General features: G+C 41.5%; 3 protein-coding genes, 3 long non-coding RNA genes and 2 other non-coding genes across 11 annotated transcripts; 5 read left to right on the forward strand and 3 right to left on the reverse strand.

The window, feature by feature from the left end:
* Positions 1–7,963: 7,963 nt before the first annotated feature.
* CYGB (cytoglobin) lies at positions 7,964–20,246 on the reverse strand. Of its 2 annotated transcripts, none has more exons than XM_021002571.2 (4): positions 19,951–20,246; positions 13,849–14,080; positions 12,915–13,078; positions 7,964–9,579 (listed from the first exon to the last, which is right to left on the reverse strand). In XM_021002571.2, exons 1-4 carry the CDS (start codon positions 20,091–20,093, stop codon positions 9,546–9,548), a joined length of 573 nt encoding a protein of 190 aa, XP_020858230.1. In that variant the 5' UTR covers positions 20,094–20,246; the 3' UTR covers positions 7,964–9,545. The 2 variants fall into 2 exon arrangements, with proteins under 2 accessions (XP_020858230.1, XP_020858232.1); XM_021002573.2 differs by having other exon boundaries at positions 12,907–13,078.
* Positions 20,088–26,741, forward strand: LOC110219332 (uncharacterized). The gene is made up of 3 exons (XR_002327586.1): positions 20,088–20,175; positions 23,806–23,871; positions 26,716–26,741. It is a non-coding gene; the product is annotated as an uncharacterized LOC110219332 (long non-coding RNA).
* A 26,131-nt stretch (positions 26,742–52,872) lies between these two features.
* Positions 52,873–59,372, forward strand: LOC110219274 (uncharacterized). 2 transcript variants are annotated; one of them, XR_002327567.2, is made up of 5 exons: positions 52,873–52,980; positions 53,604–53,692; positions 54,948–55,042; positions 56,595–57,187; positions 59,277–59,372. It is a non-coding gene; the product is annotated as an uncharacterized LOC110219274 (long non-coding RNA). The 2 variants fall into 2 exon arrangements; XR_002327566.2 differs by having other exon boundaries at positions 56,595–59,372.
* On the forward strand, positions 54,790–54,866 carry LOC144458077 (small nucleolar RNA R38). The gene has a single exon (XR_013487629.1). It is a non-coding gene; the product is annotated as a small nucleolar RNA R38 (small nucleolar RNA).
* LOC144458078 (small nucleolar RNA R38) lies at positions 56,259–56,332 on the forward strand. The gene has a single exon (XR_013487630.1). It is a non-coding gene; the product is annotated as a small nucleolar RNA R38 (small nucleolar RNA).
* A 420-nt stretch (positions 59,373–59,792) lies between the features above and the next one.
* ST6GALNAC2 (ST6 N-acetylgalactosaminide alpha-2,6-sialyltransferase 2) lies at positions 59,793–110,938 on the reverse strand. 2 transcript variants are annotated; one of them, XM_021002487.2, is made up of 9 exons: positions 110,701–110,938; positions 69,770–69,809; positions 67,937–68,111; positions 66,638–66,806; positions 66,008–66,146; positions 64,999–65,102; positions 63,083–63,166; positions 62,121–62,220; positions 59,793–60,475 (listed from the first exon to the last, which is right to left on the reverse strand). In XM_021002487.2, exons 1-9 carry the CDS (start codon positions 110,733–110,735, stop codon positions 60,308–60,310), a joined length of 1,014 nt encoding a protein of 337 aa, XP_020858146.1. In that variant the 5' UTR covers positions 110,736–110,938; the 3' UTR covers positions 59,793–60,307. The 2 variants fall into 2 exon arrangements, with proteins under 2 accessions (XP_020858146.1, XP_020858145.1); XM_021002486.2 differs by lacking the exon at positions 110,701–110,938 and adding an exon at positions 106,942–107,428.
* Positions 63,163–64,076, reverse strand: LOC144457739 (testis-specific serine/proline-rich protein). The gene has a single exon (XM_078155933.1). The coding sequence runs from the start codon at positions 64,037–64,039 to the stop codon at positions 63,167–63,169; it is 873 nt and encodes a 290-aa protein (XP_078012059.1). The 5' UTR covers positions 64,040–64,076; the 3' UTR covers positions 63,163–63,166.
* LOC110219275 (uncharacterized) lies at positions 64,183–84,602 on the forward strand. The gene is made up of 3 exons (XR_002327568.2): positions 64,183–64,252; positions 82,494–82,643; positions 83,337–84,602. It is a non-coding gene; the product is annotated as an uncharacterized LOC110219275 (long non-coding RNA).
* Positions 110,939–144,179: the final 33,241 nt, after the last annotated feature.

Genomic DNA, 144,179 nt, shown 5'->3' on the forward strand with positions numbered 1-144,179 from the left:
CTATCATGTACATCTGTAATAATTTCTATTATAAGCTCCATGAGTAAAAAGAGCCTGACTCAATTGTCCTTTTATTTCTCCTAATACCTAGTAGTGTGCTTTGTGTAATATCTGTTATATTTTTTGTTGAATCATCTTCGTTTGCATCCAACTGAAGTGGTTTGCCATGTCCTTCTCCAGATCATTTTACCGACAAGGAAACTGAGGCAAACAGGGTTAAGTGATTTGCCCAGGGTCACCCAGCTAGTAAGTGTCTGAGGTTTGATTTGAACTCAGGTCTTTCTGACTCCAGGCCCAGCACTCTATCTACTGCACTATGTAGCTGCCCATCTGTTACAGTAGGGATCATTCCATATAGATTCAGAGCTAAAAGGGACCTCAAAGGCTGTTAGGCCAACCATCTCATTTTACAGATAAGGAAACTAATTCCCAGGGAGGTCACATAACTTGCCTAAGTTCACACAGGTCGGAAGCCTCGGTAGACATTTAATAAAGATGACGAAGGAAGGGAAAGAGGGAGAAAGAGGCAGTGATTGATGGTTCCCCAAGCTCTCCATCCTCTAAGCTGTAAGTCTTCCCTTTTTCTTCCTCTTCTATGAGCTGTACCTTTTTATAGGCTTTCCCAGCTTCTGGAATTATAACCATCTTCTCCACACCTGCAAAAAACAATGACAAAAAGTGTGTAGCAGCAAGAAGGGAATGGATGAATCTTGCTCTGGAAAGCTTCCTTGTGTCGGTCAGCAGGGGTCACTGTGAGGCTGTTCTGCAAAGAGGATTCTCAGCTGGAACTGCTATCCTCCCTTTCTCATTTTTCTCCCCAATCCCAATGACATTTTAGTTCTTAGGGAGAAGCCTGGTCAGAACCAAGGGAGATGTTGGCCCAAGTTCTCTCGGCTCCTTCTCCATCAGAGATACAATTGTACTTAGGCAAATGCCCAGTTCTGTTCCATCCATTATGAGAATGTAGGGGAGCAATGGCATCCCCACCCCCCCCTTTTCTGTGCAGAGGCAGAGCAGCTTCTGTTTGGCCCCTTTTAGAAATGGCATCCCCAAGTATCTTGACTTTCTATTGGACAGACTAGCCTAAAAGCAACTCTTTCTTGACTTTTCTGGCAGATTGTGTCAATGTCAGCCCACCCCTCCTCCCCTACCATCCCTATTTGTAAAGATTTCTAGATCGTTGATTCCACTAAAGGTCACTCCTGATACCATCAGTTGAAGAATGGCTGAACAAATTATGGCATATGAAAATAAAGGAAAACTGGTACACCATAAGAAATTATGAAAGGGAGAGTTTCAGAAAAACCTGGAAGGATGTATATGAACTGATGCAGAATAAAATGAGCAGAAACAGGGGTACAATTTCTACCATAACTATAACATTGTATGGAAAAAACAGCTTTAAAGAAAACTTAATAATATAAAGATAACCACAACTTGAGGACCAATAATGAAACGTCTTTCTTCTTCCTGACAAAGATACAAAATAAGACATATGTTTTCAGACATGACCAGTACACAGATATGTTTTGCTTGACTATGCTTATTTGTTAAAAGGAAGGGGTTTTCTTTTTTTGTGTGGGGAGGGGGAAGAGAGGGAATGAAGTATTAGTTGATGCAAAAACAATAAATAAAAGGATGAGCATGAATAAAGAATTTTTTTAAAGTGCATGGAAGAGAACAGAAGGAGGTTCAGTAGAAAATAGACAAATGGGGGGCAGCTAGGGGCTCAGTAGATCAAGAAGTTCAAATCAGGGCTCAGACACTTAGTAACTGTGTGACCCTAGGCACATCACTTTCCCCTGATTGCCTAAAAAAAAAAAAGAAAAAGAAAAAAGGAAAATAGACAAGTGGGATGGTTTATGAACTAACATGCTGAATTTATTATATATATTAAAGAAATGCATGTATTGTATACATAATAAAGTTATTATGTGTTTATTATAATTATATTTATCATTTATTATTATATATTATATTACATATATTTATTATAATAAATATATTATGTAAATTAAGTAAAAAAGGTCAATTTATATGTACATGATGGAGATTCATTGTGTAGTAGAATATTAATTTTTTTGTTCTTTATATTATGAAAAAACTCCCATTTACTGGTGTTTGTCAAGTTCAGAAAAACAGAAAAATTAACTCAAAAAAGGTTTTTGAGCTAATTTGCATTTTCTTGGGCAAATATCTGCTATCTGTTCCATTCAACTTGTGCAATATGTTAGGTGTTAGGTGTGTATGAGGGTTTGATGACAGTCAATCCCCTTCAGGGTTTTGGCCCCTGAAGCTTGTGTCTTCATTCTTTCTTTAAGTTGGGGGGGAGTGGGGAGGGATGACAAGATGTGGGAAAGATAGACCATGGTGGACTTAAAGGGTTAAAGAGTACCAGCCTCTGCTGAAGACTGAAGTTTGTCTTAGATAACAGCACTCCCACTCCCAGACTAAGAAGGAAAATTCATGAGTTCTAGCCTACAGGGATCACTGTACGTGGCACATAGAAGGAGCTTAATAAATAGTTGTTGATGATTGACCCCTCTGCCAACTCATCCCCACATGGCCTGCCCCCAACTCTTTCCAAATCCTAATCCAGGGCTTGAGTGAATTGCTTATTTCTTTATATTTTACATTAATTTTTTTTACCTATTGTATATATTATTTTATAGCCCTCCCACTAAGAAGAAGGGAAAGAGGTATTCTTTCACATCAGGAGTCGGACACACTGTACCTCAACTGTAGTACAGTGTGTTCTCATTTTGGTCCTCTTCCAGAAAGAAGGACAACCACCAACCAATTTCTAAAATTACTCTGGTTTGGGCTAGATTCAGAGGTACTGGTATTCTTTGGAATAAAATAGGTATAGGTGCTATTTCCCACCATTCAGGAACTTCCTCCTCAATCCCCTTTATGTGGAGGCCTCCCATAAAAGTCCTCAGAGCCTTCCAATGTCCTATCAAGTCTACCTCTGGCTGCTCTGTTCCCTAACTATCCCAAGGAGAGGGAAACAGCCACACCTAGCTCTTCTTCTGGCCAACATAATTCCCAGACCTCTACATTCAAGGCTCTTACAGTTTATTCAGGCTTGTGGTTTTCAGTCGTTCAATTGTATCTGATTGTATGTAACCCCACGGACAATGTCCATGAGGTTTTCTTGGCAAAAAAATACTGCAGTGGTTTGCCATTTCCTTCTCCAGTGAATTAAGGCAGAGGTTAAGTGACTTGCCCAGGGTCATGCCTAGCCACCTAGCTGCCTCTTGCAGCTTTTTTTTTTTTGACCTCTGATCTTTCCTTGTGGTCTCTTCCATTAGATTGTGACCCAGGAGAGATCTTTCACCTTTCTTTGAATCCCCAATGTTTGTCCCAGTGCCCAATTCAAAATAGGTGCTCAATAAATGTTTATTGACTGATACCTGTTGATTGATGGATCAGTTAAAACACCTTTTGATGGTATTGTTTCAAGAAGGCTTCCCTGACAAACCTCGCCTTATTCTAATTGAAACACCCACTCCCCTTTCACCACTCCCTCCACTATATTTGTATATTAATTTGTTGATTTGGTTTTTTATTTGCATGTCATTTTCAGGTGTTCTTTTTAATTTTTATCAATAACTCTTATTTTTACACCACCCTCATTTCCAAATGTATTCACCTTATAATCTGTGAGTCAACCTTTAACAAAGAATCAGAAAGAAAGAGGAAATAAAAGTAGTTCAGCAAAACTAATTCACACATAACCAAGTCTGACAGTATAAGCAATGAAGTGTACATATGCAAAGGAGTTTCCAAGTGTTCTTACATCTTTCTTTTTTTTTTCTTATTTTGTCCCCACATGCATTTTATCAGCTAGATGATGAACTTTCTAAACTGGAGAGATTATATCTTCCACTTTGTCCCAGCCTGGAGGGTTGGGGTGGTGTGATATGTGTTAACCTAAATGGTAACCAGAGCAGGGCAGCTGAGGCTTTGTCTCCAGGTGCAGACAACTGGGAGGGGCAGGGTAAATATTCTTGCCTGCAGTAGTTTTCTAGCTAATCATCCCCTTGGTCCATGTTCCTCTCTACCAGCCTACCCCAACTGGGAACCACTTTACCACTCATGATCTCTCAGCTGATCCCTACTCCCTGTGTCCTTCTGACATGCTCCTGTACCTCCTCCTGGAGGGTTGGAGGGGAGGGACTATCACCTGTGCTCTATGGGGGAGTGACACAGATTCTCTGAGGGAGAGGCAACTCTGTCTCAGGGAGACTGCATCTGGTGTAAACTGTTTTCTGTACTACAATACCCCCCCCCAGTCCAATTTTGCTGGGTGTAAGAACTCATACTTAGAGCTCTGTACTAACCTCAAAATGTCTCTTCCTCTTTTTGGATAGGCAGAAATTAACCTAAAGGAATTTTCCTCTGAAATATTTCCTGCTAAGAATGAAAGGGTAGGTTGGAGAATCATATCTGTATTATGTTGTTCAGTTGTTTGTGTCCGACTCTTTGTGACCCTGTTTAGGGTTTTCTTGGCAAAGATCCTGAAATGGTTTGCCAGTTTCTTCTCTAGCTCTTTATACAGATGAGGAAACTGAGGCAAACAGGATCAAGTGACGTGCCCAAGGTCACATAGCTAGTAAGTATCTGAAGGAAGATGAGTCTTTCTGACTCCTGGCCTGGCTCTATCCACTGTGAAACCTAGCTGCCCATTGGTAGTATGAGGGAACTTTATTTTGGGTAGCTACATAGAAATACTGGGCTCAAAGAGGCTAATAGTTCCAACATCTCCAGAAAAAAGAAATGACCTTGGCATGGCAATCAGTGTCAAGTCCAATGGGAGAATGTGGGAGTAGGCCAGAAACGGAAATGGTTTACAAATTCATGGAGCCACTGGGGGAGGAGCAGAAACATAGATGTGGTTTCTCCAGAGGTCATGGCCAAAGAAAAGAAAGAAGCTTCATTAATGGGGCCATAGACAAGAAGATATCTGTAAAGCTTAGGGGCTTCTGAATCTAGAGCTAAGGGTTAGAAAAATGGTTCAGAAGATCTGAGATACCTGCAACTTTGCAAAAACCAAATCTATTAACTAAAGATTGAGAACTGGCATTTTTTTCAGCCCAAACAATCCCACAGCAGACTCTGGGGACTAGATTGAAAGAAAGACTGAGTCAGACACGAAAGCGAGAATAAAGAAAGAGGTAGGTAGTTCATTCAAGACTAGTGCAATCAGCAGATGTCACTGTGGAGCAAACATTAGCTGGACACACTTTTTTTTTTTTCTTCAATCTTTCCTTCCGTAGGAATTTGGCAGAGACTGGAAGGTTTGTCTAATGCTCCCACTCTCTAAGTAGTAAGTCATACCTGTTTATAACAAGGACTCACTCTTTAGCCAAGGGGCAAAAGGAAAGCCACTCCTAATTAAATGGAAATTTAATTTCCAATTTAAATTCTGCCTTTTGAGAAGTTTATCAAAGATTATCAATAAAATCACAATCATAAGGTCTTCTCATGCATTTAGCTCTGAAGCCACCAGGTCAGAATTGAATCTTGATCACCAGGACAGGGTTATGGTATCTTGACTTATTTTTAGTTCTGTGGATCCCAGCTAGTCACTGGAGTTTTCCATTTTCCCCTTGCCTGGCACAGAATATAGACATGCAGTATAAAGCATTCATGATTGACCATGGATTCTTTTAAAATACAAAAAAAACCCCAAAATCAAGATAAAGAAAGAGCTTAAATAAATAGCAGTGAAAAATTACATAAAAATGATCATTAACGAAAGGTGTCAGGGAGCAGGGAGGTCATTTAGAGAATAAAACCTTTCTGAGCTTTCTTTAATTCTTAAAGTGGTGGCAGCAATAGGCAGCTTCAATCAAAGTTCTTTTCTCCATTGATTGGAGGCTGTGTTTTAAAGCCAGCCTTTTTCACTTTGTCCCTGGCTCTGAAGCATACACTTCAAAACACCTGCAGGGACCTGATCACCATGGTGCTGTCTCTGCACTCCATCTCTCTCCCACAAGCAGATTGTTCTCCCCTTTGCTCTATTTCAGAGTGATTCAAGGTTCAAAAGCTCCCACTCCGGCAGAACTCCACTGCTCAGACTTCAAGGTAGTCTAGTTTTTCCAGAATTGGGAGTGAATACTATCCCTCTAAAACAAGAATTCTTAAAGAGCGTGTGTGTGTGTGTGGTGTGTGTGTGTGTGTGGTGTGTGTGTGTGGACCCCTTTGGCAGTCTTATGAAGACTGTGGACCACTTCGTAGAATAATGTTTGTAAATAATTGAAGGAAATGCTACGTTTTAATTAGAGGTTAGTGAAAATAAAGGTGTAGTTCTTTTCCCCCCATCCAAGTGCACAGATTCTGTGAAATTTATCCATGGACCCCTTTGGGGCCTGTAGACTTCAGATTAAGAACTCCTGCTCTAGAACAATTCCTATTATACCCCAAGAAAGGTTCAGAATTCTTTGTTCATGGGGAAATCAGTCCAAAATTCATGTAAATACCTTAATATGCTTGCATTAGTTGAAAAGATTCCCATAAAACTTTGGAAATTGACCCTTTGGTTATTTTTTTCATTTTGGAGTTGCAATTGTGATTTATAAGGGGTTTTTGTTAGGGGATTTGGAGAAGCAAAGGCAGAGGGTATGGGGTCAAGTGGTTCAAGACAAATGTAGAAGGATTTGAGACTGAGGAGAATTTATTTCATTTGTCTCTACTCTTTCTCGCCAACATACCGAGTACTCTGGTTTAGGGTACCAAACACCAATTCTCCACTGCAGTCAGGGAACTGAATATAAACAGGAATCTCTTCCCTCTTTTCCCTTATAGATATGCAAGCTTCTTTAGGGAAGGAACTGGACATTTCTCCTAGCAGGGGAAGTAAGTATATAATAAGTGTTTGTTGTTGTATGGTATTTTGCCTTTCCTCCACCTTTGCAATGAGGCTGAATTATTCCCAGCACATCAGGTGATTGATGCAAACTCCTATGATCAGAAGTTGCCTCTCCAGGACGCCATGAATTAGCATTCTCTTTCAGACTCCAAACACTCCAGCCTAACTGAACTACTAGCAGCAGCCGCTGTCCATTTCTAGCCTCCTACATTTGTACAAGCCATGCTCCATGTTCTTATTTTCCTTGAAGGCTCAATTCTGGCACCACCTCCTATGAAGTCTTCCTTGACCCTACCCCACACCCCACCCTGCTCCTACCCTTTATCTGCTTATCTGAGGACATCATATCTTCTCCTAGTATCCTCCCCAGTACAAAAGAAGCTCCTTGAATTCCGGGATTGTATTTTTTGTCTTTGCAACCCCAGTACCTAGTATAGTGCCTTGCACACAGTAGGCACTTAACAAATACTTGTTGAATTCTATGGGATGCATGACAGATTCCAAAAGCCCACATTCTTTTTCAGTCCAAGTAGCTCTGATTTTGAACCAGGTTCTTAACCTAGGGTCTATGGACCCCTTGGGCTTCCTTGGTCAGATTTCATGGAATTTGTATTTTTGGGTGGAAAAAAATTGCACATTTATTTTTCACTAACTTCTAGTTGAAACTAATTATTATTCAATTATTTTAAAAAATAATAATCTGAGAGGGGTTCCATAGGCTTTGCCAAACTGCCAAAGAAGTCCAATGTACACACATAAAAAAGTTAAGAACCCTTGCTCTAGGAGGTATGCCTGCTTGGGGATGTGGGTGTGCAGCAATGCGTGTATACATATACATATACATATTATATATATATATATATATATATATATATATATATATATATATATATTATGTATATGTATATGGGTATGATGTGAAATTTATGACTTCTGCCTGGGGATTAAGGAAAGAAGTCCAAGGCTGTCTGGAGCTGGGGAGATTAATGAAACATTCTGTAGTAGGAAGAAGGGGATGAAACTGATAGGGGGGAGGCCAGAGACCAGTAGAAGCCAGAGAGAAATGACCATGACACATACACAAGGTCGGCAAGAACATCTCTGTTTAATGATACAGTTGGGTCTGGTTACAAACATCAGAAACCTACAAAAGGACAGGCAGTTACAGGAGTGATCACAGGAGGCTGGGACATAGGTATAGCAGCCAAAGTAGCAAGGTTTCCTTCAGGGATGATATGGGAGATACAAATTACCAGGGGGGAAACAGCGATTCCAAGGCAAGGCTAGCCTAGGAAGACAAGACAGTCATAGAACCTTAAACTGGGAAGGGACATTGGATCACCTCATCACAAGGGATATGTGGGGAGAAGGGGTCACTCAGGCTTCCTCTCTCCTCCTTGGCTGAACTTTAGATCTAAAGGAAAATTCTAAGAATATAAAGGGAAGGAAACCCATCCATTTCACATGTTCCCATGTTCTCCTTTCATATGGGAGCCAGGTATTGAGGCTGCTGGGTCTAAATTTTCATGGTGATGTCTAGACCCTTTGAGGTAACCTTCAAATGTACCTTCATTGTGGTTTCATTTTGTAGGCTGGGATATATATTTGAGGTCTTGCCCAAATGCCATCGTCTGACCTTTCAGTACTTGGGTAATTAAATTCCTGGGGCTCACTATACCCGTGGAGCAGTCTAGCATAACCAGGTAGTCCCATATTTCTAGTATTTCTGAGCCTCTCAGTGCTGACCACAAGCAAAACCATTGATTCAACTTGACTAGAAAGGAAGGTCAATGAGTCCCAAGCCTTATAGAAGAGTTTTGTTTATGTGTGAAGGTGCAAAGGAAGAAGGCAGGGATCAAAGTCAGGACAAGCTGTTAGCTCTCCTTGCCCTCATCCTGAAGATGGGGCTGCTTCTTACCTCATTTCTTCCATCTTTGAAATGGGCTTGAGCTCATCTCACCTTCCCAAGGATAATGAGTCTCATATGCTTTTCTGTGCTAACTTAGGTCCCCTACTTCCACAGAACCTTTCTCTATAGCTATCTTCCTCCCCTGAGCCTGGTCACGAACCTCTCCCCTCAGGACACATATATGGACAGAAAAAAGAAGAAACAGAGGCTTTAATATGTGCCCCTAGGCCCAAGGGCCTGCAGCTGCAGGTACAGGTTATATATAAATATATATATAATGTATATATATATACTGTATATATAATATATTTTTATATGCGGTAGATGTGCGTGTGTGATACTATAGATATGTCACGTTGAGACCTGCATGCTGGCCAGGCAGATAGAAACAGTGGCTGGTTTATCTTGGAGAGAGTTACAAACCCTGCCTTGCCTGTCTGCCAGCCCCTCAGCTTGGTCTCTCTCTAATAGAGGATAGAAAAGCTACAAATAGTGGGCCCAGCTTTGGAGGGAGGTCCCTTAGTACCCTCCCCAACAGCCCCCACCAGGTGGGCCCCAGAGCTGTATCCAGCATCCAGATGGCCAGGGCCACCTCCCAGCAGCTCTCCAGGGTAGCCAGAGTGGTAGCCTTACTCTCTGGAGATGATTGCCATTCTTCCAGCTTCCTCAGCACCCAGGTACGAAGGGATAAGTTGGTCTTTGGAGCTTGGCCTTCTGCTCAAGGTGCTGCCAGGGAGTGGGAAAGGAGGGAGTGGGGCACTAGGACCTAGAAGAGGGCAGCGTGGCTGGTGGACTGTGGATAAGATAAGAGAGACCACAAGGTTAGAGAGGTACAGGGATCTGGGCCTCGAAGCTTAGGAGAAGAGACCTGTGCATGCAAAAAAATGCAGACACATATTACCTTTATAAAAATCTATTTCTACTTTTACGTATGTACATTCTCTATGTATATATGTATGTTTATAGAGGCACATACACATCAATAGACCTACAGGCCCCATACCTACATAATATCAGTACGTACATATATGTCTCACCCACATATTTATTTATTTGTTTGTTTGCTTGTTTGTTTATTTATTTATTTATTCACCTATCCCTCAATTAATTAATTTCCTATTATTTCTTCTTTTTTTTTAGGCAATCAGAGTTAAGTGACTTGCCCAGTGTCACACAGCTAGTAAGTGTCTGAGGCCAGACTCAGGTCCTCCTGACTCTAAAGCCAGTGCTCTAATCACTGTACCACCTTGCTGTCCCTCATCCACATATTTAAACACCTAATATACGGATTGCCTGTTGTACAAACAAGAAACTTCATTGCTAGGCTCCAGGCATTGCCTCAGGCTGCCCCTCATGCCTAAAATGTTCTCCTCAGCTATTACTACTGACCCCACCCCCACCCCCCCACTCCCGCCTTCTTTTTAAATCTCAGGTACAATCCCACCTTCTACAGGAAGTCTTCCCCAAATTCTTTTAATTCTACTGCCTTCCCTCTGTTAATTATTTCCAATTTGTTCTGTATATAGCTTGCTTTGTATAGATTTGTTGGCATGTTGTATGTAGATTGTAAGTTCCTTGAGGTCAGCCGTTGAGGCAGGCACTCTGGCCTCATTTTGTATCCCCAGAGCTTAGCACAGTGCCAGGCATATAGCAGACACTCAAAAATATTTAGTGATTGATTGATTACTGAGTGCAGACCGGTCAAGAAAGACTGGTGTCTAACCTAGCACTGCTTCTTTTCTGACAGAAGATGGGAAAAGTGCTCTGCTACTGTCTGATGTCTATCCTTTAGTTCCCTGGCTCCCAAGCCTCATCCCAACATTTTAAGAACTTTAGACCAGACTTAGGTCTCTGCAGGAGTCTGGGGACCTGGCCTGTCAACATACACACCCAACCTTCTAGGAGTTAGGGGATGTATGACAGGTTAGATGTAGGAGGTCATGACCTAGGAGTTAACCCTCCACTCTCCCAGCAGATCTCCTAGATAATGAGACTAGGAGTAAGAAAAAGTATGCAGAGAAATGAAGAGACTGTCTAGCTTCCCAAAATTCTTTTGTCCACATAACTGTTGCATTCAGGTTTGAGTTGGGAGAGGGAACCTTGGGGTGGTTAGGATGGGGAGCAGTTGTGGGAAAGAGGCCCTCTAGACAATTCTCACCTACTTCCTTTCTCTCTCTTGTTTAGAAGTGGAGATGGGGATGGGGAGTGGGGGAAGGAGGATTTTAGCTTTCCTAAATATTTCTCAGTTTGGGGTTTGGCAAAATAGGAGCCCCTTGGGATGGCTGGGGTGAAGGGAGAGGAGGACACAGGGTGTCAGGAAAACGTCCTCCATATGTTTCTGATTCACTGGTACTGCACAACAGACTGTTTAGCCAGCTCTGGCTGTGGTGTCCAAAAGCCCTCTCCAGGCTCCTGTAAAAGCCTTTTCTCTGGAAGCAGGAAGTCTCATATCCTGGCTGTAAACAAATGCTCTGCTGCCTGGAGATCCTGCATGATGTTGGAGTCAACTGGAGGGCAAGCCCCCATCTGCTCCAAATGACCTTTTTGAGGGGTCTCCAATCTTTTCCTCTTCCACAGGCCACTGCAACTATCCTTGCCTCAGGGCAGTCCCTTTTCCCCCCCAGCAGGTAAAAATATCCTTCTTGTTTTCCCATTTATCCCGAGAGGCTGACGGACAGGGACAAGGGCCAGATGTGCACATCTACAATCTGCAGTCTGCTTTGCTATGACTGAGTCCAGGTTCCAGCAGATTCCACTCCAGGAATGGTGTCAGGAAGAAGTGGGGAGGGGAGGGGGGAGGGAGTAGAAAGAAAAATTCACTGCAGCCTCTCATTTAGTCAGAGACAGGAAGGCTGGGAGATGGGGGTCAGAAGGCTTGGACTTTGTATTTGGACTCCAGGGACCTCCCTGGGAGCAATGTCAGGGAGGAAACTTATGGAGTAGGAGTCTAGCAGGCTCCCCACAATGGTGGAAAGCAGGGGGAGGAGAAGCTGTGTTTTCCATGGGAAACTCCTGGGAATGTTTCCCCAAAATGTGTATCTTGAGTTGTTGGCTGACCCCAAGCTAGCTCTTTCTTTTCCTCTCCTTTCTCCTGCTTATTCTTTCTTTATTCCCCATCAACTCCCAGGATCAGCTTTCTCACTGGGGCCTGTGCTGGCCAGGTTACTCTTACCCTGTATCTCTAAGCTCTCTCTGAAGGTCATCTCCTTGCCTTTATCTTCCCTTCCCTTCCTTGCCTTTCCCTTCTCTTTTCTTCCCTTCCCTTCCCCTTCTTGCTTCTCTATCCTCTTCCTATGTCACTATGGCTAGCTCTAGAAAGGTACCTGGCTATCGTTCTCAGGCTAGCCACAGAGACACCCTCATAGTATGCCAACTACCTACTCTAACCATAAGTACTTTAACCTCAGGAGGGAGCAACTTTCCTGTCACCTGCTTGTTACTTTATGGTGGCAAACTGTGTGTATATGCGTGCATGTGTGCACATATAAGTTGGGGAAACATGCATATACACATATGTGTGCGTGTATGTGTGCCTGTGTGGTCTCCACATGATTTTACTGGCTTCAGCCCATGTCAGAGGAGAAGTTGGGAGTAATGGATTAAAAAACATCCCCATGTGATTTGTGTCTGGGGAGGAAGCAGCCTTTGCTGGCTTGGGCTGAACTGGCTCCAGTTCTGATGAGCTCCTTTCCTGCTGGGATTCAAAGAGGCGTCTCTGTCCTTTGGCTGTCCAGAGCATCAGTAAGATTCTACTCCTTCGGGAAAGGAGTCACTAGCCTGGAGAGCTCTCTGAGGGACATGATACTGGGGCCTCACTGGAGGCCTGGGAAACAGGGCTAGTTGAATTAGGTTTACAAAATAGGGAAAAACAAGATCCCAGGTCTCCCTTTCCTCCTACTAACCCAACCAAATTCCCAGCCCCACCGTCCTGAAAATAGTTCCTTAACTTTCCCCATGCCTTTCTTCCATAGCTGGGAGAAACCTAGAACCTGAAGAGACCTAGAGTCAGTAGAAGATAAAGAAAGTACGTGTACATTGTGTGTGTGTGTGTGTGTGTGTGTGTGTGTGTGTGTATCTGTGTGTTTGTGGTGGTGGTTACTCTGCACACACTCTTGTCCACCTGCTCACATGTTGGTGGTGGGGAGCTGCTGCACCCAACCCACTTCCTTGTAGGCAGCAGTCACGTGGCTGTAAATGAGGCTCCGCAGCTTGGACCAGGCTCTCTGTGTCTCAGATGGGAAGTCATCAGCAAACTCCTCAGCGATCACCTCCAGAATGACTCCAGAGAGGATCTGGGGATTGAGGAAGGAAGGGCAGGAGGAAACAATTATCTCTGTACCCCATGCCTCCCTTCATCCCCTTTAGTATATAGTAGCCTCTTCTATCTCACAATGAACACATCTCTAAACGTCTCAGCTAACAGAATTCCTTTACAACTCCAAAGTAAAGACACAATCAGACATCATGCTCAGGGAAACACAAAGTAGTATGGGAAGCAGAGTGGTATACAGGAAAGTATGGTCTCTGAGCCAGAAGACCTATACTTGACTCCTAACATTTATTATTTGTATGACAACCTCTTTGAGTCTCAGTTCTCCCATCTAAAAAATGAGGGACTTGGATTAGGTGGGTCTCCAAGGTCTTTCCCAGCTCTAGTAGTCTATGACTACATGATTCTGGGAAGACAGTGAGTCTTCTACCACATGGGAATGGGATGAAGTCCTGGTCTTCAATCCCAGTACACTTTGTTTCTCTCAGTGACCTTTACTGGTCCAGAGCTGGCTTGCACCATCTCTCTTAATGTCTCCACCCAAGGTTAGTAGTCACAGAATCTCAGCAGCTCAGTGAATAGCACAGCTATGAATGGGGGAGGAGTGGAACATCCAGGGCGATGATAACTGCTCACCTCAGCACCCCAGAGACTCTTCCCATAGGTGTAGAGAGGTGGCTAGGCAGCTCTGGTTTGTAGGAACCTGGATGCAACCACAGCTGGCTCTAGGTGATTCTAGGAGCCTTTGGGTAGCAATAGCTTCCCTGTACCTATCTGAAGGTTGGGGCATACCTTGAAGTAGACGGGCTCCACCTTGTGCTTTAAAGCATGGGCTTTGCCCACCAGTGCCAACACAGAGGACACCTTGTCCGGGTCATGCAGATTTTCCACCACAGTGTTGAGGGCACCCATGACCCGACAGGCATGCTTGCGCAACTGGGGGCTTCGCTCCATCTCCAGCGGATCTTCCAGGTGCTGGAACTGACTGAAATACTGTTTGGCAGAGGGAAAGTTCACAAAGAACCTGGAGATACGAGAACAGAGAGAGGGAGCTGTAGTCAGTAGGAGTGAGAGAGAATGGGTTTAGTTCAGGTATCATGCCACTTGCCCCAAGGCATCACATTCAGGGGCTCCTTTAACTGACCCTTAAGGGAAATAGAGAGAGGGTAAAGGACATTCCTTTTGGGGAGAGAATAGTTCCTGTCTGTTGATTGTAAGAAGGGATCCTTTCATTCTTAGGACTCCCATTCCCAACACTTAGAACAGTACCTGGTACAGAGTAGGTAAATACTTATTGATTGATTGCCGTCTTCTCACTATTTTGTGTTTTTTGTTTTGTTTTGGGTTTGTTTGGGTTTTTTTTGGTTGTTGTTTTTTTAATCTAACCTAATACATATCTGAGTGTCCTATTGAATTACTCCCAAAACATGTATGCTTAACCTTAGCCAGTTCAGTTTCATGCTCATCCCTGCCTTCCTGCTGTGCTTCAATTTGATTTTCTAACTCCCTATCCCAATGTCTTTCCTCCTTGATCCATTCTTCACAGCCCATATCAAGTCCGTAATAGTTATTAGTTGATTGGTTGATTTATTTTCATTATCTTCAAGATGTTATTATATATTATCACAAAACTAGAAATTCCCTAACAGGCAGGCGTCTTCCTGCTTCCAGTCTCAGCCCTTTCAAATACATCCCATATCTTTTAATTTTCCTAGAATGACCCCTTTCTGTGCACCATACCCAGTTAAAAAAAAAAAAACCTTGAATGGCCTTCCATTGCTGCCTGTGGAATATTGTAGAAATGTATTAGCTTGACACTAAGGGCCTTCTACAATCTTGCCTCTACTTACCTTGCAAACTTCTCTCCCATTACTCCCTTCATCAAGCCTTTCTACTCAGATTAAATGGTGTGCTTATTATTCCCCAAACTGGATACATCACATGCGTACCTTTTTGAATTTCCCTTTGGCTGAAATGCCTTTGCCCTTCAATGCCCTCTTACATGAAGCCTTCTCCAAATGCACCTGCCTACAAGAATCTTCTTCCCCTGGATGCCTGCAGTAGTTGCCTCTTAGTCCCGAGCTTATATGGTGGTTACCATTTGCTACTTTGTATTATTTCTTACCATTAATGTGTTCTTTCTCCCTAATTAGATTCTTTGAGTTCTTTAAGAGCAGGTATCTTGGTTACTTCAGGATCTAGCACAGACAGCCCTATCCATAGGATGATTGTAAATGTCTGTTACAATGATACAAATTCTAGCTAGTTACTAGAAATTACTTTGTATCAACTCTTTATATCATTTGTATTTTTTTATTCACTTGTTACTTCCTTCCCATTTCCTCCCTTCAATAGAAAGTAAGTTTTTTTTGAGAGCCTGGGATATTTTGTTTTGTTCTTTTTGTCTCCTGGTTATAGTTCATTGCCGGGCACATAGTTAGTGTTTAATAAATACTTAATGAATTCCTAGTATAAGCTTTCAATGCATATTTGCTGCAAAATATGTGATGGCATGAATAGAACGAGAAGGCATAAATGAGTTGCAATCCATACCAGGGCAAAAGATTGAAGTGTTTGTTAAATTAAGCATCTAGAAATTCTAGTTAGTATACAAAGACTAATTTTGTTAATTTAGGCTTTAGTCAATTAAGTGATAATATAGCTTAACCTTTCTCATTGTTAGTAAGGAATAAAACTGGGAACTCATAAAGCTTTTTCCTCCTGCCTTGTGGACCTGCTTTGCGGAAATGATTCTACACCTGGGACCTCCCTGTGTGTTGGGGGAGGAGAGGCATAGTAATAGGAAGCAACATGTAAACAGAAAATTAAATGCAAAATATATAAAATTTCTGGTAAATACCTTGAATTAACATCAACACTAAACTTGTTCTCAAAGAATTCAGTCTAATTGGGAAAAGAGGATACATTTATAATAATAGATAATAGTCAAAGATAATAAAGAATGGACCGATGAAAGCAGAAAATACGACAAAATAGCTTTGGCCTCAAGGGTAGAATCAGGTTTCTTGTTTTTTGGGTGGGGAAGGGGGTGGGGAGGGAGCATGGTTTGGGCGGCGACTTAGGATTTAGAGGAGCCTATCCTTTTGGCTGACCCTGGACAAATCAATTCAAAAATTTCTTTTCAAATTGCTTTTTGTATATTAAAAAAAATGGAGAATATTCCCTATGTCAAAGGTATGTAGTGAGGACAAGTAAGAGGGTAGATACGAAAATGCCTTGAATGCATCAACAGAATCTTCATTTGGGCTGAGGATAGGGTCTCAGTTGTTTTTTTTTTATGTCATTATTTTTAAATTATTCTTAGACCATAACTGCCAAGGCCTGGCTAAAAGTGTCTCAGGGACCTGCCTACTTCTATGTCCTTAATGGAGACTAGATTGGCCAAACATATTTCTGTCCCAGCTTCCAGTGCCGTTCCAAGTGTTTCTCTCCCCAACTAGTCTTGTTCCCCTTACCCTTGTGAGGAGAAAAAGCTAGTACAAATAGGTCCACTCGAGCTGTCATCTCCCTGAGACAGCTGGGCCTCCCAAAAGAGCCCAAAATAGGTTTCTCTGAGTGTGAGGGGGAAGGTGTCAGAGTTACAACCCAGAGAGGAGCCTCTGAATAGCACCGGGTGTTCCCTCACTGCTTTGCCTGTAAAGTGTGTAGAACCCAGACTGGGGCCGGGGGCAAAGAATAGCCCCAATGTACGATTCTTCACCCATAACCCCCTTAGTTGTGAGGATGAAGAATTCTTATACTCTTCCTCTCTACCTTACCCCATGACAGATTATAGTGAAAGCTGAGGGTTCAGAGAAGAGATAATGCCCCTCTTTGACTCGGGAGTCACTGGTTGGGAAAGCATCAGAGGGTGGTGAGTATGGAGAGCAGAAGGGACTTCTGTCTTTGCACTTTCTCCAGCCGAGGAGCAGTAGCTCCCAAGAGCTCCAAGGAGTTATATTTGTGACCCCAACTTTTTGGGGGTGTGTCTGAGAGAGGTAGAAAGATAGACGCACCGGTGAATTCAAGATAGATCTTGTCCCTAGTCAGTAGTAATGTCCCAGATGACTCAACTTCTGACATATCCAACTTAGACAAAGGGATCAGAGATTGTGAAGCCAAGGAATAGGATAGCTGGTTGGGAAATAGGGAAAATGAGGCAATAAAACAGAAGACTAGGTCAAAGAAATTGTAGCTTATCCAAATTCCTCTGGGATTGCTTGGTTTCCCCTTGGCACAGCTCTCTAGGATTCTGAGCTTCCCTCAGTCTTACCCTGAATAGTTAATATTTGTAGCCAATTAAATGGTATGGCGGCTAGAATTCTGGACTTAGAGTCAGGAAGCCCTGAGTTCAAATCCTGCCATGGATGCTTAGTAGTTGTGTAACCCTAGGTAAATCACTTCTCTGTTGGCCCAAGTTTCCCCGTATTTAAGATGGGGATAATAATAGTATCTACTGAACAGGGTGATTATGCATTTCAAACAAGATAATATGCCACTATGTAGGTGTTAACTATTAGCTGTGTGTTACCTTTTATGCTCTGTTCTCCCCCATTCCTTGGAGCAAAAGGGCCCTTTTCTTCTGTGGAGCCCCGTATCAAGCATATGACTGACACCAAAATGAATTAAGAATTCTCATTGTAGAGACATGAGCATCAATCCAGGCTATTGCCCCATGTGCCCAGACCAGTATTGGAGACCTATGCAATTGAACTGAATTCAATAGAACAACTAGATGTCTCACAACATCTAGTTATCTAAGAAATACTTTCATTGGAAGAAGGAAAGATGTGTTTATTAAGCGCTTACTATATGTCAGGCACTGTACAAAGAATTTAAATAATAGTATTGCATTTGTTTCTTAAAATAACCTTGGGAGATGGGTGCTATCAATTTTCCTATTTTACAGTTGGGGAAACTGAGGCCAACAGAGGTTAAGCTAACAGGTGTCTGAGGCCAAATTTGGACTCAGGTTTTCCTGACTCCAGGCCGTGGCTCTAGTCATTATAGTACCCAGCTGCCCAATTATTGCCTTCATATTGCAACTGTCACTGTTGACCCTCCAGTGGGGATTAAGTACCATAGTAGGAATGGGAGCTAAAGATAAGATAGGAAAGAACTGGGGGGGGGTTGTTTGTTTTTATCTTTTGAGCCTAAAGATGCCTAGACATGTCACTACCCTCAGGATTTGGCTTCATCCTTTTCCCCCTTCACTTCACCCATTCCTGGGGTGATTCAGTCTCCTCCAATATGGGATGACTGATTCTCCAAACTCTTGTTCTCCCATTAGCTTCAGTCATCTATTGCCAGATTATGGGCTAGGTGCACATATGTGCACGTGTGAGTAAGAACAAGGTTATGGATGTACAATCTAGGGCATTATGAACATATCCTGTAGACTAAGCCTATTTATGTGGATCTAGGCACATGCATATCTGTTTCTCTGGAAGTCTATAGGTCCACTGTGCCCGAGTTTGTTCCTTTGTGGTTTCTGGTCTGGGTTTAGAGCTCGCTCCATAGATTTTCTTTCATCAGGAGACCTCCTCTAATTTTATCAGGAGAGTTCTTTTTCCCTTTTACCCAGAAATCTAAGTTAGATTCAGGGCATCTTGCTTAATAGCTGAGTCTGTACCAGGGAACTGCTTGCATGTGTTGGAGAAAGGGTTGCAATCTTAGCATGTGATGGTGTCTGTCACTTATGTGTGGGTCTAGGAGACTCTAGGTAGTTAAGAGCAATATCATTTCTATGTCTGAGAGTAACTTGGGTAGATGTGTGGGTATGTAACTAGATAAGAGATAAGGGTGCAGGGTGGGGCCCTTCTGGACCGTAGCTTCCTTCCTTCCTTCTTTCTTTCCCTCCTTTCTCTTTCTCTCCTCTTCCTTCTTTTCTTTCTTTCTTTCTTTCTTTCTTTCTTTCTTTCTTTCTTTCTTTCTTTCTTTCTTTCTTTCTTTCTTTCTTTCTTTCTTTCCTTTCTGTCAGAGGAGGACAGAAAGGAGAAAGAAGATAGGGAATTTCCTCCTGAAGCTCTTTTCCTACTCTGGAAGGAGGGAAGGTGACTTCATATGTTCAAGGGTTCCTGTCTTGGGTATGAAAGCAGATCCATCAGAAGGGTCATCTTTTTTAGCTCTTGGTCCTGTTCATTTGGTATAAGGATGTTAGAACCCAGATTAACAGGCCTGAGGAAGGGAAGAGATGGAGAAGACTTTGAAATAGGGTGAATGTGAGGATACAGGAAGGAAATCAGGGTCGATAGGCAGGGGTGTTAGGCCTGAATCAGAACTGGTCATGCCCTCTGACCTATTCTCCTAATTTTTGTTTACTTCAGTCAAGTGGTTTTTAACCAGGTAGGAGATGTAAACTCCTTCTTGGTTCCTTTCCCTCCATGATTCTCACTTTTCCCATTTCCAAAATAGAGAAAGCACAGCCTTTGTCCCCATTTGAGGTGGGGCAAAATTAGGGCTTGTTAAATCTTTGCTGGAATATTGACTGTGGTGTTGGGTAAAGGAAGAGAGTAAGGTGGGGGAGGTGGGGGGGGGCACTGTTCTGCGATAGAGGTTCACTTGCTAAGGTCTGGATGGAGAGAGTCCTGAAACGGCAGAGATGGTATGCCTAGCTGGCCCCTTCCCCACAGCCTTCTTGTGCCTTTCCTTGCTGTCCCCGAATGCCAGAGAAATCCCATAGTCTGTGGTTCACCTCCGGTGCTTAGTCCTCTCCGCGTAGAAGCCCACCGGAGGCCACGACCCCCTCCCTCAAACTGCGTTGGGGCGCTTGGAGCCAGAAGCTGACCCCTGCTATCTCCTCACCAAATGCCTTTTCTTAGGGCTCCAGGTTGGAGTCAGGGTAGCTGCGGGGGCGTTATCAGGGCTAGGTCAAGGGCCCGGAATGACACTCACCTCACCAGGATGGCCACCCCCACGTCCTCGCAGTTGGTATATAGCCGGGCCCACGTATCCTGAACCGCCTTCCTCTCGGTCTCGGACAGCTCCTCGCTCCGCTCCCTCCGCTCAATCTCCATGTCACCCGGCACTTTCTCCATGAGCAGTGGGACTGAGGAAAGCCGCGGCACCGCTGCAGAGAGCCAGATGGACGCCGAGACCCCGGGGCACCGGGGAATCGCGGTGCGTGCGCTCTGGCTGTAGCAGGGACAGTGTCAGTCTCTCTCTCCCTCCCTCCCTCCCTCTCCCTCTCTCCCTCTCTCCTCTCTCTCTCTCTCTCTCTCTCTCTCTCTCTCTCTCTCTCTCTCTCTCTCTCTCTCTCTCTCTCTCTCTCTCTCTCTCTCTCTCTCTCTCTCTCTCTCTCTCTCTTTCTCTCTCTCTCTCTCTCTCTCCTCCCTCCCTTTCTCTGCGTGCGTGTATATGTATATGGAGCAGGGGGCGGGAGACGGGTGGGTGGGGGGATCTTGGGGGCGGGGATGTGGTCGGCCGGAGGGGGAAAAATTCCCAGCACCGCCAACCAGAGAAGTGAATGGGCTGGGATTGGAGCTGGGGAGTGGGAGATCTGACTCGCGCCCTCTAAGCACTCCCCTCAGCCCAGAACGTGCGTGTGTTGTGTAGGTGTGCGTTGGTGTGTCTGGGCGACTCAGGATGGGTGTCACTCCGCGTGGCTTGTCAGTGGCAATGTATGTGTGTGCAAGCGCGCGCGTGCTTCGTCGTGTCCATATGTGTCTGTGCGCGTGTGTCTCGCTGCGTGGCGGAATCGGTGTGTGTGTGTGTGTGTGTGTGGTGTGTATACTCGTGTGCGCGCACGCCCTCGCGCATTCTTGCGCGCGTCCCTCGCACCACGGGTGAACTGACTCGAAGTCCAACATTCACCACCGGCATTTTCCGGCTCTTGCCTCCGCCCAGGGTTTGAAGGATTGAAAGCCCTCCTGCGTCACCCCCGCGCCGGAGCCCGCTCCTGTAACGGGTCTGAGCTGCTGGATGGGATCCCTCTCCTTCCTCCCCAATTTCTTCCCAGCAGGAAGATAGATACCTCGGGCCGCTAGAACTCTTCCCCGCCCCGCCCCAGTCTCACCACCCTCTGCCAGCTGAGCAGCTTTTATGACTCAGGGCTTTTCTCAGTTGCTTCACTGCCCTTAGGGTGTGGGGGGTAGCTAGGTTGTGACTGTCGGAGTTGGGGCCAAACTCGGGCGAACAGAAGGTTCAGCTCCCAGCAGCAGAGGACAACTTCCCTTCTCCTGTCTTAACCTCCCACCTCCCCGCAGTCCTTAGCCAACGCCTACACAGAGTGATGCTGATAAACTCCTGCTGGGTTTCTTTAGGAGGCTGTGTTAGAGAAGACAAGCAAAAAGCAGAAACGTGGAAAAGCACCAAGAATGAGGCCTTGTCCGTAGGCCCAGCTGTGGGACTAGGGCTGCGGGCAGAGGAAAGTCCTGTGGAAGTTGAGAGAGGCAGCAACCGAAGAAGAGAGTCTTCTTGGTAGGGGAGGGCCAGAGGTTCTGAAGTGGATCAAAGGGTCAAGATCCGGACCCCTTCTCCCAATCCAATCCAATTCAATTCAACAAACATTTATTAATTGTCATCTGTGATGAGTGTGGGAAGATACAGAGTTTCTGCCGTCAATTCAGTTCAGTAAACTTACGAAGCACCTGCTACATGACAGTCACTAGGGATACAAAAAGAGGCACAAGATAATCCCTGGCCTCAAGGAGTCTGCAGTCTACTGAGGGAATAGAATACAAATAACTTTAAACTTGGACACCATAAATATGCAAGAGAAGTAGAGAGGTCAGAGAAATGAGACTTGGGAAGGAAAGATTGTGTCTAGTTTAGGAAGAACAAGGAAACCTGAATGGAGCTGGGGGAAGAATTAGGAGGGAACTCAGGTCTCCCCACCATCTCTAAAGGGTCCTTGAGGGAAGAAGTCTAGCTTGATGACATTAATCTATTCCAACTACCCGGTCCTCTTCCACTCCCCTGCCTAATTGCAAAGCCCCTCTCTGGATGAGCTTGGGCCTGAGTTGGGCCTGCAACTCTAAATCACCCTGAGGTGGTGACTCCAGAGGCTCCAGAAGAGATACTGCAGGAGATAGATTTCAGGCCTATACTGCCTAACTGTATCTAAATGGTTTTCCCCGAATCTACAGAGTCTTCTGATGTCTCTGACTGTCTACTTGTCAGAGACTCAGCTCAAACTGCAGGTCAAAGACCTTCCTTCAAATCACCCTCAAGTTCCTAAGTGATGTTTCCCTAGAAGTAGAAGCAGTATTTAATGTCTGGGAAGGGGCTCCATATTCAGTTCTCACTTCTTCCTGGCTACCTCCAGTCCTCTTCAAAACCTCTTTTCAGCCTATCCCTTTGGTTCAAACAGTTACAAAAGTTTTGTCTGTCTGTCTCTGCATCTCTCTCTGTGTCTCTCTCTCCACCATATTAAGCACCTTCAGTAAATAATGCTGTGCTAGGCACAGAAAGGTCAATGAGACATGACCACTGTTTTCCCTCTTGCTGTTTACTTCACTGACCTTCCTCTTTCTCCACCGGGTCAGATGAGATTTCTGAGTATTTAAGTATTAGCAAATTGCAGTCTCAGACAGGTCCCCAGTTCCAGTTAACTCCATCCTTTTCCCCAAAGGAACTGAAAACAGTGGAGTTTAGGCCTCTACAGAGGTAGTTTGATATAGTGGAAATAAACCCCAGATCTAGACCTAAGGGGATCTGGGTATAGTGCTGTTTTAGGTAAGTCACGTAATCTTTCTGAGCCTTAGCAGCCTCATCTGTAAAAAGGAAAAGGTAGACCAAGATGAGCTCCAAGGTCCCTTCCAGTTTCAACATTCTCTAAGGTTGGGGTTCTTTTTGCAGCACTCCAGTTATCATTCCCTCAGAGTCCTGGGCTATCAGTTTCTCTACCTTGCCTCCTGCTTCTGCTTTAGTATTGGGAAATACTAAAGGAAGAAAAAGGATGGGATTAGTTGTGCTGATTCCTCGACCCTGCCTCTTCCCATTTCTTCCTCTCTCTCTCTCTCTCTCTCTCTCTCTCTCTCTCTCTCTCTCTCTCTCTCTCTCTCAGTCTTAGGTTTGGGCCACTTGAGTGAGGCCTGCTAATGAACCTGACGTTTATTGTCCCACCCGAAGGACTGCCATTCTTTCCTCCACTCTCCTCAAAATACCTCAACCAGATTAACTAACCCCACCGAGGGTGATTTTGCTGACACAACTAATCAGCCTTATCCTCCTAATCCAGCCTTGGGAACAACCAAGGGAGCCTCAAGACAGAGCATTACTGGACTAGCAGGAGAAAACAGGGCCTGTCCGGGCTCCGTCACTGTGGGGCCCCTTCCCACCCTTACTCTGGACCGGGAATGGGGGCAGGAGAGGCATGTGTACCACGTTCCTTGTGCTCAGTACTTTGATCATGCTCTGGCGGAGGTACTTCAGCAATCAGGTCCATCCGTAAGCAATGGGCACCTTCTAACGACTGGGGTGGGGTGAAGTTGAAGCCAGGTGGGTGCTAGCTAGAAACCTGGGAGGGAGACTGAGGGTGTTTGGGGAACACTTTTCTCCTTCTTTCCATGTGGAAGGAACTGTGGTCCTCCCTCAAATCCCTATAAATACATAAGTCAGGGTGATGAGAATCCCTTCTGGGAGAATTTAATGACCTTGGACCGCGGTTCGCACAGTCCTATTCTGTATATTTGGCATGAGTTTGTGGGAGGGAGGAGGTGGGAGAGGGGACCTGATACACCACCCTCCAATTTGCCTCCATTACCTCTTGTGACCTTGCCATCCCCCCACTCCCTCTGCTGACCCCAGAAAGGTGGATGGATCAGAGGAGACAACTGCCAGCAGCTTAGACAAAGGACAAGGGATCTCTAGCAGGTGAGATTCAGATGGGGACATGGGAAGGTTTTTTAAGGTGTTCAATAAGAAGTCTACTTCTACTCTTATTGAAGTAGACTGTGAAAGGAATTTTCTTTAACTATCTGTGGAAAAGGAGACAGACTGCATATTTCCTCTAGTTTCACATACAGCCAAATGCACATTGTCCTGGCTGTTTGGTTGCTCAAATTTGGATTCTAGCAGCTTTTCATTTTTCTCCTCCTTTCCCTTTGCTCCACCTCCCCTCCTCCCTGTGCTCCCTTCCTGTTTTGGAAAAAGCCTGCCCAAAGATCTTCCATCATGCCTGTCTTGTCTCTTCTGGAGTAACCCTTGTGCCCTAGCCCACTGTGATAGTGTAGAATAGCTGAGACCAAAGCTTTGCCTCCCTTCATTCTCCATCCCCACTCCCCACCCCCGCCCCAATCCTAGCAGCTTGTAGCTCTCTCTTGCCTGAACTCTCCAGTAGGATTTGATGTCATGTCCCCAATAGAAGGAGCTGAAGGAGTATGACATCATCAGTACTTAGTCCCATTGGCTAGGCAGCCCCTGTGGGGTAGGACACCACCTCGTGTGGCCATCAGATGTTAACTCTTCCTTGGGCTGGGGCCACTTGTCCTATTGAGAACTGAATATTTCTGAAAACTTGGTGGCCTCTCTATCCCTGATCTGACTCTTGTCCTCCAAAGCATGAAATAGTTCCTCTGGTCATAAGGACCCTATGCCCATGGATGAATATCAATTAATCAATCTCCACATATTGCTTGATCATAAAGCAAGGTGCTTTTGTACATAATGAGCACTTAATAGATGCTTTTTCATTAATTCACTCATCACTATGTGCAAGGCCAATATTGGGAAGATATTCCCAAAGTAGGCCATATAATCACAAGATCATAGGTTTAAAATTAGAATGAAACTTTATAGGTCATCTAGTTCAATCTTGTCATTTTACAGATTAGGAAACTGTGACCCAGAGAGGTTAAGGTCACATAGGTAGTAATTAGCAAAGCCAAGACTCAAATCCAGGTCCTAGAACAGCATGATTATAATACCATGTTGGTCAAGAGAGCTTGTAAAGTCTTGGCCCACCACAGGTCCCTTCCCTAATGATAAAGTCAGTTAACCAGCAGTTATTAAGCACATACTATGTGTCAGACACAAAGAATGGGTTATCCTACAGTCCCTAGGGGCACACACCTTATTGCTCTCTGAGAATTCTCCTTTGAGTGATCAGTAAGGGATTAGGTAGTAGCTACTGATTTTATTGGTCAGCTAGGTGGCACAGTGGATAGAATGGGCCTGGAGTCAGGAAGATTCATCTTTCTGAGTTCAAATCCGGCCTCCGACACTTAGTAACTGTGTCACCTTGGGCAAGTCACTTAACCCTGTTTGCCTCAGCTCCTCATCTGTAAGATGAGTTGGAGAAGAGAATGTCAAAGCCCTCCAGTATCTCTGCCAGGAAAACCCCATATGGGGTCATGAAGAGTCAGACACAACTGAGCAACCAGAACTGTCTTCTGTTTCCAGAGCCAGTTTGATGAATAGCTTGCTATAAGCATGTGCCTGCAATATTTCCATCAGGCTTAAAAGAGGGAAAATGCCAGAAGAGAGTTCTTGCTTTGGAGTTAGAGAATCTAGGCTTCAGTGCTGGCTCTGTCACTTATTATCTGTGTTACTACTGGCAAATCGGTTTCCTCATCTACCAAATGAGGGAGTTGGACAGCATGACCTCTGAGGTGCCTTACAGGTCTTAATATATACTATATGAACACAGCAAAAATCTGTGCTTTTTTGCCTACTGTTTCCCTACTTCTCAGCTCATCATTTTCCCTCCAATAGTTCAATCTTTTAGTCAGAAAAGCACCAAAGTGATTCAAAGTGTCAAGTAGTTCAAAGTTAGAAGACTTCAAAGGAGGACAAAACCATTCATTGATTCAACAAACTACGTGCACAAGGCTGTACTAGGCAGGCTGGGTAGAGGATAAAAAATGAAAAAAAAATTAATGAGTAAATGAAAATAACACTAACATGCTGTCAAACTCAGATTTGGGTCAATTGCAATAGCTCATCTTAGTCCTAGAGAAAAGAGGAGGAAATATTCCTCTCCTCTCAGTGAGAGGTGGGGGACTACAGGCATGGAATATCTCATATACTGTCAGAGGTGGTGTCAGAACCTTTTCTGTTTGGTCTTGCTCAAATTTTTCTTTGTTACTAAAGGGGATTCATTGGTGGAGGGTATCTATTGGAAAATTATCCTGCTGTCAAAAAAGACAAAATAGTTGTTAACATGGGAGCATATGGAAATAAGAGCAAGGATTTGGTTTCATATGACAGTTGTTTACTTGAAAATATTTTTAAATTCCAGAATCTCAGAACTGGAAGGATCTCAGAAACCATGTAGTCCAATGCAGAACTGAACAAGAATTCATTCCATGATATTCCTGACTAATGATCATTCACTGACTAATTATCACTCATTAGGAAGGACATACTACTTCCCCATACTTTTTGGAGACCCTAATGATTCAGAAGTTTGTCCTTATATGGAGCCTAAATATTCTTTTCTGCAACTACTTACCCATTAATTTTAGTTCTGCCCTCTAGGGCTAAGCAGAGAAGTATAATGCCTCTTCAACAAGACAGTTGGAGATCTCTGCTTTAGAGACATAAATAAGGCATCCAGCCATGACTCTAGATTTTGAGACAAGGGGCCTCAGCTTTGAGGGGGTATGGAGTGGTATTTGTTAGAATGAGGAAGTGGGGAGGTCAGGGTTGAGGAATGTATCCAGAAATACAGCATTGTCATAAGTTTGGAAACATTTATATTTTGGTCTTCCATTTCAGCTCAAGCCCTGGTCCTCCCTCTTCTTGAGAAGCCTGCTGCATGGTGGAGCAGTAGTCAGCCATGAAAATGAGCACCAATGGATGCATACTTTCTATTGCTATATTCCCCCCCTTAAATGGACTGTTTTTCATGAGGGTAGGTGTTGGAATTGAGGGAACTGCTGAAAATCTCTAGTCACTAGAACCTCTCCCCTTTTCTCAGAAACTGTCAACAATTTGACAAGACCTGGTGGGGAGGAGCCATTAGGGATAGAGCTACCCAGAGCTCTTTGGACTATTGTCAGACTCAGAGGTGGGGGGGGATGCGATCCCAGAGCATCCAAGCATCCTTGGGATCTATAACAACATGAGAACTGTCCACTGAATGAGGGAGGGCTGGAATTTGTTTGGCTGACAGCATTTACGTATCTGTTTGAGAGCAATATTAAATCTCATTTTTCTGTCAAGAGTAGTGTTGATTACAATTTAACATGGTTGTCGCTCACTTCAGACAGCATCTTCCTCTCTCCAGTCCTCATAGCTCACTCAGACTCTGGCTATTTTGCTAAGATGATCTGTGAGAAAGAAATGCCAGTAGCATCTGTGACATGTCTGCCTGAAATTGAATGAGGACAGCTCACAAATACCTCTTTTGAATGTATTCTAAGAGCATGAATGCTGAAAGACGTATGTGTGTGTGTGTGTGTGTGTGTGTGTATACTAGGGGAAGTGGATGATGAAAGGTGTATGTATATTGGGAGTATAATATATGCTGTGAAGTATGTCTGTATTTATGCTGGAAGGTGTGTATATATGTATGTATGTATGTACATATATATGTAAGTACATATATATGTATATATGTATGTATCTGGGGAGATAAGGCAAAAAGTGGTTGTGGTTTTTTTTGTTTGTTTTTGATGCATATGTCTTTTGATTGGCAAAATAGCAAGTATGGAAAGGGAGAGACAATACTTTGGGGGACAGTTTGCTTACTGCCGAATAACTTCAGCTGCTTCTCTCCCCCACCCCCAATCGCTTTGCCATTTTTCTCTCAGTACAATCCTTCATGACCCTGTGCAAAGGTAAAAGCACATTTCTGTTTCTGCTTAGAGATTCAGACATGAGCCATCCTGGCGGCTGCTCCTGATTGTCTCATGGCCATTAATCTTCAAAAGAATGCCAGCATGTGTGGCAGTCCCCCAATCTTCCCCCCTCCCCCACCCCTGCCACTGCCGGGGTTAGGAGTGTATGTATCTTTGCACTTGGCTTCTGTGGACCATTTCTACCCATTGCAGCTGTCCTTTTGGTTTATAAAAATGAAAGCAGTGACAGAAGAGTTTCTCCAGGCAGAACCCTCCAGCTCAGGAGGGAAGAGGAGAGCAGATGGAGGACAGAGCAGAGAGGAGAGGAAGTCCGCTTCAGAGGGATGGAGAAAGTAGCAAATCTCTAGGGAAAGGCCCTCATATTAAAAGGGAATTGAAGCAATAGCATTTAGAAAATCAGTTCTGAAGGTGCTGAAAAGAAAAACATATTTTTTTTGTTTCAGTTCAGGACTTGTTTATGGCTGCCTGCCTCTGTCTGTCAGCCTGTCATCCTCCTGGGTGGCAGCTCCCTCATTAATGACAGCTTTCTCGCAGGAGGGCAGCATTCCTTGGCCGGGTCTCAGGGTCCTGTGATCTCATCTCTCTTGCTTGATTTCCTCACCATGTTCCTGTCATTTCATTATAGTTTCCCCTGGTCATTCCCTCCTGGGATGGAGCTGGGTCAGGACCCAAGGCCTGGTACTGGATCTACAAGGCTGGTTCTCCTGTGGGACATCATCACGAGGCCCAAGTTCTAGGGGAGTGGTCTTTCCTGCTCCACCACTGAGAGGACTCCTCAGAGGGGAGGGTGGTGGGATTGGTTGCCTGGGTTTAGGAGACTGCCTAGGCCTTGGCAGCTGGGAGGACATGTGTGTTGGGCAGGATGAAAGCTTTCCCCCAGCAAGCAGGCTGGCTGTGGGGGGAGCAGATTGTGTTTACACCTTCCCCCTACACCCGTCCCACGGTTTCGTGTTATTCCTGGGGCCTCTCCCACCTCAGGTTCTCAGCATAATCTGCACATTTGCCTCTCCTGCTGCAGAAAGCTGTGTCTCCTTCAGCCAGGAGGGCTTCTCCAGAAAAGTTGTGCTTGGGGCTCCCTAGGTTTCCTGTACCCCAATTCCTACCCTTGACCACTTGGGAAAGCATTCTCTCTCTCTCTCTCTCTCTCTCTCTCTCTCTCTCTCTTTCTCTCTCTGTCTCTCTCTCTTTCTCTCTGTCTCTGTCTCTCTCTCTCTATATATATATATATGTGTATATATATATACATATATATACACATATATATGTGTATGTGCATGCATGTGTATGTGTGTATAAAGATACACACACATACATATACATGTATGTATGTATGTGACCTTCCCATTATCTGTCACTTCATCCCTCTTCTATACACATGAATTGTAAGAAGATGTTTGGGAATGGGAGGGGGGAAACCCAAGTCTTGACTTATTATGAGTGTCCCCACAGACACTTTCCTTCCCACCAGGAGAAAAAGGCATAATGTAATGAGAAGAGGGTTTTGGAAAGATCCTCCCTCAATGGTAGCTAAGGCCAGAAAGATAGACAGAACTGGAAGGACCATCTGGGTCCCTAACTCCTCCCCTAGGTGCTATTGGGTGATCCTGCCCCTGCCTACTGTGTGGTATGGTTCTTTTCTGCTTCCTAACCCAGGGGTGAAGAACTTGGGGCCTAAAGGCCACATGTGACCTCTAGGTCCTCAAGTGTGGCTTCTCGGCTGAATCCAAACATCACAGAACAAATCCCCTTAATAAAAGGATTTGTTCTATAAAACTTTGACTCAGTCAAAAGACCATACCCAGGGACCTAGAAGGCCAAATGTGGCCTTGAGGCTGCAAGTTCCCCACCCCTGTACCCCTTCATGTAAAAAGTGATCAAATTATTTACACCTTAAGACTCCAAATCAGAATGACAAGGAGTAGCTGAGGCTGAGCGTAAAGTCAGAGATGTAGGGATAAGGGCAGTGAAATGATAAGGATGGGAAAAGTAAGCCGCTGCTTCCTGGGATGAATACCTCCTTCTCCTCCCCCCACCTTCCCTGATGATAAAACTCTATTCTTTGTCACTGTCCTTATGGCCAGTAAATTGATCCACATCTTCCCTGGGACAGTGAGCAAGGAGGGCATCACTACTCCCCCCCAAGCCAAGAAGTCAAATTCTCTCCCCACGTGTGCCTGCCCTGTCCTCACATCACTGAATATTTATTTTTCTGCATCCTGGCTCAGAAAGCAGACAGGAGGTAGCTGACCTGATATTTTTTTTATCCTCCATCTGAATACTAATCTCTCCACTGGTAGGAACCTGAGTGACAGCAAAAAGGCTGCTCTGAGCTGCAGGGAGGCAGAGGGCATCATCTGGGAGCAAGGAAGGTGCTGTTCTCAGTTGCTTCTGCGGCTGAGATCCAGTGCTTTGCTATTTCTCCCAGTGCTCAGACATGAGCTGAGAGCTAATGGTGTGTGTGTGTGTTTGTGTGTATGTTTGAGGTGGGATGAGGGGAGCTCCTGTACCACAGCAGCGACAGCCTCACTCTGGGTACTGTGGCTGGATGGAGAGACCACTTTCCATTCTCAGGCACATGCACCCATATATCTGTGGAATGCCTACACATACTTATGTGCATGCTTACAGATAGGTTCTTGGTAGAAATCGACGTATGCATGTGTATATTTCCTGTAGCCATCCTAGAAACCTTGCTGGGAATGTTATCTATTCATTGGGCAGATCAGCCCTGCCTACAGGTCTAAGCAAGAGGATTTATTCAATATACAAGAGAAAGGCATTGCAGTGCCTTTGGAGGTACCCAGATCCATGGACTGCGCAGTCTGTGTATAAAAAGATCTGTGTATAAAAAGATGCTGCAAAGAGTACCATTGGGTCACTTTGAAATAATCCCCAAGGAGAGATCCAGGGAAGGAGGAAAAGATATTTCTTGATGAGACTTGAAATGAGAAGGAGATGCAGTGGGAAGGCCAGGAAAATTGCTTCCTTGGTAAAGGTCTGGAGGAAGCAGCTGCCTATCCCTAATGGCCTGTGATTCAAGGAGCAGAACTGAGTCTCTAATCTGTGGGTTTGGGGATGTGAGCAACTTCAGATCTAGACTAATCCCCTTCAAGGTGACAATAACACAAGAATTATTCCATAAGCAACATCTTTCCAATCAATGATTCAGTCTCCTGCCAGTTGCCAGGGGTGCTCAGCCAAGGTTATCCTCCCTGCTTTTCAGGAATTCTGAACGGAGCCAACTCCAAATATAAAGTGCCACTCTCTTCTTGCCAGATGAAAGATCATGAGTCCTGTCTGCCTAGGAGATGTCTGCTCTGATCCCTGGCCATTCTCCCTCATTTGGAAGGCAGCAAGAACTAGCAGTAGACATCTCATTAAAAAAACAAACAAAAACAAAAAACTATTGATGGCTTTCTCTGCAACCCCCATTCCCAAAAGATACATGTGGGACCTTGAGAGGACATGGGAGGGGGCAGGTAACCTGAGATAAAGAAATGGGGAAGGAGAGAGAGGAGGTTCTTACTAGATGGTAGTTGGCAGGGAGAGGGTGGGCTCATAGGAGGGAGTGCTGAGAAGGGAGGAGTGATGCCTACAGAAACTGAAACTCATTGTGAGTATTGTAGATTTTATCTGTGGGAAACATCTGCCCTCTAGTGGGAATGTAAGCACAGAGTGAGAAAGAAAGAAAGAAAGAAAGAAAGAAAGAAAGAAAGAAAGAAAGAAAGAAAGAAAGAAAGAAAGAAAGAAAGAAAGAAAGAAAGAAAGAAAGAAAGAAAGAAAGAAAGAAAGAAAGAAAGAAAGAAAGAAAGAAAGAAAGAAAGAGAGAAAGAGAGAAAGAGGGAGAGAAAGAAAGAAAAAGGAAGGGGAAGGAGAAAGTGAGGGAGGAAGGAATAAAAGAAGAAGGAAGAAGGGAAGGAAGGGAAAAGGAAGGAAGGAAAGAAGAAAAAACAGGTTTGAGGGCATAATCATAGAATTTGGTAGATTCAGATACACACATATACAGACCACAACATGTCCTCATATGGGGCTCATATTTTCCTAGCCCTAAATTGGGATGTAAGGTTTGACAAAAGTTTATTTGCTCTTTAATTCATGGATTTATTTATACAGCAAATCTTAGCAAGTATAAAATTAAATCATTTAAGGAAACATTTTTAAAATTTTACAATAATACTATGACAAGAAATGCAACTTTGAACCACAGGCAAAATAACTGCCTATACCAATGCCTGAAAGTATTTATTGTCTTAACATACCCATGGCAGCCAGATCAACTTTGTCCTGCTGCCAAAATTGGGGAAGAGAAAGCAAAAGAGTATTTTAACATGATAAATATGGTGTTGAAAGATTTTCTCTGTTGTCCATACCATGTCAAACACCATATGCATCCATACTATATGCCTGACCATAGACAAAGTTCACTCATGTTTTAGTGAGCAATTCTGTTTTTTTTTTTGACCTGGCATGTATATTTCTATTGCAATACTTGATGACATGAAACAGTTACTGTTTGCTGAACAAACTGGTGTTTCTGGGACATTTCAATGGTTTATAAGGACAACAGGACAGAATACCTGAAATTGGAACAGTTGTAGGAAATCTGGCTGTCTTTGTGTTGAAGCCAGTCTGTCTTGTTGGCTAAAAGGCTGGCCCTGAATTCAGGAAGACCTGATTCAGTCAAACCCTGTCTCTGATACAAACTATGATTGCAAATCACTTAAATTTGTAGTGCTTTAGGCAGCTTTCCAAAACTGTAAGTTACAGAGAAGTTGCCTGTATAAATCTCCCCAATGTTGTTTCCAATTAGCATGATGGATACCTAATAGTCAAATCCCACCATGAATTCACAAACCCTCTCCTGTTAACATCTTGACTAACTGCTCATTCGTAACCTATGAAACTGATTGCTCCCTATAATTTTGTTTCACCTACAGGCATGTTTTCCAGGAACCAATTAATGATATTAGGCAGGATGTGCCTGTTTATCCTTGCTATTGAGATGCTTACAGCTGATTAGGGGAGACAGGACAAAGATATGAGAGAATATTGGATGCAAGAACACAATTACAGCTTCACAGAGCTATGCACTATGTGTACTATATGGTGGGATTTCTGAAACAAGAACCATAATTTCCTTAATATGTAAGATGAGAAGTTTGGATATGATGATTTCTAAAGTAGCCCCCTTCGATGCTAATATTCTACAGTTGTTTGATTGGAGTAATAGGGAAATTGGTGGGTCTATTCGGGGAAAACTTCAATTAAATAATACTAAATTAAATGTGTGTATGTGTATATATATGTGTGTGTGTATATGTGTGTGTGTGTATATATATATATGTATATATATATATAGTGTGTGTGTGTGTATGTGTGTGTGTGTGTATCTTTCTGTGCCCAATAAGATACAGAAACAGCTTTATTGGTATTTTAGGGGCTATAAGAAGGTTTCATTACCCAAATATCTCTCATACCAGATGAACTCATTCCTGAAATTCCACAGTTAAATACCCCTAGAAAAAGCAACGTGGTACAGTGGAAAGAATGCTGGATGGATTTGGAGTTACAGGACATTGTTTCAGATCCTGGCTCTGCTATGGGGATATTGGGCAAGTCCTTCTCTGGGCTTTAGGTTTTTCAGCTATGAAATGAGAGAGATGAAGCAAGTAACCTTGAAGGTCTCTACCAAATCTATGCTCTTGTAGTAAGGTTCTTATTTTACTAACCCATTCACATATTAGCAGCTGAGGTTGCCAAGGCATGGCTGGCTATATCCCTTCCTCAGGGTCTTGAGGTACCCCTGAGGGGCACCAGCCCTGAAGACAGGAGGACCTGAATTAAAATCCGGCTTCACACACTTGACTGTGACCCTGTGTGACACTGGGGAAGTCACTTAACCCCAATTGCCCCACAAAAAAACACACAAACACACACACTCTCCCCCCTAAAAAAAATCCCTAAGGCACATTCTCTATCACCTTACTCCCTGTGAACAGTGGCTACTCAATAAAGTGGTTCCTACAAATATTCATCCCACCATGTTCACTTCCAAATGCGCTATCAATCAATCAATGTTTTTTTAATTGCCTACTTTGTGCTAAGCTTTGGGTTTACAAAAAGAGGCAGGGGGCAGCTAAGTGGTGCAATGGATACAGAGCCAGCCCTGGAGTCAGGAGGACTGAGCTCAAATCTAGCCTCAGACACATAACACTTACTAGCTGTGCAAGTCACTTAACCCCAATTGCCTCACCAGAAAACAAACAAACAAACAAAAAAACAAAAAGAGGCAAAAGACAATCCCTACTCTCAAGGAGCTTACAATCAAATGGACAGAATCATTCTATTGCTTGCAAGACATGACTTATGGGCTGCCAGGTTAATTTACTGCTGGGGTTGGTCAAGCAGTCTGTTCCTCAAGGCTTTGCTGGCTCACCAGGCTCTGCTGCTGGCAGACTCTAGCATGGATTCTGGTTTCTGAACCTCTGATGGCATTTCTGACCTTTTAGTCTCCCAAGGTCAAAGCCTAGTCTGTTCCATCTTCTACATTCATTCATCTAAGAATAGAAAGAATAAACACAGAAAGGCAAAAAACCCAAGGTACCACCTGTTCAAAGCCACACGTTAGCCCGGGGGGTGGGGGGGGAGAAGAAAAGGCCACTGGAGCTACATCTCTCTTCCCCAAGCTAAGAGTTCTTACCCCCATTTAGACATTGCTGCTTTATTCAGTCATCCAGCCAAATCTGATCCTTTGTGACCCCATAGACCATAGCATACCAGGCCCTTCTATCCTCTACCATCTCTCCAAGTCTGTCCAACTTCATGTTCATTGTTTCCATGACACTCTGTAATTGAAAGGATTATGGACTGTGCAGTAATTTCAATTTAGGTTAGGATCTCAAGATGCAATGACACGTACTCAGTATAAACTTAACAAATTATCACATTTATTTTACAATGATTAATAATGATTAAAGCAAAATGCACACATAAAGATGAGAATAACATTCAATATAATAAGTAATAATCAAAATAAAGAAAAGAAGGAATAAGAAAAGAAAGGATACACACTCACTGACCAGGCAAGCGCATATTTACTAGACCAGGGAGACTGAAGAACGGCCAAGAGGTCTGGTCAGGGAAGCAATGGGGAGGCGAGACTCAACAGAAGCCATACATGAGGTCTGCTTCTGACCAACAGAGATTCGGTGTCCCTATCTCTGACATCAAAGTACTCCAAAAATCCCCTTCCAAATGACCCCTTTTATATCTATGTAAACCAGGGGAAAACAATCTTAATATTTTGTTTTGTGTACATATCCTTGGTGAGCTCATGTCCAGGACATGCATACGTCTTTAAGAAAGGTTGGGGCTTGATTAGAGCCCAAAATACCTGTTTGTTGTGTAAGTCTCCAAGGAGTGATCAATTCCTTGGACAGTTACACACCTTTCTCAAGAAAAATGTTCCTTGAGATGAATTGCTTTCCTGGGTGACAGTTTGTTGGGTAGTTAATGTTTTGTCTCCATGGTCACCTCTGGCCATGCATGGTAACTCTAATTTATCTTTATGTCAGGTCATGAGGCGGTTACACCAGGGGGCTGGTGAGGATCTATTCTCCTCAGTATCCCTTACACACTCCCTATCCTTCTCATCCTCTGCTGTTCTCTTCTCCTTCTGCCTTCAGTCTTTCCCAATATCAAGGTCTTTTCCAGTGAGTCCCATCTTCTCATTACATGGCCAAGTATTTCAGCTTTAGCTTTAGTATTTGACCTTCTAGTGAATAGCCAACAAAGGAAACGGTCATGTACCTAGCACATGCTGGAAAGTGGAGGGTCAGATCCTTTATTATGCATGTCCAGAAACAGACTCCCCAAGTAGATACTACCCACAGGCCACTTGCAGCCTACCAAAGGATTTCAGGCATCCTGCGAAAAATATAGACGATATAAAAGAAAGTAAAGATGTAAGGAGTACTTTGTCCGTGGCCTACCTAGCTCTCCTCCTACTAGTGACTATTGTGCCCATCACGTAACTTGGCAGGTGGTCTGCAACTGCATACACTCTCCTCTTTACCATGTGACCTATGGCAACCAATCATCGTCAGTCTGTCTTTAGTCTGAGAGGAACGATTTCATGATAAATAAAAATCTTAAGTAATAAGTATAGTGAATTGATATTAATTGAAATTTCCCTTTTAAAAAAAATACTGTTTATTTGCAAAATCATCTAATCGTTAATTATACTTTCACTTGGAAAGTGAGCCACTAAAAACCTCTCTGTGGCCCGAAGAAATTTAGCATATCTTAACTTTGGCCCCTACCTACTGCAAAGCTGTGCAGGTCTGATCTACTAGGTGGGCACCAGGCAGAACAGACTTTACATGTTCAAAGGATTGGGTCCCTACTGGTCAGTCACTGTTATACTCCTAGGATCCCAAGCCCCATTAGTTATACAATACAATAGAGCCCAAAGGCAATGACAGTATTTATTTATTGCTGCTCAGAGATAGAAAGATTAGATAGGACACTAACTTCCTCAAGGAATTCCCAGTCTAAAGGGCTAAAAAAAATTAAGATAGCCACAATTCAAAATATCACATGATAAATGCATCAGAGCGTTATAAAACAAAGTATTATGTTAGGTATGAGCTCAAAAGTTATTTTCAGCTTTCATGAAAAGCTTCTTGGAGAAAGTGACATTTGAGTTTAGTTTTAAATAATGGTTAGTGAGAAGATCAAAATATTACCTTGAGTTTCTAGTATTGATTCTACAATGTAATTGATTTCATGCTCAAATGATTTTCATAGTTGAGTCTGCAACTGCCTAAAGCCACCTTTCTATATCCTTGAGTTGAGCTCAGGAATTTGTCTTTCCCTCTGAATTAGTTTGAAGTTATATTTAAAAGAAAAGTTGTTACCTCTCATACTAGTAGCCCCTGGGATACTTCCAGGACATCTGTTTAAGCCCCACAAGTTAACTTGGCACCATCCACAAAAGATAAGTCATCTGTTCTTGCTTGTTCTTGTGCAATTAAGGGAGTTTTTTTAAAAATTTCTTTCAAGAAGATAGCAAGTCTGTATTATGGATATATTTTGCATGACTACACATGTATAACCTATATTGAATTGCTTGCCTTCTCAATAAGGAGGGATGAGGAAGGAGGAAGGGAAAGAAAAACAAATGTTAAAAATTGTTTTTACATGTAACTGGGGAAAATAAAATGCTAAATTAAAAAAAAAGAAGAGGAGGAGGAAGAGGAGGAAGAATAGGAGGAGAAAGAAAAGGAGGAAGAGGAATCTATAGTAGGAAGTATAGAATTGGAGCAATTACTTGTGTAATTCAAATCAAAAGAAGACTTTGTCCTAAAAAATTAAAAATAAAATAAAGTCAGGTGGTTAAAAAAAAAAGAAGATAACAAGTCTGGTAGTTTTGATCCCCTAGTACAGATTACAAGATGTGGATGGGTCCCATAAAACCATTAACACTCCTCAATGACAGAGAGGGGTGGTTACTAGCCTCACATAGGTGCTAGCCCCTTTTACTTGATGTAACCAATCATGTTGTCCCCCCCAACCCGTGATGCTGTCTGCCCTGTAACCAATCTCATTGTCTTTCCCCACTGCCCAACTCTGTTCTTTGTTCTCTAGTATTCCCAAAACTATGTGAAGGTTAGTAAGCCCTACCTTGGGGGTTTTTGTCATTGAGAGAGATCATTGACCCAATTTATTGGTTGCTGCCAGCTTAACCAATAAATTGATCATGCTTGGGCCTTTGTTTCTCAGTTTTCCTTAATTTTCAGATGTAACATTAGGAATTCAATAGGGGAAAAAGGGATACTGAAAGCATTTCAGGTACATTCCAGGCAATACCCAGAACCAAGGCACACATATACTATATTCAGGGGAGCAGAGAATGGTTCAGTTTGGCTGTAGCATAGAATGCATTGAGGGAAGGAATGTGAGGTAAGAAAAGTTGGTGGCACCAAATGATGGAGGGCCTTGAATGACAGACAGCAGAGTTTGAACTTTACTTTAAATCATTAAATGACCTGAGGCTAATAGGTGATGTAGTAGATGTTATATAGGACTTAGAGTCAGGAAGAACCAAGTTCAAATCCTACCTTAGACATTTGCTAGCTGAGTGACCCTGTGAAAATCACAACCTCTCTCAGTCTCAGTTTCCTCATCTGTAAAATGGGGATAACAGCATCTACCTCACAGGATTATTGTAAGGATCAAATGAGATAATATATGTAAAGTGCTTTATAAACCTTAAAATGCCATATAAATACTAGCTATTATTATTATTATTATTATTATTATTATTATTATTATTATCATCACCTCAATAGTGTAGGTACTCCTTCCACCAAAGCAGATTTCAAGCGTGCTATGCATTGGAAGGTTTCCAGAATTGTTAGGGTCAAGAAATTCATCTTTCTAGAGCAAACCTGGTGTTAAGTAGAATGGTAAAGGAAGTCTTATGTAAGACTTGGGGAGACCTCAGTGGAAAGACCACCAGCTCTGGAGTCAGGAGGACCTGAGTTGAAATCCGACCTCAGACCAAACACTTGACACTTACTAGCTGTGTGACCCTGGGCAAGTCACTTAACCTCAATTACCTAAAAATTAAAAAAAAAATTTAAAAAAAGACTTGGGGAGACCTAAGAATGCTTGTTAATTAGTGACAAAGAGCCACTGGCAAGGGAGAGATTGAAGATGATAGAGAGAGAGAAGATGACTACTGGAGTAAGTTCTTGGAAGACACCAAATAGTATGGGATTGAGGAGGCAGCTAAAATGGTTAAGTATATTTCTACTTTTCTAACCAAATGGAAGAAGAGAGAGGGTATTGATGAGATTTGAGGAACAGAAGAGAGCAATTGTGGGAATTCCTACTGGATTAATTTAATTCTCAGGGAAGTACGAAGTCAGGTCTTCTGATGTGAATATGAAGGGATATGATGGGGGTGGGGCATAAGTGGTACAGTTGGTAGTAACAGGAGAGAAGGAAAGACAGTCAGGTAGGTGGTAAAGTAGAAAGAGCACTAGACCTGGAGTTAGGAAGATCTGAATTCAAATCCAGCCTCAGACATACTTACTCAGTGTTGTGACCCTGGGCAAGTTACTAAACCTCTCCCTGCCTTAGTTTCCTTGAGTGTAAAATGGAAACAATAATAGTAGCTATTCTTTATGGTAGTTGTGAAGATCATATGGGAGAATATTTGTAAAGGACTTTTCAAACCTTAAAACATAATATAAGTGCTAACTATTATTATTAGTTGTTATTAAAAGTTTGTGGAGCAGTCACTGTGGAGACTGAGAAAAGGAATCAATAATTGAAGTAACATTAAGCAGCAGTTAATGTCCAGCTGAGACTGTAGGAAATGAAATTTCTAGAGGATGAATGAATGGATCTTGAGAATTTCCATGGCGATGGCCAGCCTCCCTGGAGTAGAAACAAAGAAACTGAATGGTAAGGGTGAAGAAAGATTTTTAGGTCAGTAATGGCAAAAGGTCTAGGGTAGTAGCTAGTGCAATTGTTTTTTTTATTTTCAATTATATTTTTTAAAAAATTAACCAACATTTATTTTCTCCCCTTCCCAGTTCCCCTTCCCCATTGAGAAGGAAAAAACAGAAAAACAAAATCCTTGTAACAAATATGCATAATCAAGAAATCCAAAATGTGGGTCTCATTCTGCATCTTGTGTCTATCACCTCTCCAACAGGAGGTGGTAGCATTCATTACTAGTCCTCTGGAATCATGGTTGGTCATTGCTTTAATCAGAGCTCTTAAGTCGTTCAATGTCACTCATTTTTACAATGTTGTTATTGTACAATTTGTCTTACTGGTTCTGCTTGCTTTGTTGTTTTTAGTCATTACAGTCTTGTTCAACTCTTCATGACCCTATTTGGGGTTTGCTTGGCAAAGATTCTGGAGTGGTTTTCCATTTCCTTCTGCAGTTCATTTTATGATAAGGAAACTGAGGCAAACAGGGTTAAGTAACTTGACCAGGATCACACAGCTAGTAAGTGTCTGAGGTCACATTTGAACTCAGGTCTTCTGACTGCAGGCCCAGTGCTCTATCTACTGTGCCACCTAGCTGCCCTAGCTACTCACTTTGTTCTACATTGTGATGTTTAAAAAGTTTCTAGGTAATCAGTCATTTTATTAATAATATTAGCACGTTTACTAATAAAAAGAGGTCAGTGGCACTTTCTAATGCCAAAGATCCCTCATGACATGAGCTCACAGTTTACATGCCTTTGTAAGAGTAGGTGTTCCTAAGGGTGGCAATCAACTCTGATTGGTTAACAATTAATGAGAGAATGAATATTATAATGAGAGGTGAGCTCTATTAAATTTGGATCACCCAAATCTTGGTCAAGGAGACTTATCAATTTCTATATCACCTATCTGACAAAAGGGAGAATCCACTTTTTCCCAAACCTGTCTGAGTAAACACAATGATCAGGAATCCATAGTCTTTGCCCAAGATTTCCCACACTGGTTGATTTCTGGATGTGGAAGTAAAAAAGGGGGAAAAAACTTGTTCCTGATTCAATACTTAGTTATTAATATAATAGAGAAATAATCATTTCTCTCATTGACAATTTATACAAGTCTTCCCAGATTCCTCTGAAATTATCCTTTCATCATTTCTTATGGCCTAGTACAAAATTAAAGTGACAAACCATGGGGTCAAGACTGGATAGACAAGTGTGCTAGGACAGCAACTCCTCTTACTTTGACACAGCTTTCCTCCCACAAATAACTCCCACACAACTTCCCTCAGCCCCAGCTTCCCTCATGGCTTCTCTGGTCAAGCTTCCTCTCCCCACAAAAGGTGATTGACCCCAGCTTCTCTGACACAGCTTCCTGGCCTAGGGCCAATAAAAAGCCCAATCCATGTGGACTAGGTGCCTTTTAGACTTAGTGGGTGCTGGAGACCAAGAGAGTCTCTATATCCTGATAACTGACTGACCTGCTTTTCTAGATGGAGGAAAGGGGGGCCATTCAGAGATGCTGTATCCTGGCTGTATATCCCTGTTAATAACCTTGCTACGTTAGGGGTAAACAAACTTCCTTTTTAGTTAAATGTACTCACAAGTGCCTCATTTAGTCCCAACATTGAACTTGAACTAAGAGCAAAGCAGTGGAGGAAAAATAGTTTAAAGAAAGTATGGCAAAATATATTAACATCACAGACCTAGATGTAGTTAAAGAAGAGTTAGAAATATCATGAAAGAACTTGAAATTTGAAGGAGAAGAAGAATATGGAAAAAAATATTGGATCTTCTTAATATCAAATAAGACTATGAAGACATTATCAGCTATATGTGTCTACTGTCCCATTTATACAAATTCTATGTGAGTCATCTATACATAAATTGATGGTATTAATAAATGGCATTAGTAGTAATTACTAAAATAACTATTGATCATATAAAATAATGATGTAATTATGCATATAATGAATTATATAAAAATTATGAAAATAATGGTATCAATAGTAGCTACAGGTGATATTCAACAATGATCCACATCTTTACCATTTTACAATGAACTAAAACATACAGAAAATAAAAGATCCCATTATGCCAATTAGCTGTTGACTATAAAAAAGCATTTTATTTGGTAGAACAAAGCACTGTCTTACAGGCTCTTTTACAACAAAGTATCTCCCATGCAGCCATCAACATCATTCAAGATTCCTTGGAAGATACAGTAACACTGAACATCCTGGTTTAATGACCTTCTGATAGTACCCATCAGGTAAGGCATAAAAGAGGAAGATGTATATACTCATCAAAGGTGTTTATGGGAGAAATTCAGCACAGAATTCAACTTGTAGAGTGATTTCCTGTAGATGGTGAGGTCCTCCAGTTACTCCTGTGTGTGGATGACATTGTGCTGGTCAAGCCCTGGAGTACTGCAGATCCTTCTGGAAGAGAAATGTAATCACTCAAAGGAGTTTGGCACAGGTATCCACACAGAAAAGACCAAGCAGATGAAAAATGTCTATTTCCTAGATTTCAACATGCATTTGTATGGATACCCTATAGAGTTCATCCAACAGTATATACAAATCTAGGACAAACAGTTCAGAAAGACAATGAATTAAACTCAGAATTGAAAGGGAAGAAAAGAGTGGGCTCGATTGCTTTCAGGAAATTATAATAATCCTAAATTTCCCATGAAGAAAGGCTCATCTTGCTAGCTGGTAGGATGAAAAGATAGTCTGGTTTAGGTGGCAAGGATAAGGGATGATAGTCAGCCAGACCACTCAGTTGAGGCCCTTGTGATGTCAGGAGAAATCTAGGCCTCCAGAATGTTGGGAAGATTCCCTGCGGCAAACATATGGAAGAATATAGACAAGATATGCCTGGGATGGGCAGGCATGGATGAATTGTAATCTTGATCACTGGATGCAAAATTTCTGAATCAATGAGATCATGGCTCCATGTAAGTACTGAGTTGTTCAAAAGCCACTGGTCTGCTGGTAAATTGGTCAGCAGGAGACAGAGTGAAAGAGAAGACCATATGTCAGGTACTAAAATAATTGAAAAATTTCAGAAAATGACCTAGGAGTTGATAGATAATAGGAAAAAAAGTGGAGGGAAGGCGGTACAAACATGGGGAGAAAGGGGGAGAAGTTTTTTTTAAATTCTTGAAAGAGCTTTGTTGTTTGCTATACAAATGTAAATTTCAACATTTGTTCTAATCTGCTTTACTTTTCTATATAGAAAAGATAATAGATCAACAGTACAGTTCTCTGGCTCCAAGGACACTTATTTTGGTAAAAATGCCCGCTGAAATCACTGAGACAGAAAAACATGCTTATTGGGGAAAATTACAAGTAGAAAAAAAGTTCTGATGAGCTAGCATATAATTTTCCACATTTCAGTGAATGGGTGGCCTCCTTTTGAATACAAGTTTAATACTGCTATTCTTATTAGCAGAACAGCCAATGCTGCATGTCTTATAATAAAATTCTTTTTAGTAAATGTTGCCTGTGGTTCAGATTCAAAGGTTTGAAAGAATAATGATTAGGAGGTGATCAAGGCACTCCCTATTAATTGACTTCCATCTCCTTCCACCCTTCACCCCCAACCCTCCCCAGATGATTCAACCACAGACAGTGAGGGGGCAGACAACAGAAAAAAAAGTTGTGTTAAGGTTTTAAATGAATCATAAAGAAAGGTTCACATATCCTGTATAGAAGTGTGCAGAGGTCTTCAATGAAGCTTGATGGAATTAGAACTTGCTAGGCTGCCTTTGAAAAAACAGCTTGCCGAGTTCTGCAGACAAATTCTAGGAGGGAGAGTTTTATAGGGTGTGACCCCCCCTCATAGAGCAGGAGTTCTTTACTTGGGATCCTGTGAACTTCAAAAAAAATAGATTTTGATAAAGCTTTATTTCACTACGACTTTTACTTTATGCATTCAAAGATGTGATTCTGATAAGGGGTCCACAGGCTTTACCAGCCAGCCAGAGGGGACTGACCATAGTGCGCGTGCACACACACACACACACACACACACACACACACACACACACACACACACACAGAACCCCTCTAGAGGAAAGCTAGCTGTGGAGAAGAGTAATTTCCTCTCAGAGCTTCCTACCTGTCTCAAGAGCTGGCTGGTTAGTTTAAAAAAATTTTAAAGCATTTTTATTTAAAGTTTTGAGTTACAAATTCTATCTTTCACTCTCCTCCCTCCTCTCTTAGACAGTAAGCAATCAGATACAAGTTATACATTTGCAATTATGTAAATTATTTCCATATTAGTCATTTTGTAGCAGAAGGCTCAAGAGAAAAAAAATGAAAGTGAAAAATAATTGCTGTCCATGGTCTTTTTTCTCCTCCTGTCCAAGCAATAATTCCTATCTAAACAATACTCTGTCTTTCCTATTACAATGCCTTTCTTGTTGTCCTTCCCTATCTAACTTTGAGGAAGTGTTGCTGGATCACCAGCTGAGGCTGAGCCCACTCCTTGTTCTGCACCAATGCACGTAGCTGGATTGGGTTCAGCCCTGGGGGAAGCCTACCTCCAATGAGATGGGTTAGGTTCCCATTTCTCAGAGTCTTCAGCTCACTAAGCATCCCACCCTGGTATCTCCCCACAAAAGAGGAGTAGAAAAAGATATTGAATGTAGAATTTGAATTGGTTATGGAATAGGTAACTAACTTCTACATACCATAAAAAATACCAAACATAGGATACTCACAAGTGGTGTATTTGATGCTCCCCCCAAAAAAAAAACCACACCTTAAAGAAGTTAATATAACTCAGTTTATGACTTATAATCTGTTTCAATGTTACAATCTGCTTGGAGACTAACCTCATCAGAACATAAAGCAGTTTGTAGGACTGTTAACTGGGCATTTTACATTTAACCTTGGTTTATCACTGTCTAACCAACTCCATTTAAAGGTCTGCTGGCAAAATGGTCAGGCTTGAGTCCATTTTCCTATCAGTGACCATCTTATCTGACATAGAAACTTCCCCTGCTGTCAGCCACTGCTGTTTTGGTGGTTGATGCTGCTGCCACACATGTAGACCTCTGAACTCATCGGGTTACCTCCAACTGTAGGCATGTCCATCTCCAGATTGCCGCTTGGTCACCTACTTGTGAAACAAAACACAAAATAGGAAAAGGAAATCACGGATCGAAGTACAAACTCTCCTAGTTGAGTCCCCTTAGCATTAGCTGCCAAATGAGCACAGTTGCCATTAAGCTGTGATCAAGAAAGGCCAACCTTTTCCCACCCCCTTTAAAGTGCCAAATTTGCATCATGTCCTTTGAGAGTCAAAAGCAAGGTGGATGAGATGGAAGCTGTCTCTTCTTTGAACTGCTGCAGTACCACTTCCCCTATCCCTGTCATAGAATAGGGAGAGGGCCAATGGACAACTTGTAAGTCATATCAGATGGGCCACGTGATACCAAAATGCCATATCCTCCCATCACTTGACCACCACATAATTGTAAGTAGGTCCCAAAGCATGCAATTGGTCTGCTGGACACAGGAAGGGCAACTCAGAGCATGGTATATGGCAGGGCCTCTGATATGCCCAGAAAATGTTAATTCTCTCTTGTATTTCCTTCTTGTTCAATGGCATTTAATGTGCTCATTTGTGCATAAGATACAAGACAGAATGTAGCATTTCACAGAGATGTTGCAGTTGCTCAGAGGCTACTATTGTGAAAATGAGAAGACTGGATTAAAAGCAGACCTGAGGATGGGATCCTTTCTGGGAAACAAAAGGCACATTCTGGATCTGATTCTGAGCGAAATGAAGGAACTAGATGGTGAAGTGGAAATGACAGGAACCTAGGGAACAAGGGACTGTGCAGTCTAACAATGTAGTGATAGGGAGAAAATACTCTTAATTGATAGATAGTATGCTGGACAGGATAGAGCATTAAAACTGGAGTCAAGTGATTTAGATTCAAATTCTGACTGCCTCTTCCCATTGTTAGAAATAGGGCCTTAGAGAAATAAAGCCTTCTAGTTAAAAAAGAAACTAAGCTCGGAGTGAGTGAAGAATCCTTTATTACAATTCTTGCAAGAGAACCTAGAACCAGGCATATCTGTCAGAAGAGAGAGCACTGATTACAGAAGCGAGAAACCGTTTTTATACTGTTAGAATGCCGCAACTCCTCCCTTCCAGGCCCGGATTGGTCCGTTCCTTTCCAGGTTACAATCTCACCCATCTCATGTCCCCTTGACGTGCCCCCCCCATCACTCATCCAAAAGCTCTTGTCCTTTGGCCTACTTAGGGCTAATTAAAACCGTCTCTGCCCTCTAGAACTTTGGGGCCTTTCTCATTGGCTTGCCCTTTCAAGGTTTTGTAAGCTCATTAAGACAGTGTGACTTGTTATTACCAAATTCTTTGCTGATGTTTTAAGATGTCAAAGGTTATCTTAAATTGTGGGAGCATGATACCTTGTCCCTTACACTATATATATAATCTTGGGCAAATCTTTTAATTGGGCCTCCTCATCTGTGAAATGATGGGATTGGATTATATGACCTCTTAGATTCTTTTCAGCTCTGGATCTATAATCCTAAATGCATTAGAAACAGCTTGGTTTATGCTCTAGACTTTAAGATGAGAGAAATGATTATTAATAACCAATGACTCGAGGAGATTCAGATTTCTCCCTTTTCTTAATCCTCATTTCAAGACCTCAGTCTCTGAAGGTTAAACTAATCTCCTCTATCTAGATACCACCCAGGTGGGGCAACAATTGTGTTCTGCTCTACCTTGGGTGGGGCATAAATTCTTTGAACAGATTGCCCAAGGCTTGAAGTGGTGGTGGTGGTGGGGAGTGTGAAATTTAGGATGACATAATCAAAGTTCAAGTCCAGCTCCTAATTGTAATATTAATTCTCTCATTAATTGTTAACCAATCAGAGTTGACTGCCATCCTTTTGAACACTCCTCGTCGAAAAGAACATATAAACTGTGAGCCTACCGCCATGATTGTCTTTGGTCTAAGAGAGAGATGGCCAAATGACCACCATTTTATTAAAATGTTGGCATTATTAATAAAATGATTTAATTACTCAGAAATTATGTCTCTTGAACCTTTTTAAATGCCACAAGGAGAATAGATTTCAAAGAATTCGGAAAAAAGATAAAGGCTCATGATCTAAGACTCTAAAAAAGAGAGTAAAAAAGAAGAAGAAGAAGAAAGTGATGTAGGAAAAAAGGACAATGTGAAATAATTTAAGAATCATTTGGACTTCCTGAAAACCATGACCAAACAAAAACTGTAGATACCATATTTCAAGAAATCATAAAAGAAAGTTGCCTCAGACTACTAGAACTAGAGGGCAATATAAAAATAGAAAGAATTCACAAGTTACCCCCCTCAAAAGAAATTCAAATTAACCACATCTAGTTATGTCATAACCAAGATCCAGAGCTTTCAGGCCAAATAAAAAATGTTTCAAGTGGCAAAGAAAAAAAAGATCAAGTACCAAGTTACCACAGTCAGGATCATACAAGACTATGTAGCAATTAGTGTCACTGAAAGAAAATGCTGGATTATGATATAACAAAAAGAAAAAGATTTGCCATTAAGAATAATGTTTCCTACAAAACTGAATATAAATCTATAGGAGGTTGGGGAGAATGGATCTTTAATAGGATAGAAGACTTTCAAATAGTCTTGCTGAGAAAACCAAAACTGGATAAAGTTTATGAAAAGCAAATAAAAGTGACAAGAAAAATTTATAAAGGCAAATTCACTTGAGTAATTTGAAAAAGCTAACTGTTGGTCAAGTGCTGACATACTAATAGGGTAAGAACCAGGTGTAGTTTAGAACCAGATCATACAGACTTTTAGTGTCGATATTTACACCTTGGAAAAGAGCAAACATTACAAATCAGGGCTCAATTTATCATTTTGTTGATTTCTAGACTTAAGAAGGCAATGGAGAAAATGTTAACAATTTAGATTAAACTTAAAATTGTGTCCTGAATATACACACACATATCTACGTATATATACACATATATGAATGTTTATTGATATGTAATGTATATACATGCATACCAGAAAGCCAGTTCTTTTTTTTTTCTTTTCTTTTTTTTTTTTGTGGGGCGATGGGGTAAAGTGACTTGCCCTGGGTCACATAGCTAGTAAGTGTCAAGTGTCTGAGGCCTAGATTTGGACTCTGGGGCTGGTACTCTATCCACCGCTCCTTCTTAAACATTTGACAGCACACTCCTGGAAGAGACCATTGTCCTTTCAGAATCCCATCGTCTTTAAGGGGCAAAGAGGGAATAACTAAAAATAAACTCAGAGAATGAGTATGGTTGTGTGCTGTTTTGTTTGCTTTAAGAAAACAAAGAAAAGGAAGGGAAAACAAAATATTTTAGGGAAATAAATGAAGGAGAAAGCTGCTATTTCTCATATTTGGTGCATGTCAGAAGAACATAACAACATGGAAGTTAAAATAAAAGGTAGATACTTAGTTTTATCTGAACTTGATAAAAGAAGGTAGAACATATATACACATACACACCTTGATATTGACCTGCTTTATAACCAACAGGGGAATATTCAGGGATAAGGAGGGGGAAGATGGAGATTTAATAGAGTTGGGGAGGAAATAATCACAAACAAAACAAAGGTCAACTACGAAGGGCTGATTATAAAGGAAAAATTAAAAGAAGAGAAAGAAGAAAGGTAAGACCCAGTGATGTGGGTCTGGGTTGAGTAAAAACTAAAAAGGTAGAGTAGGATCAGAACATTCCAATTATAAGTTACTAGTGTTGATCCTATACCTTTATTCTCCCTACTTTCTTTTTCATTGTATACTAGGGGGTGGAGGGTTGAAAGAAGAAACTTCACAATGGGATATGATGGAGGAGAAAATGCTGAACAGTCATAATGATGAATATGAACGTAATCAACTGATAAAATGAAAGAGGCTGACAGAATGTGTTGGAAGCATAACCTAATGACTTATTGTTTATAAGCAACACATGAAATATAAGGATTTGTGCAGAGTTTAAAAAGAGGGGCTAAAATATAAATTTTTAGTAAATTTTTGATTATTAATGTCAAATAAGGCATAAAATAGAGAGACATATGCACTCACCATGTTGTTTGCCATTATTAATGAAGGATGTCCTGCATGGTGCCTAAAATAAACAGAGATTCCATATATGGAATGGTAATGGATAGTAAGGTCCTCCATATGTTCCTCTTTGTGGATGACATAATGTTTCAGAATTTTGTAAATGAGATCTATAGTCACTCAAAAGAATTTGTAACACTCTACACAGGGAAACTAAATGGACAATGAATATCTATTTTCTAAACCAGAGATTCTCTAACTTTTGGGTCTCAAGATTCTTTTACACTCTTAAAAATTATTGAGGACTAGATGCAGCCAGGTGGTGCAGTGGATAGTGCTTTGGCCTTGGAGTCAGGAGGATGTGAGTTGAAATCCAGTCTCAGACACATGACACTTACTAGCTGTGTGGCCCTGGGCAAGTCACTTAACCCTGATTGCCTCACCAAAAAAAAAAAACCTTATCAAAAAGAAATTATTGAGGACCTGACCCAAGAGCTTTTATTTATTGGGTTATGTTTATTGATACTTGCTATATTAGACATCTGAATGTCTTTGTATTATTATGACAATAATTTTGACCACACAGACTCCCTAAAAGGATCTTGGGGATATGTCCCTGGATCACTCTTTGAGAACCACTGGTCTGGATTATAATATGCATGGATAGAAAGCCCATCAGGACAGATACTGCAGATGGCAGGCCCAAAATTGAATAGGAGGAAGACAGCGGTATACATTTAGGAAACTGAGCAGTGATTTCAATAACTCTAAGCTTTTCTCTACAACAAAAACCCATCTTTTAAAAAACCAATATTATTCCAGTGATGCTGTATGGACACAAATATTAGAAATACTATAATTTCCAGTGAATCAAGTATGTGTCTTACAAAAAGGCAGTAGAGAAATATATGGCAGACATAAATAGGTTGCATCATTTTATGAGTGATGATTCATGCAGAAGAAGCAATACAAAGGATATTCAAAGAGATATATGACCAGAAAAGATGAACCAGTTAAGATACTGCAAGAGTAGGACACAGTGGATAGATATCCTGTATGCAGAATTGGTACTAATTTATTGTTAAGTTACCTAGAAGAAAGTCCTTAACATCCTTTTGGATGGACTACCATTGAGGAAAAATATTAATACTCCACCCTGCATTTTAGGCACAAGTCTGCCAGAAACAATTTTTATTTAGTTAAACTAGATTATAAGATCCTTGAGGGCAAAGACTGTCTTTCGTCTCTTTTTGTATACCCAGCACTTACCACAGTTCCTGGCACATAGTAAGCTATTAAAAATATTTATTGAATGAATGAATTTAACATTATATTAAACCCAAGCACATCTAGAGAGAGAAATGTCCAAAAGGGTATTACCATGTCCTTCTATCTCTCTCTACTTCAAGACAGTATGAGATAACTTTTATAGAAATCTTGAAAAAAAGGTCATATAGTTTAGGGTGAAATACAGTTTAGGGTTAGTATTTCAGAATAGTTACTTAACAAAAAAATCACTTAACCTGCAATGATGGTTATTTATTCCTTTCTGAGCTACTCACTTCAAGAATTGAAAAGAGTCTCTTAAGGGGTACAGCCAAGATGGTAGAGTAAAGACAGAGACTCAACTGAGTTCTTCTAAATTCTCCTCTAAACAACTTTAAAATAACACCACAAAATGAATTCTGGGAGCAGCAGAACCAATAAAAAGATGGGGTGGAAGAATTTTCCAGGCCAAGACAACTTAGAAGGTTGGCAGGAAAGGTCTTTATTACTGGGATGAAAGAAGGGAACTCTGAGTGCAAACTGAAGTATGATTTCTTCACTTTCATTATTATTGTTATTTTCGATTTGGCTAATATGGAAATATTTTGCATGATTTCACATATATAATTGATATCGTACTCTTTGTCTTCTCAGTGGGTGGGGAGAGGGGTGAGAGAGGGGGAGAGAATCTGGAACTCAAAATAAAAAAAAAGAATGTTAAAAATAAATGACAGAGGATTCTGGGAAGATGGTAGAGAAGGTTCAGAAAACTTTTGGCTCTCCAAATTTCCTCCACAAAAAAAAAAAAGACACAACATCACCTCAGAGCAGCAGAAATAAACATGGAGTAAAGCAACTGTCCTCCTAAGACAATTTGAGAAGACCCCAGGAAAGACCCAACCTCCAGGGGTAAAGGTTTGGCCTGAGTGAAGTGCAAACACCTCCAGACTGACTCTGCAGAATTAACAAACAACAAGTCCTGGGGGCAACTGGGTTGGGAGGCAGCCTCAGCCTTAGACACTTTCATTTTGCAGACAGTGTGAGGATCTGAGGACTAAGTAGGAGAATATTGAAGGACTTTCCTCTGTCGAGGGACGCCAACCACAACTGTGCTGACCAGACACGTCCCAGGTTATGGCCACAGGGAAGAAGGAGCTAGCACACACCTGGTGAGTGCAGTAGTGAAGGGTAGGGACCCTGTTGACTATGGGTACTTGTAGGAGAGCAGAGTGCCTGGTTTCAGTTCCAGGGAAGAGAGGGCAGCCATAGTTTGCAGCCACTGGAGGGGCCACAGGAAACAAGAGTGTTTGTGTGATAATGGGGCTGGGGGGCCCTACCTGTGGCTTAGGAGTGGAGGGGAGAGCCCTAAGGTTAGGGCCCAAGACAGACTCAGAAGATAACAATAAGAAGGACCTGAGACTTGGAGCATCATTCCCACACTTTGGGACTACAACTTGATTTACACTAATAGCTGCTAAACAAAATTTTAAAAAAATGAATAAATAAAAATGAGTAAGCAAAGGAGAAAGAACCCAACCATAGATAATTACTATGAGAATGGAGAAGATCTGGGTTCATATTCAGAGGAAGATTATGGAGCTAAAAAAGCTTTTCATTGAGAAATGTCCAATGGTCTCAAGCACCAAAAGAGTTCTTGAGGGGCAGCTAGGTGGTGGAGTGGATAGAGCACTGGGCCTGGGGTCAGGAGGACCTGAGTTCAAGTCTGGCCTCAGACACATAACACTTACTAGCTGTGTGACCTTGGGCAAGTCACTTAACCCCATTGCCTACCAAAAAAAAAAAAGAGTTCTTGAAAGAACTTAAAAAGGACTTTAAAAATCAAATAAGAGAGATTGAGGAAAAATTAGAAAAAAAAAAGAGCAATCCAAGAAAATCAAGAAAAGTATGAAAAGAAAGTCAACCAACTTGAAATAGAGAAGCAAAAACTTAAGGAAGAAAATAATTCCTAATATTATTATAACTATAAGTGAATGACATTCTAAGACACTAAGAAATCAAAACAAAATGAAAAGACCAACAAAATAGAATGGAAAGTGAAACATCTCAGAAAAATAACTGATCTGGAGAACAGATCAAGGAGAAATCATATAAGAATAGTCAGTCTACCTGAAAATTATGATAAATAAAAGAATTTTGATGCAATATTACAGGTAATTATCATGGAAAATTGCCCTGAAGTTCTAGAACAAAAAGGTAAAGCAAAAATAGAAAAACTCTACTGATCACTACCTGAAAGAGATCCCAGGAGGAAAACTTACAGGAACATCGTAGCCAAATTTCAAGCTCCCACATTAAAGAGAAAATATTGGAAGCAACAAGAAAAAAAACAATTTAAGTATCATGGAGCTACACAAGCCTAGTACAATCTACTACACAAGACCTAGTAGCTACTATGTGACAGGACTGTAGATCTCGGAATACGATACTCTGTAGATCAGGGCTTCTTAAACTTTTTTCACTCTCAACCCCTTCCGCACTTCTTACACTGTGGGTCACAACCCCAAAATAATAAATTAATTTTTAAAAATTTAAAACGGGGACAACAATATCTCCTATCTCCCAGAATGGTTGTGAAGATAAAATGAGATGTTTATAAAGCACCCTGCAAACCTTAAACCACTACACAAATACTGGCTATTATTAACAATAAAAGCCATTATTATGACAAAACAATAAGTGTTGGCATTCTATAGCCCTTTAAAGTTTGCAAAGGGCTTTGCGTATGTTATCTAATTTTATTTTCCCAACAACCGTGGGAGGTTAAGTGCTATTCGCTCCATTTTTTACTGACAGGGAGACTGAGGCAGACAGGGGTGCCCAGACTTGGCCAGGGTCACACAGCTAGTAAAGTGTCTCAGGCTACATCTGAATTCATATTTTCCTGACTCCAGTCCAGTACTCTATCCACGGCTTATGCGAAAACATGGGTAAGGACTGCGCAGGATGAGTAGGCTTGGAAAGGTATCTCTCTAGAGCAGCCTCAAAGAGATAGGGAGCTAATCTTTCCGGAGGGGCTTGTCACCCTACAGCACCTCCTCTCAAGAGGAGTACATATACGTCCTAGAAACGAACTTCCTCGCTCGCCACGCGACGGGTCTTTCCTGACTACATTTCCCATAGTACTTTGCCAGCCTCGCGACACTTCCCTCGAGACTGGTGGCAAAGACTTGCGAGATCACGGAAGGCGCGTGTCCTTTTGGTTTCCGGCCTTTTGCTGGCTCCGACGGCGTGGACATGGTTGGCGTGTCGTAGGCCACCCCAGGGAGGTAGCCTATGCGGCGGGCCTTGGTGGGTATGCTGGGCTCCACGAGGGAATGGTGGGTGCAGGCACCTAGAAGAAAACCGAGGCAAGGCTCGGAGAGGCTTCTTGTTTAAGAGCGTGGCAGCCCGGGCCTTCCGGGATCCCTTGACCCTCCCAGGCGATATCCCAGGCTGTCCTCCGTATAGCACTGCGATTACACTGTGCTTAGCTTGTGGGGAGCGTTTACTAAATGCTTGATGCTCGAATGACTAACGCCTTCTTAGGGCCCCCCGGGAAGCCCTACGCTCCTTCCGGACCCCGTGACCTCCGACTTCATCCGTACCTTGGGCAGGAGCACCCGCTGAGTTTGCATTAGGAGGCTAATATGGGAATATTAGAATAGGGGTTTTCTTTTGGTTTGTTTTTTTTTTGGTGAGGCAGTCGGTGTTAAGTGACTTGCCCAAGATCACACAGCGCGTGTAATGTACCTGGGTTGGGATTTGAACTGGGGTCCTCCCGACTCCAAGGCCTGTGCTCTCTCCACTGAGCCACCGAGCTGCCCCAAGAATAGTTCTTAACGGTCATTTCCGTCGTCGTCCCCACCCCCAAACCTACATTCTACCCTGGGTCCTTCCCAACCTCCTATCAATAATGTATTTGTCATCCACAGGCTTTTCATTTGCTTGGGGAAAAATGGAGGCCACGTTGATGCCAGAAGGGATTGGCCTTTGAAACTGAGAAATGGAAGAGCAGGAAACGGTAGTGTTGTTTTCTTTAAAAGGTGGTGATTGGGACTATGTAGAAATGGATGAGGATCATAGGATTATATGTGTAGAACTGGAAGGGGTTTTAGAAATAAATGAGCACATATTCACATCCAGAAAAAGAACTTTGGAGTCTGAATGCAGATAGAAGCATACTATTTGCTGTCCTTTCTTTTGTTGTTTTGTTTTGTTTCTTTCTCGAGGTTTCTCCCATTAGTTCTGATTCTTCTTTACGTCATGACTAATGTGAAAATGTTTAATATGAATGTATAAGTAGAGCCTGTATCAGATTGCACGCCATGGCGGGGAGGGGGGATGGGGAGGGAGGCTGAAGATTTAAAACTCAAAATCTTATGGAATGTTGGAAACAAAAAATAAATTAATTGATTATAAAAGAAAAATGAGCACAAAAGTCCTCCAGTTTTAGTGATGAAGTTCAGAGTTTAAGAGATTTGCCCATGGGTCACACAGCTTGTAAAGATTTAAGTTTTCTTGATTAGGGATCCAGCCCTCTGACGACTTTGCCATACTTGCCTCCCAGCCAAGGGTTCAACTAATGTTGACACCTAATGTATCCAGAACATTGTTTAGGAGGTGGGGAAACAAAGTTTAGAGAGGGCACTTGGCTCATAGATTTTGCCTGGCAATAAATCCTCCAATCTGTTTGCTGGCAGTCAGAAATCTGACTTCATCATTTTTCTTATCCTCATACAAAAGGAAAAACTATATATATCAAAGTATTAGAAGGTCCTACATGGCAAGTGCAGTGAAGAGAGGGAGGGATACGTTTAGAGTCAAAGCACCTGTGCTCCCCACTTTCTGCTTGTGTGAACCTTGCACAAATCACACAGCCTCAACCTCTGTGCCCCTCAGTTTCCTTACCTGTAAAGTGATTGGACTATATGATCTGTTTGCTTCTTGCTCTAATTTTTTTTATCGTAATGATCCTTGCCACTGAAGAGGACCAGAAATTTCTTAGGGCCCATGCTAGTGTTGTATGTATGCCTTCTGCCATAAAGCTAGCAGATGGTAAGGGGAGTACTTGGAAAACCTGACTTGGTTTGGCCTGGTTATTAGAAACTTTTGTGAGAGCTGAGCTAGTGATGATTATAAAGTTATCCCTGTCTGAACAGCAGTTTTTGTGTGGATTCTGTCTTGCTGAGGCCCAGCTCTGCAAACTTAATTCAAGAGTAAACATGACGTGAATATTTGTTTGAAAATTCTTATGTATATGTCTTTTGGGATGCCAGATGCTGTCTGCTTTTAGACCGTGAAAGAAAGCAGATGAAAAGGTCTTCTTGGAAATGTTAAGATTGTTGGATCTTCTAACTTGCACCTTCAAAGAGTAAGTAGTGTGGCATAGGTTCCTTTAAGTATTAGTTTTGTTATTGGCCAGTTTAGCCGTTAATAGCTAATGTCATGAAGACCCTGTGAAATATTGGATAAAGACTTGGTAGCCCTGGGTTTTCTACTCTAGTTCTCTCATTAACTAGTTTTGTTATGTTAATAAAAGGTCATGCTAGATGTTTTCAAAGAGTCCATTCCACCTCTGATTTTGTGACCTTAACGAAACAGTGGGTTTATTTCCTACAGGAGACTCAGTGCTATACAGAAAAAGAGGGAAAGAACTATTATTCCCAGTAACTCATGAATCTCCTGGGGTGGAAAACTGCTTATGGTGGGGGGACACAGTTAGAGAAGACAACCCCCTAGTTCTCAGACTTTTTCTGGGCTTAAGTCCATTGGGAGGTTCCTATCTCCCACTGCAGACACACCCACTCCTCTATGAGAATGCTTTTCAATAACACCCTATTCCCTCTCTTTAGGGTTGACTCCCTCCAGTTCTTTGGTCCCAGTTTCCTCTTCTCCCTTTAGGGTGTGATGGCCCCCCCCTTTTTTTCTTTTCATATAGACTGACCTGAAAACATGAAATGATTTCATTACTTAATGTTTTCTCAACAATTGTACTTAGTTTTCTTGTGCTAATTTTTGGGGTGTTTGCAAAACAATTCATTTGCCTGGGTGGTTTTTGGTTTTTTTTTGGCATGCCTCTTCATATGCTTAAGGTTGCATTGTATATTTAAAAGACCCAGAAAACCATAGTCTTATACATTACAAAATAGCTTGAAAGGAAAAAAGAAAAGCAATGCTAGTGTCTGTTCCTAAGACACGCTAGATTGACATCTATTAAAAAAAATAGAACTAAGCAAATAATTCCTAATTTCTGTAGAATGAGTGATAACAATACCTGGTACTCAGTCTGTCTACCTTAAAGTGTTAATGTGAGGAAAAAACAATATGGGTATGTTAGTAAAAAGTCTTTGGCTAGTTATATTAAAAAGTGCTTTTGTTCTAGAGGAGGGTTTTTTATCCTTTTTGTGTGTCATGGATCTTTTTTCACAATCTGAGGCCTTATGATCTTCTCAGAAAAATGTTTTTAAATGCATAAGATTGCAAAGGAAGCCAATTATATTGAAAGTGATCAGACTTAAAAAAAGAAAGTTCACAGGCTAAAGGTTAAGAACCCTTGTACTCTATAGAGGTTGATGAATTGATGAGAGCTGAGCTGGTGATGTTATGAAGTTATCCCTGTCTGAAAAAGAAAAATGTGGAATGAGAACTTCCTGAAGCTTGGTTTGCTTTTAAAATACTGCATTTAAAAAGAATGGGATTGGGGCAGCTAGGTGATGCAGTAGATAGAGTGCTGGCCCTGAAGTCAGGAGGACCTGAGTTCAAATCCAGCCTCAGACCAAACACTTGACAGTTAGTAGCTGTGTGACCCTGGGCAAGTCACTTAACCCCAACTGTCAAAAAAATAAAATAAAATAAAAAGAATGGGATTTATTGATTTAAGAGTTGACTTAGATGAGTGTTTTATTGTGTTAATTTTTTTGTAGGGTACAGTCTCTGCCTCAGCTAGTGGGAAAAGAAGCTTATGATTTGAGGATCCTTTTTACTCCTATAGCTGGAAGACTTTAGAATATCACTGATAGTAGAAGCATATCTATGCTAGGAGAGAAGTAGAAAACTTGTTCTTTACCCTAAAGCAGGTAAACACTGTTGAAAAATACTGAAGCTTGGTGACCTACAGATTATCAGTAAGTACTACACATTAGTGGGTTTATGTAGTACTTTGGACTCAGTCATAATCTGTTTTGCCTTAAGGCAAGTTGAAACATGAGAATTCAATGTTTTGTGCCCTGGAAGCTCTAAAAGCCAATGATGTTTTGTTATCCCTGTCTGAAAACTTAAGTGAGGGGAAAGCAGATCACTTCTGAGGCTTAGTAGCTTGCTGCTGCAGTAGTCTGTTTATATGTCAACTATGAAGTTTGTCTTTTTGTAAGGATTCAAGATTTAGAATAAAATATACTGCTTTGATTCTTGTTTATTGTGTACAATCTGCATGCCCATTACGGTTTTAATGTTCCTGCCCTAAATCGGAAGACCCAATTCAGATGTACGTCTTATCATCTTGAGAGATTCAGCACAGGTACTCAGTTTTGAGTTTTTTCTTCTTCACTCCTCAGTCCCAATTTGCTCTTCCTACCTTCAACCAGGTGAAAGTAGCTACACCTTGTTCCTTTGAATAGCTGTAAACAAAATGGCCCACATAAAAACATCATCTGGACTGTAATCAGCCAAAGGAATCCCCAGTGGATTGTTTTAAAAATCATCCTCTAAGTACTTAGATCATTCTGAAGCTAAAATTGCGTTTATTCATTCACTAGTCATTCTAACAGACACTAAGCACATACTTTGTGCAGAACGTTGTTCCTGGACAGAATGTCGGAAAGGGAGGTAAGACATGGGTCCCTGTCATAGAGTTAACTAGAGTCGTACAATAAAATATTACTTGAGGTCAGAGGTGAAAGGCCTTATTGTCCAGGTGAATCAGGAAGAACTTTCTGGTAAGTAGATAGCATTTGCTTTGGACTTCAAAGGGGGAGTAGGGAAGAGAGGCCAGAGAGGTCAGGTGACTGGCAGGTTGATAATCAATTTGGGTGGAGTAGAAGTAAACTAATATGAAATGGAAAGGCAGTAGCACCCTTATTCATTCATAGGCATTAAGTTAATGTCCTACTCCCTGGAACATGGTGGGGGAAGTTCCTCTGAGATCTCAAAACTAGAGGTTTGGAGTTAGCCTTCTTGAGTCCTTACTCAGTCTTAGCAAACACTGCTCTAGCTAACCTTAGGAGCCCATTCTCTGTGTAAGCCCTACCTCGTTCTGCCCTTCCGATTAAATTTTGTCGTTGTTGGCTGGGACATGCCTACATATCATTTTCTGTGAGTAAAATAAAACCTAAATATTGCTGTCTGGCACTTTCTGCTTAGAAGTCGCACTAAAGTCAAGAGTGAAAAGACATTGGTTAAATAATTTTGTTGTAGGAACGCCCGTTTATTAGGGAAGACAAGTCAAGTTTTATGCCAGTTTAAAGAATACAGTGCCCTGAAATATCTTCACCTCCAGCCACTAATCTTCTTGGCTGCCGCCCTTGAAGTCGGCGCTTTGACATTTAACAACAGGGTGGTGGTACAGCACCCAGTGGCAGTTGCCTAGCTGTTTGGCTCAGGGTCCTTTAGGAATGGCATATCTGGCATGTGGCAGTCTTTCAGGCAGCCATCTAAGAACCTTTGGGCAGAGCAAGGAGGTTGTGGGGGTGGTGCTGGAAAGCTCTTTGGCTTTTCTACATTTAAATGCCTGTCTTGAACTTAGATAGAGGACTGCCTCTCTTTTCCACTGAAAGAAAAGAGTGCTTATGTGTGGGCATTTCATAGTTAATCTCACATTTTTGGCTCATCCACTGGAGAAGGTTTGTGTTTGGATTATAGTTTAGTGGACATGAGAGTGAACCCCATTAACTTACAGGCTGAAATCAAACAGTGAATTGGCAGATTGATGACTATAAGAGAAAAGCTTCATTTGGTTCAGTGAAAGGTTCAATGATGGTTGACCGCTGACCCACAAAGTAATCAAGCCCTATCCTTTAAAACCAAGGTGATTGTGAGGATATAACTACCCTAAGTGAAAATATTCAAGGAAACCGTCAGTGACTTAACAGTTCTAGATTCCCTATTGGGAGAAAAAAAGGCAGATTATAAGTAGTTCTGGAACTTTCCTCACATTTTTAAAATCACTTTTATATAGTGTCAATTTATAAAGTACTTCATGACTTTATGAGATGAGTGGTACAAGTTTTAACCCCATTTAAGAAAATGCAGTGTGGTGAAGGACACTGGAATTGAATTCATGTAAGACTTGAGTCTGCCACTCCCAAGTCTCAGTCTCTTCATAAAGTGAACCATCTTATTTAACTAATGAAGATTAATAGGTCCAAGATTATTTAACTATTAAGTGGTGGCTTAAACCTTGAAGGTCTTGCGACAATCCAATACTCCAGTACCATGTAATCTACTTAGAGGGCCATGCCCATACAAAAGTCAAGTCTTTGCTCCACCATTTGTATACCCTTGTAGATTCTGCATGGGGCAAACCTGCAACACTGAACTGGGGTTAGGAACCTTCTATGTGGTGACCATTTGTTGGCTGCTATTTGACTTGTCGTTTTTTCTTTTGACAGGTATTTTCTACTGTTGAAACTGCGTGTGGCCGCAAGCTTACTATGTGTGTATATACTTTGATGTATATGCTTAAAAAATAAAGTTACTTGAAAACATGTTTCATAATAAGTATTAAGTTCCTAAATCTTTTTCACCTAAACATCTGTTACCAGCAGCAAAGTGGGCAATATCAGTGTTATTGGTAAGAAGGCTGAATGATATTTATAACCTTTTAAGTTTAGTGTGAAAAGCTATTAGGTTTATCATAGACTTTCTGAATGTGCTTCTTCGGTGCCAGTTATTGGAAGGCTTAGAGTTCTGACTTCCAAAGCAGTAGAATTTTCATCTGCTTTATGCGAACAGGATTGGTAAGCGGTTATCCTTATAATTGACTGCTCTGAAAATCCGGTCAAAAACTTCACAGAGTTCTTGGCTCCTGGTTGTGATTGCCACACATCCTGACTTCCACCCTAATCCCACTTTCCACCAGCTTCTCTGCATTCTAACACCATAGCAAAAAAGACAAAAGAAAAAGATCGTTTAATATTTATGTAATTATACAGAGTGGTAAAATGTTTCCAATTACAATTATCCACCCATTCATCAGGTGGAGTGCCTCCCCTCCCCTCCCTATTGGGCAGAAATTCATCTTGCAGGAATTGATCTTGTTATCCTCAGAGACCTGCTGTTATCTTACTGAATGATTCTTGTTGAACTGTTCTTTAATATTGCTTTCTGGTTGTCTCTGGGCAGAGTTTGAAGTTTTGTTTTAAGAAATTTTTTTTGGCTTTTTGAACTGTTTTGTGGGGTAGAGGATGTGATTTTAAAACGCGAGAAAATCAGCAACAAGGCACGATGCCCCCGGCTGCATGTTACGATTGTTTTTTCATCTCCATTGTGGGTAGGGCATTTTTCCATTTCAAGATAATGCCTCTGCAAACCATTTGCTAATTCTTAACCTAGTACTGGTTTTCCATATCAGAAACGTAAATGACTTTGTAAGAAAATGCTGAGCTTGGCAGTTGGAGTACTTCATGGCTTGGCTTTGGATTCAGCGCTGATAAAGATTCATGATGCCTGCATCGTGCAAGTTCTTCCACAGATTGCCTTCCATGTGCATATCATGATTGACGTAAAACACTAAGGGCTGCTTCTTGCTGTCATAATAGTGGTCAGAAAATTCCTGGTAATTGCTTGTAATGAACCCATAGGCGCTGACCTGAAAAAGAAGAGTTTAAATTAGTTCATAGCATTTATTGCCACTAAATGCATAATCCTGTGAAAAAGGGAGATATTGTCCCTGGTTCAAAAGAGGATTCATTTATTTAAAAGTTAATTTAAAAAGTTGTGTAGTGCAGCAGTCTCAAGGATCATTTATTCCAAGGGAGACAACATGTATATAGGAGTAGGTACAGAATATATGTTAAAGTAATCTGGTACGGTAGTTTTGGGCTTGGGGTACTCTAGCATCTGGCATGGGAAGGTGGGGTGTAGGCAGGCAGAAAAGGCTTCATGAAGAAGGTGCTTGAGCTGAGCTAAAGGGAAGGAGGATATCCAAGTGGCAGAGGTGAGGAAGTTAATTCCAGGAATGAAAGGTAACCAGCACAAAGGCATAGAACAGTAAGATGCAGGATCCCGTGTGCATAACAGTGAGATGGCCTATATGCCTAGTGTGTGTGTTTGATCACATGTCTGATAGGGAACCACTGGAGTTTGAGAGGGGGAAGATGTCAGCTATGCTAGAGTGATATTCCACCTGTATTATAAGAAAATGGCAGCTGTGCAAAGGATTGGTTGGAATGGGGATAGGTGTGTTGGGTAGGCCCAAATAGAAGACTTGTTTTAGAGCAAGCAAAGATGCCTAGGGTGGCTGAGACAAGATTGCAACTAACCGGATATGTGGGATGAATTGAATAGTCAAGGATGACATGTTGGGAACCTGAATGGAAGTGCAGTGGTACCCAAAACAGTAATAGAGAAGTTTGGAAAGGGGGTGGAATTTTGTTTTGGATATAATTGAGTTTGAGATGTTTGTAGGACACCCAGTTTCAAATGCCCCAATAGGCAACTCAGGAGAAGAGCTAAGACTACATAGGGATAATTGAAGGCATATGAATTCATGAGATCACTGGGGATGGATGGAACAGCTTTGGGGGTATGCATGCTTAGAGTTAACTTAGCAAGGATGGTGTATCAGCCAAGGGTACTGAAGAGTAGGGGTTAAGGAAATCAGAGAAAGTTGAGTTTTTGAGGAGAGTGACTTGGTCACGTTGGTAGGCATCAGGAAAGGGTCCAGTAGATAAAGAGAGATGGAATGTCAAGAAGAGTGGGAATTATGGTGAGGACAATGCCAGTATTAATATTAAAATCCATCAGAAGGATTGTGACTTATTGTAACAGCTAGTATAGGAGGGGAATTTGAAACCAGGTCTTCCATCTTACTCAACTAGTAGTAGCATGTGAGGCTTTGGACCCCATAATTTTTAGTATTGGTAAGGACCATTTTATTCTCTTTTAAAAAAAAGATTGGAAGATAGTTACTGTTCATCCCCAGTCATACATATCCTGAGATAAAGGAAACAGGTTGGAAAGCAGTATGAATGGGAAAAGGTTAAAATATGAGTCCATAGCAGTTTAGTAAAGGATGATGGGATTTTGCCTAAAGAGTGGGGGTGGGGGGGTGAAGGGGAGGTGGGGTGACTGAAGGAGGCAAATGCTCGGATGGGTTACCACGAGTGTTTCTCAGGAAGCTGATTATAGGCCTAAGGATCTAGTCAAGATCCCCAGCAGGGAATAATCAGGTTCACTGGTGGCCATGGTCTAAGTACAACAGGACTGTACTAGGAAGAAGAAATATTTCTTACTTGGTCACAGGTATGCAAAGCTGTCAGCAACATGAGGGCTCCAGTACTGGGCATGTACAGGTACCCATACTTTTTACTGATGAGGTCTGATTTCAAAAACCTGAAGGCAAAAAGAAGGGTCATGATTTTTCACATAAAAATTTGAATCCATGCAAATCAGAGGCCTCTGACAGTTAGCACTCTGGCCATGGGTGGTATTGCATTTTTGTAACAACTAGCACAATTGAATTAGAAAATGTTTCTTCAATGGCTTTTAGGATTCGTCCTTTGTTACTCATATTCCCATGCTGGTAGCCCATCTCTTAGTTTGTATACCTTATCAAGGTTGATAGTAGTAATTAGAAGTTGCTGTTATATAATGGAGCCCAACCCAATCTCTTCCTGCCTGGTTCCCTCCTCCTTCCCACCAGCCCCACCTTTGTCACTGATCTGTCTTTGAGGGAGTCCCACAGTGAACTCTTTATTGAGCCCAAGCCTAAAATTATCCTTTGCCCCCAGACCAGGAGGGAACAGACAGCTTATGGTACAGTAGAAAGAGCATTAGTTCTGGAAATGAAAGACTTAGATTCAGATCTCTCTTCTGATCTTTATTCATCTGTACAACCTGAGCCTCAGTTTCCTCATCTATATATTGAGAGGATTGGATTAGATGGCTTCTGAGGTCTCTTCCTACTGTAGCTCTGATTATCCGTGAAAGGAATAAGTGACTCTATTCCCTTAAGCCCCAAATCCTAAGGATGGTGAGGGGCCTGGGGTTAAGTGAGGCCAAACGTTGGCTAGTACAGGAAAGGGATCAGACTACAGGAAGTGTAGAGAGGGACAGGGCAGGAAGATGCTACTTAGTGCCTGGATCAAGCAGTGACCACCCAGTGGTGAAGGAAAGTGTTGAGGGAGATGGAGGCAAAGGTCAGGGAGTTGATCTGAGCACTGAAAAGGGCCAAGGCCCTGGCCACCCTCCATACCTCTCTTTCAGGTAGTTGATGAACTCGGGATGCAACAGCTTGAATTTACTCGCAGAGGTGTCTGGTCCAAAATAGGTCTGTGGCCTAGGAGTTTTCACGGAAGAAGTGTACAGAACGATTATAAGTAATATCAGAAAATTGAGGTGGAGATGATGATGTTATTGGGACAAGGGACTGATGATGCCGCCGCCGATGAGCTCGGGGATGAGGATGGTATCGAGAGAAAGGGGTATAGAAAGTTGCAGGTATTATGGTAGGAGCATGATAGGGTTTTGTTAAAGTGAAACAGTCTAAAGCAGGCTGGTGGGTTAGAGAACAAGGGGGTGTGAACAGCCCATTAGTAGTTGGGTAAGTGAGCTTAAGAGGAGGGAGACGAGGAGGGGCAGGAAAGACTGGAAAATAGAGAGATTCTCCAGGTTTGGATTTCTCAGGAGGGCAGGGGTAGTTACAGGGAAAGCAAGGAGTGAAGGGGATAGGGACAGTAGGTGGCTGAAAATAAGGGTTTGAGGTGAGGAGGTGGGAAACATATGGGGCAATATGGGAAGGGACAAGAGGAGATTGAGTCCGAGTAGGCCATACTGTTGTAGAAGGAGAAGCATTGGCAGAAGTTTGGGAGGCTTGGGAAGGGGATTTGGAGGGAGGTGGTGTGGGAGTCTGAGAATGACTTCGGGAGGGAGGTCGGGTTTGGAAGGGAGATGGGTTTATAGCTGGGGTGGTAGTTTGGGAAGGAGCTCGTGTCGTAGGTTGAGAGGGAGAAGTTGGTCCACCAGGAGTTTGGGGTGGAACTCGAGAAGAAGAGGGAGATATGGGAGGAGTCTGGGTTGGTGTTCGGGGATTGGGTTGTTGATTGGATCCTCTAGGTGTTGCATGAGGTGGGTTTTGAGGAAGGTGGCCCGAACGGGATTGGGAGGGGGATTGGGCAGGGGAAGGATTGGGGGATTGGGAGGGGGAGTTCATTGGTGTTGGGGAGGCTACTATCTATCTTATAAAACCTAGCCTCTGAGTGAACCTCTCTTAGGAGCCCAAACCCCTCCCGGGTCACAAAAGTCATTGTTATCACCATCACCATCATCAATTAGTAATTATTGAGTGCTTACAAAGTCCAGGGCACTATGCATGCTTGTGAGGAGTTAAGAGGATGGCCAACCTCAAAATCTCCTTTTGTGGGGGGTGAGTGTAAAATGGTTAGGGTTTAGATTTTTTTTTTTTTTGCCTTGGTGTGGGGCTAAGTAAAGTTAGATAGATGTTAGGGGGAGCTCTGAAGGAAATCATTTCAGGCACATAGAATTTCACAGGAGACAGCTCAGTTTGGAGCAAAGAAGCTGCTTGGTCTAGGAAAGAAATGAGACAAAGGACAAATAAATCCCTACTTGGCCCATTCAGAACTGAACTCTGCTACCCATCACTTGTGGTTCTTATAGACTAATCATTAGAAAGAGTTATTGGAGGGGCAGCTAGGTGGCATGGTGGATACAGCACTGGCCCAGGAGTCAGGAGGACCAGAGTCCAAATCTGGCCTCAGACACTTGACACTTAGTTAGCTGTGTGACTCTGGGCAAGCCACTTAACCCCAAAAAGGCCTCAAAAAAAAAGTTATTGGTGACCAGTAAGGATATTTACCTGGCAGTGATGTTACCTGCACTTTTCCAAAGGGTGGGATATCATGGGAATGAAGAGCTTAGGTCTTAAACTCTTCCTCTGCCTTGGGAATTTGTCAACACTGCTTGGAGAAACCTTGATGGTGGCCTTCCCTAGTCTCCGCTCATCCCATCTCACCAATGGACCCCCTGGGTGTTAGGATGCTAGTTAGGCAGGTTATGTTATATAATAACTACTCCAGCTTCCTGCCCCTTCCTTTTCCTTTACCCCCGCACCATATGATACGATACTGCCCCTAACTGGCCTAGTCTACTTACTTATCTCCTTTGTCATGGCCCTCAGGAACAGGCACCCCCAGAACGGCTGACTTTAACATCAGGTAGTCCCGTATATTTGAAGGAATGAAGATATAGTGCAGGTCCTGCCAAGGTGATAAGAGATAACTGAGCCAGCAATGTGGGTTGTATATTTATCTAGCTCAGATACTCCCTCTCCAAACCTGGGCTGGCCTACTAGAGAATGACCTTCAAGCCTTCCAACTCCCATCCCCTGAGATGGGATGCCAGGTACTTTTGATATCCTTGATAATCCCCAGGGCCCAGAAAGAGGCTCTGGATTGAGGAGCTAGTCTTCAGACTTGACAACAAGACACACTTGTCTGGTTGACCTGCTGTACAATTAATTAAAGGCTCTCAATTGTAGTCCCTCAGTGTCAAAACAAACCAAAAAACTTACTGGGAGATCCTCGTCCTACTATGTCCCCCACTATGTACTTGCACCCTCCCTCCACACCCCCAACTGACCTCCACTTCCCACTTCTCTTCTGAGGGGATAGAGTCTCGGCTGAGGCAATAGGGAATCTCCCTCTCTGAACTTCTAGTCTCCATGGCAAGGCTTCTTAAATTCTTTGTGTGTCATGTACCCTTTTGGTAATCTGGTATCTGGTGAAATCTAATTTTCCCATCCAAGTTTGTGGACCCCCTGAAGTACCAACTAGCTCCAGTCCTTCTCACAATAATGTTTAGAATGCATAAAACAAGATATATAAGATTACAAAGGAAGCCAAAGTTTAGTGAAAATAAAGATGCAATTTTTTTCCATCTAAGTACATGGACCTCCTGAAATCGATCCCCAGGATAAAAACCATTGCTCTATGCTATGGGTCAGAATCTCCTGTGAAGCCCAGAATTGGGGTCTGAAGGGCATGAGGATTAGTGCCCCTCATTTTTCCAAGGGGTTCTAGTTGTATAGGTATAACCTGTTGACCAAGCCCTAAGGGCCTGTGTTCTACGAATCAAAGTCTTCAGTCCCATAGGCAGTACTCACTTGGTGCTTGGGCACTGAAGTGAAGCCCAGATGCTTGTAAGCTCCCAGGGAGTTCTTCATTGTGTTCACAGTGAAACCATAGAATGAAGTCTTGGTGCCCACATCTTTCTCATAGCCTTTAATCACAGCCCCATTGAGCCTGAGAAGAAAAGGAGTTCCCCGTTATACCAACTTCACTTCTCATTAGTCCCCAACTCATTTTACCTTATCTAAGTTGCCCTATAGCCTCCTCTCTGCCAGTCTATATCCCTCCTCTCTCCAAAGTTAAGGAAATTCTTCCTATCTCGGATTGCTGCTTTCATCCATGTTCTTTTGGCACTTATATCCCTTTTTTCTACCGTATTAATTTTCATGTATTGATTCATATATTTGTTCTTAAGTCTTTCCATGAGCATGTCCTATCTTTCTCATTGGATTAGGAGATACCTCAAAGTCAGGCGCTATTTTTTCTCTTTATGCCAAAAAAGGGAGGTTCCGATTTGCAGTACTTACTCTACTTTTTACCCTTCTCCCCCTATGACCAGATGCTCTTCTTTCCCCTTTTTTTTAGCTATTCTCCTCCACTCCATCACCTCTTCCCCCATCTTCTCATTAGCCTTCTCTCCTGACTGGGCTTTGTTGCTCTCTTACCTGAAGACAAAGTCATGAGAATCAATCTGTAGACCTTGACGGGACCCATTGAGAATGCCACCATTTCCCACAACAGCACATCGAATGCAACCCAGCCGTTGTTTCACAGAGAAATCAAACAGCTGAGCATTAGCTGAGGTATTCAGGAGGCTCAAGGTGGAAGCGATAGCTGTGGGATGGAAACCAGGACAGTGGGAGCTAAGGAGTGAGTCTGGGGGAGGCATATCACAAGCTCTTAACTCTTAGCCCTTTTCCCCAAAGAAAAACCAGCAAAGACATGGGGTAGGAACGATGGACCATTGACCAAGACAAAGAAAGTCTGGTAAGAAGGTGCAGGGCTAGGGGGAGAAGGCAGTGTCAGATTTGGAAGGGAAGCTATTAGTATAACTTGTACTTTGTTCCTCATCACTCTTGAAGCTTTTAAGAATCCAGAAGGGCCAGGGTCTACGGATCCTTAGCTAGGCCCAAGTCATGAGCATATATTGAAGAATAACTCAAGCTTGCAAAAAAAAAAATCTTAAGGGAACACAACAATGAAGATCAGAAATGAGGACCCTTCTGCTTCATTGTGAATGCCTATGCCCCTCTTCTCAGATCAGTAGATTAGTCTAAAGGGCAAAGGGGTCTTTTCTTCTCAGTGGTCTTTGGGGAAACCTGCATTTCATGGACTTTCCAAGAAGAGGAGGAAAACAGCTACGACCAAAGCCCAGGATAGAGATGTGCTCTATCTGACCTTACAAAGTTGCCCCAACTAGACCCCGACGTCTCTGGTCTTCCCTCCCACACTAGATACACGCAATGGGGGTAGTGGAGGAGAGAGAAGCAAAAGGGATGTGGATTGGGGTGAGCTCTATCAAGTAGGACCCTAGGCCTAGGAATTACAACAATTTTGGCAGGAACAATAATAGGCAAGGCTGTTTGAGGTCACTGGAATGTTTGCCATCTGTATCTGGACATCAGAACATTCTGAGTAGGAAAAGATAAGATACTCCACAGAGCTCCTCAGCCCTCTCAGACTGGGGCCATAGCACCCAAAGGCAGAAGGATGGGAGATCCCTGGCTCTAGCAAGATGCCTTTGGAGAACCTAGGGGTGAATGAGAATGTCAGTGAAGGGAGTGCTCAGCAGGTGTCTGAATTTTGGGACAGTAATCAGTACTGTGAATACTGTGGCTCCCTTGGAATGGATCTCAGCTTGTGGGTGGGAAGGATGAGGGGAATCCCATCTTACCTAAGGGCACTAGGGATGAGAGGCAGCGAATGGAAGAAGCACAGGGCTGGGGACAGCAGCAGAAGATTACCTTGGTAGGAAAGCCCCCGCCAGCCATAGGGGGCATTCTGTTGACTCAGTTGGTCCCAGAGCTCCTGGGTGAAGAGCCTGCCATAAAGCAGCACTGGGATACTGAAGTTAAACTTATGCTTGAAAAGGTAGTGTTGTTGAGTGGCAGGGACCAGTGGGCGGTTGCAGGACTGGTGCTGTGGGGGAGAGGTGATGTAGCTCAGAGTTTAGGCCAGTATGAAGATGGGACAGTCTGGTGGGGAACCAGGAGGCCTGTCAGAGGATAGGGGAAGGGGGAGAAGAAGAGAATAGGAAAGCAACCATTCTTTCTACCCAAGGTGCTAGCACAGGGGTGGGGAACCTGCGACCTCGAGGCCACATGTGGCCCTCTAGGTCCTCAAGTGCGGCCCTTTGACTGAATCCAAACTTCACAGAGTAAATCCCCTCGATAAAAGAGTTTGTTCGGTAAAACTTGGACTCAATCAGAAGGCCGCACTAAAGGACCTAGAAGGCCACACGTGGCTTTGAGGCTGCAGGTTCCCCACCCCTGCACTAGCCACATGGCTCAAGAGACAATTCAAGCTTATCTGGCCATGCTAGGACCTCTGAGCCTTTAAGAATGGCGTCACCCAGCTCTCATAGGGAATTCAGTTTAGTAGAAAGACTGGGAGTGGGGACATCTGAACTTGCCATTAACTCACTGTGTCATGTTGGGCAAATCGTCTTTCTGGATCTCATCTATAAAAAGAAGACTATCTCTACAATCTTTTTAATTCTCACATATCATGATCTACTAACCCTGCTGAGAAATGGCCCAGCTTTCACTTTCCCAATCCATCCAGCAAGCATTTACCAAGTACCTACTAAATGCAAAATGCTGATCTAGGTCATGAGATTCAAAGAACAAATGAGGAACCATCGCTACTCTCTACTATCATCCTAGTCTTTGCTTCCACCATTTCTTAGGTGTGTACGTGTTCACTTCCCCACCTTTTGAAATCCTACCCATTCTTCAAGATCCAATTCAAAAAACCATTTCATCCACAAAGCTTTCCCTGATCTCTCCAAGTTAGCAATGCCATCCCCCTAGTCTCCACTTCATATAGCATTTTGAACCTCTTTTATATATTTATTTTACATTATTTCTTATTATAGTTCTCTGTGTGTATACTATATTTGCAACTAAACTGTAAACTCCATGAAAGTAATAAGTGTGTTTGTTAAACTTTATACCATATTCCCTTTCCTTCCCACTGCCCCCTTCCAACCATGTGTAGTGAGTGCTTTACATGCAGTAGGCACTTAGTAAATGTTTATTGATATGATAAATTATAATTTATTTATTTAGTGGTGAAAAAAGGACCCTTTCTGAATATATAACTTGCCTCCCAGCCTTACTGTATTATCTTAGACATCATTACATTTTCAGGTAATATTGTTACCTTAGACTTGTTTATGTGTTGCACTTTTAAGTCTTGCCCTATGAGTGTGTGCCCTGTCCACCCGAATAGATTTGGAGGGCTTTGTATCTTTTCCTCTGTTTTAACCCCCAGTGTCTAGAGGGATGTTTAGAATACGAGAGCCTCAGGCTATAGGATTGCCTAACTTGTTAGGGGGTGGGGACAGAGAGCAGGTGACTAAACAGTGTAATCTCTGGATCAATCCCAACATCAGGGTATTTATATGTGTGCCCACTCTATTCTTGGCACTGTGCTAGGTGCCAGACAGGCATGGCTACAATAGGTGTCTCCTCGATTGGGATTATCTCATTAGGGCCATCTTCTAATCCTGTCTTCTGCCCTCCCCCCCCCCACCTAGGATTATTACATCCCTGCAGAAGGGCTGATTATCATACCTTTCTAGTCCAAGCATTGGTAGATACAGATGATATGTCCCTGTGGGGAGAAAACAAAAAACAGATAAACAAAGGATCCGTACTCCTGTCTCTTTGTGAGGTGGTATAATGGATAGAGAACTGGACCAGGCTATTTATAATTTTATACGTTTATGCCTCAGATGCCACCTGTGTGACTCTAAACAAGTCATTTAACCTCTGCCTGCCTCAGTTTTTTCATGTATAAATGGGGATGATCATAGCACCTACCCCTCAGGGCTGTTGTGAAGGTGAGATAACATGTAAAATGCTTTGCCAAATTTAAAACACTATCTAAATGAAAGTTGTTGTTGTTGTTATTATTATTATTATTATTATTATTGTTAATCCTCTTGATTTCCTCAAGTTCTTGGACACCACACAGTCTCCTTTGTCTTTCTTGCGTAGGTCATTTAGGTTATGGGAGAAAAGCAAGCCTTTGATTCTTTTTGTTTAAAATATTTATTGTAAAGGGCAGGTACAGGTGGTGCAGTGGATAGATCACCAGGCCTAGATCCAGGAAGACTCATCTTTCTGAATTTAGATCTGGCCTCAGACTCTCACTAGCTGTGTGACCCTGGGCAAGTCACTTAGCCCTGGTTGCCTCAGTTTCCTCATCTGCAAAATGAACTGGAGAAGAAAACAGCAAACAAACCACTCCAGTATCTTTACCAATAAAGTCCCAAGTGGGGTCATGAAGAGTTAGACATGACCGAAAAAGGACAGAACATGAAATTATTATAAACTTAATAATGCTCTGAACAAATCCAGTTAAAGAAACAAATTGCATATGGGTATTGAACAATATTCTTTTATGTACATAAAGCCACGGAAGCCAAAATACTTAAAATTCAGTTAAAAATAATACTTTGATGGATCTGTGGCCTTGTCTGTGTGGGTAATTCCTCCACCAATTAGATTTACTTTATATCTGGCCAGAAATCTGTCAAATACAGAGATGACAGATCCCTGGACAGAACTGAAGTATACCTAACCAAAACTGGTAGGAATATATTTTGCTACGTATTTTGCAAATATAACAAAAAAGGCTTTAGACTAAAGAGATTATATGACTAAGGCATTCAGGGTAACTAAATAAGTTAGAGGAGCAAGGAAGAAAATACCTTTCAGATCAATAGATAAGGGAAGAATCCGTGATCAAATAAGGGATATAGAAGATCAGAGAAAATAAAATGGACAATTTTGAATATATAAAATTCAAAGCTTTATACAAACAAAACCAAATGCAATTAATATTCGGAGGGAAATAAAAATTAGGAGGGAAATTTTGTAGCAAGGTTTCTCTGGTAAAGGTCATATCCAAGATACACAGGGAAATTCTTAAGAACAAGAACTTTTCTCCAACAGAAAAATGATCAAAGGATGGGAATAGGCAGTTATCAAAGGAAGAAATCCAAGATGTCAACAAGCATAGAAAAAATGCTCCAAATTACTAATAATCAGAGAAATGCAAGTTAAAGTAATAATGAGATTCTACCTTATTCCTATCAGATTGGCAAAATTGACAAAAAAAAAAAAGGAAAATTACAGTTATTAGAGGGACTGTAGGAAAAAAGTACATAGATGTACTGCTTCCCCTCACCTCCAATTTATTATTTATTTATTTTTAATATAAATTTTTGAATCTTGAGTTTCAAATTCTCTCCCTCCTGCCCTGTCCTCACTCATTGAGAAGGCAAGCAATATGATCTCAATTATACATATGAAATCATGCAAAATATATTTCCATGTTAGCCACATGGGTATATTGTTGATGGAGCTGGGTATACCTAGACAATCTGGAGAGCAATTTGGAATCATGCCGCCAAAGTCATTAAATTTTGCATGACCCTTTCATAACCTTTACCAGGTCTCTATCTCTTAGAGAACAAAGAAAGAGGGAAAGAACCTATATGTACAAAAATATTTATATCAGCTCTTTTTGTGATGGCAAAGAACTGGAAACTGAGGGAGTGACCATCAATTGAGGAATGGTTGAAGAAGTTTTGGCATGAAGGTCAGCTAATTGTGAAATGAAGTTAGGAAGACCTGTGTTCAATCCACCCTCATATACTTACTAGCTGTGTGACTCTAGGCAAGTCACTTAACCTGGTTGCCTTAGTTTCCTCATATGTAAAATGGGGATCATAATAGCACCTATCTCCCAGGGTTGTTGCGAAGATCAAATAATATCTGTAAAGCACTTAGCACAGTGCCTGACACATAGTAGGCAGTTTAATAAATGTTTGTGCCCTTCTCCTTCTCTATAAACGTAATGGAATATTGTTACTGTTGTTGTTTAGTTGTTTTTAGTCATGTCTGACTCTTCATGACCCCATTTGGGGTTTTGGCAAAGATACTGGAGGGGTTTGCATTTCCTCTTCCAGCTCATTTTACAGCTAAGGAAACTAAGGCAACCAGGTTAAGTGACTTGCCCAGGGTCACACAGCTAGTAAGTGTTGGAGGCCAGATGATCTTCCTGACTCCAGGCCCAGCAGTCTCTCTACTTGCCTTAAGAAATGATGAAAGGGGCAGTTTCAGAGAAAGCTGGGAAGACTTATACGAACTGATGCATAGTGAAGTGAGTAGAACCAGGAGAACAATTACAATAATATAATGAATGCAATGAAAGACAAAGCCAATGAGAGTCCTGGGCTTGAATACTTTGCTGCCATTCCATGCGAAGGCTAGGAGGCCTGATTCTAAAAGTCGCATTTTAGTATGTAATGGAGAGGCTGGGCCCCTAACTCAGAGTACTTGCAAGTATTCTATAACTGTTTGCAGTCTGTTCAGATTGCAAGCCTTTTGATTGAAGGCAGAGCTGGAACTAACTGTGCATTGAAAAGTGTGCTAGTATGCCAAAGCACCCTTTTAACTCTTCCTGGCTGTGTGTGAGTGAGGAGGGAATAACTGTTGCAAAACTAGAGGCCCTGTCAGAATTTGTAGGCAGGCAAGCGTGGTGAGGAGGAACCTGTTTGACACAGCGTTATCGGGAGATCAAGCCAAGAGGAAGCAGCTAGTCCATCAGCTATGCCAAACTTGGGAGTGAACTTGGTGGGACAAAGGTTTGGATAGCATTGATTTTAAGTCTGAGCCCACTGTCCCCAGGACCTGAGATAGTAGAGGAAAGAGTGTGCCCCTAACATATTGGAATGGAAATGCTTGTAACTTCTATTCTGGCTGTGTCTTCTCAGTAAATATCCTTTTGTAAAAGCTAACTGATATTAATTGGTTAAATTATATTAGAGGGAGAGTAGAGCCAAGATGGTGAAGTACAAACAGCAACCCAGCTGAACTCTCCCAATATTCCCTTCCAAGCAACTTTAAAATAACTCACAAAATCTAATTTTAGAGTGACAGAGCCAACAAAAATTCAGTGAGACATTTTTCCAGCCTAAGAGAACTTGGGAGGTTGGTAGGAGAGGCGTATCACCATACTGGGGTAGGGTAGGACCAGAGCATATGCAGCGGCGGTATCAGTCACGGGCTTTGGAGGCTGGGACAGTGGCAGCAGCGATAGCAGCATCCAGAAACAATAAGAGAGTTAGACAACTGGTCAGAAAGAGATTACAAGGGACTTTTTGCTGTCACTGATTTTCAATTCTATTGCCTATAAGCAGTTAGGGTCACAGTTCCAGGGCAGAGAGGAGTTCTTTTTATCAGTCACAAGGCAGTAGGGGCCTTGGCTGCAGTTCTAACACAAAGAGAAGCACTAGTGCTTTCTGCTATAGGGGAACAGGGACCCTTCCTGGGCAAAGACCAGAGCACAGACCAAGAGAGCAGTGACCACATCTCCCTCTGGATCATGCCACCTTGGAAGCACAGAAGAATCGCAGAACTAGCTCTGAAAACAGCAACACAAAAAAGTCTGAAGCCTGGGACAGCGCCTTCCAATCCCCAGGTGGGCAGAACCCAGGGTTAGGATAAAATTCAAAGTCAACAAATAGGCTGGAAAATGAGTGAACAACACAAGAAGAACTTGACCATGAAAAGGAGCTACAGTGGCAGGGAAGACTAAGACACTAACTCAAAAGATGACAACAGTGTGAAAACAGCTATAAACAAAGCATCAAAGAAAAATGCTAATTGGATGTAAGCCCAACAAGAATTCCTGGAAGAGTTGAAGAAAGAGATAAGAGTGGCAGAAGAAAAACTGGGGGGGGGAAATGAGAGTGATGCAAGAAAACTATGAAAAAAGAATAGCTTGGTAAAAGAGGTACTGAAATTCACTGAAGAAAAACTCAAAAAGCAAAATAGGCCAAATGGAGAAGGAGGTACAAAAATTCACTGAAGAAAAGAACTTCCTAAAAAGCAGAATTAGCCAAATGGAAAAGGAGATACAAAAGCTCGCTGAAGAAAATAATTTCTTAAAAATTAGAATAGGGCAAGTGGAAGCTAAGACTTGATGAGATATCAAGAAATAATAAAACAAAGTAAAAGGAATGGAAAAAATAGGAGAAAATATGAAATATCTTATTGGAAAGACAACTGACCTAGAAAATAGATTAAGGAGACATAATTTTAAAATTATTGAACAACCTGAAAGCCATTATAAAAAAAAAGAACCTAGACATCATCTTTCAAGAATTTATAAAGGAAAACTTCCCCAATATGTTAGATCCAGAGGGCAAAACAGAAATTGAAAGAATCTACTGATCACCTTCTGAAAGAGATCCCAAAAGGAAAACTCTCAGAAATATTATAGCCAAAATCCAGAGTGTCCAGGTCAAGGAAAAAATATGGTGAACATCCAGAAAGAAATAATTAAAATATCATGGAGCCACAGTCAGGATGACACAAATTTTAGCAGCTTATATATTAAAGAAAGAGAGACCTTGGAATATTCTAGAAAGGACCTAGGATTACAACCAAGAATCACCTACCCAGCAAAATTGAGTATAATCCTTCAGGGGAAAAAATGGACATTCAGGAAATGGAGGACTTATTCAGGAAAAATTCAGGAAATAGAGGACTTCCAAACATTCCTGATGAAAAAGATCAGAGTTGGATAGAGAATCTGACATTCAAATACAAGACTCAAGAGAAGCATAAAAAAAGTAAACAGGAAAGAGTAATCATAAGGTACTCAATGGAATTAAAATGTTTATATTCCTATGTGGGATGATGATACATGTAAACACCTAAGAACTTTATCATTATTAGGATGATTAGAAAGAGTCTACATAGAGCACATGAGTGTGAGTTGATTATGTTGGGATGATTTCCAAAAAAAAGAAAGAAAGTTGGGGTGCACTGGGAGAAGAGGGAAGAGAAAGGTAGAATGGGGAACATTTTCTCACATAAAAGAGGGAGTGCAAGAATGAACTTTTATAGTAGAGTGAAAAGGAAGGGGGCAATGCCTGAACCTCGTTCTCATTGGAATTGGTTCAAAGAGGAAAGAATCTATGTACACACTCAGTTGCATATAGAAATCTGTCTTACCCGATAGGGAGATAAGAGGGGAAGGGGATAAGAGATATAGTAGGGTGAATGATAAGGGAGAAGGCAGATTGGAAGAGGCAGTAGTAGGAAGCAAGACAGGCTTCTGAGGAGGGACAGAATAAAAAGAGAGAAAAGGACAAACAGGAAACTGGGATGGAGGGAATTGCAGGTAGTAATCATAACTATGAATGTGAATGGGATGAGTTAACTCATACAATATAAGTGGATATCAGAATGGATTGGAAACCAGAATCCAACAATGTGTTGGTGGGGCAGCTAGGTGGGTGCAGTGGATAGAGTTCCAGCCCTGAAGTCAGGAGGACCTGAGTTGAAATCCGGCCTCAGACACATACTTATTAGCTGCGTGACTCTGGGCAAGTCACTTGACCCCAATTGCCTCACACACACACACACACACCACACACACACACACACACACACACAAAAGATAAGAAGACATAATCTACAGAGGTAAAAACCCATAAATTAACAGAGGAGAAGCTTTAATAGAGTTCTTACTCTGGAAGAGGATTGGAAAACCAACTTGCACGAGTACTATCTCCTTGAAGGTAACTCAGAGTAGGAGACTTTCATGTTATTCCCCAATGAGGAATGAATTGAAGTGGCCTTGCATGTGCATTAGGAATGGAGGAAGATCCACAGAGTGAGTAAAGAAGGAAACAAATATAGCACCTCTCTGATTACTTCCTCAGTTTGTATTTGTATTTGTAGGTTGGATCTCCAGATAGTAGTTACTACTTCAGGTTCCGGGGTAGCCCTATGGGGCTCTACTGTTAATATTACTGTTCATAAAGGAGAAGGCAAAGGAACAAGCATTTAAGGAGTGCCTAATAAGGGGCTCCTCTATTCTGGACCCATACTTGAGGATCAGGTCGAATCCTGAGGTTTGACATTTCTCCAAGCATCCCCACAGGAATCCAACTGGAGGCTCTTCCTACCAGGATGCCCTGCATAATACTTCAATAAGTATCATTTTATCAATATGGGCATTCCCTCAACCAGTGCAGATGGTAACCTCTCGATGCTTTCTCATCCTATTCAATTCTAGTCCATTCTCTCATAAATTTTCCCTAAGGAAATGTCCTGTAGGTCGTTTAACATTCCATGGGTCCTAGTGCACTACATGGGTTGACCATCTGTTTTCTCTTACTCAAACTTATCAGATACTTCCCAGATGATAGTCTCTTCTTACTTACTTACTTACTTACTTACTTACACCTCCATTGCCCTTTAGAACATCCCAATTTTGATTCTTTTATTTAAAAAAAAAATTTTTTTTAGGCAATTGGGGTTAAGTGACTTGCCCAGGGTCACACAGCTAGTAAGTGTCAAGTATTTGGTCTGAGGCCAAATTTGAACTCAGGTCCTCCTGACTTCAGGGCTGGTGCTCTATCCACCGTGCCATCTAGATGCCCCAATTTTGATTCATTTAAAAATTATAGTAATCTCATCAGTTCCTACTGTCATCTATCTCTATGTAGATCAGTCTTAGATCTATTTATCCAGACTTAAGCCCTTTTCTCCTGATTTCAAGTTTCACAACTGCCCGTTGGACATCTCAAACAAGATGTTCCACCTCAAACTTAACATGTCTGAAACTGAACTCGTTATCTTTCCCCCAGAACTCTTCCTCTGAATTTCTCTGTTACTATCAGGGCACCACCATCCTACTAGTCGCCCAGCCTCACCGCCTATGTATTATCCTCAATCCTTCACTCTCACCACTATCCTCGGTATCCAATCCATTGCAAGTCCTATCAATTCTGCCTTTTCCACATCTGTTGTAGGTCTCCTGACCCCATCATCCTGCAACAAGAGGGAGTGCTATAGGATAATGGGATTTTGGTGATGGAGGAGAGGAACTGAGATATGGGGGGTGGGTATAGGGGGTGGCACAGGAATCTCACCTGGAGGAGAGAGAAAGTCCTGATATGAGTATTTCTTTGAGCTTTGTTCCTGCAGTGAGAAAGGCAGACTTTGTGATGGCTTCAATCTAGAGAAAGTTTGTGCATTGGGAGGCTGCCTTCTCTGAGAGAATCCTGTGCATCCATGGGCAACATCACATCCCAGGTGAAAGGATATGTGAGTGACAGTTGGCATCCAGAGTAGTGGGCAGGGACACAGAGCTAGAAATGTGATGGCAAAGTCTCTGGGATGGAAACTGATCATGGTGAGAAAAGGATGTGGGGCCAGGCCTTGTGAGTTAGCACACACAGCAACTCTTACCACGCAGCCCAACCTTTTGTTAAATGCTGATTCCCCTATGCATTTATATTTTTTACAGTCAGGCACAAAAAAGGGGGGTTGGAATAAGATCTACAAAAGCAATAATAGAACTTGTATAGAAGAGGGAACTCAAATCTAGTACTTATAAGCTCTAACCCCATAAAGAGAATAAATGCCCCATATAAAATACTCCAAATAAAAACCCTATAGAGAGAATAAAGAAGGAATAAGTAAGAATATAGCCCATGATTCAGGAAAGAAAATTCAGTTAGACTGACAGGGAAGAGAAATAATGAAGAAGACATAGGAGAGAGAGCCAGGTAAAGATGATGGAATAGTAGGAAAAAATATAGCCCAGTTCCACCAACATAATCCCCCCCCAAACATCTAGAAAATGTACCAGCCCAACTCCTGAATGAGAAGACAAAGAAAAAAAGTCACAGCAAGTCATTTTTCCAGCCGGTCAGCACGGAGATAGAGAGGTCTATTGAAACTTGGTTTGTCCAAGAGAATGCTGCATGGAGTGTTCCAGTGCCCAGGGACTGAAAAAAGACCTAGTCTGTGCAGTGGGGCAGGAAGTATCAGGGCAGGGAGAGGCTTCAGGGACTCCCTAAACTAGTGCAGGATGTGGGAATGGATGTCATCTGGCAGTTATGTCACGAATTACCCAGTTCTGGGTCACAGGTCTAGGATAGACTGACTAGGAGCCCCCTGCTTCCAGGTAGCGGAGAGGAGTGATAGTATGCCTGAGGCTGTGTGCAGAACAAGAAGCAAGTTCAGAAGCAGACAGTGGCTGCATGGCTCTGTCTTCAGGAACACGGCAGGGACTCGGCTCTAGCCTCCAGCCCAGTTTGAAGCTTGCACAGGGCAGGAATCCCAAACCAAAAGGGAGCCTGCAGTTCTGTAACTGAACTAGAGCTTTCCTGCTGACTGATAGTGGCTGAGAATAATGGCAATCCACTGTAACTTTTACTCAGGGACAAGGCCACAGGTATATTGTTCAGGTTCAAACCTGGTTCAGGAACTTAAAGAGTTCAGACCAGGCGCTGCAGTAACTCTGCAGCATTCCAGCCTGAGCTGGTCCTTAAATCCTGAAATGACACAGTACTTAATACCCCAAGAAAACAGAAGAGTGTTCCAATAGGACAAAAGCTCAGCTCAGACACACCTTTCCTCCCCAAGAAGTGTACAGAGCCCAATTCAAAGTCAGAAAATAGGCTAGAATAATGAAAAAGAGAGACAGACAGACAGACAGAGACAGAGATAGGGAAGGAAGGAGGGAGGGAGAATCTTACCACAAAGAGCTGTTATGGTAACAAGGAGGCTCAATATACAAACCTAGAAGAAGAGAATGACTCTAAAATATCTACAAGCAAAGCCTCAAAGAAAAAGCACAGCTTGGGCACAAGTCCAATCAGAATTTATGGAAGAGATTAAAGCTAAAGTTTTCAAGTAGGGCTAAAAATTATTTTGAAAACCAAATGAGGAAAAAATGGAGAAAGAAATGAGAGCTTTAGAAGAAAGACATGGAAAGAGAATTAACAGTTTGGAACAAGAGGTACAAAATCTTAACCAAAGGTATAAAAAAGCTCCCTGAAAATCAGAACTGATCAAATAGATGCTAATGACTCCATGAGACAAGAAGAAATATTAAGACAGTCAAAAGACTGAAAAAATAGAAGAAAATGTTGGTTATCTCATAGCAAAAACAATTGAACTGGAAAACAGGTTAAGGAGAGAGATAATTTAAGAACCATTGGACCATTTAAAGACTGTGACACTGCCCCCCTCAACAAAATAGCTTAGATATAATACTTAAAGAAGTCATACAAGAAACCTAACCAGATCTATTAAAACTAGAGGATAGAGCAGAAATGGGGGGGGGGAGAAATCCACTAGTCACCTCCTGAAAGAAATCACAAAATGAAAACTCCCCAAAACACAGTCAAAATCCATAGCTCCTAGGTAGAGTTAAAAATACTACAAATAGCCAGAAGGGAAGAATTCAATTGCCAAGGAGCCACAGCCAGGATTATACAAGATTTAGCAGACACCATTATAATGGAGTGCAGAGTTTGGAATAAGACATTCCAGAAGGCAAAGGATCTAGGTTTACAAGCAAGAGAACAGGGAATATACAGCAACAGTGAATATAATCCTACAGGGAGAAAATGGATCTTTAATGAAATAGAGGACTTCCAAACATTCCTGATGAAAAGACCAGAGCTGAGTAGAAACTTTGAAATACAAACATAAGAATCAAGAAGCATAAAAAGATAAACATGCACAAACAATAATTGTAAGGTACTAAACAAGATAAACTTCATATTTTAATATGGGAAGATGATATGTTGTATCCCCTCATAACTCTATCATCATGAGAGGTCATAGAAAGCTTCTAATTAGGCTGAGGGCCTAGGAGTAGTTCTTTTAGTTTTTGATGATCTTAAAAGAAGAATGAAAAAATAGAGAGCACCAGGTCAACCACACCTCATTCTTCTCCAGTATTCACTCCAGACTTTCTCTACCTCTGGACTAGGCTGTAGGTCTAGTATCTCCACCCACTTTCCTACCTCCTTTTGTGAGTCGACAAGGCACTAGTCAGTCTGCATTAGGCTGAGAAATTGCTTGTGTACCTAGAACCCTTGTAGATAAGTGGACCAGAACATTTTCATAGTCCAACAGTTCCCAAGGGGGAAAGAACTCAGCTTTTGCCATTTTAATTATTCATGATTTCTCCTCCCCTGCCAATCTGTTATCCCTCTTCTCTTGTCTCAATTTCACATATATGTAAATTTCTGTTTAGATTGTGAATTCTTTTTGCTTGCTTAAGGTTCCACATGCATGTTCATTTCTCTTGTAATAAACCTAGTTTTTCCCACAAAAAAAAGATATAAGGTGTTGATTTAAATTTATAAGAATATGAGCTTCTCTCCAATTGATAAGTGGTCAAAGGGTATGAATAGGCAGTTTTCGAAGGAAGAAATCTATGCTATCTATAAGTACATGAAAAAATGCTCTGTCACTAATAATTACAGCAGTGCAAATTAAAACAACTCTGAGATACCATTTCATACATGCTAGATTAGCAAAACTGACAAAAAAGGAAAATGATACTCTAAAGGCGCTGTGGGAAAACAGTGCATCAATGGATTATTGCTTTATGGTTGATGGAACCATGAACTGGTCTAGCTATTCTACAAAGCAATTTGGAGCTATTTCCAAAAGCTATTGAATTGTGCATACTCTTTGACCTTTTATTGCTACTAGGTCTGTACCCCCAAAGAGATAAAAGAATGAGGAAAAGGGCCCGTATATACAAAAATATTTATAGTAATTCTTTTTGAGGTGGTAAAGAATTGGAAAATACAGGGCTGCCTATCAATTGGGGAGTGGCTGAAGAAGTTACAGTAAGATGACTCTCAGCTGTACTTACCCAGTTCTATTCTCAATCCCAACTTCCAGGCTCACATCTCCAACTGCCTATTATTAGACATCTCAAACTAGCTGTCTCATAGACATCTTAGACTTAACATGTTCAAAACTAAACTCATCTTTCCTCCCAAACCTTCTCCCTTTCTGAACTTCCCTATTACCACCAAGGGCATCATCTTCCTCCTGGTCATCCAGGCTCACAACCTAGGTGTCATCCTGGATTCCTCTCTCACCTCCCATGTTCAATCTATTGCCAAGGCCTGTCAAGTTAACTTTATAACATTTCTCATGTATGTCTCTTTATCTCCTCTGACATTTTCACTGCCCTGGTGTAGATCCTCATCACCGCATGCCTGGCCTACTGCAATAGGGTCTTAGTTGGCCTCCCTACTTTAAGTCTTTTCCAGTTCATCCTCCACTTATTCTCAACTCCAGTTCATTCTCCACTCAGCTGTCAAATTAATCTTCCTAAAACACACATCTGACCATGTAACCCCCATATTCAATAAAGTTCAGTGGCTCCCTACTCCCACCTGGATCAAATGTAAAATGCCCATTCAACAGTCTTCATAACCAGTCTTCTTATATTTTACTCCCTCCTCCTCCCCCACTAAGTACTCTGTGATCCAGTGATACTGGACTCCTGGCTGCACCTTGAACAAAAAACTACATCTCCAGACTCTGAACATTTTCACTGGCTGTTCCTCACTCCTGGAATAGTCTTTACTCCTCTCCATATTCTCACTTCCTTAGCTCCCTTCAAGGCCCATCTAAAATCCCACCTGCTACAGGCTGATACCCCCTTAATGCCAGTGCCTTCCCTCTTTTAATTATCTCCAATTTATCATACATACACACACACACACACACACACACACACACACATATGAAGAGAGAGAGAGCTTGATTATAACGTTTTCTCCTCCATTAGATTGTGACCTCCATGAGAGTAGGGTCTATCTTTTGCCCTTCTTTGTATCCCCAACATTTTAACACAATGCCTGGCACATATAGACACTTAAGAAATGTTAATTGACTGAATACTATTGTGCTTGAAAAAATTATAAAGGGAGATGGTTTCAGAGAAACTTTAGAAAACTTGTATGAACTGGTGCAAAGTGAAATAAAAAGAACCAGGAGAACAACGCTTACAAAAGCAACAGTATTATAAAGACAAACAACTTTGAAAGACTTAGGAAGTCTGATCAGAATAATGCTTGACTACAATTTCATAGAACCCATGATGAAATATGCTACGCACCTCCAGGTAGAGAAGTGATGGACTCAGAGTGCAGATTGGGGTATTAAAAAAATTTTTTTTAACATGTTCAATGGGGGAGTTTGTTTTGCTGACTATACCTATTTGTAACAGAGGTTTTACTTTTCTTGATTTTGCAACAGGAGTGGGGGAGGCCCACAGAGGAGAAAGTGAAAGGGAGTGAATATGTAACTGAAAATAAAATAAAATTGATTTTTTTTAAAAAAGAAGACAAAGGAAAGGAAAACTTCTTGTTGAAGGGACATGTTTCTTATGTCTCTGTTGTGTTTCTTTTCTCCTGTTCTTAATTGTATGAATATCCAGGATGAAATGAACCAGATTATGGCTTTGTGAACTTCAAAATGTGGGAAGAGCCACCAGAAAATGGAGTCTATAGCAAAATCTACCAGTAGCCGGGGCAGCCAAATGGGTAAGGAGACAGCACAGTCCTGAGGATTGACCTGCATGACCCAGGTAAGCAGTGGATCAACCTGGCAGGTGAGGCACCGTGTCCTGCAAGCAAGAGGGCAACTCATGTATCAGCTCTGCCACACTCAGAAGTGAACTTGGGGTGGTAAATATCTGGTATTCTAGTTACCACTTCAAGTTTGAGTCCACTGTCCCCCAGGACTGAGACACAGAGGTGAAAATGCCCTAGTTCAGGGGTATGGTTTGGTACTTTGGGTATTGCTGCACATTCTCAGTATATATCCCTTTGTGAAAACTAATTGATCTTCATCGATATTAAGGAGAAAACAATTGGCTATGGATATTGAGGAAGAGAATAACTGGTTAGATGACACTGGAGCTAACCAGCTATGATACTGGCAGGAATACACAGGATAGGGGCTTGTAAGTTAAAGCATTTGCTTCTCAGGAGCACCTAGAACCCAAAGGCGAAAAGTAGTAGCCACCCTCTGTGGACCCAACCTGTCCAAGTGTGGGAGGAGAGACTATTACAGTAGTTTTTGGCAAACAAGGACATCCAGTTTTTCTTCCATGGCTCCAGGTGACCCTGAAATATTTAGCTATAGCCTACGTCTTTCCTCAGCATCTCAGGGCAGCAGCCTCAGTAATAACAATATCATTAGCAGCCTGGGGTTGAGTGGGGGTCAGCCTGGCCTCTCTGGCTATTCACATAAGGAGCTTCTCCTGTTTCCTTCTCAGATATGCCAAGGAGGAACTTGTGGTAGTGTGGTAGAGTACACAGAAGACTACACTTGGAATCAGGAAGACCAGGTTTAAATCCCACCTGATTAGCTGTGTGACCCTGGACAAATCACAACTTCTCCGGGCCCAGTTTTCTCAACCATAAGAGATGAGTAGGCTGGATTTAATGAACCATATCATATGTGAGCATATGACTTGATGTCCTCCCTTCGGCCACCTCTACAATTGAAGTCTCTTGGATCAGGTGGTGGTGAAACTCTCCCACCTTATCCCTATGCACTATCAAGTCTTCATTCTTCCTCACTGCAGTGGCCACATACTCCAAGAGCCTCTCAGCACCCCTCAGCAGACTTTCGGACTTCCTCACTTCACATTAGACACTTCTGTCCTTGCCTTTCTCCTTAGGGAGAAGAGTGGCTGAGCTTTCAGTCATAGTCCCATGGCTCTCCAAGGCTCAAATAGATAAACACTAGTGTATCCCTGGTTATGACAATATCAAAGAGTGATAAACAGGGAAAGTATAATATGCTTAAAGGAACCATGAATAATGAAGAAATATCAGTACTAATCATATGCACTAAATGGCATCTCATCTCAATTAGTGAAGTCAACTGAGTTATAAAAAGACATAGTATCACAATAATTGCAGGAGATATTATTTTTCTTCCAGATCTGGAAAAACATAACTGTGATTAGCTTAAAAGACCATATAGAATGGAATAAACTGCAGGATTTCTCAGAGCTGAAAGACTTACTGTGTCCTCTGAATGAGAACATTAAAGAATTTATTATATATTCTCAGCATTAGTGGTACTTTTACAAAAATAGACTATGTGATAAGACACAAAGAAGTTATAAAATGAATGTAAAAAAATTAGTCTACGTGTGTCGACAGGTCTTTCCTTCACATTCCCCTAGTTCCTACCTGGACTAGTGCACTTCAGGAATAGGAAATGCAGAGTGTAGGGAGTTGAATTGCTCGGGACATTGTCATTATCATGGTGAGCAGGAACTTTTAAAAAAAAGACCACTTTAGAGCACCCACTCTAGAGAGAGATTGAAGGGAGGGTGCAGTATGTTGGGTGGAGGTCATGCTCCTTTTTATTAGGTAGGGGAATTTCTTATTCTTCCTCACTGTTTCCACTCTGCCATTGGTTAGAGCTGGCAGTTTAGGAACAGCTGGTAAGGGTAGTTCCTTAGATGCCTGGATGGGAAACTACACTTTATACTCAGCACGGACAGTGGACTTAAACCATGAGTACATAACACCCTGGACTGGGAGGCGGGGGGGGGGGGGGGGGGGGGGGGGGGGGGGGGGGGGGGGGGGGGGGGGGGTGGTAGAGCTAGAGTAGATGTTAGTGAGACCATTCCTTTCCTTTCTCCTTGAGGTGTTATTTTGAAGGGCACAAGAAGAGCTTCCTTTTCAAAAAATTTAGGTCCAGGTGATTATAGGTACTAAGGTTTCCACATGTGGAAGTGAAGAATTCAGACCCCAGAATTCTAGAGTTTCCTGAGTAAACTGGTTCATTTGGCAAAAGTGAAGTTCTGAACTCGTCAGTGGAGATGGTTGACCTTTTAGCTTACCAGGATGTAGCTACCTGGAATCCTAATATTGTATTTAATGATTCTTATTTCATAAAGTAAATGTATTTAAATTTATAATGTGTGTTTCCTTTTGGGTCACACAAATTGGGAAAGAAAATAATAATCTCATTGTAAAATGTAAAAATAATAAAACACCAAATGTCCTGGTCAATATTCCATATCTAGTACAATAAATTACTCAGAGCCTGAGGATTCAGATAAATACTCCTTTAATAAAAACATTTTCTAATCTCAAGGGAAAGCAATCCACAGAGCAATAAAAATAGTTCCCAGGAAGGTAAAAGCAGATAAAAGCCACTGGTAGAGATTAAAAAAACAAAGAAAAACACTTGACAAGTTCCCTAAGGTCTGAGAAGCTCCATGCCAAAGTCCTAAACACTGCTCGTCCAAAGAGTTCACAACTAGGTCTCAGATCAATCCATTTGAAGGAAGGGTTAACTTAAACTGGCCCAGTTCTACTCCACAAAGTCTTAGCTCACAACAGCACTGGCTGATAGTATGGAAGCACAGGGGTTAACTAAAGCTGTCCCAGTTCTACTAATGTTCTGACCCACAATAATCTGTCCCCATCTCCAACCCCACCAATAACCTGAGCAGCCAGGTGTCACCTTCACCATACACCTTCCTCCCCTTCATTCTACAGCAAAGCTGACCCCTCCCCCTTTAAAACAGCAACAAAGGGCTCCTCCTGTTGCAGGCCCATCCAGATGACTGGGATCTGCTCTGCTAGATGGGACCTCTTTGCCTGTCCAACAGCTCATGATGAAATGGCCAGTGAGGCAGGGGAAAGGGCAGGGATATCGTGTTTTGCAGATGGCTAGGCAGACAACAGCATAGGACCCAGCCAGCTGCGGGCAGGTCTCAGCTATGGGGCTTGTGAGCTGCACGCACTGGGGGTGGAGGGGTGAGGGGTGGAGTTAGCTATGGGTGAGCCCCAGCAAGCTGGAGAGACCAGAAGCAACATGAGCCTTACTTAGGTAAGTCAGCAAGGTAGGCCAGACTCTACAGAGCAAACCTGAGGCCATTTGAATTAACCTTGTCCCCAAGGGAATTGATCTGAGACCCAGCTATGGGCCCTCTAGACAAAGAGTAAATGAAAATAGGTTTCCTGCTTTTTAATCTTCTTTCTGGTAGCTTTTACCTGCCTTTATATCTCCCTGTGGACTGCTTTTTATCATCTTGTGCGTTGATTTTACCTGGGGGTTAGTGAATATTATTACCTTCTTTTTTTTTTTTCTTGGCTAGGCAATGGGGTTAAGTGACTTGCCCAAGGTCACACAGCTAGTAAGTGTTATGTGTTTGGGTTGGATTTGAACTCAGGTCCTCCTGAATCCAGGGCCAGTGCTCTATCTACTGCACCACCTAGCTGCCCTGTATTACTACCTTCTTAGTAAATATCTTTTTGTTTAAAAAAAAAAGAGATAGTTGAGCAACTTACTAATTAGTATTAGAGAGATGCTAACTGGCTAATTGACATTGGGGAGGACACAAGATGGTGAATTATAATTATAATATTAGAAACCCCAATCCTTCAAGGTTATTCCAAAGACTATAAAGAAAGAAGCAGCGTGGAACCCTAGTCTGCCAATATGAATAGATGTTGGGGACAGTATGGTCAGGGGGAGGGCTGCACATACATACTGACTTCTGGCTCAGTAGCCAATTAGGGAATTCATCATCTTCCATCACAAACCCCTGAGTAACACATGGCTGAAGTAGGCATAACTCCAAGTTTCCACATGCTGAAGTGTGATTCAAGTGGGGAAGCGTACCTGCTACATATTCAAAGTCTATATGGAGTAAATAAAAAGTCATTTTGGGATTTGGGTGCCAGGCGGCATAAATAATTGGCCGGGGGGAGGGAATAGGGAGAGGCCTCTGTAAGAGGTGGCAGGTGAGCTGTCCCCTGAAAGAAGCTAGGGATCCTACAAGGCAGCTAGGTTGCACAGTGGGTAGAGCAGGGACCTGGAGTCAGGAAGACCTGAGTTCAAATGCAGTCTCAGATACTTAGTAGCAGTGTGACCCTAGGCGAGTCACTTAGCCCTGTTTGCCTTGGTTTCTTTACCTATAAAATGAGCTGGAGAAGGAAATAGCAAACCATTTGTTAGTATCTTTGCCAAGAGAACCTCAAATGCAGTCCTAAAGAGAGGGACACGTATGGCTGAATAACACTGAAGGGATTCTATAAGGCAGGGGTGAGGAGAGGAAAGTGTTCTAGGTTTGAGGGACAGCTTATTCAAAGACACAAGGGCCAAAGACGAAATTTCATGTAAGTGGGGCAATTTGGCCGGAATGTAGATGCGTGAGGCGAAGTCATGTGATCAGTCTGGACTGCCAGGCTAAATTTCAGATTGTAAGGGCTTTAAATGCCAGGCAGAGGAGTATGCATTTGGAATGAACTGAGTGCCTTCCACATGTAAGAAACGTTGATGCTGTAGGGGCAAATAGCAAGTTTTCTAAAAGGCAGAAGAACTTGCCCCATACTTACGTCTAGGCTTTTCTCAGATCAATTTAGGGTTTAAAATGCAAAACTGATTATTATTATTATTCTAATACAATAACTTACAAGTTGATTTACCTATTTATTATAATTATTCCCATACAATATTTATTTTTATTAGTTTATCATCTCTTATTATTCCCATGCAATACTTTATGTATTTAATACGAATTGACTTAGGTCCCAGTCTGTTTCTACTTTTGGTATAATGGATCACCCAGAGTCTAAGGGTTTGAATACATACTTCCTTTAATAAAACAAGTCACTAAAACATCCCCCAAGCTGGTACACATTTTCTTCTCTGTGCCCACTCTGGTCCTGGAGAAAACAGGCTCAAATTGAAAGTGGTTGATACAAAACATTTCCTCCCCAGCTGCTGTGGAGAGATGGTATTCCCTGGCCCTAGAAATCCCTTTCTCTCTCTGCAGAGTCCCCACAAAATGGAGATATGGTGTAGCTGACGGACAAATCCCTCCCTTGTTTGTATGACATAGGGTCCATTCACTGCTGTGCTGAATCAAGCAGATTGCTTCTTGGGGCTAGCTGCTCACTGGATTCAGCTGCTGTGGCTGCTAGGGGACTCTGCTTTTGACTTTGCTGGACCTCCATTGCTCACGCCAAGAAGCATACTCAACGAGCCTCCATGTGGATCAGAACTAGGCGGGATGTATTGTACATGCTCTAAGGGCTGGGTTCTCATTGGACAACTCTCTATCACACATATAAAAGGATCGACTTACTCTCCCACATCTTTCTTACTTCAAAGCAAGAGGGCTACTTCAAGCTGTCTCCCAAGAAGAGGGTGGGGAAAAGGGCAGATGGCTATATTTCTCCAGTTGGCCGTGAGTGCATGGCCACTTCTCCTTTTTTGTGGCTGTACTTTCTTGACTCAAGTGATCAAGTATCCAGAGACATAAGTGTCTTTAGGCAACCCTGTGAGTTTGAAAACTCTGAAGGATTATGATATCCCCCAGCACAGCAACAGCAATAGCAATAGCGGTGTCCACTAGAACAAAATGACTGGTGATAGGTGAGGTTTCTGTAACAGAAAGGGACCAAGCCTGGCCCATTTCAACAGCAGAGTTGATCAGATAGTGTCCATTGGAGGGGAAATGTAAAATGGATAATTAACAGTACCATACAACTGTTTTATATCATGATGAAGCTTACCTATGTGCCTTCTAGCAGAATGAGACAGTAGTTATAAGCTGTTCCTGAATTCTGTTCAAATCATTCTATAATGTGCACTGTGATTCTTTTTTATAGTTAAAATTTTCTATGCGAGAAACATATAACAATGTCATGATCGAAATTAAGGTAAACTGAAGTACGAAGCTCCGAGCATGATTAATTTATTAGCAAAGCACGAATTTGCCAATAAACAGGGTCTCAGTCTCCTCATTGAGCTACGACCCTGAATGAAGGCTGATAGATAATTTTTATGGACAAAAGGAGGAATATCCAAAAGTTAGAAGGCGGCATCATGAATAGGGAAACAATGTGATCGGTTACAAAGTCAGAAGCATCATAAATGTGGGGGACATCAGGAGTATTTCTAGCAACAACCTCTCCTTCTGTCCTGTGGCTAGGAAATTGCTGATTGATTGAGCCCACCTGCATGCCACAAGAATAACTAATGGTATATACAAAATATATTTCCTTTAATTGTGCAAGGACAATTAGTAGTAGAAAAAGAACAGATTTCCTCTAATTGGTCAAGGACAGCTGTTGATCTAGAGATAATGGGTTTCTCTCAATTAAGAGACTTATGGGACAGCTGAACTTTTAAACTTAACTCAGCGAAGAAAACTGGTCATTATAAGAAAGCTGTGGGAGAAATGATTGGGGTGGGTTTTTTGTAAATTTAAAAAAATTTTAAATTTAAATACAAAATGAGAAAAGAAAAAAATCATTGTCATATACACAGCAGACCATGAGAGGATTCAATATAAAACAATAAACTTCTACTTCAAGAAAACCTATATAATAAGTATTAGACATTGTTTTCAAAGCTGCCCAGCTTTTCTTTGCTTCCTTTTCGGTTTTCTTTTGTTCTCTGCTGTGCACTTTTTACTTTATTCTGTAATGCAGAACATTATTTTACCATTTAGGTAGTAGGGTCCTTTAGGCCATGGAAAACTCCAAATTCCTTAGCAAGACCCTTATCTGGCTGCTCAGGCCACAGCCCTCAGATCATATCTCTGGAAGCCTCCATTGTGAGAAAGTTTGCAGAGCATTATCATATCTAGATAGAGGGAGAGGGGGTGTCCTTGAAAAAAAGACTCTTCCTCTTGCCAGACTTCAAAGATCCATCCCCCTCCCTGTCCTGTATACTCCCTATATAAACCCTGGCTCGACGCCTGATGAGGGCTGCTTGATTTGGAAGTGAATATCCCTGGCAGACGCGCTAATATAACAAAGTCCACAATTTAAAATTAGCTTGGGTCGTCAACTCGCTAATTTCTCGGTATAACATTTTGGAGGCCCCAGCGAGATAGCAGAGTACCGTGTCGCTGCAGAGACTCACCTAGAGAGGACATCAGCCTCGGGAGGGGGGGAATTGTTCTGTTCTGACTTCTAGGGGAGCCGGCCCCTGATGATGTTCCAGGGCCCCAGGACTCAGGACTAGGAGAAGCCTCCCTCCCCGACTCCGACTGTACCTCATTTCGGCCCTCGTGGACCTGGTAACCCTCTGGAGGTAAATGTTTGCAAACCTGTTTTCTGGTGGGGAACGAGTGCCAGACGCGGCAGAGCACCTAATTAGTGCCTCAATCCCCCAGGCACCCCGAGACGTCGGGACTATGCCTGTATCTGGTTCCTGGTACCCGGTTTCTGGTTCCTGGTTTCTGTCTTAGTTCTGTTGGGCCCGTGTCTCATTCCTGATTTCTGTCTCAGTGTTGGTCTTATTAGTTTATATGTGTAGAGATTGTGTTTTTAAGAGAGTCTGTTTTGCCTGAAGCCACCTCTGTTTCATACTGAAAGACAGGTGTCAGACTGGATTGCAGACAGTTTTCTCCAGGGCAGTTCCTTTGACATTGGGAGGATGTGTTAGTGTTCAGGCTCTTATTGCTTGTCTGTGTCTGTGTTCTGCAATAATGGGGGGATACGGCCAGTACATCATTTCCCTCCCTTTTGGGTTGTTTGCAGCCAGACAGCCAAAGGCTGCAGCAGGACTCTGAAAAGTTGCCTTCATTCTCCCCTCTCCTCCCCAGGTAACAGCAGCTTCAAAGCAGTGCGGGGATGGGAGAGGGAAAGAGAGAAGAATACTTTATTATTGAGGTTATATGGTTGGTAGAAGGCAAGTTGGGAAGGATTTTTGAAGTGTCAGGTCAGAATTAGAAAGGAATGAGATATGTACAGGTTTTAAGGGGATTTTAAATCATTAGAAAGAAAGGCAAGGAAGTTTAAGCATGTAGGAGAGAGGAGTGTGTGTAGAAAATTTGAAGGGAATATGATTTAGTTGCATGGTGTGACTGGAGGTTTTGAAAGTGAGAAGGTTTTGGGACTTTTGCATGAGTAATTGTTTCTCTCTCTCTGCATTCTAACTCTGGCCAAGTTTGAGTGTGGAGACAAAGAGAAAAGTTCTTGTGTACCACTGAGGACTACGGCTTGCTGGGTTTAGTTGATATTTTCCCACAAGCCCCAACTCATCCAAATTGGTAAATATGTGAGGTTTTCAATTTCAGCATTTGTTACACTGTTTTGCACTTAGGTACATTGAAGGAAACTCAGACGAGTGGATTGTTTTGAGTGCACAGTGAGGGCAGTTTGAGGAGAGATGGAGGGAATTATGTCCACCCACCTTTCAGGCTAGATCCCCGGGTGGGTTCTTTTAAAGACTGGTCATTATGGGAAAGAAAAAGCAATCAGAATACTGGTCCAGTACATTTCTAAGCTTAACAAGGGTATTGCATTTGGGAATATATTTTTGTCTACCCCTCCAAAAACTAAATAAATAAATAGGGGAGAATGAATGGGTTAGAATAAACTTCCAAATTTTATGTGCTTTTAAGAGGAAGTTTCACCTATAATTCTTATCAAATCTGTGTAAACGTTTTCTGTGTTGTGAAATTCCTGAGTAAATGAGAATTCTTGAGATAAAAATTGAGTAAATTTTTAAAAGTTTGATAATATTTGTTATTGTGGTAATGTTCTTCACGCATTATAAAAACTGAATTTTTTTCTCTGTTTTTGACTAAGGAAATTTGATGTCTAGGAATTCTGTAACAACTAGGAATTTAGTTTGTTATGGTACTTTGGGAAGTTATTTATGTTACTTGAGGACATTTTACATCAACTTAGTTTTAATAATTCCATTTTTAAAGGTTTATTTTTACTTTAAGGTAGAAAGGAAAGATATCTATCACCTTAAAAATTTCTAACAAATGTTCTTCATGAAAGTTTAGTGATTATTCCTTCTAACATCAGGATAAACTGTAAGCTTTTTTAGAAAGGGAAATACTTTTTACAAAGTAATGTTTTGCAAAATCTTTTTGTATGATTTTTAGAAGGCCTACTAAATTTCCATTTGCAAGCTAATTTGTTGCAATAATTTAATACTGATAACAATTATGTCTTAATCCACTGTGAATTTTCTAAGTTTCATTCCTATGTAAAGTGTGTCCTTGAATTGGCCTTAAATGGGTGCTTTCAGAGAAACAGAGTCAATGGTTCCTGCTTCAGGTAGCATAAGAAAGGGCACTGGTCTCAAGAATGTAGGTTTGAAAGTTCAATGCCCCACTCTAAGTTTTTAAGGGGTGGACGTAGAAGTGAAAAAGATAGGACAGCTAAAACATCTTAGCAGATTCTGGAAGTTTTTGAGATTGATCATTAAGGAGTTTTTAAACACCTCCTTACAATCTTGTCACTCCTTTCCCCCACTTCCTCCCCTTGAGTCAAGAGGGTATCTCTGTGTGGGGATCCCAAACAGCGCTGGGTTTCTCTATTAACCCCTTTCAGCCCAGATCAGATTAGGAAGAGAGTGTTTTACCCCCTCTCCCCTGCCCGCAAATTCACCTTCCCCCACCTGGCTATAGGAAGGAAGGGGAGGGGCAGCAGCTACAGCCTGGAAGTATCTTCCAGCACACAGCCATGGGGAGTAAAAGGGGATGGGTCAAGGTAAAGTCTATAGGGATGGGAGTGGCCCCAGGAGACTGTTGGACCTGGTGAAAGGGTCTAGAAAGAAGAAAGATTTTTTTATTGGGTCAATTGTATTAGTTATGTTGCTGGAAGGGCAATTTCTTTTATAATCTAGAATGTTAAATTAATTGTGTCTTCAAAAAAAAAAGGAGTCAATTTGGCTGTTGGGGCATTTTATATGATCCTGTTTTGTAACATTTCCTTTTAAATATTGTAATTCAAGGAAGTATAAATTTTCAAATTTTGTCTCTATTGAAAGGGAATTTTCAGTTGAAATTGTTTTGTTATAATTTATAAAATTTGTGAGATTGTTAACTAAGTTTTTGGGGTTATTGTTTTAATATCAAAACCTAAGATTGTTAATTGATTACTTGTGTGTGAAAAGGAGGGGCACATGGCAATTCCCCTTATTTTGTAAACTTGCCAGGATCCCTGGAAACTATGGGGGGGGGCAAGGTCATCTGCCCTGAAAAAAAAAATGCAGCTTCCATATGTTTGTTTGACATGTGGCATGGAAGGAATTTTCTTAATTGAATGGGTTGTAAATTCAATAGAGCGGAGGGTGTCAAAGTGTCAGTTGAAATTATAGACCAAGATATCTGTGTTTCTTTTACCATTAACATGACATAGCATAGTCTATGTCCATAAGATACCGAGATAAGAAAAGTCCCATTGTTCTGGAGAGTGTTTGGTCCCAGACATCTTGGGCTCAGTGATAACAACAGAAAGAATGTTGGTCAGTTCTATCTGGTCCTGGAAAGGGGTGTTTTTGGTTCACTTGAAAAAAAAAAGAATTAGTTCAGGTTTTTGGCCCTTATTGGGGTTCAATTGATTATACTCACCTCAAGATGTTCCCATTGTTTAAAGGAATTATGAGAGCAGTAGTATTTTTCTGTGATCAGTCTCTTACTATTACCAATGTGAGATTAAATTCTTATTATCTAGGATTTGTGATTTTATGGGACAGACATTTACTATTGTTTTGAGCTTTGATTACCAGGGTACTTGTCTGAGTTGTCATAAAGCCAATAGTAGAATGGCATGTGCTGCAGGCTGATAACTGATAAAGGTGGAAGTCTGTGCCTGGGAAGACTTTTGAGGACAACCTTGGACACAGCCTAGATAGGATCTTCCTGACTCTATTTCCCAATTGTGCTATTTCCTTTCTGACACGGGAAATCCCCACCTGATTACTCCCAGGCCCTGCTTTTAACATCCAGTGACTACGTGATTACCTATCAGATATGACTCATGCCTGGAATCAAATGGAGCTAAGGAAGTTCTTTCCTTCTGATATGATATATGACCCTGTCCCTCTGGAACATCCCTGTGTTACCGTAATAGGATGCAAGTACATTCATGGCCACATAATAATAATATAGGGATAACATCCCCCTAAGGAGGAAATGTTTACACACAATAATAGGACAAAGGTGTAATGTGATAGATGTCTAATTAAATAGGATAGCAAATTTTGAGAAAAGCAATAGGATTAGACTGATATGATTGGCTTCCAAGATGTATCTATCATGCAATCCAAGCTTTAAGCATGTTTAGGTAGGAAGATCACAGTTTTGGATTTTTACACTAAGCCAGAGAAGCAGAGCTCCCTTTTTGAACTGCCTATGAATTAAACCGATTGTACATGAGCAAGGAACTTAATGTCAGTTAATATAGGTAATACTGATTGTATTGATTTGTATGATTCCTGTCTAAGGTTTTCTTTGTTACCCTGATTACATGTAAATCTCTCTTTTCCAAACTAGTCTATTGTGAGCTCTCTGATTGGTTTAATCTGTACCTGACTTAATGTAATTATGCAATTTTGCGAATTATGAGTAAACTTTGTTGTATTGTTTGAACCTAGTCCTGTGTGACTGGGAAAACTGAACTATCTCTATGTGCCTTTAACTAAAGACTTATGAGGGATTCTGGAATACTTAGGAATTCAGTTTCCTTAATACTACTCTGGAATTTGTGTTATTTAAGAACTTTTGTACCAATTTAGTGAGGTTTTATGAACAAGAGTAGAAATGCATGCAAGCTTTTTAGGGCTCATTTTGGAAATGTTCCTTAGGCAATGTGACATCTTAGGGTACTATAGAACTGGGACTTGTGTTCTGTGTGTGTTCCTATATGAGTTAAGTTCTTTACAATTAGGTCAGGGGTTTGTGAGAATGTTATTTTGTTATTTGGGTAATATCATACTTGTTTAAAGTTGTGTTACAATTAATAATGTTAAAAGGGAAATGGCTTGTGGTTTATCTTGTCCATGTCATCAGAGAAACATGGCATGACTGAAACATTTAAGATCCTATATGCACTGTGTTAAAATGGATTCTTTCATATATCTATGTATGTATTGGGGCCTGTGGATTAATGTAAGGTATGCATATTGTTGTTTGCTCTTGTTTACTATTTAGTGGGGGTTGGCAGTATGGGTCCGGCTCTTATGGCAGTCCTCTTCCTTGGATGATTCCTTTGCCAAAAACTAAAAGGGGGGAGTAGGAACTCAGGGCGATGGCACTAATTCTTCCTTAACCAAGTTCCTGCAGGGACTCCAGAAAGAAAACACAGAGGCCACTACTGATCATACTTCTCTTGTGTTTGTTTGGTCCATGTTTACTAAATATTCTTGCCAGATTCCTTTCTTCTAGGGTCGGAGCCATCAACTTCCAGATGACTGTATACCAACCCAAGGTCTCTAGTCCACTGAACCTGGCATCAGCCAGGTTTTGAAGTTTGACCCCTCGAACGGGACCCAGAGAGGCAGGGACAGCTCTACGCCCCTTGCCAGCAGGAAGCAGTTTCAGAAGCAGAGACCTCCGCCCCTTTTCACCAAAAGAATTTGGTTCCTATTTGTTTGAGGGGGGATGATGGGGGGGGCCCAAACCAAGATCTTCTCTTTGCCTCAAAGGGAATCTGACTCACAGGCCCCAGACCCTCATCTCCCTTTGAAAGCCTTAGCCTTACCTTTTAATCTTATTCAGATCTGGCTCCCTTGTCTATAGGCCCCAGAAAGGCCTTCCTTTATCTCCTTTTGAAAGTCCTAGCCCCTTGATTTTGTGCAGATGCCTTTCAAACTTCTGCCTTCCTGTTCCCTCCATTATCTATTCCCATGTCTATTCAATCTCCCTTGACCCCCCTGCATTTCCCTATTCTCCACTACCCCTCCCTGTTTCACATGCCCCCACCTACTTGCCCATCCCCCCTTTTCCTTGGTTCTCCTTCCCTTTTCCTCTGGCTCCTAGTAGGACCCCTCAGGCAGATCCTCCTCACCCCTCGATTATGAGACTGCTCTGAAGCATCCATAGCATTGTCAACTCCACCTGGCCTGACCTAGGACCTAGCTGCTGGCTGTGTATGGATGCACAACCCCCATACTATGTGGGAGTGGCAGTTAATGGTTCTGTTTCCCATAGCCCAGACTCGGAAAATTGTCGGTGGGAACAACCTAAGTTGACCCTGGGGGATGTCCAAGGAAAAGGTACCTGTCTTACCTCATCCACCACATCCCTGAAAACTTCTCCTTACTCTCCTGTCTGTAATAGTACTGTGGTTGTTCCCCAATCCTCCTCCTCTTTTTATTCAGCGCCATCCGGCACTTGGTGGGCCTGTCTGGATGGGATCACACAGTGTGTCTCCGCTGCAGTGTTCCTAAAAGAATCTGAGCCTCTATGTATATTAGTCTCCATTATCCCCACGGTGTCCCTTCTTCAGGGCCCGGAGGGTTGGGAGTACTTCAGTCATGAGGGCAGTGTGTCCTACTGAAGCAAGCGAGCCGTTCCCCTCCTGATCCCTATCCTCAGTGGGGTTGGGGTTAGTGGGATCAACTGCTTTAGGTACCGCTGCCCTAGTCCGAGGAGAGGCCAGTTACCAGGAACTTAGTGCTCAGGTCAACGTAGACCTCAGTCATCTGGAGCACTCTATATCCCAACTGGAGAGACAGGTCAACTCCTTGGCAGAGATGGTTCTGCAGAACCGGAGGGGTTTGGCTTATTGTTTCTCAGGCAAGGCGGCCTTTGTGCCGCCCTAGGGGAGGCCTGCTGTTTCTATGCCAATAACTCAGGTGTAGTTCAGGAGAGCCTTTCCCTAGTAGGAAAAATATTGCAGACAGGCAGAGGGAACGAGAAGGGAATGAAAATTGGTACCAGAGCCTGTTTCAGACTTCCCCATGGTTAACCATTCTTATTTCTGCCTTAGCCGGGCCTTTGCTCCTCCTTACTATAGCCCTAATTCTTGGTCCTTGTCTAGTTAATCGGCTCCTTGACTTTGTTAGATCCTGTATTAATTTAGTTAAGTTACTGTTGGTTAGAGGTCCCTGTTATCAGACCCTGGTGTCTGCCTTCTTTGCACCCTATAATGAGGCAGCCCCCACCACGTCAAGGGTTTGACATGGTACACAAAAGAAGTGGGGAATGTAATGCAGACCATTATTTTACCATTTAGGTAGTAGGGCCCTTTAGGCCATGGAAAACTCCAAATTCCTTAGCAAGACCCTTATCTGGTTGCTCAGGCTCCAGCCCTCAGATCATATCTCTGGAAACCTCCAAATTCCTTAGCAAGATCCTTATCTGGCTGCTCAGGCCACAGCCCTCAGATCATATCTCTGGAAGCCTCCATTGTGAGAAAGTTTGCAGAGCATTATCATATCTAGATGGGGGAGAGGGGTGTCCTTGAAAAAAAAACTCTTCCTCTTGCCAGACTTCAAAGATCCATCCCCCTCCCTGTCCTGTATACTCCCTATATAAACCCTGGCTCGACGCCTGATGAGGGCTGCTTGATTTGGAAGTGAATATCCCTGGCAGCCGCGCTAATATAATAAAGTCCACAATTTAAAATTAGTCTGGGTCGTTAACTCGCTAATTTCTCGGTATAACAATTCCCCCCCCCAAAGAAGGCTACAATTAAGCGTGTATATTATATATATATATATATATATATATATATATATATATATGTACACACACACATAGATATCTATAAACATATACATATACACTCATACACACACACACACACATATATATATATATACATATATAACCATACTATGCTTATTTCCTCCTATCATCTGTTTGTCTGAAGATGGATAGCATCTTCCTTTACAAGTCCAAGTCTTTCCATGTTTTTATAAAGCAACCAGCTCATCATTTCATACACCACAGCAATATTCCAACCCACTCACATTGTATCTGAGAGATTATTTATGAAAGTTTTCCCCCCAATTTTCTGCATTCCTTTGGCTATGTAGGTTTTATTTGTCCAAGAAAATTTTAATTTAAAATAATTGAAATTATCCTTTTTACACTTCCTCAATACTCTCACCTTATTTTAAGGTCTGATACTGCTGAATCTACTTCCTTTACATCTTTTGTTCCCTCCTAGTTTCTTTGAAGTTCCTGACCTTTTTTTTCTTCCAAAGAGAAATGATTATTAAAAAACAACTTATTGGGAAGATCCAGGGTTTTTTCTCTTCTTATCTTCTCATTCTCTACTGGTCAAGTCAGCATCTGAAGGACACTGCTAATAATGAGAATGGATTAACTCTCCTCAATCTTGTTCAGGCCCCATCCACGTAGGGAAGCCCATTGTGTTCCACTTAGAGGTGGGGTAGTGGGGAGAAAGATCCTTTGTCTAGATTGCCTGAGTCTGGGGGTGGTCTGGGAGACTGACCAAAGGCACATCCTCCAACCCCTCATTAGAATAGGACTGCCTCTAATTATGACATTCATTTTTCTCATTAATTAACCAGAGTTTAATTAACCAATCAGCCCCTGACAGGGAAAAAGGTGATTAACTCAGGGTGCAGATTGAGACATAGATTTTTCTGGACACAGCTAATGTAGGAATTTGTTTTGCTTGACTCTATATTTGTTTTTTGTTTTGTTTTGTTTTTTCCATGGGCATAGAAGTAAAACGTAGTTTAATTGAAAATATGAAAAGCTATGTGGAAACTGTTGAAATTGTGTTTATACATGTCTTTTATATGTTTAGGTAGATTAATTCCAAATTCATTCCTATAAATTAGAATTCTTTATCAGATTTTACTGATTTTTGTTGGTAAAGAAAAGATATGCAGGTGATTTTTTGTGGACTAGTTTATATCCTGCTACCTACTTTTTTGCTTAGTTTCTGAGCCTTTTTTTTCCTTGAGGCAATCAGGGTTGTGACTCCCCCAGGCTGGATTTGAACTCAGGTCTTCCTGACTCCAGGGCCAGTGGTCTATCTATATGCTGCATCTATATGCCCCCCCCCCAGACTTTCTAGATACCAGTATATACTCTTGCCGCCTGTGAAGACATTTAAAATTCATTGTCAATATCTATTCTTTCTATTTCTTTTTCATTTCTTATACCTGCTGTGTGATGAATGCCTAGAATTTCTGAAGTCATCCCTTTTCAGTCTGCATTATCTTCTGGTGTTTTCCCCCTCTGATTCATTTACTTCATGATACATTGTTCTTTAATTGTGCTGGAGCTCTTTGGTTTGCTCATTATACAAATCTTTTTGTAGATTTAAACTTTCTCCTGTGAATTTCTAGTAATGGTGCTTCTCCTCTTTGGTCTTTCCATTTTAAACTTTTTGAAGAGTATTTTTCAGGAACCTAGTTTCCTTTCAAACTCTTTCTGTGCCACCTTCCTGGTGGCACAGAAAAACTTAAACCATGAAGGCGGCCGAAATAGATGCTGTAGAGCTCTTACAGCTTGGCATCAAAGATGCTAAGATCATCCACTACATCCAGGGCCATTGCAGGTCATCTTGACTTTTGCCTTGCTACTGAACTTCTATGACTCAGGAAGAGAGAGCGAGGCTGATTTTGTGCAACTCTGACTCACAAATCCAATTCACTTGCAAGTCAAGGCATTACCCCGGAATGTCATTGGTCCCCTTTGAAAACAAAGGTCAAACAACAACTGTAATTATTCTACATTAGTTGCATAATTCTTCTCTTGGGCTGGTTTTTGTTTCTTTGTTTTGTTTTGTTTTGTTTTAGTTAATGGGGGCTGGGGAAAGTGTCTAGTGTGAAATCTTATTGGTCCCATGACTTGGAAGTCTAGCTTTACTAATTCACGTTTAATATATGAATCAAAACTGGCACCCTCTCTTGGTCTAAATGTAAGATGGTGCTATGTCATATATGGTATATAAGGTATCCTGGGGGAACAGAAGGAGTTCCACAACATGGAAGAGTTGACTGTGAGACCTAATCATTCATTGACCTTCAGCATATTACAGCATATTTGACTTTACATGTGCCCAGGCAAGTAGTTTGAAAGATTATATTACCTAGTTTCAACTAAACTAACCTGCACAAAATGGAAAAGTGATTTTAAAAGATTCCTGCAAAGAAACCATGGCTTGAAAATAACACTAATAATATGACTATAATAAGAAAATGGAAGAGAGCAACAAGAAAACGGAAGAGCTGTTGCTTCTTCCATTCCTAATACGAGTTCTTCTTCAACCACATCATGAGGTTAAAAAAACAAAACCAAAAGCAATTACCATCTAATCTAATCTGACAAGAAGTACATAAAAAATTTTAAAAGGATCAAGATTATTTGAAGCATGTAAACTGTGCATAGGTTTTGGCCCAGCTGTATTATTACAAAGCATGTAGGCCATCAAAGAGATCAGAGAAAAAGGAAAAGGCCTATGTGCAGCAAAATATTTATAGCAGCTCTTCATAGTAGCAAAAAAACTGGACCCTCAGGGGATAGGCGCCTTTTGGTGATTAGGTAAACAGATTATGGTTTATGGATGTAATGGAATATTATTGCATCATAAGAGATGACAAAATGGATGGTCTCAGTGGGAAGGGAACCAGGGTGGAATGAATACAACCAGGAGAATAATATGTGCAATGATAACATTATAAAGAAATAAACTGAAACTATACTATGTGTGCTATACAAAATGTGGGCTAGTTGGTTTTAGAAAAACATGGAAAGATTTGCATGAAATAGTAATGAAGAGTGAAATGAGCAGAACCAAGAGAATGTTGTATACAATAACAACAATATCGTTCAAAGAACAGCTGTAAACACCTAAGTTATTGTATTGTAAATACGCAAATTAACTACAAAGGAAAATGCTATCCAACTCCAGAGAAAGAACTGATAAATAGAAGTATGCTTAATTATGGTTGTACATATATACATCAAGTGGTGGCCTTCTTTGGTGGGGAGTGGGGAGAGGAGGGAGATAGTTCAGAATTTAAAATGTCACAAAAAATTAATTTAATTAAATTTTTAAAAAAGAAAAGTAAAACAACTTTGAAAGATTTTAGGACACTGATCAATATGACAACATACCATAACTACAGAGAACCAATAATCAAAAATGCCTCTCTCTCCTGATATGAGAGACGGACAGAATGAGATATACATTGTTAGACACAGGCAAAGTGGGAATTTGCTTTGCTTGACTCTGCATATTGATTTTAAGGATTTAATTTTTTTTTCTTTTTTGTTGTTTAGTCAGAGAGAGGAGAGAAATGCTTGTTAATTTTTAAAAAATTATTTAAAAGATTATGATTTTGTATCTACTATCATTAACTATAAATCTTGTTCTGAGTATACATTGCATCTGGAGATGTTATCTAAGGGGCCACCTAGGTGGCAAAGTGGATAGAGCACCAGCCCTGGAGTCAGGAGGACCTATGTTCAAATCTGGTCTCAGACCAGACACTTGACACTCACTAGCTGTGTGACCCTGGGCAAGTCACTTAACACCAACTGCCCAAAAAAAAAAAAGATGTTATCTAACGAGACTCTAAAGCCATTACAATTAAGAAGACATTTAAAATCTGGGATTTTGTTGCTGAAAGCAATATAAACATGTCACCTATAAAAACTCTTACATTTGTACACTTAAAAAAACTTGGGCACAGAATTTTACTTATTTAAAAACTTTCAAAAGGGAGTTTCGAGGGTGTTGACCTTTTTGTTAACAATGTAAAAATGTAATACCTTTCAATTCCTTTGCAAAGGACAACATTGAAATCAGGAAAGACGAAAGCTAACTACCAGAATTTCAGCATAAAATTTGATTAATTGGTGGGCAGAATTGAAAAAATGAGAATCATAATTTAGTAGCCAACATTGCTTTCCTTCCATTTGGATCTACGTAACTTTTTCAGCCATTCCAGTCATTAAAACTACCTATTGAAATAGTGAACTTAGAACCAGACATTTGACTCCCGTGTCACAGTGTTAAGACAATTTTTTAAAATGATGAAGCATATCATATTACTCTCACCAAAAAAAAAATTTTTTTGGTGAGAGCAAATATGCATTTTATTCCATAACATTATTTTTAAAATATCATTTATTTCATTTTTACCTCATCCTTTCAAATTATTTTGTGGGTATGTTTTATAATATACAGAATGTGAGTACAGAAGCACATGAATATAACATATGAATAAGTAAGTCTCTATATATATTGTAGGTGCATGCTCAAAAATGTTTTACTGATAGGGATGCCAGGATGAAAGGGTTATTGTCAGGGAAACAAAGACTGCATTGTTGAGAATTTGTCTCAGGTTGGAGCAGGTTGAGACCGGTGGAGCAATAAGCTTGTGAATCTGTCCATTGGAAACCAGATCCTTCTCCAGAAGAACAAAGGCAGTGCCCTCTGGGAAGGAATAGGGTAGAATGTTTTAACAGACCCAGAGATAGGGCTGAAAGGAGAAGAAAAGATCAGTTCAAGGTGGGGGAAGGGGACAGAGTTTCTAACTCATTAGGCTTTGCCAGCTTGCATTTCACTTAAACTCAGGTAAGACAGAGAAGTTGCTCCCAAAGACTCCCTCAGCACTTGTTTTGGGATTCACTGCCAACTCTGCTTCTAAGCAAATGGAAACCCCAGGACAAATGCCTTTGGAAGCCTCAACCCCCAGGGGAAGCTGCCGCTGCCAGGGAAAAGTCTGTCCACATCCACTGACTTGGATTTCACCCTGTGCCTGGCACTAGGAGTTGCCAATTTGGCCTTCGCTACAAATTGTCACTTCTGTCACCTTATTTCTCACATTTCTTATTCCTCTCTGTAATCCCTACTGCAAAGAGATAAATCTGCTCATCACCCCCCCCCCCATTCAAAGGCCCTAAGACTTTCTTCCACTTGTGTTAACATGTAATATTCTTTCTCTGGAACAATTTCTTCTCTCTGTTCCATACAACCAGTCTCTCCCCCTTCGGCTCAAAATGCACTTCCCTTCAGAAACCTTCCCTGGATTCTAAGCATTGCTCCATGCTTCCAGGTTAGTTTTATTTCACATGTATCCTCTTCCTTTTTTTTTAAGAGTCCAGCCAAACTGGACTATTAGCTATCACCCCATCTTATCTGGCTATCTTCCATTTCCATGCACTCATGCAACCTACTCCCCCATGCCTGGCCTATAGTGCTTCCTCATCTCTGCTGGTTAAAAGCCTTCCTTTCCTTCAAGGCTCTGTGCTCAAATGCCACCTGCTCCATGAAGCCTTCCCTGATTCAGTGAAAATTTCTTCCCTTCTCAAATTTACCTTGAGCACTTTGTCTGGATCTCCCGTTTACCTGCATGTTATATATCTACTCTATGTTATATTTACTCAAAAATGTGTGTGAGCACACTAGCATCCTCCCCCCACTATTCCTTTTTTAGAAATATTAAATCACTTTTTTCAGGCTTCAGACTACATACTGAGAGAAAAAATAAAGATTCTTAGCATTAGAGAGGGGAGGAGGAGGGAGTGTTTCAACATGTCTGTGTACTTTGCATTCCCCCTTTCCCCCAGTAGACTGTAAACCCAAGGGCAGGGATTGCTAATGTTCATCTTTGAGTCTCAAACATAGAGTATGTACCTGGGCACACTTGGCCCATGCCTTGTACATGCTTAAGATCCCAAGGATACAAAGCAGGAAAATAGACATTGAGTTGAACTGAATTCAATTCCCCTACCAGGAATAGGGTCCTGGACAGAGCAGTGGACTTGGAATCTTCTGGGTTATTTAGTGTGACCCTGGGCAAGTCATCATTAATCTCTGCCATATCTACGAAATGAGGATAATGGCAGCAGCCATCTCCCTGGATTGTTGGGACCAGATAATATATGTAAATAATAATATATGTAAAGTGCTTTGCAAAATTAAAGCCTATATAAATATTAGTTATTCTTATTATTTACTATGGGGGCCTAGTTGTCTTATGTGTTGCTTGATGCCAGCAGGACATCGAATAAGGATCTGACTATGAGTTATACAGTTTTTGTTAACAACTGTTAATTTGCATGTATCACTTCTTTCTTTAAACTGATAAGTTCCCTAAGAGCATAGACTATTCCAGTATAATAGGGGTACTTTCCTGTGTGGATTTTAGGGGATCCTATGAATTTGAATGGGGAAAACAAAAACCCACATCTTTATTTTCACTAACCTCTAAATGAAATTTAGCATTTTCTTCAATTACGAATGTAGACAATGATAATCATTTAAGATCAATTGAGCCCCAATAAGGGCCAAAAACCTGAATTAATCTTTTTCTCTCTGAGTGAACTAAAAACACCCCTTCCTGTGTCAGCAAATTCCAGGACCAGATGGAATTCCTGTTCGTTATCACTAAACCCACGATGTCTGGGTCCAGACACTCTCTTGAATAATGGGACTCTTCTTATCTGGGTCTATAATTTCAATGGACACTTTTACATTCTCCTATTTTATTGTATTTACAGCCTATTCAATTAAGAAAATTCCTTTCCCATGCTATATGTTAAAAAAAATATGGAGGCTGTATTTTTTGTAACACAGACATCCTGAGTCTGATCACTCTAAACTGTATAAAACCTCTCTCATTTTGCTTAATCTTGGAGTCAGAATCGCATTCTGGCTTCCATGTCGACATGATTCGCTAGCTAAAAGGGAATAAACTATATAATCATGTATCACCTAACTTGTTTGCCTTCTTTAACCAAACTTTCAGGTCGACAACAAACCACAGTCATATTAGGTTTTACTAGACTGCCAAAGGGGCAGAAGGGTTCTTAAGCCACAAAAGGTTAAGGTCTTCTGCTCTATAACAACCTGTCTGTGAACAAGCAGTGCAGTGGTGAAGGGAGAGGAGACACTAAAATGATGATATCTGAGTCTAGAACCTGGGACCCAAACCCTCCTGCTGCTGGAACTAGCTGGGGAGGGAAGTGAAATAATGCATCAATCAGCAATAGCATATGAATGAAAGTCTAAGAACTGGAGACAATAAGAAGGTGGCAAGAATGGACATATGGAGATCCCTGGAGGGAAATGATAAGGATGCTGAAGACAGGAAGAATTCAGGCTCTAGAAACCAGGGGTACCCCAGTATCATCTGATTTCTTCCTTTGTGTCTTCAGATACAGAATGGGCAGGCTGGCTGGGATGGAAGAACTAGTAAATATCAAAGAATAATTCAGTTATGAGTGTGGAACATGCTATGCCTTTTATAAATATATGTATGTATATATGTGTGTATATACATATATATGTATATATAATTATTTCCATGTTGTAGTGTAAAATTCTAAACCTTAGTTGAATGAAAGATCTAACCAGGCTTACTTTTTATAAGACAATTGAGTTCAGGGAGGGACTGGAATCCCAGGAAAAATTATAGGGAAATCACTTTTGTGTGGACCTTGGTCTGGGTTACGCCCTGGACTAGAACTTGGTATTCTAAGAAGACAACATCCTTAAGGGTATACCTTTCAACATTAACATTTGAAAACACTAAAACTGAACTTTTTAAGTCTAGTTTTACGTCGCAATGGAATTTGTCTTTGTCTTAAAATTACTATAAAATTGTAAAGATTGCGGCAGAGAGATTTTCCAAGGTAGGGGGAAACTCTTCCCTTATCCCTTCACCCCCACTCCCCATCTCTCAAGAATTCTTAACGTGGGGTCTGTGAACATGTTTGTTTGTTGTTCTAAAAATATTATGATAACTGTATTTCAATTTAAATGGTTCCCTTTGTAATCATATGTATTTTGTTTTATTCATTTAAAAACATTATTCTAAGAAGGGCCTCATAGGTTTCACCAGACTGTCAAAAGTGTCCATGATACCAAAAAAAAAAAAGTTAAGAGCCCTGGCTCTATGCAGATTTATGCTTGGGATTTAATTAATAAATTTGTTTCTGCGCCAAAATCAAAGACCACCGAGTTTTTCTTTCATGTGGAAGAAATTGGGCATGTTCAGCCTGGCGGAGACTGGTAAGGGGGAAGGGGTGGGTAATAGTTGTCTTCAAGTATTTACAGGGATGTCAGGTTTAAGAGGGTTTAGATTTATTTTCTATAGCCCCAGGGGGGGCAGAACCAGGAAAAATGGAAGGAAATAGCAAAAAAAAAAAAAGAAGAAGAAGTGGAATCGACTGTTTCAGGAGAGATGGTATCCTCTGTCCTTGAAAGGTTTCGAAAAGCCTTATCAGGTATGTTATATCCATGTATAAGTCAATGTTGTTAAGGTTCTTTCCAGCTCTCTGATAACTGTGATTCTATGACTCAGTTCCAAAGTTTTTCCTGAGATCTTCAAAGCAATACCTTCAATCAGTAAGTAAGGAGAATTATCCCAAATCAAACCTTGTGAGAGTCTCAGCTTGCAGTTCCTGCCTCCCTGATTAAGAAAGTCTAGGGATTTGAATAAAGATTCAATAAACATTGGTTAAGCCCTCAGAAAGCCCAATGCACTGGGCTAAGTGCTGAATGGGTTACAAAGAAATAGGCCCTCAAGGAGCTTGAAATCTTGAAGGCCATAGGAAGCAAGGACCCTCACAGATGGTCTAAATTTCTTTCCTCTTTCTCTACTTCCAAGGTATAGATATTTATTGCTCTTTACAAAGTGAGGGGAAGCATGGGGGAAGACTGTGTTCTTTCAGATGGCATCTGTCCAGAACTTGGGGCGAAATGTCCTGGAAGGTCCTGTGAGTTTTAAAAGTTGAGGTGGGGGGGAAGGGGACACAGAAAAAGGCAGAGATCAGAAAGCACTCTAAAACGCGAGTGTTTTTTAGCCTCTTCTTGAGCATGTCAGGGCAGCTCACTTCTGACATCCCCACTCCACTAGCCCTGGCACAGGCTGCCCCTGAACCCCGACCTCTATAGTTGACCCTCCTCAGGCCTGGTTTTCACTCTGCAAAAGGTTCTGGGGGCCACGTTGGAGAGACAGAATTTGGGGAAGAGTTCCATGAGTGGGCACCACTTACACTGGAGCAGGGACAGCAGAAGAGACTGAAATCTAGGGGGTCCCCAGAGGAAGACAGGATGCTACCTGGTGGCAATCCACTGGGAAGAAGCGCCAGGTCGCAGTTTTGCACTCCTGGGTTCAGCGACTCCCTTTCTGGGTCTCCTTACCTGGTTTTTTGCGGGGGACTGCTGGTCAAATGGTTGGCTGAATAGTAAAAGGTGAACAGCAGTCCAGAAGAGACGGCCGAGAGCAGAAGCAACAACCGGAGAATCATCCGGCTTGGAATCCACATCCCGCCGAGCCAGGGGAGCCACATCGGACCGCCTTCTTGCTCTGCGGGTGTTCTCCTGGGGTTGGCCTCAGGACCAAGGAGCGGCCAGCAAGAGATGGGTAGGGAGGGAGAGGAATTCCCGTGCTGACCTCTACTCCACGCCCTCAACTTGATTGTTCTCTCGTCCTCCCTTCCTCTCCCCATTTTCCTTTTCCCTCCCTCCTATCCAGGAGGTTAGACCGGAGGCTTAGCAGACTTTTTCGGGAAAGGGATGCAAGGAGCAGTTAAGTCTGAAGGCGTTCACCCTCCCTCCCCATGCACTCCAAACCCCTGGGTCGCCATCCCATCTCTCAGGCTTGTGAGTCTGCGGACCGACAGAGGAGGAAAAGGAGGAAGCTACAGGAGCCGCGGCTGGGGGCACCGGGAGTACGGAACAAGGAGCGAACTGTAGCCACCCGACTCACCCTCCCCACCGCCCCGCCTCGCCTTTGCTACTGATGTTCTCCCTATGGATATCTTTCTCCAGTAGAGTCCCAGTAAATCCCTGTCTAGCTCTCCGCTCTGCCCTCCCCACAGTCTGTCTTTACTCCTCTCCCCAAGATTTCAGAACAAGGGTGATTCCGAGGTCCCAGGGGCCCTCCTGGACACAGTTTATTCTGCTCTACTTGTGGGAAGTTGGAAATTGTTGGGAGAGTGGCTCTTGGGCAATGTCACACGTACTCGGACGATGTACTCAGGCCGATGAAGAGATGCTGTCCCCTCGTGCCTCATTCTGGTATTGCAATCCAATCAATCTCAAGCCCCCCACCCCACCCAACTCCCCGCTGGCCTTGGTCCTGGGGCCTGTGGGCATTAAACTTTGCATTCCGTTACTGGATGCAGAAAGGTAGAACGTTATCGATAGCTCCGCGTTTTGCTCCAGCTCCGCAGTTTTCCGTGGTTCTTACTCTAATTAGGGTCTTGTTTGAAGGATGCAACACTTCTAAGCACTTCAGGCTGACCCTGGGAGTGTGATTTCCATCTGTCATTGTGGTCATAGGCTCTGGAAAGGAAAGGGTGTGTGTGTGTGTGTGTGTGTGTGTGTGTGTGTGTGTGTGTGTGTGTGTGTGTGTGTACAGTGGGAAGAAAAGAGTAGGTGTACTTTCCGGTAGTAAATCTTGGTATTAACTCTTTATTTATAACCCCATCTAGTTTAAATCCAGGAACCTACAAGATCCTCCTATTTTCTTTTCAAAAGATTTATAAATTTCAGTCCCCATGGTCTTGGCCTGAAGTGAGCCCTTTCCACTTGGTTAGGGGGAGGACAGTTCAAGTAGCTACCAAGGCTTAGAGCTTTCCCAAAGGTGCATGTGGTCCTTCTTCTTCCACAATATTCTCTTTCCTCTACTTACACCATGAGAAAGCAGACTGGCCATTTCTGAGCACCCTCTAGTTCTGTGGTATAATGGCTTTGGGACCTTGGTATAGCCAGATGATACCTTCACTATGTAATTGTTTCCACAGTCTCTTCTCCAGTATAAAGTCATGGTTGAGGTAAAACTGCATTTTTTTCCACTTTGGGTCATAACAGTGATCAGCAAATCAATGAAAGTCATTGGTGATGAAACCATAGGCTACAAAAATGATCCAGCAATAGCACTTCTAGGGCTATATCCCAAAGAGATCAAACAAATGGGAAAAGGACCCATATGTACAAAAATCTTTATAGCAGCTCTTTTTGTGGTGGCAAAGAATTGGAAATTGAGAGGATGCCCATCAATTGGGGAATGGCTGACCAAGTTGTGGTATATGAATGTAATGGAATACTATTGTGCTATAAGAAATGATGAACAGGCTGACTTCAGACAAACCTGGAAAGACTTATATGGTCTGATGCTCAGTGAAGTGAGCAGAACTTCAAGAAGACTTTGTACACAATAACAGCCATGTTATGCAATGACTAAGATTGTTAAACTGAACCTTTCTCAGCATTATGAGGATCTAAGACATTTCCAGAGGCCGCGGGATGGATAATGCTGTCCACATCCAAAGAAAGAACTATGGAAGTCGAATCGCTATCACTTATTTTTACTTTCTGTTGAGTTTTGTTTCATCTTTCTGATGGTTCCTTGTATTGGTTTTAATTTTTACTTACAACTTCACTAATGTGAAAATATGTTTAATGGGTATGTAAATGTAAAGCCTATATCAGATTGTGTGCCGACTTGGGGAGGGTGGGGGGGAGGAAAAGGGAGAAAAATTTTCAACTCCAAAGCATATGGAAAAAATAAAAAAATTTAAATTAAAAAATATATTAAAAAGAAGAAAATGAAGTACAAACAACAACAACAACAACAATGTAAGAGAGCTGAATTTTGTTGCTTTGTGAAGAGCTATCTGGGCTTTTTGCTCTCCAGAGTCGTCTACAGTGTGAGAGCGGGATAATCTCTCTGGGGGCTTGTGTGGCTTTCTACTGACCTCTTTGGTTTGAGAGGGAGAAACAAAGGAGAAAACATGTATGTTCTGCTGTAAGAGATTTGTCTTTGCTGTAGGCAGGTCAGAGGAGCTTAGCAGTTCTTTAGTTTAAGGGAACTGCTTATCTCTGAAATACTTTTTCAGCACCCTACCAAAGGTGACTGTGTTCTAAAAGAGTTTGTGACTGCTTCAACAGCCTGAGATTAGTAAAGAAGCAGTTTTGTCAGTAGGAAAATTATGAGAATCATAAAAGAGCAGGGAGCAGAAAAGAAATTTTGTGTACCAGGTGATGCATAATATAGACTGTTCTCTAAAAAACCTAAGGACATCAAGGTTTGCTGTCCAGAATCATGAGTTGCCCCAAGTACATTGGTTGCCCCACTCATATGCATCCCTGCTAGGTTTATGTAAGTGTATTTCCATTCTCCCACAGACACCCCATGTATATTGGTGGGAGACTGTGACCCAGGTTTATAGGTAATTTTTTTTTTTTGCTTATTCCTGCTCCTATTTTCTACTGCGTAAATGTTATGCTAATTATTGTTGCCTTTTATTGAGTAAATGTTATGATTATTCCTGCTTTTGCCTTCTACTGAATAAATTTTATGGTTATTCTTATATTTACCTTATTCAACAAAGTTATGTTTAAGAGTTAATGGTATCATAGCGACTGATTTCACGTAAATGAGAAGCACACTAGTAGGGACTTGGGAACTATAGTGATGAATATAGAAAAGTATGTCCACCACCACCACATACACATCAGTGTTACACCTAGGATTCTAATAGAAGGATGTTCTCCATGGAAATACATTTTGTGTGACTGTACATGTATAACCCATATCAAATTGCTTGCCTTTTCAATGGGGGGGGAGAAGAGGGAGAGAATTTGGAGCTCAAAATTTTAAAAAGGTGTTAAAATTTGTTCTTACATGTATTTGGGGAACAAATAAAATGTTAATTAAATTTTTAAAATATTTTAAAAGAAGGATGTTCTCAAGGGTGGGCCAGGAACTATACATAGTATCTGTATCATCACAGGGACAAAGGCAGAAGGAAGACTTAAGAGTTACACTCAATGGTAGATCAAGAGCCAGGATCATAAAAAAAAAAATCTAAGAAAGAAACCCTGAGCTGGAGTGAAGAAAGTAAAAACACAAATGAGTAGGTGACACTTTCAGGAGCCATCAGGAAAACTCACCGTTTGTGGGCTTCCTTCTTCCAATCTACATTCATCCTCAAAAGTCCCGGCAGGGCTCTGCCTGGAAGTCTTCCACTTTTAGCCTCCTCTTGCCTGTGGGGCTGGGACTCTGGAAAGAGGCAGTTGGCCTAGTGATCTGAGCCCTCTGGGTGGCTGGCAGAGGTGTTGTGATTCTAGTCATGGCCTTGGTCACTGCTGATGTCCTCTTCCCCTGGACCTCCGTTCTGTCAGTCAAACAAGCATTTATTAAGCACTTAGAAAGTGTCAGGCACTGTGCTAAACACTGGGGATATAAAGAAAGGTAAAAAGAGTCCCTGGCCTCAGAAAACATATTCTAATGGGGAAAAACAACTTGGAAATAACGAGGTATAAATAAGATACATGGAAAGTAATATGAGAAGGGAAGCTGGAGGAACTTACAAGACCTCTTGAAAAAGGCAGGATTTCAACCTGTAATTATCCCCTTGTCTTGACTGTCCCTGGACCACTCCTACCTAGGTGGTACAACAGATAGACCTCTGGAGCTAGTCAGGAAGATGGAAGAAGTGATTTCAAATTCAGACTCAGACACTTACTAGCGATGCAATCCTGGACAAGTCACTTAACCTCTGTCTGCCTCAGTTTCCTCAACTGTAAAATAGGCATAATAATAACACCTACCTCCTAGGGTAGTTGTGAAGAGGAAATGATATAATATTTGTGGCATGGCATGATTTGTGGTACATAGTAGGTGCTTAATAAATTTTTTCCCTTTCCTTTCCCTTGCCTTGCCTTGCCTTCCCTTCCTTTTCCTGTCTCGAAGAACTTGGCTTTCATTGGGGATGCTGACAGCCTCCCTTAAGGGTCCACTGTAACCTTTTGATTGGGAACACAATCTCAGGCCAAGGCAGTATCAAAGTTCTAGGTTAAAGCAGATGGGAAGAAATATAAATAGCCTTTATTCTTATGCCTGGGCCAAATTTCAGGCCTAGCTCAGTAAGAGAAAGTGTTACCATACCCCTGGTCAAAGGTATTTGTGAGAGTCAGGTAAAGGTTAAATTTCCACGGAGAAAGAGAATAATGCAGAGATTTAAAGAACAAAGGTCCCAGGAGGTGGTACACTGTAGGTGGGCTGGGTTTGACCAATAGGAAGTAAGTGGATTGTTCCAAGAAGACCCCAAAATCAAGATAAGGGTCAAGCCAGCTCAGACCAGTTGGGGTCAACCTGAGGACACCTGAAAAGTGCTAGTGCTCCTGTTTAATGAGCTTCATTACTATTATCTGGCACACCCCTCATAAAATTGGAGCCTCATTAAGAAGTCATGGGACGTATGACCAGGGGAGGGGGAACATACTTGAGCATGTCAAGGGGAAACATGTTAGGAGGGGTGTGGCCTGGGAAGGGCTGGACCAATCCTGGCCCGGGAGGTTTTGCGACAAATTCAACTGCATAAAAGCACACTTTCCCTTGCACTCAGGGCCCAACCCTCCTGAAGAGGGGTGGAGCCCCGCTTCTGGCCAGAAACATCTAAATCCTCTGGACTTTCTTTATAATAAATTTTCTTGATAACCAAATTTTTGGTGTCAAGTCTATTTCTAACAGTATTGAAGAAATTAAATTGATCTGGTATCATTTTATGATTTTTTCTATTCTGTGTCTTAGCTATCCAAGACAATTCCAAAGGTCTCATGCTGAAAAATGCTATCTACCTACATAGAAAGAACTGATGGAGTCTGAATACAGATTGAAGTGTGTACTATTTTTCACTTTATTGTTTTTGTGGGGGGTTTTTTTTTTGGTCTGTATTTTCTTTCACATGACTAATATAGAAATATGTTTTACATGGCTGCACATGTATAAACTATATCAAATTGCTTACCAAGCGTTGGGAAGAAGGGAGAAAAATTAGGACTCAAAATAAAAAAAAAATGTTAAAAATTGTCTTAACATACACTTGGCAAAAAAATAAAATATTATTTTAAAGTAATTGCTTCTATTGTTTCTATCTGTAATTGATTCTAATAATTAATTTATTTTTAGTTTTCAACATTCAATTCCATAAGATTGTGAGTTTTGAATTTTCTCCCCCACACTCTCCAACCCCTCCCCAAGATGGCATGTAATCTGATATAGGCTCTACTTATACATTCATATTAAACTGTAATTGATTCTATTTTGTATTGCTGCCCCATTTTTGTGATTGCTCAAGCCACATTTCTTTGTCTCTTTGCCAATGAACTAAATTTAGAAGTTCAGTTCTCCTACTAATCTCTGTTCTGTTATTGCCCCAAGGAACTCTCTTATTTTGAGGGATGCAGATGGATGCCGGGGAGTCTGGTCTATTATCTTTACACCACAAAGCTTCAATGATGTTTCTTTTGGTATCCAAATAAGCCTGGTCCACTCTCTCTAACCTTGCAGGTGGACTCAAACAATGAACATTTCTCAGTCACAGGTGGGAAGGAGGGAGTTGTTGCTAGCTTCTCATTCCCAATTTCCATCCAGTGGAATGGATCCCCCTCTATGATGTTGCAACTGCATTATTTTCCTCACCTGCCCAGTTCTATTTTTTGTTCTATGCTTATAAAAAGGGATTGAACCTTTTCCTCTAAGTCATTGGTCTGAGGCAGCCATTTGACCCACTATATTAATAGATTTGCACCCTGTTAATAAACTGATAAAGTTTGGAATTCTGTGCCTCAGTTAACCTTTATTAAATTCTATCACAATATTATATTTTATCAAAAGGTTTTACAATTGGAAGGGGCCTTACATATCATTCTAGTCTAACCCTGTCATTTTAGAGATGAGTAAACTAAGACCCAGAAGTAAAATGACTGTTCTGCAGAGGCAAGACCACTCCAACACAGAGTCAGAGAACCTGGGTGTGAATCTAGACTGAGCTACTAACTGTAGGGAAATCACTTTGTTATACCGAGAAATGAGCGAGTTGACCACCCAGGAAAATTTTAAATTGTGGACTTTATTATATTAGCGCGCGGCTGCCAGGGATATTCACATCCAAATCAAGCAGCACTCATCAGGGGTCGAGCCAGGGTTTATATAGGGAGTATACAGGACAGGGAGGGGGATGGATCTTTGAAGTCTGGCAAGAGGAAGAGGTTTTTTTTTGTTGTTGTTTTTTGGGGGGGCTGGTCAAGGACACCTCTCTCTATCTAGATATGATAATGCTCTGCAAACTTTCTCACAATGGAGGCTTCCAGAGATATGATCTGAGGGCTGTGGCCTGAGCAGCCAGATAAGAGTCCTGCTAAAGAATTTGGAGTTTTCCATGGCCTAAAGGGTTCTACTATCTAAATGGTAAAATAATGTTCTGCATTACATTCCCCACTTCTTTGGTGCACCACGTCATGACGTGGTGGGGGCTGATGGGGGCGGGGCCCAAGCCAAGATCTTCACCCTTTGCCCCCAAAGGGAGTCTGACTCACAGGCCCCAGACCCTCATTTCCCTTGAAAGCCCTAGCTTACCTTTAGATCTTATTCAGATGCACCTTCAACCCTTGCCCTGAATAGAATCTGGCTCCCTCTTGTCTATAGGTCCCAGAAAGGCCTTCCTTCTTCTCCTTTTGAAAGTCCTAGCCCCTCTTTGATTTTGTGCAGATGCCTTTCAAACTTCTGCCTTCCTGTTCCTCCATTATCTATTCCCATTGTCTATTCAATCTCACCGACCTCCCCAATTAGAATTGTTACCTACACCCTTTACCCAACCCCCTTCTCTGGCCACCCAAAGTTACTTTAGTATTTAAGATCCACCTTTGCCCTCATTCAGATGCTGAGAATCTCATGCTCAAAAGGCTGAGAACCTCTCATGCCCGCCCACTGGCGTCACCCAGCTGAGAATCTCAGGCCCACAAGGCTGAGAACCTCTCACGCCAGCTCGTGCTTTTGGGCGTCACCCAGCCTATGTTTTATCACTAATAAACTTTTCCTCTGGCAGAAGAAGATTTGAGTTGAATTCTTTCAGGCAGGGCCCAGTACCGCAATCTTGGGGTCCCAGCACCCCAAAACCCCTAGACCTCTTCACTATTGGCTTTATGACAACTCAGATAAGTACCCTGGTAATCAAAGCTCAAAACAATAGTAAATGTCTGTCCCATAAAATCACAAATCCTAGATAATAAGAATTTAATCTCACATTGGTAATAGTAAGAGACTGATCACAGAAAAATACTACTGCTCTCATAATTCCTTTAAACAATGGGAACATCTTGAGGTGAGTATAATCAATTGAACCCCAATAAGGGCCAAAAACCTGAACTAATTCTTTTTTTTTTCAAGTGAACCAAAAAACACCCCTTTCCAGGACCAGATAGAACTGACCAACATTCTTTCTGTGTGTCATCACTAAGCCCAAGATGTCTGGGACCAAACACTCTCCCAAACAATGGGACTTTTCTTACCTCGGTATCTTATGGACATAGACTATGCTATGTCATGTTAATGGTAAAAGAAACACAGATATCTTGGTCTATAATTTCAACTGACACCTGGACACCCTCCTGCTCTATTGAATTTACAACCCATTCAATTAAGAAAATTCCCTTCCGGTGCCACATGTCAAATAAACATGGAGGCTGCATTTTTTTTTCAAGGCAGATGACCTTGCCCACCCCACCACAGATAGTTTCCAGGGATCCTGGCAAGTTTACAAAATAAGGGGAATTGCCATGTGCCCCTCCTTTTCACACACAAGTAATCAATTAACAATCTTAGGTTTTGATAGTAAAACAATAACCCCAAATAACTTAGTTAACAATCTCACAAATTTTATAAATTATAACAAGACAATTTCAACTGAAAATTCCCTTTCAATAGAGACAAAATTTGTAAATTTTATACTTCCTTGTGTAATACAGAACATTATTTTGCCATTTAGGTAGTAGGGCCCTTTAAGCCATGGAAAGCAAAAGTTGGTGCTTAATCTTGCCCCAGACCTCTTTCCTCCTAAATCTAAACAATAGTGGAATGTACTCTTGCATAGCTCAGCATAGCCCATACCTCCAATGCAAATGGATAAGAAAGCTTGCAATATAATTGCTTTAGATAATTATGTTTATACCAGAGACCAGGACACCTGGTCTGGTTTGTGTGATCTCTGATCTGTAATAATGGGGTGCTTGGGTGCTTGTGCTTGTACTTGTGTCCCAATTTCTCCCTAGTCTCAGAAACACTGTCTCTAACGACCACTCCCCAGCTCAAGGACACTGTGCCTAGCAGTTATTCATGCATGGGCCTCAGCATGACCCTTATCTCTCCCTGGTACAGCTACACGGAGCTGGGCTGCTCAGGCCCCAGCCCTCAGATCATGTCTCTGGAAGCCTCCCAATTCCTCAGTAAGTTCCTGTGTTGTGAGAAAGCTTTCCCTTGTTGCAGAGCATTCTCTCATCAAGACAGAGGGAGAGGGGTGTCCTTGACCAGCCCAAGAACTCTTCCTCTTGCGAGACTTCAAAGATCCATCCCCCTCCCTGTCCTGTACACTCCCTGTACTTTCCCATCCATAGCCCCAAAGACACCTGCATCTTTGGATTACCTCATCAGTGTTCCTCGCATTTCTTTCCCATGCTCTTTTCTATATAAACCCTAGCTCGACCCCTGATGGGGGCTGCTTGATTTGGATGTGAATATCCCTGGCAGCCGCGCGCTAATAAAGTCCACAATTTAAAATTAGCTTGGGTCGTCAACTCGCTCATTTCTCGGTATAACACTTGAATTACAATATTTAAAAGGAAATGTTACAAAACAGGATCATATAAAATACCCCAACAACCAAATTGACTCCTTTTTTTTTTTGAAGACACAATTAATTTAACATTCTAGATTATAAAAGAAGCCCTTCCAGCAACATAACTAATACAATTGACCCAATAAAAAATCTTTCTTCTTTCTAGACCCTTTCACCAGGTCCAACAGTCTCCTGGGGCCACTCCCATCCCTACTTTACCTTGACCCATCCCCTTTTACTCCCCATGGCTGTGTGCTGGAAGATACTTCCAGGCTGTAGCTGCTGCCCCTCCCCTTCCTTCCTATAGCCAGGTGGGGGAAGGTGAATTTTGCGGGCAGGGGAGAGAGGGGTAAAACACTCTCTTCCTAATCTGATCTGGGCTGAAAGGGGTTAATAGAGAAACCCAGCGCTGTTTGGGATCCCCACACAGAGATACCCTCTTGACTCAAGGGGAGGAAGTGGGGGAAAGGAGGGACAAGATTGTAAGGAGGTGTTTAAAAACTCCTTAATGATCAATCTCAAAAACTTCCAGAATCTGCTAAGATGTTTTAGCTGTCCTATCTTTTTCACTTCTACGTCCACCCCTTAAGAACTTAGAGTGGGGCATTGAACTTTCAAACCTACATTCTTGAGACCAGTGCCCTTTCTTATGCTACCTGAAGCAGGAACCATTGACTCTGTTTCTCTGAAAGCACCCATTTAAGGCCAATTCAAGGACACACTTTACATAGGAATGAAACTTAGAAAATTCACAGTGGATTAAGACATAATTGTTATCAGTATTAAATTATTGCAACAAATTAGCTTGCAAATGGAAATTTAGTAGGCCTTCTAAAAATCATACAAAAAGATTTTGCAAAACATTACTTTGTAAAAAGTATTTCCCTTTCTAAAAAAGCTTACAGTTTATCCTGATGTTAGAAGGAATAATCACTAAACTTTCATGAAGAACATTTGTTAGAAATTTTTAAGGTGATAGATATCTTTCCTTTCTACCTTAAAGTAAAAATAAACCTTTAAAAATGGAATTCATTAAAACTAAGTTGATGTAAAATGTCCTCAAGTAACATAAATAACTTCCCAAAGTACCATAACAAACTAAATTCCTAGTTGTTACAGAATTCCTAGACATCACAAAGTTCCTTAGTCAAAAACAGAGAAAAAAATTCAGTTTTTATAATGCGTGAAGAACATTACCACAATAACAAATATTATCAAACTTTTAAAAATTTACTCAATTTTTATCTCAAGAATTCTCATTTACTCAGGAATTTCACAACACAGAAAACGTTTACACAGATTTGATAAGAATTATAGGTGAAACTTCCTCTTAAAAGCACATAAAATTTGGAAGTTTATTCTAACCCATTCATTCTCCCCTATTTATTTATTTAGTTTTTGGAGGGGTAGACAAGAATATATTCCCAAATGCAATACCCTTGTTAAGCTTAGAAATGTACTGGACCAGTATTCTGATTGCTTTTTCTTTCCCATAATGACCAGTCTTTAAAAGAACCCACCCGGGGATCTAGCCTGAAAGGTGGGTGGACATAATTCCCTCCATCTCTCCTCAAACTGCCCTCACTGTGCACTCAAAACAATCCACTCGTCTGAGTTTCCTTCACTGTACCTAAGCGCAAAACAGTGTAACAAATGCTGAAATTGAAAACCTCACATATTTACCAATTTGGATGAGTTGGGGCTTGTGGGAAAATATCAACTAAACCCAGCAAGCCGTAGTCCTCAGTGGTACACAAGAACTTTTCTCTTTGTCTCCACACTCAAACTTGGCCAGAGTTAGAATGCAGAGAGAGAGAAACAATTACTCATGCAAAAGTCCCAAAACCTTCTCACTTTCAAAACCTCCAGTCACACCATGCAACTAAATCACATTCCCTTCAAATTTTCTACACACTCCTCTCTCCTACATGCTTAAACTTCCTTGCCTTTCTTTCTAATGATTTAAAATCCCCTTAAAACCTGTACATATCTCATTCCTTTCTAATTCTGACCTGACACTTCAAAAATTCTTCCCAACTTGCCTTCTACCAACCATATAACCTCAATAATAAAGTATTCTTCTCTCTTTCCCTCTCCCATCCCCGCACTGCTTTGAAGCTGCTGTTACCTGGGGAGGGACAGGGGGAGAATGAAGGCAACTTTTCAGAGTCCTGCTGCAGCCTTTGGCTGTCTGGCTGCAAACAACCCAAAAGGGAGGGAAATGATGTACTGGCCGTATCCCCCCATTATTGCAGAACACAGACACAGACAAACAATAAGAGCCTGAACACAAACACATCCTCCCAATGGAAGGATAAACTAATAGACCAACACTGAGACCGAAACCAGGAACGAGACACGGGCCCAACAGAACTAAGACAGAAACTAGGAACCAGAACCCGGGTACCAGGAACCAGATACAGGCATAGTCCCAACATCTCGGGGTGCCTGGGGGATTGAGGCACTAATTAGGTGCTCTGCCGCGTCTGGCACTCGTTCCCCACCAGAAAACAGGTTTGCAAACATTTACCTCCAGAGGGTTACCAGGTCCACGAGGGCCGAAATGAGGTACAGTCGGAGTCGGGGAGGGAGGCTTCTCCTAGTCCTGAGTCCTGGGGCCCTGGAACATCATCAGGGGCCGGCTCCCCTAGAAGTCAGAACAGAACAATTCCCCCCCTCCCGAGGCCGATGTCCTCTCCAGGTGGGTCTCTGCAGCGACACTGTACGCTGGATTCTCGCTGGGGCCTTCAAAATGTTATACCGAGAAATGAGCGAGTTGACCACCCAGGATAATTTTAAATTGTGGGCTTTATTATATTAGCGCGCGGCTGCCAGGGATATTCACATCCAAATCAAGCAGCACTCATCAGGGGTCGAGCCAGGGTTTATATAGGGAGTATACAGGACAGGGAGGGGGATGGATCTTTGAAGTCTGGCAAGAGGAAGAGGTTTTTTTTTTGTTTGTTTTTCTGGGGGGGCTGGTCAAGGACACCCCTCTCTCTCTGTCTAAATATGATAATGCTCTGCAAACTTTCTCACAATGGAGGCTTCCAGAGATATGATCTGAGGGCTGTGGCCTGAGCAGCCAGATAAGGGTCCTGCTAAGGAATTTGGAGTTTTCCATGGCCTAAAGGGTTCTACTATCTAAATGGTAAAATAATGTTCTGCATTACAACTTCTGTTCTCTGGGTTTCCGTTTCCTCCTTTATAAAATAATGAGGTTAGATCACTAAATGATATCTAAGATCTATTCTACCTCTTAATCTTGAGACCAACCTTCTGAACTCATACCCCAACACAAACCTTTCTGGCTACAACTTCGATGACAGTGTCCTGTCAGTTGTTGGGGATTAAGGATGGGGGGTTAGAAGGAATGCCCAAACTCTCATTCATTTTCTGCTACTGACGGTCATTGGCCTACTGAGGTTTCAGATAGCATGGGTTGTCTCAAATTGTCTTTATTATTCTGTTTCTCTGAGGCCAGAGTACATAACTTCCAGGAATTATTTTCACACACAAACACTCAGAAGAAAAGTTTCTATCTGTGCCCTCTGTTTACCAAAATCTTCCTAGGCTCACTCTCCCTAGTAGAACATAAGCACCTTGAGGGGAGGGACTATTGTCCCTCTTTCTGTCCCTAGTTCCTTAGGCCTTTTCCTTACTGCTTATTCAGAACTCTCCCTGAAAATCTGAAGCAGGACCCCTGACTGCTTAGATGCCCACATAAACCACAGGAGATCTCCAGATATTTGCCACCCCCTATTTTTGGAAGCCACACTGCTTTGTTCATTTTTTTTTCAGAAAGAAGAAGAAATTTGGGAAAGGATAGACTCTTACCTGGAAGGGTGATATTTAGGTTCCCTGATAAAGGAAGAAAGGGAGGAGAGGAGGAAGAAGACTCGTATATATATGGTACAAAGGAAGGCCCACCATCTCCAACCCAGTCTCCACTGGCAGGACCTCATGTTGGTGGACTGGTCTGGAGCTGACATTTCTGAGTAGCAGCAGTGTGGTAAGCAGGGTTGTTCAGTCATACCTATTTGCCCAGGCAGCATTCAGGGGTGTTGCTTTCGCTCTGTGCCCGACAGCAGATGGTTCATGTTCTTTGTCTTAATATAAAACTATGTATAAAACATTTATCAGCCTCTGTCAGAGGAGCAGAGGAAGAGAGAGAGACTGAGAGGGAGAAGAGACTCCCTTCCCCTCACTCCTCATTGTGAAGGCCTTTGTGAAGTGCTGGTCTGAATGGCAGGAAGAAACTCCTGCTCTAACAAATTCACCTTGCTTCCTTTCTCATCTATCCGATGCCAATTCCCGGAAGGTTGAAAATCATATCACCACAGACACATAACCCCTCTTTTATTATTGTTTTTAAAATTAATTTATTTTTATTCTTAACTTAAATATCAAATAAAAGGGGCATTTCCACATACATAGTAGAAGAAAAAAAAGAATTGTACACGAAAACCACGTCTCTGTTATTTATAGATTGCTTTTCTTTTTTGTTTATTTATTATTTTATTTTTGGTGAAGCAATTGGGGTTAAGAGACTTGCCCAGGGTCACACAAGCTAGGAAGTATCAAGTGTATGAGACCAGATTTGAACTCAGCTCTTTCTGACTTCAGGGCCGGTACTCTATCCACTGCACCACCTAGCTGCCCCAGCTTGCTTTTCTTTTTAAAAATAAATTCAATCTTTAAGTTTCAAAGCTAAACTGCTTATCTGTGCTCCCTTCTGGCCTACCGTTTCTTCTCTTCTTTACATTTTTAAAAAAGATGTCTCAGTGACTCTCCTTTTCTTTCTTCCCTTCCCCCCTTCCCTTCCCTTCCCTTCCCTTCCCTTCCCTTCCCTTCCCTTCCCTTCCCTTCCCTTTCCCTTTTCCCTTTTGCTACCCTATTTCTATTTTAGCAGCTAGATAGCACAGTGGATAGAGTGTTGAGCCTAGAGTCAGGGAGACCTGAGTTCAAATTCAGCCTCCAAAACTTACTAGCTGTGTGACCCTGGGCAAGTCATTTAACCCTATTTGCCTCAAGTTTCCTCATTTGTAAAATGACCTGGAGAAGGAAATGGCAAACCACTCCAATATCTTTGCCAAGAAAACCCCAAGTTCCACTTCCAGGAGCCAAGATGGAAGAGTAAGAAGTAAGTTGTTCTCACTCTCCCTCATCGATATCTGAAGGCCTAGAAAATATCGACCCAGGAAAAAGCCTGAGCCATCAAAAAGACAGGGCACAGCAGTCTTGTAGCCTAGGCAGGTTGGGGGATTCACAGGAAAGGCCCCTCTTGCTCTGGAGGAGGGGGAGCAGTCAGTACAGGATTGGAGGTATCCCAGCAAGCCATGGGTAAGCCCCACCTCAGCATACTGGGGGGAGATCCTGAGACCCAAGTTGGTGGAGCAAGCAAGTGCCAACACCAGAACTCCCCTCCCTACTCCCAGAGCCTCAATACAGGCAGGGGAACTGGTAGACACCAGCTTGGAAAACCAGCGCAGGTGATGGCGTTCTCTGGCAGTGAAATCACCCAGTGCCTCAACACAACTCTTGGAAGCACAACTCCTGAAGGCGAAGCTCCAGGCTGATAGACATCCACTAGTAGTGAAACATCCCTGTGCAAGGCCCCTGGTGAGCAGGAAAAGAAGCTTGGGTAAGTGCCCTCTTTGCTACTCAACATTTTTTTTTTAAATCAGAAAATAGGCAAACACCATGAACAAAAAGCAGAAACAGAAAATGACCACATTTTCTTATTTTTGGGAAAGGGAAGATCAAGGTACAAATTCAGAAGAGAACAACATTGTCAATATACCCACATCCAAAACCTCAAAGGGGAATATGAACTGGTCTCAAGCCCAAAAAGCCTTCTTGGAAGAGCTCAAGAAGGATTTTAAAAGTCAAACAGGAAAAGAAATGAGAGGTATGCAAGAGAGAGTCAATAGCTTGGAAAAGGAAGGACAAAAATTAACTATAGAAAACAAGTCCTTAAAAAGTAGAATTAGCCAAACAGAAAAGGAGGCACAAAAACCCACCAAAGAGAACTCCTTAGAAAGTAAAATGGGCCAAATGGAAAAAAAAAGTTGCAAAATCTAACAGAAGAAAACAACTCATTAAAAATTAGAATGGGGCAAGCAGAAGATAATGACTTTATGAGAGAGCAAGAATCAGTCAAACAGAAACAAAAGAATGAAAAAATAGAAGAAAATGTAAAATATCTCATTGGTAAAACAACTGACCTGGAAAATAGATCCGGGACAGGCAATTTAAAAATTATTAGTCTACCTGGAAACCATGACGAAAAAAAAAGCCTGGACAACATCCTTCAGGAAATCATCAAAGAAAATGGCCCTGAGGTCCTAGAACAAGAGGGGAAATTAGTCATCGAAAGAATCCACAGATCACCTCCTGAAAGAGATCCCAAATTGAAAATGCCAAGGAATATTGTAGCCAAATCCCAAAATTACCAGATCAAAGAGAAAATATTGCAAGCAGCCAGAAAGAAACAATTTAACCTTTGACCCAGCAATACCACTTCTAGGTCTGTATCCCAAAGAGATAAAAATGGGAAAAGGACCCAGATGTACAAAAATATTTATAGCAGCTCTTTTTGTGGTGGCAAAGAACTGGAAATTGAGGGGCTGCCCATCAATTGGGGAATGGCTGAACAAGATCTGGTATATGATTGTAATGGAATACTATTGTGCTATAAGAAATCATGAGCAAATGGACTTCAGAAAAATCTGGAAAGACTTGTATGGACTGATGCTGAGTGAAATGAGCAGAACCAGGAGAATATTATACACAGTAACAGCCACATTGTGCGATGACTAACTTTGATAGACTTAGCTCTTCACAGCAGTGCAAGAATCTGAGACAACTCCAAAAGACTCATGATGGAAAATGCTATCCACATCCAGAGAAAGAACTATGGAGTCTGAATGCAGATGGAAACTTACTATTTGCTCACCTTTTCCTTTGCTGGTTTGCTTAATATGAATGTAGAAGTAGGGCCTATATCATGCCATCTTTGGGGAGGGAGAAGAGTGGCAAGGGGAGAAAATTTAAAACTCAAAATCTTATGGAAGTGAATGTTGAAAACTAAAAAGAAATAAATAAATTATAAAAAAACCAAATGGGGTCACAAAGAGCTAGACACAATTGAACAACAACAAATTCCTATTCTTCCTTGACCTTCCAACCGTCCCCATTGGGAAAAAAGCTATTCCCCAAATAATAAGGACCTCCTTATTTTCCAGTTCTTTAACACCACAAAATGAGTTCCTATAAATATGTTTTATGCATATGAGTCCTTTTCTTCTTTTTTTTTTTTAATCTTTTTCACAGATACTGAATGATTTTTTTTAAAGGCAATTGGGGTTAAGTGACTTGCCCAGGGTCACACAGCTAGTAAGCGTCAGGTGTTTGGTCTGAGGTCAGATTTGAACTCAGGTCCTCCTGACTTCAGGGCTAGTACTCTATCCACTTTGCCACCTAACTGCCCCTTGAATGATTTCTTTTCAAGGGAGAAGGGGATAACAAATTTATGCTACTGGGTGACCACATTCCTGGATTTTTCTCTCAAAAATATAGGAAAATTATGTCTCTTTTCTATTCCCCACATTGGGACTAAGGATGGTGTTTTAAGTTTGAGCAGAGGAAAAATTCGCCCCCACCTTGCCATCTGATAGCTTTCTATTTTAAGTGATTAGTTTTGCTAACTAAGAGCTAAGCTTTGTTGTTTCTATTCTGCCAAAGGACCTGAAGTGCTATCATCACCTTCTAAATATTGACTCCTAGAACAAAATCCCTGTTGACCCTGCCTACTTAGTTATGGCTCTGCCCTTAACAGCTGTTACTCAGCTCCAAGATGATGCTAGTCATACCCTATGACTCTGCCCCCTAGACGCATATGTCTTTATCCAACAAAAATCTTGTCATGATCTCTGGCTCTGAATTTCTGCTCACTTTTTGCTCACAGTTCCTGTTATCTGGTCTAGGTTAGGAGAATATCTGACCATATCAACCTCTCCCTACCCCCCACACCCCCCCCTTACTCAATAAACTCCGTGGGCTCCCTATTGCCTCTGGATCAAATAAAAAATGCTGTATTTGGCATTCAGAGCCCTTCATAACTTATCCTCTTCCTACCTTTCCAATCTTCTTACACCTCACTCCCTGCCAGGTACTCTTCCAACCAGTGATGCAGGTCTCCTGACCTTTCCAGCAACAAGACACTCCATTTCTATGCTCTTGGCATTTTCTCTGGCTGCCCCTCACGTCTGGAGCGCTCTCTCTCCTCTGCTTTGCCTACTGGCCTCCCTAGCTTCTTTTAAGTCCCTTTTACTAGAAGCCTTCCCCAACCCTTCTTAATTCTAGTGCCTTCCCTCTGTTAATTACTTCCTGTGTATCCTGTAGGCAGCTAGGTAGCTCAGTGGACAGAGCGCTGGTAGTGGAGTCAGGAAGACCTGAGTTCAAATCTGGCCTCAGTCACTTACTAGCTGTGTGATCCTGGGCAAATCACTTAACTTCTGTTTGCCTTAATCCGTTGGAGAAGGAAATGGCAAACCACTCCAGTACCTTTGCCAAGAAAAACCCACACAGGAGGGGGGAGAAGAGGGAGGGGGAGAAAATTTAAAACTCAAAATCTTATGGAAGTGAATATTGAAAACTAAAAACAAATAATTTTTTTTTGGGGGGGTGAGGCAATTGGAGTTAAGTGACTTACCCAGGGTCACACAGCTAGTAAGTGTAAAGTGTCTGAGGATGCATTTGAACTCAGGTCCTCCTGACTTCACTACCAGTGCTCCGTCCACTGTGCCACCTAGCTGCCCCAATAAATTATTTTTTTTAAAAAAAAGTTTATGGTAGACGGAGAATGATAAAAGTTTTATTTGGTTTCATTTGGTTTTTTTGTAGGTGAATCTCTTTTGAAGGCTGTAAAGTCTGAGAACACAGTCCTAAAATTATTATCTACCCTTCAGTTTATTAAAAAAATATTAAAAAAAACAAACCCATACAGGATCAGGAAGAGTCGAACATGACTTAACAACAGTAATTTTATCCTGTGTGTAGCTTGCTTTGTATATATTTGTTTGCATGTTGTATCCCTTTACCCCCTTCCAGACTGTTAAACTCCTTGACGTGGGTATTATCTTTTGCTTCTTTTTGTATCCCCAGAGCTTAGCACAATGACCTGTACGTAGTAGGCAGTTAATAAATGTTGATTGATTGATTGATTGATTAAATATATGACTTGGGCCAATGGAAAAGGTGCTATCTTGGTTTGGCTATGAAAAGTGTTTTCTATCACACTTCATGTCCCAAAGAGGACAGTGGCAGCCCAGAGCTCTCCCCAGCTACCACAAGAATGCTGCAGTGGTGGAGCTACTAGTCCCCAACGGGACTAATGGTGGAAAACTCCTCACCTTAGGGGTGCTTCTTTCTTTGACATTTTGGGACAAGCCGGTGGGGAGCATGGCATTGAGCTCTTCTGCTTCCTGCTTCCCAGGTTCCAGTGGAATGTTGTGATACTTGTGTGTATGTATGTGAGGGATGGGGCTGAGTAGGGAGGACTCATTTATGTAGGGATGTGCATGACATGTGATAATCCAAGGAGTTAAAAGCTCCAACAGCATCATTTCCAGACAATTCTAGGAGCACATTTATAATCTTTGTACTTGGCAAAGTATGCTTTTCTTTTTCTTAAAATAATAGCGTTTGAGGGGCAGCTAGGTGGCACAGTGGATAGAGCACTGGCCCTGAATTCAAGAGGACCTGAGTTCAAATCTGGTCTCAGACCAAACATTTGACACTTATTAGCTGTGTGACCCTGGGCAAGTCACTTAACCCCAATTGCCAAAAAATTAAAAAAATTTTTTTTAAATGATAGAATTTGATCTCAATTGCAAATAGGTTGGATGAGGCCTAGAGAGTGAGTAGCTAAAAAGCATTTATTAGGCTCTGACTGTGTGCCAGACTGCTAGGCAGTGCAGTGCATAGAATTCTGGGCTTGGAGTCAGGCGGTACCATCATCCTGAGTTCAAATCTGGTCTCAGACACTTACTAGCTGAGCGACCACGGGCAAGTCATGTGACTCTGCCTCAGTTTCCTCATCTGTAAAATGAGCTGGAGAAGGAAATGGCAAATCCCTCTCGTATCTCTGCCAAGAAAACCCCGGATGGGGTCACGAAGAGTCAGGCATGACTGAAATGATTGAAGGGCAACCACATCAAGCTGACATTGTGCTGTTCTCTTAAGTGCATTTTTTATTTCACTTTCCTCTGGAATGTCACTCTATAGAGCTTCTGTTCTTTATGCCTATTTGCACTGGCTTTGATTTTTAGGATTTGTTAGAGCTCAAGGTAAACACTGTACTTTTCACCTGAAACTTCTGTCCAGTTTGTTGACAGTAGTATCAGCAATGACAATGTTTGCTTCTCCTCTTTGATCTATGAAATCTTGTGGATTGTCTTTTCATGCGGTAAGAATGGTTACATAGCCCAATTTTGTAAGGGAGGCAAAGTGTGGAAACCAACTACGCAGCTCCAGAAAGTTCGCCGATTGCACTGAAGCCAGAGTTCAGAGTGTGCACTAAGTGTCTGTCTGATCTTGGACCTTGAACGTAGAAATCTCCATGTCCTTGGTTATCCATGGATGACCATGCTTTGGGAAGACATTAGCAGTGTTCTTTGCTCCTACTGTTCCCCTGCTTGGAACATTCCCCACCTGCTCAGTACATGCCCAACCTCCTGGGCAAAGGGCCCTGCCAAAGGGCAGAGAAGGTTGTCTTATCACACTGGTGGTGAAAATGCAATGGATTACACTGACGAAGCAATTGTCAATTATTAGCAAGACAAGATTGAAATGACTCTAATGTAAGGTGGGGATCCATTGATTATCCCATAACCTTTGTTAGGTAAGAACTCTCCTTGATAGAATCAATCACTCTAAAACTGACTGTGAGCAGGGCCTGTACAACTTCTTGATTCGAGCAAGCCATTGCTGTGAGATACGTAGAAGAATAAGGGATATTTCAGAACAAACTAGAGATTCTGAGGGCAGCTAAGTGTCATGGTGGATAGAGCCCTGGGCTTGGAATCAGGAGAACTCATCTTCATGAGTTCAAATCTAGCCTTAGACAGTTATGTGACCCTGGGCAAGTTACTTAAGCCTGTTTGCCTCAGTTTCCTCATCGGTAAAATGAGCTGGAGAAGAAAATGGCAGGACACTCCAGCATATCCCTGCTAAGAAAACCCCCCAGATGGGATCATGAAGAGTTGGACAAAACCATTGAACAAAAGAGATTCTGAGGATCTGGAAGGACGGACTGAATGTAGAGCTTAGTCAGAAAAAACTTGGTAGTTCAGGAGTGGCCAGGGAAAGAAGAGATACTGAGAAGAGCCTACAGGCATCTCAAAGCAGAAGGTCACCACCTATTCAAGGAAGTGCCAAGTTCTTTCCCCAACTCCAACCCTCCCCCCCCTCCCCGCCCCATCCCTATCTATCTATAGACACTGTAAATAAGCTGCTGCTTCCTTATCAAAATGTTTTGGCAACCTGAAACCACAAAAAGACTAGAGATTAACTAGAGATAGAGAGATATACATTGAGGCAGAGAGCCAAACATCTACTCAGAGAGTTAGGAATTTTCATGTGGGCTTAGAGTAACCTTTTCTTGTTTGTTTTCTAAAAGGCGGTCTGAGTACATACATAACATCTTTTTTAAAATTTATTTTTGGGGAAGGAATCAGACATAAGTGACTTGACCAGGGTCACACAGCTAGTAAGCATCTGAGGCCAAATTTGAACTCAGGTCCTCCTGACTCCAGAGCTGGTGTTCCATCCACTGTGCCACCTAGCTGCCCTGGCTTAGAGTGATTGTACTTCTTCTACTGTTCTTTTTTTGTCTAAAATAAGCTCTCTAAAGCCAAAGAAAAGGGAACCAAGTGGATTTTATGGTCTATTATAAAAGTCTTAGATTTAAAACAAATTCATTATTGTAAGAGAATGTTATATAGGAAATAGAACAATAATTTCCCGCTAAATAACTCCAGTGGTTTCTTATTGCCTCTAGGAGCAAATACAAAATGTCCTGCTGGCATTCAAAGCCCCCTCCTACCTTTCCAGTCTTCTTACACCTGACTCTCTGCCAGATGCTCTGATCCAATGACACGGTTCTCCTGGATTCTTGGTGCCAGGAACAAGACTTCTCCATCTCTCTGCTCCTAGCAAATTCCTTGGCTGTCCCCCCTGCACTCTCTCCCTTCTCCACTCTGACTACTAACTACTTTGAGTCCCAACTAAAATCTCACTTTCTATAGGAAACCTTTCCCAACTCCTTTTAATTCCAATGTCTTCCTTCTGTTGTTTCCTATTTATCCTGTATACAGTTTACTTTGTATATTTGTTGTTCAGTTGTTTTCAGTCCTGTTTGACTCTTTGTGACCCCCATGTGGGGTTTTCTGGGCAAAGATACTGGAGTGGTTTGCCATTTCCTTCTCCAGCTCATTTTATAGATGAAGAAACTGAGGCAAACAGAGTTAAGTGACCTGCCTAGGATCACACACCTAGTAAGTGTCTGAGGCTGAATTTGAACTCAGGAAGATGAATCTTCCTGACTCAAGGCCCTGAATTCTATCCACCGTACCATTTAGCTGCCCCATGCTTTGTATATATTTGTTTGCATATTCTTTCACCCAGTAGATTGTAAGCTCCTTAAGGACAGGGATTGTCTTTTGCCTCTTTTTGTATCCCCCATGATTAGCACAATGTCTGGCTTCATTAATGTTTATTGATTAATTAATTAAATTTTAAGTCAAGAATAACAACTCACATTTTAGAAGGCATATTAACATTTTTAAAAGTGCTTTTGAGGGATGTAGTGCCAGTATCTTTATTCCCATTTTATAGATGAGAAGTCTTTGCCTCAGAAGGATGAAATGACTTTTCCAGGCTCACACAGCTTATAAATGTTGGAACTGGGACATGAACTCAGATCTCTCGACTTCAAGATACTACTCCCCCTGGTCTTTTCTTTAAATGGACAGACAGTGCTCCAGGAGAACGCTCCAGGAAAATTTAAGAAGAAAGAGAACACTGTCTACAGAAGGGATCAGAGATGAGGTGATACCTAAGTTGAGTCTTGAAAAGGGGGAGAATTTTGAAATTAGAAATAAGGCAAGAGTGCATTCTAAGTGGGGTGACTAGGTGGAGCAGTAACCTAAAGTAGGGAAAATGCATCTCCTTGAGTTCAAATCTGGCCTCAGACACTTACTAGCTGTGTGACTCTGGACAAGTCACTTAATCCTGTTTGCCTCGGTTTCCTCATCTATAAAATGATCCAGAGAAGGAAATAGCAAACCACTCCAGTACCTTTGCCAAGAAAACCTCAAATGGGATCATGAAAAGTCCATGAGTGAACAAGTATTCCGGGCATGAAGAACATCCTGTCCAAATGCTCAGAAGCCAGAAACAGCATAATGAGTTAAGAAAGCAGCTAATAATGCAGGTCATCTGAAAGAGAGGGTTGTGCAGTCCTTTCACCCCTCAGTACTCTCCTAAGACATCACCTCTGCTTTGACTTCACTTTCCTCCCTTCCTAAAATTGACCTATAATTAACCAGCTCAGCATTATCCAGCCTTGTACTATTGTATCTTTTGTTACTTTGTCCTATTGTCATTCACTCCTTTCTGAACTCCAAACCTGAGTTACTCCTTCCATCCTTCTCTTCTGCTTCTATCATCTCCAGTCCTCTTGACTTTTGTCCTGTTGCTTTTGTCATGAATCTCAAGAAGTGAGGCTAATGACTTTGCTTAACTCTGTCTCACTTAAATCCAATTCACTTGCAAGTCAAGACATCACCCACAATGTCACTGGTCATCTTTGAAAATGAAGAATGAACAATAATAACAACTCATTGACTATTGCAAGATGCTGAAGAAAGTCATGTCACTGTGCTGACTGGGTCCACTTCAATTCGTGCTATCTAATGTCAACCAGTCCTTTCTGCGGAACCTTTTGCTCTTCCCTGACTGATTATCCATCACAGTGGCTATTACAAATATTCTCTTCTCAAGTTCACATCAAGGACATCACCTCATGTTTTACTGAGAAAATAAAGCCATTCACCTTGAGCTATCTCTTCTCCCCTGCTCTAAAACTCAAAACACTTTGACATCGTTCCAAAGACTAGAGTCTCTGATGAATAAATGATCCTTCTCTTTGCCACCCTGGGGTGGAGCCAAGATAGGAAAGAGCTCCTCCAATGCAAAAGATCTATGAAATGCCCCAGTCAGAGTCCTAATTGGGAAACCTAAAAAAAAAAAGTTGCAAGTTATTCTTCCAGCCCAAGTCAGCATGAGAAGACTGAGAAATCTGTGGACCCTGGGGAGGGGGGTCTCACCAGGGGACAACATGCAGAGCATCCAATACACAGGAACTGAAAGAGAGGACTGAGGCTGTGCACTAGGGAAAGATGAGATCCCAGAATCGTATAAGTAGACCATAACCTTGTGCAGGATGAAGTATCAGATGCCATTTGTCAGCACTGTGACTCATGGTCCAGTGCTGGTCATAGATCCAGGGCAAACTGAGGATGGAACCAGTACCTAGAAGTGGCCTTCCAGGGTGAGGAGTGGGCCCTATGTTTTTTCTGAGTTTTTGGAATTTTTCACAGTTTCAGAAGCAAACAGTAGTTGTGTGGCTCTGACTCTGGGAACTAAGTGGGGTCTCAGATCCAGCTTCCAGCCCAGTCTGATGCCTGAAAGTGAACAGTCTGCTCAGAAATCTCAGACCAAAGGGGAGCCTGAAGTTCTGTCTCTCTGAACCAGCAGAGCTTTTCAGCTGATTGATAGTGTCTAAGTCTAGCAGCAGTCTCCTGGAACTTCCAACCAGGAATGTTGCTCACATGCAAACTCAGGTCCGAAACTTGCAGAGCTGAGACCAGGAGGATAATGATCAGACTTTGCCTTGGATTGGTTTCCTTTGTGAGTGAAAAAGCAGCTTGAAAGCATGCAGAATCCCAGCCTGAGATCTTAGAATAACACAACACTCAATTCTCCCAAGAAAACAGCAGCAGGACCTGCCCAAAACATTCCCTCCAGAAGTGCGGCAAAGCTTAGCACTAACGTGAAATCCAAAGTAGGGAAATAGATTGGAAGAATGAGCAAACAAAAAAAAAGAATCCCACCACAAAGTTATTACAGAGACAGGTATGCTCAAGACACAAACCCAGAAGAGAATGACTCCAAAACATCTATCTGCAAGCAAAGCCTCAGAGAAAAACACAGCTTGAGCACAGGTTCAATTAGAATCTCTAGAGGAAATAAAACAAAGAGACCAGGATGCAGGAAATTGGAAGCCTTTGGATTCAGGCAGAGATTTTCCAGTGTCCTCCTCTTCAAACCATCCCTACCCCAAAATTTTGTCCTGACTAGGAGGCTTAAGGGATTTATGAAAACAAAAGAAGGAATATGGTCCTGAGGAGAGGCAGAAAAGCAGAGTTGTAGGACTTTGCAAACTCAGGTGGTTGAGCTTGAATATTCAATAGCCACAGGTCCCCCTGGTGAGATTTGACTAAATGCCTGAGATACAGCTATGTAGGTAGGGTCTGCAAAAGCCTGGGAACTGCTAGTGCTGATCAGACTTCAAAGCATCTGGAGTCTATTGATAAGACTGACAATGGAGACTTCTTGTGGGATTTAAGCCTCCTTAAGGTAGAGAACAGTTGAAAAGCAATTATTACTTAGCCATTTCACATTTCAACCTCACTTGGCATTGTCCTATCAACTCCCAGAACCAGCCAGCCAGAGAAATGGTCTCTCTTTGTTACAGAAGCTTCTCTTTCCAGGCCAATGTACACTCCTGCCACCCCCATGCCAGCGGATGATGTCACCATTTCAACTACAGACTGCCAGGCCATTTGAAACTCACCAGGTCTGTTGGTCAAGGAAAGGAAAAGCAAAAGAAAAGTAAAGTTAATCAACCAGCCCTGGTACAAGTCTGCCTAGTTGAATATATGCTCCACAGGGAGAGCGTCAAGGTCACCTCTGTATTAGGGTAGAGGAGAACCCTTCTCTGCCATTCACTGAAATCACATCTTTTCACCTGGAGAGCTAGAACCAAAAGGCCACAATCAGAAGCTATCTCCTTTTGTAATGATGACAGTGATGATAGCTAGCATTTATAAAGCACTTTAAGGTTTACATAGCACAATATACATACAAATATATACACATAATATATGTATAATATACATATAATGTATAATGTTATGTATCTATATCTATAGACATATACATGTTTTATATATGATATGCATCTAATTTTATATCTCTATTGAGGAAGTTGATTCATTGAGGACCCCTACTCTATTCCAATCATTATTAATCAATTTAATATGATAGGCGTAGTGATTATAAGTTCTGTATATTTGACCAATGATATATATCTAGATTGATCGCTCAATCAATAGATAGATGGTCTTATTTGATCCTCACAACAACAACAGGTAGCTGTGAGGTAGAGGCTATTATTATCCCCATTTTATAGGTAAGAAAAGTGAAGCTGAGAGACCAGCATCACACAGCTATTAGATGTCTGAGATAGGATTTGAATTCAGGACTCCTGACTCCAGGTCCAGTACCCTATCCACTATACCACCTAAGCTGTTCTCCAAAAGTCTTTTGAGTTGTCAAGCTCAATTAGGAGACTCTCAGCCTCCCCCAGATCTCCCATATGGTATCTAGTCAGGGAATCGTTGAGAACCCTCTGTATAATTCATATCATATATGTCAAAGATTAGGGTAGTTTCAAGTGCAGGCAGTTCAACTAAGGGCTCTCACTGGGTAGAGGAGAGAAGCAAAGGAAAGAGTTTTGGGAATTAAGGTAAAGGAAGACTGAGGCTGAGGAAGCTGGCAGTTTTCAAATGTGAGAGGGACAGGGGTTTGGTTGTGATGGAAACAAAACAGATCAAGGGTCAACATGCGAATGTACAATAACTACTTTTCTTCTCTTTCTTCAAATTAGCATTTGGCAATGCTGGCTAGGGTGGGGTAGAATTATTGACCTCTGTCCACCATTCCTGTTGCTACACCCAAGTCATTGAGCCATTTACAGCCTTAAGTATGAGGAACACCTCACACTTAAGTAGCATTTTCCTCAGAATAATGTAAGGTAGGAGATATAATTCCTATTTTACAAAGAGAAAATTGAGGGACAGATTGGTTAAAATAATTTGATTAAAGTTACATAGGCAACTAAGCCAAGACTTGAATCCTGGTATTCTATTTCCAAGTCTAATAATCTCTACTTTATACCACAGTCAGTCATAAACACCTGCTATGTACCAGGTACTGTATTAAGCTCTAGGGATATAAAGTATCGACCTGAAAGTTTGGTTAAGGAAGGCAAACAAGTTAGGTGATACATGATTATATAGTTTATTACCTTTTAGCTAGCGAATCATGTCGACCCGGAAGCCAGAATGTGATTCTGACTCCACGATTAAGCAAAATGAGAGAAGTTTTATACAGTTTAGAGTGATCAGACTCAGGATGTCTGTGTTACAAAAAATATAGCCTCCATATGTTTTTTTTTAACATATAGCATGGGAAAAGAATTTTCTTAATTGAATGGGTTGTAAATACAATAAAGCAGGAGAATATAAAAGTGTCCATTGAAATTATAGACCAAGATAAGAAGACTCTCATTATTCAAGAGAATGTCTGGTCCCAGACATTCTGGGCTTAGTGATAACGAGCAGAAAGAATGCTGGTCAGTTCCATCTGGTCCTGGAACTTGCTGACACAAGAAGGGGTGTTTTTAGTTCACTCGGAGAGAAAAAGATTAATTCAGGTTTTTGGCCCTTATTGGGGCTCAATTGATCTTAAATGATTATCGAAAGAAAGGCAAAACAAAACAAAAACCCAAAACCAAACCATTCTTGCCCTCAAGGAGCTCACAGTCTAATAGGGAGACAACATGCAAACAATTATGTCAGTCAGTTAATAAACGTTTATTAAGTTACTACACTATGCTAGGCATTAAGCAAACAATATATGTTATTCAGTCATCTCTGACTCTTCCTGACCCCATTTTGGGGTTTTCTTGGCAAAGATACTGCAGTGGTTGCTATTTTCTTCTCCAGCTCATCTTAACAGATGAGGAACTGAGGCAAACAGGGTTAAGTGATTTGCCCAGGGTCATACAGCTGGTAAGTGTCTGAGGCTGGATTTGAACTCAAGTCCTCCTGACTCCAGGGCTGGTACTCTATCTGTTGTGCCACCTAGCTGCCCCCAGACAGTATACAGATAGGATAAATTGGGAGTAGTCCCAGAGGGAAGGCACTAAGACTTAAGGAGGACTGAGAACAGCTTGTTTCAGAAAGTTCTTCCTTCTAACATGTCACATTATATGAACAATTTGGAAATGTTTCCTAAGGAAGGTGTCATTTCAGAAGCACTTTGAACGATGGAAGGCAGAAGATTGGAATATATAGCACGGCTTCAAAGAAGCATCAGTAATGGAGTGGGAGGATCCGTCAAAGAAAACTTTAAACAGAGGTGACTGAGATAAGTGGAGGAGGAAGACAGGAGTAGTAGAGCCAGAAAAGGTGGGTTTGGGCTAAATGAGGTCGTTGGATTACCTTCCAGGCAATTTCCAGGCCAAAGAGTGGGAAGCCTTTCTTTATGGCTCTGTGACAGACCTCAGGAAACCTGTGATCAGTGATCACCCCTAGAATTCCTTTGCCACATTGGGACACCATATCTTTAAATACTTATCATTGATACTGCAATACCTGATGATCAAATACCTCATGACATAATGTTGCCTGTTGCCTGTGAGGGAATAATACTCCAACTCTTTGCTTTTCCAAGGGATACCCTTCCATTTAGTTGCAACTCTGTTTTTTCTTCTGAATTCATTTGCAGCAAGAAGGTTAAGATAGATATGATTCAGTAATATGCCCAATTGGTCCTAGGACAAAGACTTCTAATTTAGAGAACCAAACGCCAAATTAAAGTGATTGATGGTCTAAAAACAGGGTGGTTCTTAGCACTGAAATGAAGTTTGATTATCTTTGAATCTTAAATAACTCCATCTTGGTTTCAGGCAATTTACAGCACCACTGGTTTGCTGGAAAAGCAGAAAGAAAAACATTGCTTATCTGTGAAGAACTCCCTATATCCTGTATCCTGTTTGAACAAATGGTTTTTATTATAGTTAATTTTCTATGATGTGTCACCTGGATCCTGTTTTAATGGTTTGCACCATATGGCACCAATGTCTTGATTACTCAATTACTATTTATTTTTAAAGAAAAAGAAGGCAAGGGATATTCCTCTATATCTTTCTCTTTAAAAATATTTTTTGATATCTTCTTTTTTACATTACCAGAATTTCTCTCAGCATCCCTTCCCCTTCCCACTCCCACATAGCCATCCCATATAACAAAAAATATTTTTTAAAGAAAAAGAGGAAGATATGACTAAACAAGAGATAGAGAACATCATGAAATGCAAAATGGACAATTTTAATTGCATTAAATTAAAATGTTTTTGCACAAACAAAGCCAATGTAACCAAGATTAGAAGGGAAGTAGAAAGCTGGGAAACAATGTTTACAGCTAGGGTCTTAAATAAAAGCCTCATTTCTAAAATATATAGAGAAATGAGTCAAATTTATAAGAATACAAGTCATTCCCCAATTGATAAATGATCAAAGAACATGAACAGGCAGTTTGCAGAAGAAGAAATTAAAGCTATCTATAGTCATATGAAAATGCTTTAAATCACCATTGATCACAGAAATGCAAATTAAAACAACTCTGAGCTACCACCCTACGTCTATCAGATTGGCTAATGTGACAAAAAAGGAAAACAAATATTGGAGAAGATGTGGGAAAACTGGAACACTACTGCATTGCTAGTGGAGTTGTGAACTGATTCTACCATTCTGGAGAACAATTTGGAACTATACCCAAAGGGTCATAAAATTGTGCATGCCCTTTGATCCAGCAATACCACTACTAGGTCTACATCCCAAAGAAATCATAAAAAAAGGGAAAGGACCCACATGTCCAAAAATATTTATAGCAGCTCTTTTGTGGTGGCAAAGAATTGGAAATTGAGGGGATTTCCATTAATTGGGGAATGGCTGAATAAGTTGTGGTATATGAATGGAATGGAATACTATTGTTATATAAGAAATGATGAGCAAGTGAATTTCAGAGAAACCTGGAAAGGTTTACATGAACTGATGCTGAGCAAAGTGAGCAGAACCAGGAGAGTATTGTACACAGTAACAGCAACACTGTGCGATGACGAACTCTTTGTAACCACAAAAAGAGCTGCTATAAATAAATATTTTTGTACACATAGGTCCTTTTCCTTCTTCTTTTATCTCTTTAGGATACAGACCTAATAGTATTGCTGGGTCAAAGGGTATGCACAGTTCTGTAGCCCTTTTAACATAGTTCCAAATTGCTCTCCAGAATGGGTGGATCAGTTCACAACTCCACCAACAGGGTTTTAGTGTCCCAATTTTTTCACCCTCCTCCAACATTTGTCATTTCTTTTTTCTATCATATTAGCCAATCTAATAGATGTGAGGTGGTACCTCAGAATTGTTTTAATTTGTATTTCTTTAGTCAATAGTTATTTAGAGCATTTTTTTATATGATTGTAGATAGCTTTGATTTCTTTTTCTGAAAACTGCCATTCACATTCTTTGACCATTTGTCAGTTGGAGAATGATTCATATTCTTATAGATTTGGTTCAGTTCTCTATAAATTTGAGAAAAGAGGCCTTTATCAGAGAAACTTGCTGTAAAATTACCCCCCTTCCCCGATTTTCTGCTTTCTTTCTAATCTTTGTTGCTTTCGATTTGTTTGTGCAAAACCTTTTTAATTTAATGTAATCAAAATTATCCATTTTACTTCCTGTAATGCTCTCTGTTTCTTCTCTTGTCATAAATTTCTCCCTTATCCATAGATATGACAAGACATTCTATGTTTCCTTAATTTGTTTATATCTCCCTTTATGTCTAAATCATGTATCCATTTTGACCTTATCTTGGTATATGGTGTGAGATGTTGGTCTATATCTAATTTCAAAGCAGAAATCTCTTAATGATGAGAATGTTTTAACTCCCACACACTCCTATAGCCTATTAGTAAAATGTTTTGTTTATCTCAAAATACTTCATTAGGCAAATTGTCTCAGGCAATCAGAATAGAATAAGCATTTCTTTTCATTTTACTGGTCTTTTTTTTTTCTGTGCTGCTCCTTTACCAATAAAATATCTTTTGACTTTTGGCAACTATCTCAAAGTTTTATTTCAGATACACCTGAAAACACACTCTACTCTCTTTTCTACTTTTCTGTCACTATCATCATTTGTGGAAGCAAAAGGGGCTGCACAAGATTGAGGAATATTTTTTATTATTTTTTGTTTAATGGGCTATCATGGCAGGAAAAAAAAATCAACATCAGGTGGCCAGCCTACTGGTGTTATGGTGATATATAGTTAGCTAGGGCCTCAATAACAGACTGTCTGTTACTAGGGCCATACTGGAAACTTTTTCCAAAAATAGTAGAATCTGCTAGGATTTAAGTTAGTCAACAAGCATTTATGAAGCTTTTACTATGTGCCAATTATTATGCCAAGCATTGGGGATGTAAAGAAAGGCAAAAACAGTGTCTGTGCCCTCAAGGAACTCATATTCTAATGGAGGAGATAACATGTAAATAACTATGTGCATATGTAGAAGATATTCTCAGCGGCAAGGGGGAGGGAGGACAAGAAAAGGCTTATGTCAAAAGTGGGATTTGAGTTGAGTCTTGAAGGGAGCCAGGGATTATTATTGGTTCTTCATTCTTGAAGAGGACTGGTAACATCTGGAGGGTGATGTCTTGACTTACAAGTGAATTGGATTTAAGGGAGGCAGAGCTGGGCAAGATCATCAGCCTCACTCTCTCCTCCAGAGTCATTGGAGTCCAGTGGCAAGACATAGGTGAAGACAAGTGGAGATGGCCCTGGATGTAGTGGATGACCTTGGCCTTTTTTAAGTGAAGGTCTTTCCCAGGCCTCAGTTTGTCTGAGGCAATGCCCATTCAGTAATTAAAGGCTGGTAAGAATTGAGGTAAAAGATGGCCTAGTTTGCTTTCATAAAAGAATCAGTCTGGGAGGGGAAGACCCTCAGAGCTTCTGGCCAGAACAGAAACAGTGGCTATTTATACCCACTCTGAGCCTTCAAAACTAAACAATGAGCAAGTGAGGCTTAGGCTGGGACCTATTAATGGCTGATAATCATTTAAGCTCAATTGAGCCCCAATAAAGGCCAAAAACCTTTTCTCTCTGAGTGAACTAAAAATACCTCTTCCTGCGTCAGCAACTACAGGACCAGATGGAACTGACCAGCATTCTTCCTGTTTGTTATCACTAAGGACAGGGTACCTGGGACCAGACACTCTCTTGAATGGTGGGACTTTTCTTATCTTGGTATGCTGTGGACATATGTTATGTAGGGGAAACACAGATATCCTGGATCTATAATTTCAGTTGACACTTTGACATTCTCCTATTTTATTGTATTTACAAAATATTCAACTAAGAAACTTCCTTTCCCATGCTATATGTTAAAAAACATATGGAGGCTGCATTTTTTTTAGTAACACAGACATCCTGAGTCAGGGTTTAAATGTCCTCCAAAAATTGCTTGAGTCAGTCAGAGTTAAAGCTCTGACTCCATGTACGTGTGCTACTTAAGGGAATAAAACAATATGAATTTACTTATCACCTAGCTTGTTGTCTCTTTAACCAACTTTCAAGTCGACATGGCCAATCAGTGAGAGCCAGAGTGATTTGGGTTTAAAGGCATAGTCAAGTGGCTCCATTTTGAATCACAATGAGGAGGGAAAACTTTAAGGATATGGGGGACAGTTGTTGAAAAGGCATGGGGTGTTGTGTTCTAGGAACCTCCAGAAAGCCAGTGTTATTGGATTGTAAAATATGTGTAAGAAAGCTAGAAAGTGGGGGAAGCTAGGTGGCTGCAGTGTATAAAGCTCCAGTCTTGGAGTCAGGAGGACCTGAGTTCAAATCCAACCTCACACACTTGAACTAGCTGTGTGACCTTGGGCAAGTCACTTAACCCTGATTGTCTCACACCAAAAAAAAAAAGCAAGCTAGAAAGGCAAGAAGGGGCTAGGTTGTGAAGGGCTTTAAATGCCAAATAGAGGATTTTATATTTGATCATAGGTCATAGGGAACTGCTGGAGTTTATTGAGCAGTTTAAGTGATCAGAACTGAACTTTAGGAGCTAGCTTCGGCAGCTGAGAGCAGACTAAAGTAAGAAGAGATTTGAGGCAGGGTGACCAACCAGAAGGCTATTGTCCAGGTGTGAGGTGATGAGAACCTGCACTGCAGCCTTCAAGGATCTAAGCAGGGGTGGGGAACCTGGGTCTTGAGGTCACATGTGGCCCTCTAGGTCCTCAAGTGAGGCCCTTTGACTGAATCCAATGGCCTTGAGGCTGCAGGTTCCCCATCCCTGATCTAGGATCATCTCTATGTCACAATGAGGCATCAGAGTAGGTATTTGCAAAAGGCGTGGCACATAAGTATTTAATAAATACTTTTTTTCTTTCCTTTATTATTCATTCATTCAAGGAGGATTACAAAAGGAAAAGAAGATGCCCAGATAGTTCAATCCAGGCTGTCTGAGACTCTGGCAGGAAGCAAATTCAAATGGCATAAATTTGGTGAAGTTTGGGTTCATTTCTACCTAGTATTGCTGATTTAGCAGCAAGGCACCCTGAGGACTAGACAAAATTTTGGTTGCATGTGCCCGGTAAATCAAACTATTGCTACCACCTTGACCTTCCAGGCCATTCTTAGGTCACAAGAGTGTGAAGCTTTTATTCATGTCTCTCTGTCAAACCTCAGGGAACTTATATCCAGGAATCACCCCAGAATACCCTTTCAGCATTGCCTGCCCTCAGACCTGATGGAGACAGTCCAGAACCCTGAGCCCAAGAGCCTTGGGAATAGAAATGTTTCCAGAAAACTGACGCTGCTTTAAACCTGACTCCCACAGCCATCATCGAGGGTAATGCCAGTGGAGAATGGACTTGCCATCCTTGTTATCAGTAACACCAATGGTTAAGCAACTGCCTTTGTTGTCAGGTTAGCCCAAGAGCTCAGAAATAGCAATACACCTCCAGACTACTGGCCCAGCTGCCATCTTGGCTCTTACCACTATTATCCAGGCGAGCAACTCCTATGAAGAAGGCCTCCATCTCCACCAACTACCAACCAACTACCACTTAAAGTCAGCCAAGCCAGCCTAGCTCAGGCACCCGGAGGGAGAGATAGGAAGCAGCATGGGCCAGGCAAGTCAAACTACTGCTACCATGTCATCTACCACCTCCCCTCAGGCCCCAGTAGAGACGGATATAAGGACCCTGAGATCAAGAGCTTTCACCTCCAGACCATCAGCCCTGGTTATAACCCAGCAACCACAGCCATTACCTGGGGAATGAACTCTTGTGGAGATGTGACCTGGCAACTACTTCTGTAGGTATTGCAGCCCCAGCATCCTCAGGGGCCATAGCTACCAAAGACCTAGAAAAGAAAATTCTCATTACCAAAGTCTCTGGCATTATCAAATGGTTCAGCATCAGAAATGGATATAATTTTATCAGCTTAATAATATTAAAGAAGATGAATTACTATATGCTTTGCTGCTAAACCAGAAGGACCATGGAATCTTTCCATCTGACTTGTAGATGACAGCTCCTGTAATGCGTTGTCTTTCATTATTAAAATGTGAGCTCTTTGATCATCTGGATTCTCTTGCTTTTCTATTTATGTCCCTAGTGCTTTGTACTTAGTAACTACTCAATAAATGCCTTTTCATTCATTAAATCATTCATTCGTGGGCTAACATTAAAGTGAAAGGACTAAAGGTGAAGGCAGTATGTATCTTCTTGAAGGCAGGATTCTCTGGGAACCTAATGGTGGCAGTACTGGGATTCTGCATAAATGTATCCTTCCCACCCTCTTGTCCAGGTTGCTGTTGTTGCCTCTACTGGATAGAGGTATTAACCAAGGATTAAAGTGGAAAGTAAATAGGCTGAGCTACACAGGTTGTCAATGACAGATCCATGATAAAAACCCAGAGTCATATTAGCATTAACACATCCAGAAATGCAACAGAAAATGTAAGTATAACACCTAAAGAGCCACGGTCATTCACCAGAAGTTACAGTTCCGCTGAAATGTTTTTAATTTTTTTTCCCATGAACCAGAAAATCATTAGCAAACAAACATCTTCACACACAAAGAAAGCCAGAAAATGGGGATTGTATATGAAATACCCCACTATGTACACAATGGATAAAATTTTATTGCTTTTGATATATTTATTTACATATCATATATACATGTATATGCAGATATTTAACATAATATCAAATATGCAATATTTAACATAAATTTAACAAAAATTAAATTTAAAATGATAATACCAATGCTGTCCTGTTTGTCTTCCTCCTTCAGTCCCATTTTATTAACAGTCTTTTCCTGCCTCTTTTTCACTTTTTCTGCATCACAATCACTATCCCCACTCTCAGAGTCCTCTTTCGTAACAAAAATATACTCAAGAAAAATAAATTCTTCAACAGATATCATGATTATGCCTGGAAATGTGTATTCATTTGATACCTCAAGTTTATCACCTCTCTATCAAGAAAAAGAGAGGGAGCACGATAACATGATTTATCATTGGTCATTTGGAGTTGCAGTTGGTTATTTCATTAATCCGAGATTTTAAATCTTTCAAAGTTGTTTTCCATTACAATGTTATGGTAACTGTATAAATATTTCTTCTGGTACTGTTCATTTCACTCTGCATCAGTTCATCTAAGTCTTCATTGGTTTCTCTGAAAGCTATCCTTTTATTTCTAACAGCACAAAAATATTTCATTACGTTCACATATCATAATATGTTCAGTCACTCCCCAAGTAATAAATACTCATTTTATTTCTAGTTCTTTGTTACAACAAAAAATGCTGCTGTAAATATTCTTGGGCATTTGGGTTCCTTTCTCTCTCTTTGATCTCCTTGGGTTATTGGCCCAAAGTGGTACTGTTGGATTAAAGTTTAATGACTTTTGGGTATTAGTTCCAAATTGCTTTCCAGAGGGCATAAACCAATCCACAACTCCACCAACAGTGCACGAGTGTGTCTGTCCTCTCCCCTGCCCTATCAGATATTGTCATTTTCATTATTTGTCATCTTTGTCATTCTGATGGGTATGAGGTAGAATTAACTAACTAGGAACCAGGTACATTCATTTTTTAGGGACACATTGTGTAAATAACAACTAGGTTCTTGCAAATTGTTTCCAATCTACATTTTTTAAAGGGTCTATTTCTGGTAAATGAATTGTCACATGTTTAATGAGAAAGAAATATTTATGCAAAATACAGTTATACTCTTCAAGGGGCCTAAGTTTCATTGGAGAGTTCCTATTGATAGTGTGTTAAGACAGAGCAAAAACATTTTTAACCCATTTGGAGAAAACCAATATTAATATTAATACACAAATGAATAAATTAGCCTTCTGATAGACAATGTTGTACAAATAACAAACGAGTTGTGACAATTTGTTTCTTATTGCTCTAAATAAAAAGTAAAGAACCCATTTCTAACAAATGCATTGCCATATATCTAATGGGAATGAAATGCTTAAATAGTAAAGTTATTTTCTATGTGACATTATCCAAGACTTCACTAGAGAATTCTTACTAATATTGGATTGATGCAAATGGCAAGAATCCTGAGAACCTCATAGAAGGAAACCAATATTATGATTAATACACAAATTAACTAATAAGAAATCAAATATCTTCTTAGAATTCAAGTCCACAAGTCAACAACCAGTCATTACATGCTAAGTACCAAGCACAGTGCTAAGTGACAAATACACTGTTCAAATAACAACTAGAATATAGCAATTTGTTTCCTATTGCTTTAAAAGGAAAAAAAACTGACCTATATTCTAGCAAATGGATGTCACATTATTAATGAAAAGAGATACTTAAGTTAGAATATGTAATTATAGACTTTCATTGACCTAGATTTCATTGGAATATTCCTCTTGATGTTAGATTGTTACACATGGTTAAAAAGCTGGGAATCTAGTCAGAGAAATGTTGTGGTTATTATGTTAATTCCCTAATTAAAAATCAGGTACTTTTCTTGGATAATACATACTGTTCAAATAAAGACTAGGTTGTGGCAATTTGTCTTCTATTGATCTAAACAAGAAGTTCTTAATTCATGGTCCAAGGACCCCCAAGGAGTCTGTGGATAGAGTCCAGAGGTTCTATGAATTTGGATGGGGAGCGGGGGATTACATCTTTATTTTCTCTAACTTAAAAATTTAGAATTTTTTTCAATTATGATTTTAAAAATTATCATTTTGCGAAGGGTTCCATAGGCTTTGCCAGACTACCAAAGGAGTTCATGACACACAAAGAAGGCTGCTCGGAATAAAGCAAAAAACAAAACAAAACAAAAAAACCTGCTCTGAATAGACAACAGGACTTCTTTCTAGCAAGTTGACATTCATAGGGTTTTTTGCTTGTTTGTTTTTTAGGCAATTGGGGTTAAGTGATTTGCCCAGGGTCACACAGCTAGTAAGTGTCAAGTGTTTGGTCTGAGGCCAAATTTGAACTCAGGTCCTCCTGACTTCAGGGCTGA

The sequence above is a fragment of the Phascolarctos cinereus genome, unplaced genomic scaffold, assembly GCF_003287225.1.
Source record: "Phascolarctos cinereus isolate Bilbo 61053 unplaced genomic scaffold, phaCin_HiC Scaffold_5;HRSCAF=322, whole genome shotgun sequence".
NCBI lineage: Eukaryota > Metazoa > Chordata > Mammalia > Diprotodontia > Phascolarctidae > Phascolarctos > Phascolarctos cinereus.

Excerpts from the sequence above, each read along its gene's own strand:
- CYGB (XM_021002571.2), bottom strand. The coding sequence starts at position 20,093 with ATGGAGAAAGTGCCGGGTGACATGGAGATTGAGCGGAGGGAGCGGAGC. Across the intron at positions 13,079-13,848 it reads TGGAGCCCGTCTACTTCAAG|ATCCTCTCTGGAGTCATTCT; the intron begins GTATGCCCCAAC and ends CTCAATCCCCAG. Across the intron at positions 9,580-12,914 it reads CAGCTCCCCACCACCAACAT|TCCACCAGCCACGCTGCCCT; the intron begins GTGAGCAGGTGG and ends TCTTATCCACAG.
- LOC144457739 (XM_078155933.1), bottom strand. The coding sequence starts at position 64,039 with ATGAACTCCCCCTCCCAATCCCCCAATCCTTCCCCTGCCCAATCCCCC.
- ST6GALNAC2 (XM_021002486.2), bottom strand. The coding sequence starts at position 107,249 with ATGGGGAGAGGAAGGGAGGACGAGAGAACAATCAAGTTGAGGGCGTGG. Across the intron at positions 69,810-106,941 it reads AGTCCCCCGCAAAAAACCAG|GGACATATCATCTGTATCTA; the intron begins GTAAGGAGACCC and ends TTCTCCCCACAG. Across the intron at positions 60,476-62,120 it reads CTTTGCATACCTGTGACCAA|GTCAGCGCCTATGGGTTCAT; the intron begins GTAAGAAATATT and ends CTTCTTTTTCAG.